This window comes from Necator americanus, chromosome I, assembly GCF_031761385.1.
Source record: "Necator americanus strain Aroian chromosome I, whole genome shotgun sequence".
Lineage (NCBI taxonomy): Eukaryota > Metazoa > Nematoda > Chromadorea > Rhabditida > Ancylostomatidae > Necator > Necator americanus.
Genome location: NC_087371.1, coordinates 10,835,664 through 10,979,842, shown reverse-complemented (window position 1 = coordinate 10,979,842; position 144,179 = coordinate 10,835,664). Strand labels below are relative to the sequence as shown.

The 144,179-nt window shown below is 40.4% G+C and overlaps 7 protein-coding genes across 13 annotated transcripts in view; 4 read left to right on the top strand and 3 right to left on the bottom strand.

Annotated features, from left to right (window-relative positions):
* RB195_005127 (uncharacterized protein) overlaps nucleotides 1-16,181 on the top strand; it is a gene marked incomplete at both ends in the record, with an annotated part of 52,615 nt that extends 36,434 nt beyond the window's left edge. Inside the window, 15 exons of one of the 3 annotated variants that reach the window (XM_064177436.1) lie at nucleotides 2,465-2,599; nucleotides 3,360-3,493; nucleotides 5,530-5,619; nucleotides 6,334-6,425; nucleotides 6,681-6,819; nucleotides 8,437-8,598; nucleotides 9,686-9,802; nucleotides 12,229-12,332; nucleotides 12,385-12,498; nucleotides 13,565-13,664; nucleotides 13,723-13,845; nucleotides 13,925-14,012; nucleotides 14,388-14,401; nucleotides 14,466-14,583; nucleotides 16,036-16,181. In XM_064177436.1, coding sequence (XP_064034560.1) covers nucleotides 2,465-2,599; nucleotides 3,360-3,493; nucleotides 5,530-5,619; nucleotides 6,334-6,425; nucleotides 6,681-6,819; nucleotides 8,437-8,598; nucleotides 9,686-9,802; nucleotides 12,229-12,332; nucleotides 12,385-12,498; nucleotides 13,565-13,664; nucleotides 13,723-13,845; nucleotides 13,925-14,012; nucleotides 14,388-14,401; nucleotides 14,466-14,583; nucleotides 16,036-16,181 — 1,676 coding nt within the window. Of the gene's footprint in view, nucleotides 1-2,464; nucleotides 2,600-3,359; nucleotides 3,494-5,529; nucleotides 5,620-6,333; nucleotides 6,426-6,680; nucleotides 6,820-8,436; nucleotides 8,599-9,685; nucleotides 9,803-10,450; nucleotides 10,478-12,228; nucleotides 12,333-12,384; nucleotides 12,499-13,564; nucleotides 13,665-13,722; nucleotides 13,846-13,924; nucleotides 14,013-14,387; nucleotides 14,584-16,035 lie in introns of those variants that run through there. The other 2 variants (XM_064177435.1, XM_064177437.1) reach the window with 2 other exon arrangements.
* A 1,805-nt stretch (nucleotides 16,182-17,986) lies between these two features.
* On the bottom strand, nucleotides 17,987-21,951 carry RB195_005126 (uncharacterized protein; the record flags this gene model as incomplete). The annotated part of the gene is made up of 3 exons (XM_064177434.1): nucleotides 17,987-18,084; nucleotides 20,364-20,407; nucleotides 21,788-21,951. The coding sequence occupies 3 exons, from the start codon at nucleotides 21,949-21,951 to the stop codon at nucleotides 17,987-17,989; spliced, it is 306 nt and encodes a 101-aa protein (XP_064034559.1).
* Nucleotides 21,952-23,109: 1,158 nt separating this feature from the next.
* On the top strand, nucleotides 23,110-29,502 carry RB195_005125 (uncharacterized protein; the record flags this gene model as incomplete). Its single annotated transcript, XM_064177433.1, has 5 exons — nucleotides 23,110-23,153; nucleotides 23,212-23,325; nucleotides 25,160-25,259; nucleotides 25,317-25,439; nucleotides 29,401-29,502. 5 exons carry the CDS (start codon nucleotides 23,110-23,112, stop codon nucleotides 29,500-29,502), a joined length of 483 nt encoding a protein of 160 aa, XP_064034558.1.
* A 58,761-nt stretch (nucleotides 29,503-88,263) lies between these two features.
* On the top strand, nucleotides 88,264-115,794 carry RB195_005124 (uncharacterized protein; the record flags this gene model as incomplete). Its single annotated transcript, XM_064177432.1, has 16 exons — nucleotides 88,264-88,357; nucleotides 104,757-104,862; nucleotides 110,324-110,369; nucleotides 110,656-110,718; nucleotides 110,998-111,150; nucleotides 111,243-111,429; nucleotides 111,484-111,581; nucleotides 111,657-111,795; nucleotides 112,028-112,182; nucleotides 112,248-112,466; nucleotides 112,547-112,684; nucleotides 112,764-112,915; nucleotides 112,976-113,085; nucleotides 115,159-115,268; nucleotides 115,331-115,498; nucleotides 115,630-115,794. The coding sequence occupies 16 exons, from the start codon at nucleotides 88,264-88,266 to the stop codon at nucleotides 115,792-115,794; spliced, it is 2,103 nt and encodes a 700-aa protein (XP_064034557.1).
* Nucleotides 115,795-120,476: 4,682 nt separating this feature from the next.
* RB195_005123 (uncharacterized protein) lies at nucleotides 120,477-123,566 on the top strand (the record flags this gene model as incomplete). Of its 2 annotated transcripts, XM_064177431.1 has the most annotated exons (11): nucleotides 120,477-120,513; nucleotides 121,090-121,184; nucleotides 121,702-121,842; nucleotides 121,913-122,022; nucleotides 122,097-122,193; nucleotides 122,258-122,364; nucleotides 122,602-122,665; nucleotides 122,733-122,830; nucleotides 123,221-123,271; nucleotides 123,322-123,351; nucleotides 123,488-123,566. In XM_064177431.1, 11 exons carry the CDS (start codon nucleotides 120,477-120,479, stop codon nucleotides 123,564-123,566), a joined length of 909 nt encoding a protein of 302 aa, XP_064034555.1. The 2 variants fall into 2 exon arrangements, with proteins under 2 accessions (XP_064034555.1, XP_064034556.1); XM_064177430.1 differs by lacking the exon at nucleotides 123,488-123,566 and having other exon boundaries at nucleotides 123,221-123,350.
* A 1,411-nt stretch (nucleotides 123,567-124,977) lies between these two features.
* RB195_005122 (uncharacterized protein) lies at nucleotides 124,978-127,444 on the bottom strand (the record flags this gene model as incomplete). Of its 2 annotated transcripts, none has more annotated exons than XM_064177428.1 (10): nucleotides 124,978-124,980; nucleotides 125,086-125,145; nucleotides 125,301-125,476; nucleotides 125,610-125,784; nucleotides 125,845-125,985; nucleotides 126,043-126,177; nucleotides 126,263-126,374; nucleotides 126,737-126,841; nucleotides 126,900-127,036; nucleotides 127,313-127,444. In XM_064177428.1, 10 exons carry the CDS (start codon nucleotides 127,442-127,444, stop codon nucleotides 124,978-124,980), a joined length of 1,176 nt encoding a protein of 391 aa, XP_064034553.1. The 2 variants fall into 2 exon arrangements, with proteins under 2 accessions (XP_064034553.1, XP_064034554.1); XM_064177429.1 differs by having other exon boundaries at nucleotides 127,313-127,393.
* Nucleotides 127,445-128,292: 848 nt separating this feature from the next.
* Nucleotides 128,293-143,960, bottom strand: RB195_005121 (uncharacterized protein; the record flags this gene model as incomplete). Of its 3 annotated transcripts, XM_064177425.1 has the most annotated exons (16): nucleotides 128,293-128,355; nucleotides 129,197-129,299; nucleotides 129,368-129,425; nucleotides 129,717-129,815; nucleotides 129,926-129,970; nucleotides 130,403-130,567; nucleotides 130,701-130,809; nucleotides 130,866-130,983; nucleotides 132,128-132,217; nucleotides 132,804-132,979; nucleotides 133,294-133,433; nucleotides 136,410-136,581; nucleotides 137,974-138,141; nucleotides 138,215-138,313; nucleotides 143,578-143,745; nucleotides 143,799-143,960. In XM_064177425.1, 16 exons carry the CDS (start codon nucleotides 143,958-143,960, stop codon nucleotides 128,293-128,295), a joined length of 1,935 nt encoding a protein of 644 aa, XP_064034550.1. The 3 variants fall into 3 exon arrangements, with proteins under 3 accessions (XP_064034550.1, XP_064034552.1, XP_064034551.1); XM_064177427.1 differs by lacking the exons at nucleotides 136,410-136,581; nucleotides 137,974-138,141; nucleotides 138,215-138,313; nucleotides 143,578-143,745; nucleotides 143,799-143,960 and adding an exon at nucleotides 129,145-129,183 and having other exon boundaries at nucleotides 129,233-129,299; nucleotides 133,294-133,431; XM_064177426.1 differs by lacking the exons at nucleotides 128,293-128,355; nucleotides 129,197-129,299; nucleotides 129,368-129,425; ... (7 more) ...; nucleotides 133,294-133,433; nucleotides 136,410-136,581 and adding exons at nucleotides 137,481-137,603; nucleotides 140,700-140,804; nucleotides 140,873-140,998 and having other exon boundaries at nucleotides 143,578-143,723; nucleotides 143,792-143,960.
* Nucleotides 143,961-144,179: the final 219 nt, after the last annotated feature.

Sequence of the window (144,179 nt, the reverse complement as noted above, 5' to 3'; positions counted from 1 at the left end):
GAAGGGTAAGAAAGGGTTGTATTTGAAAGGGTCGTGTCCCATCGCCACGCTTGACCCTTTCACGTGCATAAGAAAAAGGAGAAGTCATTTAGCAGTTCGAGTGCATCTGTAAATCTGGTGAGATGCAGGTATCTTCTTCTCAAATCTATGCTCTACAATCGAAATCATCTTAATGTGAAATCGCTTAGTCTGAATGTCCAATACTACAGGGAACCAGCTGAGTCTTTTTTCAAGTATGGCAGGAAAACACTAAGTCTGACACAATTCTCTTATAAATCGAGAAGTTCAATGCTCGAGTAGTGTAACTGGAATACATTGATACATATATCAATTCTGTAAAAAGAAAAGTCTTGTAAACGCTTTTTAGAGTTTCTCAATTTTAGCAATGTTTTTTTTTTGGTGCAAAGTTTCCAAATTTGAGAGTAATATTCTAATTGAGGTAAAACAAAAGTTTTACAACAGCACTTTGATAATTCTTTGCCCATTGCTGCTAATATTACGTGAGACTGTAAATAGTACCGCGTAAGCTTTCTTTACGATGTTACCATTCTATTCAGGATACGTCAGAGAAGAATTAAACAGTACTTCTTCTTTTTTTACTCAGTTTCAAGAAAGATCCACTAGTATCATTATCCGCTAGGTGACCACGAAGATGCATAACGAAACATCTACTGGGATTAATCGCGAGATGCCACTTTGATGCTTAGTGGGCAGTCCTAATTACGGTTGACCAAATAACGAAATATTTCGCAAATATAACAAAAGCGCATTTCTTCACAATTATGTGAGTTATGGATACAGTGAATTTTAATAATGTATGCATGCATTTGCAGTGTAATGTTAGTTGGACCTGTTACCTTAGGAAAAGTTAGTAAATCTGTTGCCCGGAAAATGGGCAAAAAAAAAACGAAAAAAAAAATAAAAAGAGGAAAAAGGTACTTTGTGAAAAATTTTTTTCCTGAAGAAACCCTCTGGCACTACACTTTTACACTAGAATCTTTCAGATTATGAATATCCTATTTACCAGTCATGTATAACAGTAAAAAGTAGTAAGCCTAATCAAAAACTTTTGACAATCAATATAAATCACGTCAATAGATTTTCATGTGCTTAATGCTTTAAGATGTTGCTTCCGCTTTAATTTTGGCAAAGAAACGAGTGTTCTCACCTCACAAAGATGAGTTGAAAATTTTAATCAAAGTGATTACATCAAATAGAAGTGATTAGTTTACATTTTTCAGTCCTTTCGAGAACACAATTCAGTTTGGTTACTTATTCTTTGCTTTTAATTTTTTTTTCTTTTGAAAGCAATGTATCACGATTTTGACGTGGTGCGGAACGCAAAACGAAAACGTAGAGCGCGAGAAGTAGATTGCTGAACCCAGTAGTTCCGGTCATCTTTCCCTAATCGTCGTTAAAAAAACGGCGTGGGAACCGTTCTGGTTTCTACGAGATACCCCAGAACGCGCCTCTCGGTGCAGGTTCTGGGCGCCTCAGCAGGCTATACATTGGTTTCACTTGAATAGGCCTGGTGAGAAGACATCACTGATTTTCGACCTCTGGCACTCGGATGCAACCCGTGCACAACGGTGGGGCGTTTTCACGACCAGAACGGAAAGACGTGTAGAACCACGCCCCGGTTCCGCAGTCTATCTGCTACCCGAACTTTACGCTTTCGCCTGTGGATTCAGCGCAACGTCAAAATCGTGGTACGCTGCTTTTAAGATGTTCCATCGACAGAAAAGAGTTTTAAAATCATGATTAGCGTGTTCGCTCTCTAGAACGTGATTCATTTAGGTGCGATTGGGTGATGCACTAAGATGTTTTTATTTTTGTGTAAAATTTCAAGAGGCTAATCTATAAAAAAATTACTACGAAGGTTAGAAATAGAGGTAGAATAGAAGGATGTTATGATAGAATCGCACGCGCTATTTTTTGCTCCAACAGAATGGGATTAGGGTGTGAAGCGTAGTCCCATTCTGTTGGAGCATTCATATTTCCGATGAGCATCAGAAGTAACCTCGAGAAAGAAAATCCGATTAGCCATTCAGAGATGTAGGAACGATGCTATAAATGTGCAAGAAAAGAAAAGACGTCAACTAAGCTGAATGAACAACTAACAATTTTGATAACATCTATTTGCTATTACTGAGCACATTTTTCTACTCCAGCTCCATCGATGGAGCTGCTGTAGTGCCGAAGCCGGAAAAAAATCTTCTTTCTTCAAAAATAGCGGCTTATATTGTTTTAAAATATGGGGCTGAACTTTGTTCATTTATAAATATTGAATTGAGTAGGTCATACAAAAAGTATATATATCCGATGAAGTATAAATATTATTTGTGTATGTATTGGACTACCACGTGCGTAATGCTAACATTACAATATAATTTGCTGCTCTCCTAATAGGAGAGATGCAACCAGATCACTTCCTTCGGGATTTGTTTGAGAACCATTCTTTCAGCAGTGAACCTAATTCAGCTATGGGGCATATATGTGGATCCAGTAACTTTGGACTCATACAACGTTGCTTATCCAGCGGGAGAAGGAAATGGGACGTTCTCGGTTTTTTCTGCATTTATTATCAGTACTGTATTGAGTGAGTGACCTTGTATTTGTATTGTTTGTCTAGGTTTTTTTTCTTCTTCATTTTTTTTGGTATCTGTAAAGTTACGAGGCAAGTTTTGCAAACGACAGTAACCTACTCCCATACAAAAAAAAGCCAAAATTTGTCTAGCGTAGCGTACTGTCAGTAAAAAAAAGTGGAATCAATGTAATGCACAGACGATGGCGAAGTAGAGGTGAAAGTGTGAATGAGCGAAAGACGCAAGCGAGGATACAGTCTTCAGCTCTCTGACACCAGGGAGGAAAGAGTAGCGCCGCGGAAAAGGGTCCCTCTGCGACTACACGGTCGATGCCGTGGCTGCCTTGGGCCAACATGACCTTTTATTTCTCTGGAGTCGAAAGATTGGTACTAGACTTGTCTGGGAGGACAGGGACACTAACTCGATACATTGGCTGGCCTCACAAATCACTGTATAGTTTAAAGTCGAAAGCTTCGACTCATCTCCAAGGGATCGCTAAACGTCGATGCACCTTATCATGCATTGTTTATCTTTTAACCTTTTTAATTCTCACCGTTAGTGTTTTCACGTGCATGTTCTGCTTCCTGAAGGGTGAGTTTCTTCCCCCTTTCTTCTCGTTCCTGCTTTGACACCCTAAGCAAGCGTCTAGTCTAGTCGTCGTAGTTTTCGACGACGTCTCTGTCTACGACAACGAATTCACTCGTAAATATTGTTGTTCGTTACTAACTTCGAACTGTAGCGACAGTCCGATTTAAACTGTTATTACTATTTCAGAAGTTTTTCAAGACAGAAGAATACCAGTGTTCGAATCAGATGATGATCGTGAGGTATTCTTCCTATATGTTTTCCTGAGAGCTCAACAATACGCCTTCGATTTTTTGGTTTATTCCCGAGAATGGAACAATGATGTGAGTTTAACATATAATCATTGTTTGTTTGCAGATATTATCCGTCATGGCTAGTTAAAATTGCCTAACTCCTGTACATTAGCCTTGTTTTCGATCCGAATTCGTGTGCTTGGGATTTTTGTGCTGTTCCCTTCCATCCTTCATTTCTATTCATTCCTTTTTACCTGAACATGTCTGAGTGTTTAGGGACGCTGGTGATGGATGTAATGCTTGGTTTAATTCGTCATTGTAGCGCCAGCTTTGCTCAGTTGTAGCACACATGGAATATACTAAATCGCAAGCTGTTGATCAATGTGATCATATTGATCTTGATCAATATGCAGCAGCTTGCGATCAATATGCAACAGCAAAATCTTGATCAAGTTACATCTAAAAAAGCTTCCGAAGAACTGCTCACGAGGGAATTAGGTCCCTTTTCTCTGATTGGGTATATTTTTGAGGTACCGGTTGAATAATAGATTCTTTCGCTGACCGACACTTTTCTCCTTCAAAAAATAACCGGTTTATTATTGACGAAGGATCACTCTCTCGTAGGTATTGTATCGAAATTCAAGGCGACGACCACTTCAAAGCTTAGGAAAGTTGTAGAGCATGCGAGACAGCTGCCGAAATGAGGACTGAGGAAAATGCACAAGAGGACATTTGGCTGCGTTAATGAAACATGGCATTCAAAAAAACAAAAACAAAAAACAAAACAAAAACGAAGCAGCGTTGGTAGTGCAGTAAGTAGTAGAGGAGACTCGCATGCAACTTTACCTTCAGTACCCTATGACTTCACTCTTTTGCATATGTTCTATTCACACGCTTGTATGTTATGACCTAACATAGGGACGATGTGCTGCCTTCGCTACATGTAACTTGCTGAATATGTGGTGTGCTGGGTCAAAATGACGCGAAACTCGTTGCAGTCATGTAAGCGGCTGCAGTCGAAGCATCGCAAAGGGGCTAGCGGTTTGGATCGAGCTGGGGTCTTTGCCAGGCCAACTAATCGCTGCAATTCGCAATTATCTCCAGACAACAGCTAGATCTACTCCTTCGATCTCAGCCGCTTACCCAACCGCATCGAACTTCATGTCGTTCTGACTCGACTTCACTATCAAAAATATCCGCAGATTGCGCTGTGACTCGCTATTCCTTTCTACCTCACTAAGTGGAGGTGAGTCGAGATAAAGATGTTTCCAAAAGAGAAGGATGAAAAAAATGGAGGCTTTTATTTCCTGGATTAGAAGATGAAGGCAAGAATTGGAGGGTAATAAAATGAAAGAGCAAATACAAGAGAGATTCGTCTTGTATTCCTGGAAGTTTAAAGATACAGGAAGATTAGTTATTTTTGAAGTTCAGTTGTTGTTCCAGAATTACTTCCAGTTCTTCAAAGCCTCGAACTTCAAAATCTTGGCATATGTGCTATTAACAAGGTTAAACGAACAGCACTAGTGACATATATGTCACGCTTACAAAGTTATTTAAATTCTGATGTATAGAGTAAGAAAAAAAGTGACACTCACCTTCCGTAACGTTTCGCTTCTTGAAAACGGAACAATTTTCTTCTGCACTTGATCCTTCATTTTATCCTCTTTCAATTTTTGTTCATCCTGTTACGCACTGTCTATTTTCCACACCACATGCAGACTTCCAACTCCTTTCGTCATTTGATTTTAGGAAATCCAATACCTTAGATGTGATGATGTCCATTCTTTTCTTTCTTCTCCTTTTCTTCTCCTTTATTATGATTTTGCTTTGCGAAGGGGAATGAATCACTTCTACCTCAATATTTCTTCCGAGTCCCTGTTTTAGACGAGAACAATAAGCATGTTTAAAATATAAGTAGCGCCATCAAGGTATTCGGTCACATGCCGTTCTACCAACGTTGTGTGGCTTATCTTTGAATGCAAACTTCACTAACACGACTATGTCATCATACTCGTTTTCTCTTTTCGAACCCAGCTCGTTCCAGTGTCTCCCAAACTCCCCAACTCTGGTTCCGTCTTGAGCATTCGGTTTAAAAAACTTTCCTTTTAAATCTTTATGTTTTTCAGATTTCGCGACCTTCATTGATTGTGTACTTTGAATATGCAGCGGAAGAAATTTTAAAAGCCAACTATCTTCAGAGCACTATTGTAAAAATGGTGCGTTTTCTTCTCAACTCCGGTACGACTGGTTGCGCTTTGCCAGAAAACGTAGCACTTGTGGCTAAGGCAGCGTATCATGAACGTCAACGATGTTATGGTCTCTGTGGAACAAAACGGCGTTAGGGTTGTGGATTACAAGTAAGAGAGTGGCCAAGCTCAATTCTTCCTAACCGTCCTGAAAAACGGCGTGGGAATCTCCTTAGTTCCTGCGAGTAACGGTAGAACGCGCTCCCCTCTGTACACGCTCTGGTTCCCCCAATAGCCTGTTAGTTGCTTTTAATTAAATATGCTCATTGATTTTTGACCGCACTCGTGGATCCTACGCGTGCACAGGAACGGCGCGTTCTAACGTACCTCGTAGGAACTAAGAGCTGATTAGAGCCGTTCCCGGCATAGTTTCCCAGAATGAACGGGGGAATGGAGGACGGCCGCGCTCATACTGGTAATCTACAATCGAAACTCTATATCGTCCCTCACGGACACCTATATCGTTAATTTCGTAATATGATTCGCTTGAAGAAGGCTGCACAAAGCTTCGAACCACCTGTCATTCTTTCTCGTGTGAGCTGTCCAACATCGTTTCATGCATAATCTCTTCTTGGATGAACGCAGTACAAAATCTAAAGCTCTCTCTTCCAATTTTCGCACGCTTTTCAGCCATTATTTTGAATAAACGACAACTTTCATTCATATATCAGTTAAATCTTGCAGAAGTTTTTGAAAAGAGTAACCACCATGGCATTTTGGATCAAGGATCGTTTCCAAAACTTGGCTATAACCATGTCGATGTCACGAATGTTTCCGTAAGTTTACTACTAGTATGCATTACTTTTGAACGGACTTCATTTAGTTAAATTGAGACCAGATTTTATAAAAATGATGGTAAGAACTTGCGATGTTATTAAGATTTTTAACTGTTCATCAATTCATGTTGACACTGATATAGGTCCACATTTTCAGACATTTTCATCCAATCTCTAAACCGATATTTCAAATTTTTTGGCTAGGTTTGGTTATCAGGAAGTAATGAGAGGTATAATAATAGCGTCCAATTGCAGATTTGGTTTGGTCAACGAAACACGTTCAGCTCCAAATCGAATTCCTTGTTGTCATTTTATGGACGACAGGGGTGATCTGTCAAGGCCATTTATGGCTGATGCTGGAATCATCATAACAAAAGGTAGAGGCAAGAGCGAGGTAAGAAGTTTTTATTCTAGGTTTTGCACGATTTTTTATTGTGAATGATCTCCTAAAAAGTGATGAATTATAATTATCTTGTGCATGGCTTTTCTTCTCTGGGCAGATAAGTCAGGAAGGAGCTCAGTTGAAATTTAAAGAATAGTTTCTGGCGTTAATCAATCCGCTTGGGATGCGCTCCCCACGTTCACTTCAATCGTTTGAGGTTTACGAACGTGTATCTGGCCTATACAATGATTTGCAGGCCTAGCCGATGGGACAAGTGCTTTTATCCTCCCAGACAAGTCTGGCACAAATTTATCGACCCCGGAGGGGTGAAAGGCATGGTGAGCACTAGGGCGGATTCGAACCTTCCATCAATCGTGCAGGCAGCTGAACCTCTAACCGACTGCGTTACACCGGCCCAGAAGTTCAGTAGCAGATGGGAATTCTATGAACATTTAAGGTTCTCAAAGCGCTCCAGTGCAGCTTTCATTTTGGCTTCATCTTTTTTTAAAAAAAAAACTTCTGGAAGACAGCACCTAAGAATATTCGAAGGTTTTGTTTTTCGATGTTCGGTTCTTCCCAGTAGCCAACAGAAAGCTGGACGTAGTAAGCATCACACTCACCTCATAAATCCTTTGAAAGGAAGAGTGGTTTGTATGGAAAAAGTTCCTAGATTGGTGCGGCTGCCCCATTTTTGAACTTATTTTCTCAGCATTCTTGTTCTGGTACTACCCTTATACTACGCTTCGATTCCTGCCTAACCATGAAGAGATCACAACCTAAGAATTTACCGCGAATATTACTTTCAATTATAAGGAAATTAGTGTAGAAGTCCCGGAGAAAACGCTAATAGATTGCTTCACGTTCTGCATATGACAGAGGAAAGAGACATAAAGAAGTGCAAGTAAATGAATAAGTAGTACGTGATTCCCTTATGGCACAGTCCTCTTATGCGTGGAAGAGGTGCAGATACTTTTTTTAAGGATTAATAGCCCTTTGATCTCGCAAAGTCTGCTGTTTTGAACTTCGTGAAGACATGCGTTGGGAATTTCCTATGTTAGTGAAATTCAGACCGAAATTGAAAATGAACTGCGACAGATTCCCCCTCCATCATGCGTTCTTTATTCGCTTCTTCGACTTCAACAGAGGGGAAAATGAGATACCTTTCTCTGGTTACGCTAGTAAACCTTCATAGAGGAGATGGAAAGTTAACTTTGAATGGTTCCGGGAGTATGATTCAGCCTTAAAAGACGGAGAAATCCCCAGAAAACAACCACAGAATACTTACATCGCATCCGTCACGAAGCTCTTTTTGACCACTAGGTCATCGACAGCTTTTAATTTGCAGACTTTTAGATTAGTAATGAAAAGATTTACCGAGAAGGTGTACTGTAATTGTGCTTCAGTAACGGGTCTGCAGAGCACGGGGCGTTATTTATGAAAGAACTGAGTGAATGAGCGTGCTTTACTTTTCTGTTCATCGAAGGGAAAGTGTCGAACTTTCTCTATATATCTATTCTACATATCTACATCTATTTCTATATACATATATTTGTATTTATATTCTATCTATCTATTCTATATATCTATATGTCATTTGTTAAGAGTTGTTCTTTTTAGCAGTTTGTTTAGGTTACCCAAATAGTAACAGCGTCTGGTTCGTACCGTACGGTGGAGGCTGTTACTTTGGTTACGCTTCGAATGCTGATATTTCGGGACGATTTGGAGAAGGCAGTTCAAGCCCCTTCGTTGTACTACGATATTGCATTTGGAAACATTGTCTGTGATAAAAAGGTAACCTTTCTGCGAAGTCTAGTTTGTTTTGGATTTGAATTTTGCGAAAGCTTTCTGAAGGATTAGCAAGGATTTGTGGTGTAGGTTTAAGGAATACAGGGTATCCTTAAAAGTATATGTGTGATAGAAAGATTTTTCGATTTGCTCTGATCTCTATGAAAAAAAAAGAAATCATCGTTTAATGATCTGTTTATTTTTTGCGTAGTCTCATGGCCTGCTACCTAATCGTTGCTCGAAAATGATCCAACATACCCGACAGGGAATATATGAATAGAAATAAATAAAAAGAAAAGATGAAAGTGAATAAGGTCCACAAAGAAAGGTAGTAATTCTGCGATGGAATGAATTTTTGCTTAGATTCGGTTCCTTTTCTTAAGATTTTTTGCGACTACCTCATCCTAAATAACAGCTGTTGTCCTAAATAAACAAAAAGAAGTGCTATCCTCACAAGGTTTCTCTCTTATCATTTTCCCATAGAATCAAAGCAAAATCTTAGTAAAATATGTGATAAGGCACAGAGGATGCTGAGAATTGGATTTTAAAGCAGGGAAGACAGAAACCATACGAGAAGAAGTAACACTCAATTCATTCGAGTTTACTCCATTACGTGGGACGTTTGCTCTTCTTGACTAAGTTCATGTTCTTTTCGTCTTTTTTTCTCTGCTTCATACGTGACTTTTTTCCTATCCTATCCGGATCATCGCGTCCCGAGGGTACCAACACTGGATGCGAACACATGAACCTCCACTCTTCATCTCCTATAGAGAAGAGTATCGTTGGGAAGATGATTTTTACACTGAAAAAGATTTTGAGAAAACTTTAGAAAGGATTGATGCACCAGATACTTTATCCTTTCTATCATGGTCACTGTAGCAAATTCAAGTAAGCAAAAAATCAGATGAGTCTATTCTTATTCGTCCTACCTAAAAAAAAAAGATGCGAGAGAAAAGAGAAAGATAACAAAAATTAACAACGAGAAGATACAATTTTTCACCGTTTTTCTTTATTGACAAAAACTGTGATCAAAATATATTAAGCATACATCAAATTTTTTCCTTAATACTTCTACCGATCGCCAATTCTTCAGATACTCGATTTGTACGGTACGAAGCTGCGTCAACAGTACAATCTCACATGTCAGGAAACACCTAAGAATGTGTTTTTCTTAAACGACCGAGTGATAATGGCTGCACACGTTCCAGAAGTACGCTCGGAATTGCACAAATTTATGCATGCGACGGTGAAAACTCCGCACCATGAGTACAACTATGCAGTTGGTTATTAGGATCAACTGACAAGTCGCCTTGCCCTCCGCTTTCCGTGATATTTTGCTCGATTTTTGAACTTATATTAAGCCCGTGAGAAGAAAAAAACACGTTTTGGAAATTCATGTGAATATTTCTTAAGTTGGCTAACTAAATTTGCCAACTGGACATTCACCAACCCCGTGTAAAACTGTTATTTTACCAGGTTAGGGAACGGTCATCCAAGTGCGTGAGGTACGTTCACGTCCTTAGTTCTTTTTTTCGTGGAATTTTCGAATTATAACTTCGACAGCACTTTTGAAATTAGCTGTAAATTTACATTATGAGAAATACGCCACATTTAACGTTAAAGAAATTCATCAAATATTTTCTGGACTCTGCTGTGGATTATAGTCCAGACGTCCTTTTCGCAGACTTTCAGGAGAGAAATGCCCACAAAAAAAGAAAATAAGTGTAATTTTTCACCAAATTTCATCTAACTCTTGTGTGATGAGTATTTATAATGAGAACTACAAATACTCTTTCGTTTTCCCTTCGCGAATAACATAAATAGGCGTTTGGAAATAATGCTGCAGTGATCCATTCAGGTTACGGATCGCGGAGGGCGTGGCTGAGTTGTTTTCGAAGTGGATTATCGTTCAAATTCTCGTTTTATTAATAGTTGATCGTTGATCGTTAACAGAATTACATTGTAGGAATTTACAGTCTGAACGGTTGGATTTTTTCCATCTAAGCTGCCATGCTATTCGCATAATTTTTTCCGCTCCAAAAAACGGATACTTCTTTCCTCCTAGGCACTTTACTGTATAAGTATTAAAACAAATGTTATATTCAAAAGAAACGCAATGGATTCGTTTATTTTTTAATGAGTCTGGAATAGTGGGATACTCCAAAGAATCTTGAGGAGTAGTTTAATTAATATTTTTGATAATTCCTTCATCCCTCCAAACATTCTTTTCGTTGCACTTCCAAAAACTCCGTAACATCCCTATGCGAACAGTATGGTCCTCTTAAAAAAAAGATTTTGTTATTCGTGTTTTTTTAAAATAAATCTTCAATTTTTGTTGTTCAATTTCTGTTTTCACTGCGAGAGAAGCACTGTTGAAACATTTATGAGAAGTCTGTCCTATTGAAAATTATTTTTGTGTCACTTAAAGGTTTATGAAACTATAAAAATTCCCAAAAAAATACATTGATGTATGAATGTATGAGGAAAGAAAGTCGGATTCAAGCGAGGTAGTGTGGATAAAAAAGATAGGTGAATGTTGTGCAATTTCGACGGTTGTATATCGAAATATGGCAAAGAGAGAGTATTGATATAGAAATGATTAGGAATAGATTTGCTACTGCTTCTGTGAGATTCTCTTGTGAATTTTTTCTGAGTTCAATCCATGGTGAGAGAAGAAAAAACTCCTAAAACTCATCCGCAGTGTTTATATCTGAATGTGTGTGTGTGATGTGATCCGCTGAATTGATGGGTTTTTAGATTTTTTGGCATTTGCGATAACCAAGAAAACAATTCACGCATAGACCGGTCCGATGCCGAGCTTGAGAGTTCTCGAGGTGCTCGCCTCTTTCGCCTCCATTGTTCACAACAAACTGAAAGTAGTGGCGTTTTTCGTGGAACTAAATTTGTATTTTTCTTCGGGCCGCGATTTCTTCGTTTTTTAAACTGATACTACACTACATTTCGAGAATATTCTAGTTTCCAATTTGATTTTACACCCCCGTATTCCTTTGATACGCCATAATATGAGAAGATTATTCGAAGTATGAATGTTCCTCTCCTTTTTCTTAAGAATAGCGCGGAATGATGTATCAACATGATATATCGTGGACGTCATCATCCTACTGGCACAGACAAGGTTTTACGTCAGATCGTGTGACCTGCTAGCTGCTACTTAAGCAGGGATTTGGATGCGCGATTTTTTTTTTGAATTTAATCAGCAACCTGATGAAGCAGAAGTGAAACGGAGTAGAGATGAGGAGTATGCAGGGGTGGGACGCAACACATGCACTTTCCACATCCATGAAACGTTTTTAAAAGGTTTCATTTATTTTTTGGCAACTCAGCTAGGAAGTTTTGTGCGGTACTGCTCGTCGCTCTACTTCCATACAGTAAAACCTTCCTCAGTGCATTCCGGCACCACCACACCAAATCCACGCACCGGAACTTGTCTTAGCCCGCTTTATCGCTTTCTGGCGCCGATGTACCTTCGTGACGCTGCTGGACACGTCTCACTGCTTTCTGAAATTTTTTACGCATACACACACGTAACGTAATAGGCTCATTGTTTGATAGTGTTATCACGTTGTTTGATAGTGATTGTTGTAGATTTCCTTATCAAAATGCTGTAGGTTTAAGATTCGGCATCACCCATTTCATACTAGTCCACTCGCCGAGTTGTTCCCTCTGTCGGGAATGGCGAGTTCGTGCCGAGCGGTCTACGTGGTCCGTCATGCAGAACGGTCAGCGGTTTCGTCGAAAACAATTTTTAAATGACAAACAATGGATTTCCAGAGAAGACAACATCAATCGAAACTGGAAAAAGTTAGCTGCCGTCCAAAATTTAGCAGATGATAATCCCATGCTGAGTCAACGGGGTCGTCTTCAAGCGAAGGAGTGTGCAGCAAGGTATGAGTTAGTGCCTATCACTTAGTGACTTTCAATGAAACTGTGGAGGTAGTGCGAGAGGAACAATGAACTAAGGCTACAACATAGGCTGCAACACAATTTTTCCACAATAATTACTCTCTGCCCAATCCTCTGCAAATAAGCAAGTAAACGATAGTTTCTTAGCGTGGGAAATAAACATTAATCACATGATCGATAGAATATGGTGGACAGCAAAACATGAGAAGAATGTGGAATAATTAGGGACACATTAGTGAACAGATGGGTCGTCTCAGTTGGCGATTTTTTTTCAAGTTGGTCTTTTTCCGGCAGCAGGAAGAGCACGGAACAATGGAAAAGTATGTAAGCGTTTTCTTCTGCAACCAATAATAGAACAGTAGAGTGAAGTACCTTTTCTCCTTTCTCTCTTCTGTATTTTCTGAATGGGCCGAGCGTAACGCAGTGGTAAGGGGTTCTCTTGCGACTGCATAGTCGATTGTTCGAAATCGCCATAAGCCAACCAAGCATTTCATTTCAGTTCTCTAGGGTCAATAAATTAGTATCATATTTGCGTGACAGAATATGAACACCGACCTGATATCGATGTCGCAAGTCATTCTATAAACTGCGCACGCATTCATTCGCATTCGAATCGCATTCATTCGTTTGCATTCATTCGCATTCGAATCTGACGTGGTTCTCCGAAGCCAAAGGCTATAGGGGAATTGCAAAAACAAGTGAGATCTCGCCAATCTCTTCCTGCATCACAGTAAACAGACGGCTTCTGAATGCGGTTCCTTACGACGTTCTCTAATGCAATGCGCCACGCTTGCACCCCGCCCCCGTCTGAGATTCGTCGAAAATCCATTCGGACGCCCCAATGGGCAATTCATTTCGTTTAGTAGATGACGTAGTAAGGAGCTGTATTCCGAAGCTTTCTGTTTACAGTGATGCAGGGAGAGATGAGTGATATCCCACCCGTTTTTGCAATCTACGTCCCCGTGTAGTCTTTGGTCGTCGAAAATCCATACCACGTCGCTTATGCCTAGTTTATTTTGTAAACATTAATTATTTGATTATTTTGCAGGTTTAAGAATATTGAAATCAGGAATGTCTTCGCCTCTCCGTACGACAGAACCATGGAAACGGCATCGATAATTGTTGCGGACAAAGGCTTACTTGTGAAGGTGCTTACCCCTCTGGAATAGTTTTTTTTTTCTGGCGATCCTATCGGTCTACTTATAGCCAGAACCAGGATTATGTGAGGTTCTTCACCACTGCCTGAATCCTCCGGGATTTTGGGAAACAATCAAACTAAAACAGAAGTATCCACTAGTAGACACCAAATACGTCCCAGTTTTCACTAAAGTAAGTCCCTGTAAAAACAACGTTACTGTAACTTATTTTACTGTCAGCGTTACTGTAAGTTGAGAATATGGCCATTTAGCAATCGTTACCGAAAGAGCACTTCGCAGACAATGCATGTCTTCCAAGAATCCGAACGACGGTCACTAAAATAACGGAAAAATACGAAGGTACATTGGACTGGTTGTTACTCATCCCTTTCTTAACGCTGTCAAGGATCTATGCAACTTCAAAACGCCTTAACTCTAACGCAACTTTAGAAGCAACAAATACATAAGCATCCCTTTGTTAGGTTGCTACAAAAGTAGTTAGAAAATTAACGTAGATTTAAAAAACGTACACATATGGTATTTTTCTGCTGAGTGCTTTTGGTTGACTGTTGAAATGCGCAATATATAAGGTTCTGAAGCGGAAAAGAGTTACTCATGGACGTAGCCTTACTCATTTACACTACTATGAATTAGTTTTACGGTAATAGGGGAAAAATCCTCGAAAACACATCAATTATGTCATATAAAAGTAGCTTACAAGTTCTTTTGTTTTAGGAGACCTACTACTGGTCAGTCATGCTCCTCCGATAGGTGCCATACACGAATTATGGGATTTGCGATATACTTGTGTAGGTCAAGCAACTGTATCAAAGTTCATTGAAGTGGAAAAAGGCAAATTTCGATTGGAATTCAGTGCAGACGCTAGTCATCTTTCTAGTCAGCGAAATCTTAGGCCTTTCTAGATTAAGCGGTAGGTCCACTCACAAAATACGCAAAATTAACGAACATTGGTATTGTTCGGTTTTTAAATTGAAATATCATATTTTAAAACTCGTTGTGCTCAAAATTTTGTTTTTGTGTCCTTCTGAAATTATTGTTGTTGACATTTGGTATGAATAAAACTGATGTGTCCAGAACTCTGTGTATGATGCCATGTCCACAACTACAGCTGGAGTTTCTTGCTACGAACCCCATCAATATTTCTCCTTAATATATCATCACAGCCGTTGACGTGACGTTCCCTTACGCGACCCGGTTTGGCGATTTGTCAAGAGCGTGGACGGCCCTGTTGGGCCGGAGCACAGGGGCTATCGGAATCGCTCGAACTCAGTGTGGCGTTTGGTCGCACTTATCGCTGACAAGCCTGAGCAGGAGTTTAAGATCCTAGCCATCTGTCGGTTGGTTAGCTAACCAGTGCTTGTCTTTGCTGAGTGGGGCGGAACACTTGTAAGGGCACATTGGCCCTCTCTGTGTGCAATACGAGGAATTGACAAACTAACTAAGTGGGACGGCTGCTTGCTAGCGCGCTCGGAAGCAGTGGGTTCCGAAAAATACATCGCCGATGAGACATTGTACAGCGTCCGAGCCGAAAGAAACTGATCCTCGTGAATAACCTCGAGGCGGAGGTCGCAGAAAGTTGGTGCGATAGTGACCGCATCCGGCGCTCCTTCGAACATCTCGAAAGTGCGTCACGCGATTTTTCAACGAATTAGGCCCAAGACCAAGAATTAGAGCTGGTAGATGGATTCCTGCAGAGTATCGGACGATGTAAACGCAAATTTGGCAGCTCTACGGAAAGTTGAAACAGAATTGTTCTCAATTTGTTCCCGTTGTTCGAGGAATCCGAGACTAAGTCAAGGCGGCGTTCGCGGTTAGGCTGCACATCATAAATCCATATGAGGTTTTTCAGTGAAACCAACGACTTTTCGTACCCTCTGTACGAAATGATGACGTTGATTGCTTGCTGATACAGTACTATGCAGTAGAAGGGACGACGATAGGATCCTATGGTGAGAAAGTACTTTGCCTCAATGATGACTCTTGTCCCCCCATCCCGTCGAAACCACTTGATAGAGAACTCAACTTATGCGTTCGATGATAGTCTTTATGATGACAGTGTAATGGCTGCTCGATGAGGTCTTATTTATTGCCCCGACAAGCACCTGAATGAGGTAGCATCTTTCAGATGCTGATATTCAGTGAGTGCAGCTACCGGATGCACTTCACCCTCAGGCAGTTGCGAAAACAAGGCCAGGTTGATGCTGAGATGAGTCTTACAAGCACCTTCTCCCAGCCGATAACCAGGCGGAGGAAGGTGCTCGTAAGACTCATCAGGCATCCGAAGTCTACTTGTAGCAGGGCTGCGAGGAACACACACGGAACATGGGTTAACGAACTATCCCGACGAGTACAAATGCTTTAGGGAGTGCTTTAGGGATATTGGGTCTTCGTCGGTCGACGGAGACTGCCGCGTCCATGATCTCTGCTATGTTGCCCTCTGTGGCGTTCCTCATAGTTCCTGACCTAGACCACCGGGAACCCGAATTAGACTCAGTAGACAACGCGTAAGCGGAGGACCCATCACAACCTGAAGAGTTACTTTTAGATGCAGGCACAACATTAGTGGCGAAAGCTACAGATGAAAGCTTGTAACAAGTGAAAGATCCGAAAGGTTCTAGTAAGGAAGAAAAATCTATGAAAGATCCACGAGGATATATAAGTGTGGTTGCAAGAAGAAAAGTCTACTCACTACCAAGGCGTCAAATCAAACGTTCTGAAAACGTTCTGAAAAAAAAATTAATGCAAAGTAGCTTGTGGGAAGAAAAACCATAAGAAATAAAAACGATGTACAAGAGTGAATAAGGGAAAGCTGAATAAACGCCGCGTATCACGAGATTGATATAGCGTGGAAATTTGATCGGAAGCATACAGTCCATTGAGCAGATTACAAATATGAGCATGGGCCCGCTAAATTACCCCTAATCTTCCTGAAAAAGAGAGTGGGAAAAGGCGTTCCCACAAGGGAAGGTAAAATCTGCCACACTTACTCGTTCCCGTTCCCTAACGTTGGTTTTTTACTTGAATATGCTGCTTAGTAGACCTCATTGGGTTCCCAACCGCTTCCAGGTGAATGCGGCGCAGAGGTGGCGCGTTATCTCATAGAAACAGAAGTCGTTTCCAACGCACTTTTTAAAGAACGATTAGGGGAAGTACACACTCGTAATCTACACCCCAAATTTTTCATTTTCCAGAAGATTTTCACACTACGTCACTTTCGTGATGCGCTGCCTTTAAAAAAGGATTTGGAAAAAAGGCCAAGTACGCACAAACATATAAAAAAATACCGGAAGTAGAAGAATGTCGAAACGATTGTTATGTCGAAAGAAGATTAGCAGTGGAAAAACATCACAGAATAGGAAGAAGCAGAGTCTATAGCCATATGTATTCGCGATGATCCATTATATAGAATGAACATGAGGGGAGGGGACTACGCAGGGGTTGTGTTATAAGTTTTGGAATCCCAGCGTTCAAGTTCAAATCAAGTACGATTTCGCGGCGTTTCTCATTAAGAACCCATAGCCGAATAAGTGCTAGCGGAAGAGGCTGTCGGTAGGGCCGAGCAGGGACATCTTAGGCCACCTGTGATCATTAAGCATTCCCAACCATCGCCACTTCACTGAGGTCGTTTCCCAATTGTATTGCAATTACGTGATCAAGGTGGCTTCTAGTAGAAAACGTAAAAACGAGTAACATAAAGGTAACAACGTAGCAACGCAGGAAGTGGAAGAAAACATGAAAAAAGTGCTGAAAATAAAAGAGAACGTAGAAAATCCGTAGGAACACTAGAGTATTAGAAAAAAACATAAAGTTGACGTTGCGAAATAAAAGCTGTGAGAAACGTTCTAGAAAAACGTAAAAACGAAAACGTAGCAGTTGGAAGACGCAAAAAATTTCTAGATTAGAATGTAAATCTTGTAAATGTAACCTTCAAGTAGGTGTTACTAGATGTTTCCAAATAGTGTCAGTAAAAAATTAAGAAGAAGCCGTAGGCAATTAATACATTTAAAATTCGTCATCTTGCTCCATAATAATATAAAAGCTGACTAATTATCGTTTAATGTCGTCTTTCAACCGTAAGAATATTTTCTTATGATAACTATTTCTTCGACTTGCAAGCCCTACATCTATACTAACAATACCAGACAGCATTAAATCACGTAGTTATTTATCTCTGTCGGCAAATTAACAGAATACAGATCAATTTTGTTCTAAGTAATTCATACCCTGTCTTCACACTTCAGAATCGAATATGTTGAGGTGCAGTACTTAACTCGTTAATCAAACAATAAGCTACACAGGTAAAAAATAACGTTTCAGGTGGAGTGCATTTCGAAGTCGGTGATTTTACAGGTGGTCCTTCCTGCTGCTGCAGCCAGCCATAATAATCCTCCACGGCGAGGTCCAAACGCTTCTGGAAACGCATACATTTGTAGGGAAAAATGTGTAAACAAACGGAGAAATCACCCGCACTTCATAAAAACTGTGAGAGGGAACGCTTATTTAGTGTTGTTCTAAATGTAGACAACAGAATGGAAAGTTCACATCAGTACAGGTATGCGCATTACTTTAGATTTCTCCAAATTCAGTCTAACGAGAGGGACTATTTCAGATCTTCGATGACTTCTTCGAGAAATATCCGTGCATACTAGAGCACAATTGGATTCGGCTGGACCGATATGGTAACAAAGCTAATGGTGTGACTTATGACCTGAATTAGCAATATGCTCTCCGTTCAATGAGTTCAGCAGCTGCTACAGGGTTGCCAAACACTGCGACAACACAAAACATCTTACGAGACCACAAGTTACAAGCACTATTCGTCAACGACCGATTTGATTTTATTTGTGTATTGGAGGAGTAGATTCTGAAAATAAATATTTTATGACTTTGCTTTTTATTTCACTACGTAAGAATATAATGAACTCCAGCTTGTAGCCGGAGAAAGGGCGCGAGTGCTTGGAAAATTTGCTGGAGAAAGTAGTAACAAAAGGAGACACCGTTCTTCAGATAACAGACAGAGCACTCAAAAATACTTTTTTCTACATGGAATTTTTTCTAGAGCATCGTCAGCACAGAAATGGAGTTAAGCTCGATAGCATACCAGGCCATCTAATACAGTTTGCCAGTGGAGAGAACTCTCTAAAACTAGAAAGTAAGGGTATGTATTTTATTCAGCTTTTATTCACGTTAATAAATAGCGGTGAGTCGGCGCAACTACAGTACAAAGGCTAGTTTGCGAAGCGCTCCTTTTTCATCTTTGTCGGGAAAAATTGGCGATGCAAAGGAGAGTTTCAAAGAAGAATGGCAATTCCGTAGCTACACAACCACCAGAGCAGTAGCAAATACGTTCTGCCAATAGAGAAGATTTGTAAGTGAAAAACATATAGATGATAAATATTTGCACAAAATTATGTAGAAGATATATATATTTATACAGAATATTTGAAGTATTTAAGATATTGTAGTGATTAGTAAAAGTTGCGAGTAAAAGTTGTTTTTACAGAAATGAAACTTCCCATCATTTTCTATTTCTGGCATTCTTGACACTTCGTGGGCAATCGTTTGATATACCTCCATATGTGAACGATCGATACTTCGTACTGGGGAGATGGCGTACCGTGTGAAGCACGTTTCTTACCTTATTACAGGACCAGGGATCCTGATGGACAATAAAACGGGCAGGGCGGAAGGAGCGCAATGTTCTGCTGCTTGCTGGTATTAACTGCGTCGTATCGCAGTTAGCGATAGCCCTTAAAGGCATCACCCCACGAATCTGGGGTGGTGCAGATTTCAGGTGGAGTATTCGAATACGAGATGGGAGACTATGGAGAGGGGTGATTCCGTCCATTTCTTGCTAATTAAAAAAAGTAAAAAACGGCCCGGAAGATGCGGCGCCGCACAAGACTGGCGCGCTGCAATCGAACCTCTTGTACAAAACGGTGCGCCAAAACGAATGAAGCCGTATCTTCCGGGCCGGCAATTAGCAAGAAATGGACGGAATCACCTCCCTCTCCGTAGTCTCCCATCCCGTATACGAATACTCCACCTGAAATCTGCACCACCTCAGATTCGTGGGGTGATGCCTTTAACTGCCATTTCCTCTTAGGATAAGGCGGGAGCTGTGTGTTCCTGACAGTACGCACCAGATTTCGCGAAATCTTGAGGTGAGTCAAAGGCACTCACATGTGTCCCGCGAAACCCATATTTGAATTCAGAATTCCGCGAAACTGCGAGACTCGCACGTGTAAGACTGCAGATTAAAAGCAGTGCCTTACGAAATGACGATGTTAGAGCCTCTGTAGGCAAGCATGGAGTTAGAAGTATAGATTACAAACATGAACGTGACCACGCTCAATTCTTACTATTCATATTCTTATGCCGTGGGGCTACACTTATTTTCGTAAGCTATGTTCGAATTCTCTGTTTCCCATCTGTTTTCGACACAAAGTCTGTTTCTTGACGTGCTTTTTTTTAAGCATAAAAAAAGGAAACCCAGGATCAAGGAAGTGCTGGGCAAAGACAAAAAAAGATAGAACGGCGATCAAGCGCAACTCTGCCCAGAACGAAACACACAACAGCAAACCAATAAGGCCAGAAGTAATCCAAAACAGTTGAAGGTAACAATAAATCTTCATGGAATGCAAGCCTCGCAATTACTCAGCAATACAAAACAATCGAACATAAACAGACCTTGCACTGGGGAACGATAAACAGGGAGTATTCTCCGGGAATGCCTCCGAGACGTTACTTGTTCAATGATAGGCGACCATAATCATGAATCGAACGACGGAGGCGCAGACAAAAGCCCTAGATGTTCTAATGGCCGCAGAGACGCAAAGAACTGCGCAGTTATATGGAAATATGTCAAGAAGAATGGTTTGAGTTGTTGAAATTAGTAAATAAATTAAAGAACAATGTTATTGAAAGTACATGCCATTTTGCGTGGTCTTCTAATAAAAGAACGGGAACGAGTTTTGTCTAGATATCACCTTCAGGAAGTATATAAATCTTGTCAAATGAACTCTTTTTCTTTCAAGAGATCAAAGATACAGAAGGTCCATTTGTTAAAAATAAATTGGACTGCAGAAAGCATGGGACACACAGGATGACGATAATCCTCATTCCGGTACTTCTGAAAGCTGGAATGTTCCGTTTCTGTTTCGAAAATGTACAGTTAAAAATGTTCATTTTGACCTCACATTACAAGATTCCAGTGGATGTACAAGATTCTGATTCTAAAAGCAGTTTAGTAGCTCGTGAATTATATCATAGCCGGTGCTGCAGCGTACGATCAGCAGTGGGCGGACAGAGTTAGCTGCTTGGGTAGTCACGACTGTGAACCTTTACACTAAGTTCCATCGCTAATTGCTCTACCATGGCAAGATCGGGCTATACTCGAAAATCCGCCGGGAAACTCTTTACGAGCACCCAATCAAGACTACCACAACGCATTCGCAAATAAATATCGTGTTGTTGCGCTAGTTATTGGACCGTACCATCCAATCTCTTACTTCGCGTATCTTCTCCGGATTTAGCCTTGCGCACCCTCACTTATTAAAACACTAGGTCCAGATTATCACTCTGTACTCAATCTGAACTCTACACTCATCCTCGGTGCTTCTCGAAACTCTCTACATCACTAATTAAACAGTTTTGCTGCAACTATTACTGGTCAGTACTACTAGTAGAAGTCCCTGGTCAACAACAAAATCAGCAACACTGTGTCGGAAATTCGACACAACTCGACATCTGTATAGTCCTCACCAAAACCACAACTTTTTAAGTTCCGACTGTGCTTCATCTGTACCTAGAAGTACTGATCACCTAACTGAGTCCAAACTAGACGTCAGACAAACCCGTCCATTCTACATGTGTTTTACACCGACGCCGTTTTTTTTTTGTCGTTTTGTCTTTCTCCTTTTTTATCTTTTTCTTTTCTTTCCTTTTGAACAAACAACAACTAATCTGCGAACGTAATAGTGCCTTGCTGCTCTTTCGCGTGATTGCCAACGGTTCAGTAAGAGCGAACAACGTTTTTAAAGTCAAATTAATCTTTAAATAAGGCACGACAAGTTTGCTGGGAGGACTGCCCGCTGCCCGCAGCTAAAGCTCACCCAGGGATCGCTGCTACTACAATAGTAACCAGGGTTCGCACGGTGAAGGCGGTCTTCAACGCAAAGAACTGTATGGTCTCGCCATAACTTCGACTTCGCTTTCTTGGGAACCTCCGAGATGAGCTCGGACTTGGAGCAGTAGTCCCAGTCGGCGGCGTTGCCATGCGTCCTTGGGCGGGCGGTGTCGAGCGAGTGCAGTCCTTTCTGGCAGCTCTGGACGTGGGCTCTTTCGAGCTCAGTGATGGGACCGTTAGGAGGCTTTGCCTCCAAAAGGAAATATTTTGGTATCACTCGGCTAGCTTGCGGATCCCATCATTTAGAGTTTGCACGATAGTTCGAAGCCAGTGCAGAGCCAGTCAAACTTTCCATTCCCTAGGGTTGCTAAATTGGTACCAGTCTCGCCTGGGACTTATTTGATAGGTTGGCCGGCTTCCGTAGGTCATTGTGTAGTTGGGCCAAAATAGCCTGAAATCTGGTGCAAGTACCGGCTGTGGACAAAGTTAAGGCCATCGCTGGCCCCATTCCGACTGCAGAAACGAGTGAAGCTAACGATGGTTCCCTCTCGATCGCAACCGCTGGCTTCAATGTGCCGTTCTGTAAGCGAGGACTTTGGAGCTTTGCGGTCGCATTGGCGCGACTGTATGGGCTAGGCACGACTTAGTGAAGTTGACATGGTTTTAAATTTATATCGAGCGCATTGGCGCAGTTTGATCAACGCAATATCTTTTCTTGTCTTCTATTCTTATTACGCCCAGGTAACCGACTGTTGGCTGAGATACGTATGACAATGAATGATTTTCAAGGGTATATATCCGTTATTAATAGCGACGAATGGATTGACTCTGTGCAAGCTCTCGCAAAAGATCGAGAAGGTTGGGCGGAGCTATGTTCAGGGAGGGCACAGCTCGGCGGAGATGCGGGTAATCGCGTCAGACGATGACATCAGCCCGCCGATCAAGTTAAGTAAGTCATATATCCGTACCTGCTCAAACAACACGAATGAATGAATTACTGTGCTTAGTCCATGTCCATGAACTACCATTGGAGGTTGAGGAAGGGAATAACCACTCAGATCTACTTGGAATCTAGAAAGCCGTAAACTACTTGGACGTTCCAACTAAGCTCTGGTAGAGATGACCCACAGATCGCAGCGTTTTCATAGCCCGCAAAACTCAGGTATTCCTGGTTACCTTTTGATAATTTCTTCTACCTCCGCCGAGTACGCGGATGTTGACATTGTCCTGTAAGCGTGTCATCCCTGTAACTCAGTTTCGAGTCTTACTAACCATTAGTGCATTATCTCCTGTTTCGATCCGTTTCGTATGACTGGAGGTAGGGCAGTATGGGTAGTTCGGCATGCAGAAAGGTAGGCTTCGGCTATTATTGAGCGAAGCCTGATTTCTTCAGATGCTCTTCTTTTTCAGAGAAGATAACATTAACGAGGACTGGAGAAAACTGCCCTCCGCTCGCGTCTTAACTTTCGCTAACAGCATGCTTAGTAAGCGAGGACGTGAGCAAGCTAAGGAGTGTGCTGCTAGGTGATTTGCACCTTTTTTTTCTTGAAGGCTTTTTGGAGCCAAAAATAGTGAGATTCTCATTATCGAGTTTTCTTTGGTAGTAGGAAGAGTTTCACATAGTGGGACAGCAAAGGACCTTTTACAAATTCCTTGCCTGTATCTAGCACTTATCCAGCTGGATAAAAGTGCTCGTAAGGTTATATGGAAAATGGGATTTCAAGCAAATAAATAAATAAGACTAGATTAATAAACCTAATTCTCATATTTGTTCTTTTCATTTTTTTACATGCGGCAACAGCACAAATACATATTCACGCTGGAAATTTCAATGTTCGATCAGGAAGCTGTCCTGAACCACTGTATTTATAATCCCATGGACATGTATTAAGGACATACTCTCTAGAATTACGTAGATTGGGGGCACAGAGTGATCCGTTCCCCGACGTAGCTTTTGTTTACACCAGGAGAATGATGAAATTAAGACTCCTAAGATGGATGAGAGGCAGCTTATCACGAAAATGGCGTAGTACGGAAACCACTGGGAACCGGAGAGTTCGGTTTGTAGGCTAGGGAACCTTACGTGGCTCCTCTCAACTTCCTCTAATCATCGCTGAAAACGAAGTGAAAGAAGGGGGTTCTTTCCTAATACGGTAAGTTGGGACTCACCACCCTCGCATATGCGCCGCATACGTGAGCGAGCGGTCGAAGATCAATGATGTCTCCTCACCAGCCTATTCAACTAAAACTAATGAATGGACTGCTAAGGGGACCAGAGCGTGTTCAGGGGACACAAGGGCTGTTCTCAGATACCTCGTAGGAAGAAACGCCGTTCCCATCCCTGTTTAGGGACGACTAGTGGGAATTGAGTGCCAGGTTCCGTAATCTGCAACCCGAACTCCACGGGTTTTCTAGGGTATCCGTACTACGTCTATTTCGTGATACACTGCGTTTAATGGTAAATTTCCCTCTCACCCTTTTAATTAACCTTTCACTCCTATATAAGGGACAAAATTCACTTCAATCATTTTCATCACTTGTGCAGGTGTAAACGGATGCTTCGTCGGATAAACTAGTCCAATCGTTTTGGTATACTAGTCCAATCGTTTTGTAGCGAAGTTCGGCTCTCTTCGCTCTTTTAAACGCAACTTTTATCACGAAACTGACCATGTCCCTGAGGGCGAATATAGAGTTTGGGATGTAGATTAGGTATATGAGCGTGGCCCCTCTCAATTCTTCCGCAATCATTCTCAAAAAAGACGTGAGAAACGGTCTCAATTCTATCGTGGTTCTTTTGAACGCCCACTCCCTGTAAAAGTGTTGCGTCCACGAGCGAGCGGTAAAAGGTTAATGAATTCTCCTCAGCAGTCTACTGAGGTAAAATTGGTGAGTAGTAAAAACGGTTTTCCGTGCCTTGTAGGAACAACAAAGAACAGTTCCACTGTCTGCACGATCGTTCGAAGGTTCGAATCCGCTCTAGTACTCACCAAGCCCTTTATTCCTCCGGGTTCGATAAATTGGTGCCAGACTTGTCTGGAAGGATTAAAAAACACTGACTCGACATATTGACTCGTAATTCACTGCATAGGGTAGTTTCACATTCGTAAACTTCAAACGATTCTGAATTGAAGTGGACGTGGCTGCGCATCCCAAGAGGTTTGATTGATGCCAGACACTTTATCCTTTATCCTTTTATGCTGCCTTTAATTGCAAGCCTACACGTCGGCCCCTATTGATAGCTAGATGGAATTTGACACCGAAAATAATCTCGAATGCTGGTTTCGAAACCAAAACCAATAAGTGAAGTGGGAACGTGTCCACACTGAACCTTTCTGTTGTTGAAGACAGAATGTTGCAGGTTTCGGGATGTCAACATAACGAACGTGTTTGCTTCTCCTTTCGATAGAACCATTGAAGCCGCTTCAATAATAGTTGCGGACAAGAAACTGTTGATTAAGGTGGGAGCTGAACGTGAACGTGAATTATTGTCTAGTTTGTTTGACTTGTCCTTTCAGCCGGAACCGGGGCTATGTGATTTGTTATTTTATAGCGATGGAACCCCTGGATTTTGGGTATCAGAAAAGCTCAAAGAAAAATATCCACTCGATGACACTAAATACGTCCCCGTTTTTACTAAGGTTAGTCATAATCTTCGTGTAAGGGTACAGATATGCAGAACAATTGGAGATGGAACGTAATGTTTAGATTGCAAAATCCAACAGCAAGATGTACTTCTTCCTAAAGGCACCGTACCAAAAAAAGTGGGCAGCATACCAAGAAATATTTTCCGAAATGTCCACAACAAAAAAGAACAATGTCCTTCGTTTGCAGTTTAGGCATAAAGTATGGATAAAGGATGAATTGTCTGCGTTACTCAATCCGGCTGGGATACCTCACAAGTCCCCCAGACAAGTCTGGTATCAACCCCGGAGGGATGAAAGGGTCATTTGGCGGTTTTGAACTATCGAATGATCGTGCAGTCACAGTAGAACCTCTTACTGACTGCGCTACACCCGTCACTCTATATAGTAGATAGGTTTAAAGGCATCACCCCACGAATCTGAGGTGGTGCAGATTTCAGGTGGAGTATTCGTATACGGGATGGGAGACTACGGAGAGGGGGGCGATTCCGTCCATTTTTTCCTAATTGCCTTAAAAAAAGGCCCGGAAGATACTGCTTCAGGCGTATTGGCGCACTATTTTCTACAGGGAGCTCGAGTGGAGCGCGCCAGTCTTGTGCGGCGCCGCATCTTCCGGGCCGTTTTTTACGACTATTAGGAAGAAATGAACGGAATCACCCCCCTCTCCGTAGTCTCCCATCCTGTATATGAATACTCCACCCGAAATCTGCACCAGCTCAAATTCGTGGGGTGATGCCTTTAAAGGTGGTAGGGTGACGAGCTAATTATCCATAAGAACCTCGCGCAAAACAACCTTTCCTTCATCTAATCCTTCTACGAAGCACCAAAGAACAAGCCACGTGTGCGACAGCAGAGCTGCTTTGTGCCAGTTGTCCAGTGATTGTCAGCTCTCTCACAGACGCGACGCGTATCCCAGTTCTGCGTACGTGTCACGTTGTAAGGGGGATTCCGTTTGACAGGGCCGATTTCCGCTCATTCTTTGGACAGTTGGGTGGAATTCAGCGTAATCGCTCCCATACTTGTAACCTACTCTCTTAATCCTGCCTCTTGGTGGAGAAATCCCGACATCGTCAGATTAATGTCCCCTGCCTTGAAACTATGCACCACCTTAGAGCAACAACAGTTCGATTTTGCAATGATTGTTGTGATGAGATGGATTCACCACCAAGCGAATTAATTTGAACTTTTTCATATAACAGCATAAAATTCCTAACATTGGGCTTAATGTGCTATAAAGTTACGAAGTCATATAAAGTGAAGCTCTCACTGTTTTATTTGGTTGGAATACAATTTCTTACCACAAAAAAAGAAAGTAATATCAGTACTTTCATTAGGTTTTCGTGAGAATTTAATTCTCGACGTTATTCATCATTCTGTTTACGGAAAGCTCTTATTAATGGCGAAAGAAGCGCATTTGTCTTACCTAATTTTTTCAAGCAAAACTTGCCCAAGATGGAATATGAAGACTATGCATGTGTAACAATTAGTACTACGATTAGTCGCCTGACAGAGAAATATAATGGTGTGCCTTTTCTTTCATTTTTATACTATTTCCATTACATTTAAATTTACATTTTCCACAAAGAATCGAAGTTCACCTAGCTGTAGTTTCAAGGGAGATTACACAAGCTGTGAATCGACTGCGTATCCTATATATGAAAAAACACTGTTGCGTATCCGTTACAAGTTGAGTGTAGTACGGTCAAAACGACATGAAGCACGCAAGCAATTGCGTACTGAGCTTCTTTCAAAGCACTTCGGTGGAGCGTAGCGGTTAGGAGCGTGGTGAAACCTTTGATGGGACCACCCATCGCTGCAGTTTTGCGACGATCCCAACTTGGTTCCAACTGCTGCCTCCACCGCGCCGTTTCGAGCGCGTACGCAAATGCACCGAAACTACAGTCGTGATTCAAGACCCGACTGTACAACAATTTCACCACCATCATATTAAGTTCTGATAAAATAACCACAAGCGTGTAATTCATGTTGTTATTTCCGATCGTCTTTTCTGGAATATTTTCAATTTCTCTGGCCGAGAAAAGTAAACTTTTTTCCATCGTTGTATGGTAGAGTCAAAACGACAAGAAGTACGGTGCAGTTGGGTAAGCAGTTGCGTTCGAAGCGTCGCGGTTACGATCGACAGAAGATCCTTGATACCACCGTTCGTTGATGCAGTTCGCGATGGTCCCACCTCAATTCGACTGGTATCTCTACCGCGCCGCATCGAGCGCAACCGCATACGCAACTGCACCGTGCTTCATGTCGTTTTGACCTACCTACATTACTTTTTAAAAAATTTAGTCGCTGTAACCCGCCAATTCCTGTCAGAACTCATTTAAACTCCTTAGTAGGGCCCAGCAAAGCATAAATTTTGTCGCACAAGGTCGTCGAGACGAAATTATTCAGCGCACAGATTTTGCGGCTTTGATCTCTCTTCAGATCGTTGTTCCGCAAGTACGGAAAGTGGTGAACAGATGACTTGGTTAGATGTTGGCGGGTGTAAGTTTGACTGGGTTAAATGTAGTTGGGGGGGGAGGACTCACTTTCACCCTTATTTTCCGACGCTTCAGCTCTACCTCTTTCCCTTAGTAACGTTATTTTACTTGTACATTTCTGCCGTTTTTCCTTAATTCATTGTTTTCCCACGTGTGATCAAGTCGAGGGCTCAAATAAATGAAAACACGGAGACAGCTTTTCCGTCCTAGTTACACCCTAAATGATCTGTGTGCTTCATAGGGAGCACAACCCATTGAGCGTTGAATGTACGACTGTACATCGACTGTAATCGTTTCAACTCGCAGCTACTAAGTTAACAAATGCGTAAATCGGAAGAAAAATCTTCAAAATTAGAGTTGGACGGCCTGTTTTGAAACTGTTGACCTATAAAAAGGTCAAAAAGTTGTACGTTTTGTCTAAAATGTCCACAACAAAAAGAATACCATCTTCCTCGTTTGCAGTTTAAGCATGAACTAAGGATAAAGGATAAAGTGTCTGGCGTTAGGGAATCTTCTTGGGATGCCCCACCGCGCCCACTTAAATTCAGAATCTTTTGAAGTTTACGATTGCGCGTCTAACTATAGAATTGAAAATATAAACTACTATATAAATATAGAAAACTATAGAAATGATTTGTGGGGCCGGCCGATGTATCAAGTCACCGTTTTTATTCTCCCAAACAAGTCGGGTACCAAATTCATCAACTTTGGAGGGAAGAAGTTCTTGGCTGGCATTAGCGCAGTTCCGAACCATTGGTCGCGATCATGCTGCAGCCACAGCTGGACCGACTCTTACCGACTGCACCACACCTCATCATTTCAAGCATAATATAAAAAAATTGCCGAATTTCACTGTCAAGAGTAGGGTCAAGCGTGTGTAGAGAATTTCTCAACAGGGGGTCGTAAGAGGGGTGTCGAATCAAGGGGGGGGGGATCGGAAAATTAAGAAAAAATTTAAGTAGGGGTCGGAAAATCAGAAGAAATTAAAGGAGCAGAGAGAATAGGAAGACGGGGTTGTCCTTTTCAAACAAACACATATTAAGGTGTACAAAATGAAGTGTAATTTAGGTATGCGACATTCAGCAGAAAAACAGGAGTGAAAACTGTTTCTTTTCAGACGTAATGCTGAAACTTGAAGGATGATCAGCAGTGCTTTTATCGCATATCAGAAGATATTCACAAATGAAACGTATTCTAAGGCTTTTTTTCAGGTCCCGATATCTGCGACTAAAAAATGCAAGAGTTGTCTCAAAGAAGAAAAAAACGTCAATGATGCATATTCAGTACTTGTGTTTTAATGTAAAAATTGTTTAATATAAAAATAAATGATATAGAATAAGTAATTTTTTTTAGTATTCGAATAAACGATTGAAGAAGACTCGCGGTTGCAGTTGAGGAAGACTATTGTAGCATAAAAAGTTAGGATAAAAAGAGGGTACACAAACCAAAAAATGATTTTTAAGGAATTTATTCTTCATAGTTCTGGTAATGAAACTACTGCCCTTTTTGAGCCAATCTTGAAGATGGGCGACTTAGCATTTTTTGCTGCTCTGACTGATGCTTGATGACGTCGGAGTCGCTTCGGTGGCACAAACCAAAACAATTGAAATCTTGAATAAATGTGATGCATAATAAATAAAGTGATAATGATGTGATGTGATAAAATAGGAAACCAATTATTTTAAATGCAATTAACTACTTGAAAGTTTTTGTTCTTTCAAAAAATCGACTTGTTGTCAAACCCATCAAATCTAAGCACTACAAAATTACAGTTCTACAAAACAAAATTACAAAATTATAGTCTACACTACAAAATTGTGTGTTACTAATTTATATGAAAGAAATGAAACTAACCAGAGGTGACTTCGTATTGAGTACCATAAAAGGCAATCTTCATAGCTTGCACAGTGATCCGGCACTCTTCGTCACAGCCAATTCAATATATTGAAGATCCGTAGTTGTACGGGAACGCAGCGTCGAAAATTCGCTTAGGAACGGATGACAAACGAGATCTTCAGAAGCTAACAGAAATGTAAGAGCACTAAGTAAAAGTAGAAGCATAGCTGCAATGAAAAGCGAGTACGTGGCTCAAGTTGGTAAGTGTAGTGCAGACTTATTTATGCGCGATTACAAAGACTTCGATAAGGACATCTGTTAGTTGGCCATTACACGCTCTGTTGAAACAGAGGTGATGCTGGTAATTCGAAAAGATTGGATGGCTCAACGAGATGTCGCGCTGTCTTTATTGTGATTGTCAGGGATCAATCCCTGAAAATGTGCTATTTTTGCATTTAGCGTGAAGGAATTTAAAGAGCACATTTCTCATCCTACAGTGACGGGCTTCTTACTTTCAGTCGAAAAAGCAATTCTGATGCTGCTATTGAGCGAAAAAAAGACATCTACAGGCGCAATTAGGGTTAAAATTAGGACAAAGTAGGCTCCACGAGTTTCTGAATATCTACGCTCAAAGTGAATTTTATGCAATAACGCTGGCTGGGCTGCGATCTGTAGAGAGAGATATCTTCTATATTTCTACAAAGTTTGCTGCCTCTAGCTTTGCTAGTCTTTTTGAAACCTAGTTGAGAAAAATCCCAATTTTTGCCTCAAATTTTCGAGTTTTTCTCAACTAGCTTTTGAGAGAACCAGAACACCTACAGAGGCCAAAATTTGCAGTCAAAGGTTTTCCTTGATGCCCTATCCAAATGGAGTTGATTGTTTCAACGGCGCTACCGTATCCTCGCAACGGGAAAAAGAGCAAAATCTCAGATTTTCGGCAACGCGTCAAAATCTGTGTGACTTCAAACAAATTTCCATAACTCTGTTCATAGTTTATAAAAGCGAATTCGATTTGAAGTATGTTGTAGAGGAAGATTTTCGCTATCACAATTTGTTTTTACTTTTTTACAGGTAGTTTTCGTCTCTAAAAAAAGCTAGTTGAGAAAAAGTTGAGAAAAATGCCAAATTTCTCAACTTTTTCTCAACTACGTTTCAAAAAAACCAGAGGGTCTTTGCAAAAGATTTTTCAAACATTTTGTAGCGCAAATCTTCCTCTACACAACGCAGCCACCTTCATCTTCCTATGTCTCTTCTTTAGTGAGTTATTCATGTTTATTTCAAGGTAACAAAATCCGACCTGTAAAGCAGTAATTTCCAATTAAGACCTGGTTTTAATCGCTAAAATAACCTCTATATAACACTTGTATGTGGCAAACAGTGCTCTAAATACAATTCCAAAAAATTGCCGGTGAAGTGTTCTCCTCAGTGATTTTTTTTCAGTTTTGCAAAAATCTAGATTCCGGCGGGGATCGAACTCTCATCCCTTCATTTCCATTGTCGATGAGTAAAATTGTTGGTTAATAGTTGGAAATAGTGTGAAAATTGTTTTAAAAGGTGTTCTCCTTCTATTCCAGCTGTTTTTTCTCTTTGCAAAAATAGTGGTTCCGGCGGGGATCGAACTTTTGTTTATTGTTTAAAACATTTATTTTTCTTGATCTTCATCCATCTGGCACACGTCACGCGGCATCTTGAACATATAATTAACATGAACATATAATTTCTAGTTATTATTTATTCCATTAATATCGCTGCATTACAATATGTATTTTGTTTTACTTGTAGCATTACTATTTTTTAAAATAATTTATTGCTTGTTTATTACATCGTATTATTTTAACTTACTTATTAGGCGTTTATTTGTTTTTCAAATTTTTTTATTATATCCAAAGTTTGATTGCTGTGTGGGCAGCTATACTGGTAGGAACGAGATGAGGGGGTCCTTTTTGGGAGGGTCTGCGAGGGGGGTCGTTTTTAGGGGGGATTTTTCCCAACTATACGCTTGACCCTGGTCAAGAATAGAAAATCAGAATAGAGAAGAGATTTGAGAGAGTATTCCGCCTGTTTTCTTCCAACCCATACTTTTTCGTTGCAGGTGACCTCCTCTTTGTCAGCCATGGAGCTCCCATTGCAGCAATACATAAAATATGGCATAACGATTATTTCTACGTGGGTCAAGCGACCGTATCGAAATTTGTCGAAGTGGAGAAGGGAAAGTTCCGTCTTGAGTTCACCAGTGACGCTAGCCATCTCTCGAATAAAAGCAATCTTCGGCCATGGTGAACGTCACGAGATCCTGACATGTGTAGTTTATGAAGCAGCTTATTCTGAATTTAAAACGTATTGTTTGTTAAAAAAATTACATAGTCTTTGAATAGTTATTCTAGTCTGTAAATACCAGATACAGCCACTTAATATGTGTAGCTTCTGAAATGAATTTAAATTTAAGAAATAAACTTGTTTTAAAGACATTGTACCGTACTGTGAATGAAATTTCTGGAGTCGGGCTGCCATGTTTCGTGTTTCCATGACGTCTGTTTAATTTGATCCGAAGTGCTCTCTTCATTGTACTTATGCCATTTCTTATTATCATATTTACTTAACACTTGTACCATAATCCATTACCAGCCTGAATGTCCGGCTAAAGCCGGACTTCAGACTATCTAGGGTGTTCGCTTCGCTCCCCTTCACTAATCAACGAAAATTAATGGTAGTGGTATTTTCTGTGAAATTAGATTTCTTATGTTTTATTCGAACAATGCTTTCTTCCTCTTTTTTAATAATGAATAAAGGCAAGAGATTTCGTTGTTCTCTCTTTCCCACAATTGGAATATATTCAAACTTTAGTTTCAAACACTCCTTCGATAGCAATATAATATGAACTCGAATTGAGAGCATTCCTCGGAGTATGGTTTTTCCTCCTGATTTCCCCCAACAGTTATCACAGAATGATGTTTTAACATAAAATGACGTGGGCAACATTATTGTACTGAGAAAGATAACGTTCCACTGCAGATCATGTAAACTGTAAACTACCATTACACCCAAACGGTACCATTGGGTACCGTTTGAGCAGTCGTTTGCATGGGTTTTTCCACCTTATGAAGGAGGCATGTTACCAAACTGAGTCAAACGCGCAAGCAGATAGACATGCGGAGTCATAGAGGTGAAAGTTAACGCGGGCAGTAGCCACCGCTGCGAAACTGTTGTAACACCATCCATCTTTGGCGGCATGCACACAAAATTATTCTGCACCAATCCGACGCCGTGGGACCCGTCTCAACACATTTTATAGCTTTCTGGCCTCGGCCCGTTATTGTATAGTATGATATTCATTACTTAAGTAATTATATTTTGATTGATTTGCTTGAGCTGTAACTAAGATTGGTATTGTTCTTCTTCATTAAAGGTATCACCCAACGAATCCGAGGTGGTACGGATTTAAGGTGGAGAATTTGTATACGGGATCGTAGATTATGGGGAGGAGGGTAATTTTGTTCATTTCTTCCTAATTGCCGTAGAAAACGGCCCCAAAGACACCTAAAAGAAGGCTTCGGGCGTTCCGGCGCGCCATTTTCTACAAGGAGTTCGATCGGAGCGCGCCAGCCTTGTGCACACGCCGCATCTTCCGGCCCGTTTTTTACGGCAACTAGGAAGAAATGGACGGAATCGCCCCCCTCTCCATAATCTACTATGCCGTACACGAATAATCCACCTGAAATCCGTACCACCTCAGATTCGTGGGTTGATGCCTTCAACCAACAGCTACCGTTTCAGTCTTATCGCCTTCGTCGGAGCCTGGAAAATGAAAGCCAGTGACTTTTATTTCCAAGCGCCTCATAACTCTACAGTAAACATTCAAATAGTAGGAAAACTTGAAGAGCAAAACAACGGCTGGAACTCACCCCATTTGTTGATTCTGGTAACAGCCACCACACCATCACGCACCACAACTATGAATCGCAAAGGTGTTTTATAGGTACCTGATGCCCGCCCCGGACATCGAACGTAGCACTAATTATATTTTAATTTTTTTTCTAGAATAACGCGATAAGTTACTTAAAAAGATTGATTCTGACAACGATAACGGACGAAGTGCTTAAGTGAGGTTCTTAGTGTCTTTTTTTACGAAAACATCCCCCGATTGCAGGCCGATAGTAGAGGTGATGCCCGTAACGAGTTGGCGGTACTAGCGGTCACCAGTTCCTGTACAATTTGAATTCGCTGCACCCATTTGATGACAATCTGAGAACGCGGTGCTTCACCAGCTCCGCTTGTCAGTGAGACTGGCTTTTGGTAAAGGCGAGATTGGCGAAATGTGAGGCCACAAAACAAAAATTTCACCAGGACCTTGTTAGTAGAACAAAAAATTATTACTTAGAATTTATATTAAATTTATGTAAAATACCTTTCAAAGGAAATTTCATGGAGAGCCGTCGTTAAAAGTTTACACAATTTACAATATTTATTATTTCGTTATTATTGTTATTGCGTTATTTCGTTACCGAATAACGCGCAATTCTATGGGTGAATCGTCAGGTGAGGGTACGGTGTTATTGAAAGGTTCTTCTGAGGACAAATTGTGAGAGGGTACGGTAGTAATGGTTGCGCTTTTTTACACGAATACACATGTAGGAAGGAGGGAAAAGAACAAGTTAAACTAATAGTGGTAAGATTTTTGACTTTTTTCCAACCAAGAAATAATTCTTTTCTCTGCGGGGCGGCGGTTAGCGGTCGGATGTGTCAACGAGTGCACGAATCTTCCTACGTTCGCTGTTCTCACACCTTTCCAAATTCGTGTCGCTTTTCAATTTGGATTCACTTTGTGTGTGTGTGTGATGTTATTCAAGTGAAAAGTGTTTTAGTTTTTATGCTTAGTTGAGCTTTCTTATGTAGAAACCTGTACCCAGCAGATCATCGCAAAAACCACGCAATGTTTACGTAAACGCTTACGCGAAATTGAATGCATACGCAGTGGGGTTTTTTGTCGTTGCGTTGCCTGAACGCATATCGAATTATATGCTCATTTCAACGTTGTTCATCTTCCGTCGGAGCCTGAGTGCATCTGGAGCTTTTGAAAATTTCTTAGAACCAAATCTTAGATTTTGCCATTGTTATTCCCTCTACTGGAAGAACTTCCAATAATTTTCAGCTTATCCCAGGGTGTTGTACGTGGTTTTCATTCTGGAATTCCTCCTCGAACAACAGATTGTGTCAAAGAACAGTATTCAATCCGCTTCAAGAAACTGCTTCTGGAGAAATTTCAATATTTTTACAGTTATTTAAGGGGATTCCATCAGCGAAACATTTGTATACGAATTATGTACCTCTTCCATAGCAAAACTTTGTTAAAATAGTACGGACAGCGAGATCACGAATACTCGTCCACATTGGAGCGTGGCTCAGCTGAGTGTACCGAAATCTTCGGGAATTTCACCTATTTTCTCAATTTCTTCTCCAATGTAAAAATACAACATACACAATAAAATAATATAGTATATAATATTACAATGAAATAAATATAATAAAATAATAACAGAAATATATATAATAAAATATTTTCGAGATTTCCAATGCCGTTTTGATCCTGAATGTGCACTTCAAAAAATTTTAGCCGAGCATGAATTGTTCAGCTTTTCCGAATAAACAACTTCGAATTCGATTAATTTTTATTTTTCAAATCACTGAATTTAAACTAAATTAAATTTTATTTAAATCGTTGGTGGTGTTTCTGATTTACGACATTCTCTTATGGGAAAATCCCGCCATTGCTCTGAGGTCTGCTTTGCTGATTCTCAACTCGTCGAAGAAATAAGATATCTGCAGGATCTTACAGCAACCCTCAGTTCTGATTTTTTTTTCGACTCGAGAAAAGAGAAAGATCTTGGAGAATAGGTTTTTCCCTGTGAATTTTCACACTAGCTGTGACTATTCTTAACTCTTTTTCATTCATTTAGTAAAACAACATGTGAAACAGCGACGAAAAGGCACGTGCAGCTGGTTTCGTGGTTCCGCTCTGTCTGTGTTGGATGACTGCGATCTCGCGCAAATACATCAAACAACCGGTGACAGTAATTACGCGCGGACACCAGCAGCAACAAATCACAGCCAATCGAAGACGACTGACCGAAAAATCGCCCGCATCGTAACGGTGATCATCGCCTCAGCGGCTCGCGACGCAACTCACGCAATCCGTAATCGCTGAAGTGGAATCGAGCGGACGCGCGACTCTTCGTCTGACGAGTAATTCAAGTTCCGCTACATGAAACGGTGTTGTTCCACTTAGGGTTTTAGGGGAACGTCATCCTTGAAAAGTTGTCGATCGTTTGTTACTCGTTCTTATCCTCTAAGTATTTGCTGATCGCCCAGCTGTCCCTCTGCTCCTTTGTTAATCCTCGCGCTCACATTTTCGCGATATCAACGAACGCACGGCGAGTCGCACGTACATCTCTTTTTTGCTTTGTGGATTCTAGGACAAGCTAATCTCAGGCGTGCTAAGAAGTTTTTTTTCCTGGAATAAATATAGCAAGCTTGTCCTCGTCAATTATATACACTTTAAGCAGCAAAAAGACTCACACATCCAATTATGGAAGTTTCAATGTGGATATTACTGTAAATCGTGTTCGAGCAGCAGCAGCGTAATAAGGCATCTACGAACGATCTCCGTCTTCTACACCACCACTCTTACCTTACTTCTTTTTTTGCGCATAGAATCCATTTACCCCGAAATCCCACCACCATGTAATAACTGGAGCGTGGCCGAACGTTTTTTGCTGATGTAATTTGTTCAATTTTCTAGTTCTCGTTTATTGTATATGATACAACGGTAACAATATGTTCCGCTTGACTACAGTACTCTACTAATCGGTAATTGTAGCCGCTAAAATTATGACTGCAGTTTCTTGATGGCTACTGTATTATGGTCAACGAAAAACTGCAATCAAAGAATATGCGATTTCTTTGCGATGGCTCGACGAATGAAGCAGAAATTGCAAACTGTTGGTGTTTTATGGACATTAGTCGTACAATTATTGTGTATTGCTAATTACTTAATTACTTAATTACTTACTTAACTTACTTCTACTGTCTATACAATTTTCTCCTTGAAATGATATTGGTATCAGAAGTACTTTAATGACTCTTCCGGAAGCCGTTGAACGAATAATTTTTGCACTAATACTTTTATCTTTCTCTTTCTAACTTTTTAAGGATTTTTGGAATATTCTCGTAGTTGTGGTGGGGCGGTGCTTGGATGAATTAGGGGATTCAAATTGCGAATTAATGTGACTGGAGAAAAAAGTTGTTTGATAGAAAAAAAAACATTTGTTACTTTACTTCTAAAAAGTCTAATAAAAAAATCTTATATAAAGTAAATACGAAAGAACAAGGGGCCAGTACAGTAGGAAATACAGTAAAATACAGTAGAAAATTATTGAGTATGAAGAAGAATTATTCTCGAAGAAAACACCTATCTGGATCTAAACCAGGAGAAGATTACAACTACTTCGTCTTAGCAAGTATGTAGTAACCTATAGTTGGTAGTTAGTTGCAGTTTGCTTAAAAATATACGCCAACAAAGGAAGCTGCGTAGAATTTTCCAGAAACAAATAGCTTAACAAATCATTTCCCATTCTCCATTCGTTCTCATCCCTATCGAAGTAGATTTAGATGGATGATCACTGTTCACAGGATCGCCTGAACTGTCTGCTTACATAAAAGAAAAATTCCAAACAGTCATGGATTTCTGGCAAAACGCAGTCGTTGTACTATCGAGGATAGAGCCAACTTTGTTTACAGCTAATTACATAAACAAGTGGACTGGAAAAGTAGAGATTTTCCATATGAAAGTTTTGAAATGTTTGGAAAAACTCCTCGGCGACAACTAGGGAACAGTCCTTGGTTCGTGATGGTAGCTGGGCTTTGGATTCTAAATCGTTCAAGTACGTTGGATCAGAATTTGCAGGTTATTTTAATCTGAGCTCTGGAAATTTTGTAAAGGAGTACAGAAAAACACTTTGAAAGGTGGAGTAGTTACTGTAAACAGACCGTAACTTATTACCGGTCCGGTACTTTCGGAGACATTCGAAATCCACTGCGTTGGCCAAGTGATCTACCGCTCAGGTCACCACGATAATTCATCATCGAGGATGATGTTGCCGTGCTATGACCACTGTTACTTTTCCTCGTTTCTTTTTGTTTATTGATGCGTTTCCGAGTTTACACCAATTCTTTCCACAAGACGTTCACAATTTTTATAAATTTATTTGTTTGATTATTTATTTAAATTTTCAATGCACTCGAAACATATTTATATTCGAAGCGTTCAGAGATTCGATGTGTAACCAGGAGAAAAGAAAGTCCAGTACTTTTTTATTCCAGCATGTTCTTTAGGACAGAACTGCAAGGCTTCATATGATATTTTTTCGCGAAAATCCAATCCTACACTCCCACATTTTAATGGTACAATTAAATGTTAAATTAATAACAACGTTTGAATTCTTTCACGAGGACATATTTTTATTACACCTACAAATTCAAATTTTTATTCCCAAATGCCCATTCCAGTGCTCTTTGATCCTTCTATGCAAAAATTCGTACTGTACTGATTTCTTTTCGTCTAACAAATAATTGAGATTACTTCATTTCCCGTGCATTTTTTCTATGTTTTCCCAAAGTATATCGAGCATTTTTACTGTTTGCGCAGAGACTTATTTTTTCAAAGAAATGAACTGCGTTTGCTAACTTTTTTCAATCCTTTTCCATGCAATAAAAAAACTTCAAGTGAAATACTTGTCTTTTCTAGGGTTTCAAAAGGTGTCCTCAGTAGCGGGATATTTGCTCATTCATTTGTTTTTGCTATATATATATATGTATATATATATATATATTAGTTTGTAAGAAGTATATATATGCATATATTGTATATCAGTTAGAAATAAATTCGTAGCGTTTTCATTTTGGATTTTATTTCAAATTTATTCGTGCGCTATTTGTCAAAATGTATATGATGCTCAAAAAAGGCCTTTTTGCTGTACAAGACTCTTATTATAATTTTTTTTGAATAATTCAGTTATTCTTTTTTGAGGACTTTTGAGGGTCGAAAATGGAATATCCGGGACGTCAGCATCTTCGGCGCGTTTTCTGGGGCCACCCACTCCTTTCGCAGTTTCACGTTGACGTAGAGACACCATTTCTCGTCTCCAGTGATGATCCCCTACAAAAATCAAAAATCGTTGTCTGTGACAACCTGTTGCTGAATTTCTGCCGAAATGTTGCCGCAAGCAATTTGAAGGGGATTTTCCTTGTTCTGCTTCTGTAAGTTCATGGGGCGCCCATGCCCTTAACTTTCTGGCGAACCCCATCGAATGAAGATGATTCAGGATAGTTGCATGAGGTCACTTTTTTTCGGCCAACTCACAACCTCTTTTTGGCGACCGTTTTCCTGCAGAACTGCTATGAGACGCTCCTTGTCGAATTCTGGAAGTTGCTGTTTTTGAACTTTGCTAACCGTGCAGTGGACTCACCTATGACACCCTCTCTGTACGTGCCGCAAATGTCGTTAGCTGCTTCAGTAGCTTTTGGGCTTCGACGAAGAGTAGCAAGCGTCGAAAATGCTGACCTTGGCTCCGTGGATGTTCCATTTTCAAGCCGCAAAAAGTGTGAAGAATAATTGAACTTTTTAAAAAAATATAATACTCTTTTACAGCAAAAAGAGCTCCTAGTATATACAATTTGACAAATAATTATAAAATAAAATTAAAAATAAAAACGCTACGATTACCAATACAATATGTATATGTATATATACGTATGGAAACGATGTACCCAGATTTCCTTAATTTCCCAGGAGTTCCCCAGAAATTATGATTTTTCATTGAAGTCGTGATGGTGATTTGATTGATTGAAACATGTTCCAGATTTCAGACTTCTTTTCTGATTTTAATGGATACGCACAGGATTCTATTGTCCAAAGAGGAACCCTAAACTTTGCCTTTTTCTTTTTTCCCTCTTTTTTCCTGTTCTAAAAAAATCCTTCTTTCGTGTGTTTTTTCTTAATGAAGTCAGAATCTTCTCTCAAAAAAAAAAAAACATCTAAGCTTGTTCTACTTCTTGTGTTTTCGTCAACATTTCATTCTACACATAGCTCTCAGGTACAGCGTCATCTCTTTTTGTTTATTTTTCACTTTTTCAGGTTATAGAATTGTCTTTTTTTTTCTCTTTTTCACATTCTGTTAGAGAAGAGCGGCCTCATAAGCCGATATGAAAAGATGCGACTTCTATTTTGTTCCATTTAAGAAAAACAGTAAAACAGTAACAGTGTTTGTAATATTGTTGCAACTAATCCCTTTCAACATAGGATGGGTCTAGGACAATCAGTGAAAAATGCGCTTTAATGCCTTGTGAGCACCCGTGCATCATTACATAAGTCTGATCTCAAGGAAACGATAGAATAATCTGGAACAAAAGCGGTGAGGCAAGGAGGAGCACCTTATGGGAGTGCGCTCCCGTAACGCCCATCACCTACATGGGACCCCGTAAATCGAAGCACACAGAATTTCTGCTAATTTCTGCTAAGAAAAGACACCTCTCCATACTACAGTAGTACGTCCTCTTCGTCTTTTTTTTCCTTTTCTTTGGGACCTCTTATCCATCATTCAGAACACACTACTTCCTTAGAATTTTTTTTAAATTTTTGATGAGAGATGATAGCTTTAAAGCATGAATTTTCCAATGTCATGAGGCTTTTGTTTAAAATGAGATCAAATAATTTGAATAATTTTGAATCCACTTCATGAATGAGGTTCCTTTAGCTAACTGGAAGATTCCTGATCCTCATTGTTGCTCCTCTTCTGTTTAGGTAGCTTAGAAAACCGCATCATAGGTTCATAGCCTAACTAGGAGTTGAGCAAAATTGATATAAACTACTATTTAAGTTTTTTTAAATGATCATTTTTATAACCTTTTTTCTTGTTTTTCATCATAATTATTTTCATGCAAGGATAATTCCATGTGCAACATCAATGTGATCTCGGAGAAGAGATTTTCGTTTACTCACTTCTACAGTGTCGCCGGAAGCAAAAAGGAGTCGGAACTTATTTACTCGTTTGCTTATTTATTCCAGGAGAGGGTCAGTCATTTTTTACATATCTGACACTAGTGAGACAGTAAAAAAAGAACAAATTTTGTCTGAATAAATAAATATGTTGCAGCGGTTGTGGCATCACGTAAGCAATGAGGAAAGATCCTGACTTTCAGTTCCTTACCTGTTGTACAATAGGTGCTGTCTGTTTTACTGTATTTTATGGAAGACAAACTATTTATTTATTTTTTTTTTCAGATTTCCACTCTATGTACCGAATTTTGTGATAGCGTCGACTTAAACTTTGACCTTAATTTGTCCTCTTACTGTATTTGAACCTGAAAAAACACTGCTAGAAACGTTCATAAATTTTTTCAGTAAGTAAAAATATTGAAAGTTAGTTGGTTTTTCTCATTAGCAAAGTAGTGACGATTTTAGTCGTATCCTCTCCACACTGGAGTTGTTAGGCGTCAGAGAAATCTGATAATGTGGTCTGAAGTAGAGGAAGTGTAAAAAGTAATTATTTGTTTAGCTTTTTTCAAAAAATATTCCTTGGTAAGCCTCTACCTGCTACCTAATCTCTACCTCTTATCCAATCCTCAGAGTTAGAACTCAAATAATGCTGTTAGATTACACCATAATCTCTAACAATTAAGAGCGCCAGTTCCATGTTCCACATCTTATTTGTTTTATTTATCTGTTTATTTATTTGTATACCCAAAAAAGTGCATCATACAAAAAGAGTCCATACGCTGCTGTTGCTGTTACTTTTGAAAGATCTCTTTTTGAAACGTTCCTCTCTGTATTTTCTGTGATTTTCAATAAATGGAGTGCTTAGAAAATACAAAGATGGAATCATTTTTATTTCATTAAACCGATTTGGATTTGTAATGAGAACGCTATCCTTTAAATATCGGATAGCAGATTCTGGCTCTTCTTCTGGCTTATTTCTTAAATTTCTTTCACTTTTCTTTTAGTTTTACATATCCAATAATTTAGGTCTGTTCTCAGTTTGTTGTGTGTTCACATGTTGTTTAATTTTATTGTTAGTTTTAACTATTGATAAGTTATTCATTTATTTGAGTTATTTAGTTATTTTTGGACTTTATTGTTTCACTAACTTGACGCCTCCACGGCTCTACAAAAGCAGATTTTTATTTTTCCTCAATTTTTATCTTGTAAATCCTACTTCAACCTTTGTTTAGTGTCTTTTCCCGAAATAAGCTTCATTTCCAGCTTTTGAGCAATTTATAGCTTATAACTTGAATTTAACTGGAAGGATCGGCGGTTCATCCTGTTCTATACAGATTTTTGTGAGGAAATTATCGCTTGAATACACCAAAGAATACTTTTTTCCCCACCAGCAAAAGCACTTTTCAATCCACGCAATTAGGGCTATCTTAGATTTCTCCAAGTGAAACAGGAAAATTACCTAATTATCCCCGTGAAAAAAGTGTTCGATTCATGCTCGGAGAGAAAAAAAAATCGCCCACGTTTTCCTCCAAGAGCGCTCAGCTAACAAAAACTACCGTAATAGCACCTCAAATTTCACCGTAAATGTTCGCGCAATGGAGGTACGCATTAACGTCAAGGATTTGGCCCGACGTCTTGAGAATCACAGGAAAAACATCACGCACAAACTGTTCGCCTTATCCTCACTACTTTGTTTCTTTGTTTATGTTGAAAGGGTTCTGAAGACGAGAACAGGTCTCCAATTTCTTATGAACTCCCGAAAAGAGCTTATCCTATGCATTAGCCAGTCTCCGAACTTCTTTTAAAGTCTTTTGGCCTAATTTCGATTCTCTTTCGTGGAAAGAAACGTAGGATTGGGGTTATCTTTGGGTTCTCTGGAAAATTTATGTCCATCTCTGGTACAGGGAGAGGTTCGGCTGATTAATGAGGTCGTTATTTGAATAGTAGCTCTCGATATGATTTTCTGGAACTGGAGCGGATCAGAGGCAACACGCTCCGCTGTATTTCTCGACAGGGCTTTTTTTGTCCTCGGAACATTGAAACATGGTTAGTTTAATACAGCAAATTGCCTTTTAGTCATCTTATTAGAAAAAAACTTCACGTACTATAAATTTTCTCGACTTTCGTGCAATTACAGGAACATAATACTAGTTTGTTTTTCTTACAATTCACTCTTCTAATTCAACGAAATTTGTCTTTTTACGAACGCTGCTATTTCTTACCTTGAACACTACCGTTTCAGAAGCGAAAAAAGGGATATTGCGTTTTAAATGGAAAAAAATGTGTACTAAGCTGAGGTCCTTCGAGATATTTTTATTTTTCCATTCATTTTCCCTATAAATCCCTTAATTTACCCCACAACTTTCTTAGAACTATTAGATTTGTCTTTAAAACTTCACTTTTCTATGAGACTGTTGATATATACTTATATTCGCAATTTACTGACTTTCCGTCGTTGTTTTTTGCGCATTTACTGAAGCTTTGAGTTTTTTCGTAACCAGTCATGTTCAATAAGAACCCATTTAGTTATCTGTGAATGATTTTCCCTCCTCACTCAAACTCTTTCTTCTTCTCGGTTTCCGTAGCGGATTCAGTTTGTGGAGCGGTAAAAAGTTGTCATTAAACAGCGAACAGGAACCACTCTCTTAATTTCCCTTATGGGCAGTTGAAAGGACTGGAAACCTTACTCGGCGCACATAAGGTCATCGCGTTAAAGAGCTGTTCTTTTCCCTATAGGTGAGCCGAAAAAACGAGCAATTTCAGAGAGAACGCCGTCGAGTTTCCATTAGGGAACTATGATTTTATGACCTCAACCTCGGCTCTCGGGTGATTTTCTAAATAGCTAGTATATATGGGAGAAGTGACCCGAACTGGCTCCACAACCTCTTCAGGCTCTAAAGGTAGCGTTCTAAAAAAGTGGGAACTCTCCACTAATAGGGGGGAGGGGGTATTTTATGAATATGAGTGTGATTATGCTCAATTATTTCTTGTAGCCCAGAAAATGGCACGTCAGTCAACCTTTTGTGATCTCTTCTCTCCAACGACGAAACTTATTACGCGACAGAACGCCAGCAACTATGTCTTTGCCTATCAGACAGATGTTCAACAAATATAACTCGAACAACCAGCCAGAGCTGACATGTCCGCACAATCGTGGACGCGTTACGGATGGTCCTGGTTGTGCTGCCCGTAATAAATAGCATCGTTGGGAAGAAGAGTCTCACGGTTCTCTTGCCAGGGTCTTTTTCCAGATAGTCAAAGGCAGTTGAGCCTTATCACAGTCATAACTGTGAATTACATCTCCACCCCTCCCTCTATAGGTGGAGCGATCCCAACATCGTCGATACTGTGATACGGTGCCTTTAAGATGTCTGCGTTTTTCTGTAACTACACCATATGTACGTAGGTATATATGTGCTCTGCCGGTTCTTTTCATAAATCACTACACGTATATATAGATGAGCTGAACGCGCTGATGTGCTCCGCCATAAATTCGGCGTCTAGATAGATGGCGCCATGCCAGAGGAAAAAAAACCGCGCCGCATTTGTTTTGGTCCTGCACTTTCGGTGCATCGGCCACACAGTGATAACACGTTTTTGCAGTGTAATTCTGATCGAATGTTACGAAAACGAGAATGAGTGAGGAAAAGGAGGGAAAGAAGCTCGGAAGGACGAGAACTCCTTGTCTATGCAGCGGTTTCTAATTCTTCTCCCATTTTCTCATTATTGAGACGTTGACGTTTATCCACTTTTCCAGATTTCGGAGAGAGGGGGGGGGGGGGGGAAATTCCCAACATTTTAAAGAATTTCTGTACGATTTCTGATCAGTTAATGAACTGTTCTGTTCCGGGTTAAGTTGATCACATAAACCTTTGTAACTTTGGTTCTACCACAACATTTTTGATTTGGGAAAAAGAATGTCACATGGGAATTTCCCACATTCTCTGGAAAAATAATGACTTCTCAGTTCATTACACGAATATCAAGGAAAACAGGGAAGAAATTGTTTGATAGCTTGAAAGAAATTGTAGTGAGCAGTTTCTTCCCTTGTTCTAATTTACGACAGATTTGTGGATGTGTTCAAATTAATTAACTAATTAATCAGTAACAATTCGTGGGGCGAAACATAGACTCCGCCCATTTTTCATTTTCAGTTGCCTAAAATGGCGAACAGCGAGGAGACAAAGGAAAAAAAGCTCATAGAAATTTCTTTTAAGTTTTTAAATGAACGTTCAATGCTCAGAAGTGAATCTCCTTCTTTTCTCTTTTACCAACGTGACCTTGTGATTCTTTTTTTGAAAAAAAAATCTGTAATTTATTTTTAGACGAGAAAACACTCCCAGAAACTAGAAACCGCTCAATTACCTGTGAATTTCTGGACTAATCTACCATGTTTGTCCCATCTAACTTTCTCGTTGGTTCCTTGTGCTGAAAAAAATTTGCTGACGTCATTGCAGCAACGCTGCAAAGGAAAAATCTTGTTAGCTTCTCACATTTCCACTCAAATTGGCATCTTCCAAGTAATGTCATAATCTCGTCGTCGTCGTCGTCGTGTGATTTCTGATCTAATTTTGGCCGCATCACTGCAACAACTCTTCAAGTATCGGGTGCATGCTACTATGTAGTTCTTTCCCGTTTTACCAGAATCAGTTTGTGAAGGATTATTTTATTCTATTTTTTGTTTTTCTAGCACAAAATTCTCACATTCTTTAAGCAATAATAAATACAGGCATTATTCTGCTCCTCTCTTGAAATTCTACATTTCATTCAATCGAATTTTCAATTTTCTCGAATAATACGATGGTTCGAATCACACACCGAATTAGGTCTACAAGCTCTTTCATTGCAAACAAAAAAAAAGGTTAATTAAGTATCGAATCTGCTCGTACAGCACATCTCCCACTGAGTTTGAACGCTTCTTTTTTTGCATGTTATTTCGTTCGGTAAGTGGGTGTCAGTTACGGAGACCCTGCGACGAGACCTCATTAGCCCCGCCCACCTTATTGCGGCATTGTAAGCAAGTTTTGCCCTGTTCTCTCGCCACTTCTTCAGTCGTCGGAAAGTAGCTGGTGTCGTTCGATCGTAATCATCTCATTATTATACAATTTACAATCTCATATTCTCTTTCGCGCATAACAGAACCGTTCCAGACGAAAAGATGAAGGAGCAGAAAAACGTGATATAAATTGCGGTTTCGCTCCGCCCACCCGTTTCCTTTACGTTTGATTGGCTTTTCTATAAAAAGCCGCCCTAGGTGACGTTAAACGAAGCTTCCATTCAAATAGCATTCGGTTCTGTTCGCTTTGACATTTCTCCCGACATTGTCGTTGTTTCACGACTACAGCGTCACCATACAACTCCGCCGCATTGTTGCACGTCGCCCATCCCACAATTCTGCGGCACGGTTTGCATTATGATGGGCACAGTAGAATAACGGCTGTGATGTGAACTACTTCCAATGAAGTGAATTCTGTCTGATTTGCTTCTTTTTCCATATTCTAAGCGATAAATAAAAAGCTGACCTGTTCATATATCGCTCCAATCGAATTTTTACCGAGATCCAGGTATGAATTTCGGGTCAATGAACGTTATTTTAAGCGGACATGTCGGGATTTCGCCAGAGCATCCTTCTCCTTCGCTTATTGTGGCCTGACATTGGCCTTTCGCCTATGCCTCGTTGAGTGGGGCCGCCTTCCGTGGTACAAGTGGTCAGAATCCACTTCTGAAGCAGTCCTCATCCCTCACTCATCGGCGTCCGCGCCCCGTTTTTTCTCGTGCAGGCGGCCAGCACCATCCAATGATTGTGTGTGCCCCTCGTCCACAGCACAACACGTTAAACGAGCCCTCGCCCAATGATGTCCCCTAATTAAGCTCTTCTTCGCTTTTCTTCACCGTCAAGAAGTGGGGTAGGTGAAATTAAAGTGCACTTTAGAGCCAGTCCTAAGCACTGGTTAAGAAGATTTCTTCTCCGAGCTGCACCAAAGTTTGTTAGATTTGATTCGGTTTCTTTATTACATTTTTTTTGTATTAAATTGTAAATTTTCGGGTTTAGCGGACTAAGATGGGCGTGGTTTAACTGGCTCAACGAGTGACCCCCAATCCATAAGAAAGTAGTGATTGCAGTTACTTCAGAGTTCCTGTCTTGTTTTAGTTCTTTTGGTCTTCACTCGACAATTAATTGCACAGTAACCTGGATTTCATGTCCATATTTTCGTGTTCGTTATGTTTGAATCCACCAAACTTAACTTTAAAGTCCTTCAATTCTCCCTGAAGCATACCACTAAATAGATTACGGTAGTCGGTCTCAAGACGGTCAGCGACCTTTCACGTCCTTTTAGTAAATCTTTCATTTTTTCTGTTATTAGCTTATCAACGTTACCCGATAGTTTATGTCTTTCTCAATATTGTTCTTAACCTTAAAAGTGCACCTTAAAAATTATTTGGATGGACGAGCCAGGAGCGGGTGTAGCGCAGTCGGTAAGAGTTTCCGTTGTGGCTGCAGCGTAATCGAACGAAGGTTCGAAACTGCGCCAGTGCCAACCAAGACTTCCATGCCTACGGAGTTAGAAGATTGACACCAGATTTGTCTGGGAGGATGAAAAACACTGACTGGACACATCGGCCAGCCTCTGGAAGTATAGGCTTCAGTTTCACATTCGTGAACTTCAAACGATTCTGAATTGAAGTGAAGGTGGTGGCGCATCCCAAGCGGATCAATTCACGGCAGACACTTCTGTCGTTTATCCTTTATGGATGACCATCGGAATCTATGATTGCTGGAAATGCCGCTGGATAAGGGCACAGCATGCAGATACAATTTTCTTTCATATTACCTCTCCAGTTCACCTCAAACCTGGAATGGAATTCTAACATTTTTGGTGCAGGAAAACATCTTCGGCAATCGATACGTCCGGGTCGATAGACATCACGTGATCGTTGGTTCAGCATCCATGTTTCACACATAGCTTCCTACGATATCAAATATTCGTTGGAATTTTTCAGCGAATGTTTGAATGTTTGATAGCACAAAATTACAAAGAACTCCCAAAGCACAAAAATTACAGAATTTTCGAAAGAGTGAAAAGAATGAATAAGTGTTTGCAATCAAAAATATTATACTTTGTGCGCATATCACTTTTAGCTGAGCCACAAAAAAGCAACAAATATCGCTGCAGGAGGAAGTTGCTCAATCGAATCGACAAAGAATGTGATCACAGGCGATATGCGGTGATCGCGGATCGCAGGTGATCGCCGGGACTTAATCAGTCGATCAAAAGGATAAACCTGGAGAAGACACCGCTAATGATAGCGTGAGAAACGAGAAGAAAAAACGAGAAGTTATTCATTGCGATATCTCGGATCCAATAAACAAACATCTTTAACAAAATTTTTAAGAATTTTCAATTTGGAGCATAGAATTACAGCCAGTAGACGGAAAAAAACGAGATTTGAAATGTTTGGTGGCGGATTTCCAGTAATTTAAATTATTTTTTAGTTTTTCGAAGTGATTTTATTGTGTTTTTTCTGTTTGATTTTAAGAACAAAATTATGTGCGATCATCACAAAAAAGTTCCAATTGATCTAATTAATTGTTCAAAATTTCCCCTAATTCTTGTAAATAATTGATGTCGAGAAGTTCGACGACAATGTAGCTAAATAGTTTCTTGCTTTTCGCTCGAATTATTTTTGTCTCTTAATTGGAAAGTAGAGGTTCTGAGATTCAGAAAAGTTTTGCCGGAAGAAGTTAGTGAATTTTTCGGCAAAAAATTATTCTCTGCTTTTTCCTGGCCTCTATCCAACGCTGATCATATTTAACGTCCGTTTATCCTGATTCGTTCCTGTCACGGAGCAGCAGCGCGTCCCTCCTTCAGCACTCTTTTATTTCGAATCGCTGTTATCTCATCTGAATAGCATTGTGTTGGCGTCTATGTTTCTATTCTTAACCTTTCTAGACGAAAGAATTCCATCACAATTTCAACATCGTGAAAACATTAAACAATCGCGAGGTTTTTTCCGATGTTATGAGAATTTCCCATTATCGTCAATCTGTGTTGTATTTCCCTCTAGTTTTTCACTTCAGTTAGGGTAGCACGAAAAAACATTTGAGGCACGACTTTTTACCCAATTCTTCTGAAAATCTATGAGTCTTCAAACTTAAGTTTTCAAAGTTCTTGAAGTTTTTTTTTTCTGTTTGATATAAGGTATATAAATCGATTAAGGTGCATCAGGTAGTGTTCGAATTCGACAGCTGTGTGCCTTCCTTGTCTGCTGCAATTTCCCCAGAAGGGCGAGCGCAGTTTGCTGGATATATGGGAGTGGTTTGGGTATGCTGCCATCCAGTGCAATCTGATCGGTTTCTTGCCCCTAAACTTAGTGCGCGGTCAGGGCATCATCGTGCCCCCCCCCAACGTTGTTGCCAAAAGGTTGGATATATATATATATATATATATATATATATATATATATATATATATATATATATATATATATATATATATATATGACTTAATCGGCGGGCTGATGTCATCTCCTGACGCGATAACCCGCGTCTTCGCCGAGGTGTGCCGTCCTTGAGCACAGCACTGCCCAACCTTCTCGATCTTCTGCGAGAGCTCACACAGAATAAATCCATTCGTCGCTATTCCATATTCTGCGAAACTTTAACTTGAACTGCCTATACACGCCGAATGTCGTCAAGTCCTCTTTCACCACATCAGTGCAGAACTTCCGTTTTCGGCCGGTGGCTTCTTCCAGCTCGAATCCGACAAACTCCTCAGAACTCGTTGAACAAGGCGATCTGGCTGTCTCCTTAGAGGCAGCATACCACGAGGTGGCACGGATTTCAGGTGGAGTATACGTATACGAGGTCGTAGATTATAGAGGCGGAGTAGTTCCGCTCACCTTCCCTGCAGCACTGCAAACAGAATGCTGTTTTGTACGACGCCTTCTATTGCAACGCTCCATCCTTTGCGCCGCCTCCGCCCTGCGATTTGTCGAAAATCAATTCGGACTGCCCCGATGGGCAGTAAGGGACACTACGCGCGCAAAGGTGGTGCGCAGCAATAGAAGGCAAAACAGCATTCAGGGGACGGCTGCTTGCAGTGATTCAGGGAGAGATGAGCGGAACCACCCCCGTCTTCATGATCTACGACCCCCTATACGGACCCCTGAAATCCGTACCACCCCAGATTCTTGGTATGCTGGCTTTAATATATGACCAAAGAAGCGAAGATGATTTACTTTAGCCACTTTCGATGGCGGTGCAAGATGTTGATGTCTTCTACGTGTCATCCACCGGTATACCACATCAATTTCTGCGTAAAAATTTTCATTGTGGCATACCCTAAGCCGAAAGTAGCCAAGCAGCCGTCTAAGCAGCTTTCGTTCCGTGCATTCAAGCTTCTCCATCGCCGTAGATGTTGCTGCCCAAGTCTCCGATTCGTACATCATGAAGGGACGAATAGGTAGACTCGCAGCTTGGTGATGGGGGCCGACCTGTCACCTTCATCCGGAGATATATACCCAATCGTTTTAATCGTGTCGTATCTCTCGTATTTCCAACTATTCCCAATCCTATTTATCCGAGGAACGATAAGATTCTGCGATGAAGCTTCACTGCACCTCGTTTGCGTCAGAAAAAATCAGATCATATTAGGCAACAATAATGGAAAAGAGAGTGTGGACGAATTCTCATTTCCGTCGTCTTTATCATCGCATGTACATGTTGATTGCGGACTATGATTTGGCAAGTCGAAGAACTCATTGAATGCGGTTGCAGAGACCTATGCTTCGCTACCAATCGATAGGCATCTTTTGCATGTTGATTCGGGCGAAATATGGTGTTTTTCTGTATTCTTTTGTACTCGGTCTCCTATAGCACTTTCTATTCATTTTCCGATGGCCGTGCGCCTCTGATATGAAGCAATTAATTGACGACTAGTAATCAATGGGTATTTTTAATTACCCTGGTGGGCAAAACGTAGGGACGAGATAGGTAAAATAACATAACACATTACTAAACTCGCTGGAAATGAATGAAGGCACGGGATTATGTTTCCAGAGGTCTCCCAGTGGTGCACAGAAAGCTGGACGTCACATGATGTGAGGTAAACGCGACTGTAATGCGACTGTAGGCTATGGCGCCCTACCACAAGAACACCTTACGAACCTTGTGGCCAGCATGGGAGCACATTGCGGGGTATTACTATTACAGTAGAGTCAAAACGACACGAAACACGCCGCAGTTGTGCAACAAGCAGTAAACGGTAGTGCACGAAGCGACACGGCGGAGAGCAGCGGTTAGGATCGAGGGAGGACCTCTGCCACCAACGTTCATTGCTGCAGTTCGCGATGGTCCTACTCCGATTCCAGCCGTTGTCTCCACCGCACCGCTTAGAGCGCAACTCACGCAACTGCACCGGGCTTCATGTCGTTTTGACCCGACGACACTTTGCAGTCCGCGGTGATCACAAAAACCAGGAACCATGTCCTGGGTTTTGTGATGCAAAGGGAACCACCATAAATCCCTGATGACTTCAGTGTAATTATTTTCTCTGAATAAAAGTGTCATTTCAGTATATCTTACTGGTTATTTCTTTCAGTGTAGCTTCTAAACTATACTGTAGCAGTTCTTTCTATGTATGTATGGTTCAAGTTTCATTCGGATATGCTACTTGGCAGTGACCCGTCATGCGAAAGTTGCTTTCATCTCAAAACTTTGAACACTAATCTGTTTCATTTATTCGAATATTCGAGTTGAATTGTGTTCTGGTTCAAGTTGTCGCTCAAAGCTTACTACTTACTACTGCACTGTAAAAACAGCTTGCATACGTGATTAGGTGTAGGCCGCCGTTCTTGTGAGCGAGTTGTTTGTGCGTAATTGCATGCATATGGTAGTGGCTCGTAATTAATTACAATTCCTTCGAAATCCTTCAAAATCCGTTCTCATACAGGCATTGTCTCAGGAAACGCGTTGAGCGTTAAATCGCTTTTTTAGGACAAAAGTGATATGATGTTAATTTCCAAGGAAAATTGTAAACGAAGAAAAAAATCGGTCCAAAAAATACTATAGCTGTTTACTGATCTTCTATTCCATTCCAATAATATGTTCCCGCAATATGTTAGAGAAATTTTTAGAGAATTTAGAAAAAGAACTTTGTTTTTTCTCCCACTCCATCTATCATTAAATTTCTATTTTAATGCAAAATATGGTTGTGACACTTGTATGCGCACCATCTTTTTTTTTTTACTCCTTCACAACATTTTTTTTCGATTTTTTTCCATTATTGTTAGATGACTTTTTTGGAGAAAGATGTAGAGAAGTAGAATTACAATTTCTTCCTATTTTTCTTTATACAAATAATTTTTTTTCAGTAAATTTTAGAAACCTTCAGATAGTCTGGATTGCTACACTTTTTCTACAGCTTATTTACATTCTTATCAACTGTAAATTGGCTACGTTGGATGGAGAAAATAGCTACGTGCGGGGGAATTTCACGTGATTACGGGGAATATTTCAGTGATGAGAAAGCTGTACATCGGCCACCATCGTTGATGCAATCATCGTTGATTCACACGCGCCCACCGAATAGAAAATCTCACCGAGTCATTCAGTGTCGAATCGCAACCCTGTGAGCACCTTCTCTCGCTCATTTTCCTGGATATCAACACGTTTTTTTGTCGTTTTCGGAAATTTCTCCCCGTCGTTTTCCCTGACTCCCTGAAATAAGACCTCATAGAGGTTGTTGCTGGATGTCAACTTCAAGCTCAACAATAAATCTCAACTCATTATTGGTGGATAAATTCGCGCTCGGGGCCCATATCGATGCACCTGTCACCTCCCCGTCAAAACTATGCATATGTTGGCTGTGGAAAAAACGATAGCAGTGGTTGAGAGAACTCTCACATCGAGAGGGCACCAGCTGCCGCCTGGTCTTATTTCAGTATGACTTTCACGATTTGTTAATCGTTTTTTCTTTCATAGAAAATTTTTCTTAGGAAATTATATCCTATTTAATATTTTATATAAGGAAAATTCTACGAGTTGTGCGGAATGATTGAGCTTTTCTCTGTCTGCATTAAATTGACCATTTGAATTTGTGAACGTTCACTCCTGAAGAAGATGATTTGTACTAGATGTAGCCTCAAATATTTATTACGCTACTTCGCTGTAATATTTTTTAATTTTTATATGCATCATATTTATTTTATATTTTTTAAATCTTAATTTATTTATACAGTTTCAAAATTTTTAATTTGGAGCAATCAGAATAGAGAAAGTTCTTCTACTTAACCAGCACAAACTTCGACGAAAGAAAACTCTGCCGAAAAAATCTCTTGATGTTTCTATGGAAACTCTCGAACACGGATGTTTCTCCTGTGTTTCTTCAACAATTCTATTTCAACACCTGGTATCATTTGTTTTAGACGATAGAAATTCTTCTTATTTTGTTAGAATCGGTTAATATTCGCTTAGCCCGAGTCTATAAGATGAGCATTTTTCTTTTTCTTGTTGTTGGAGATTTTTCTTGTTGTTCTTTGAGAAGTCAAAGAAAATTCTGGAGACTGACATTTTTTTAGTCCTTTTTTTTCGAGCATTCGCTAGCGTGTCAAATAATTTAAATCCTTAAAAAAAAACACTGTTTTCAAATTTCTTCCATGTTGTTCTTATCACTTTTCTTCTATATTAGTTGGTAGAGTTTTACATAAAAGGGTAAAATTGCATCCAGTAAAATTATTTAGCCTTTGTGATCCATTTTCATGTTTCCGTCGTAAAATTAAATGAACTGAGAATGAGCAGTTTCACGAAGTTCGAAAAATCCAGAAGAAATACGGACTGGGATTGCGAAAATTACCCTTAAATCCGTTATCCTTTACGCGTACACCTTAATTAGGTTTCTTTGACCCAAATCCAATTCCCGTTTCTTTTCAGAGAAGATAAAAAAAATAAATAAATACGTATATAAATAATACTTCATAAATATAAAAAGTTCTGTTCTAAAACTTCCTTGTGTCTTAATGATTTTTTTTTCGTTCGTGGAAAAGACTATGGAGCTGAGAACGCTAGACATTTGAAGCATTGTGGCGTTTGTCATCAGTTTTCTTCGAACGTCAAAACATCTGTTGAAAATTTGCAACATTTTGCCCTTATCGCCTTCCCGATTTTAAAAACAGTCATCTATCACTTTTTTCCTCTGCGTCTCTGCATTTGCCATCTCCACGCCCCGCAACGTATCTATTTCTGTGTCATATTGTATTATATCCAGACCTCCCGAAAAAAAAAGTTCCCCAATTACCTCTCTCTGCTGTTTATCCTGAATCAATAGCCACCTTCCCTGCTTGTTTTTCTTTTCTCCTCTCGACCTCAAGCGTTGTTTGTCTGCGACATCATTTGTGCATGTGAGTGCTTTTTTTTTGTTTTAGCATCTGTACACATCCTGGATTTGTACCGGAGAGATATGTTTGAGTTGCTGCTGCTGTTTGCGCGGTATATCGGCGGCAAAAAAGGTGGAACTCGGACGTTGAAGAGGACGGAAAGCGGCTCTATGAAACGGCGGCACTCCGGCACCTTCATGGCGTTATTAGATCGAATTTGGATGGATTCAGCCTTCGCTGTGAACGACGACGACGACTTTATGTGAAGACGGTGGGCGGAGCCAGCGGGGAAACGGTTCCCGTTATCCAACAGTACCCCGTGATTTCATTCCGCAGATTTTTCTGCAATCCTACTCAAATTGTAGACTTTAAGTCTAGTTCTATAGCGGTTTTTTCCACTATCCTCACTCTTGCAACGCATCATTTGCGCAATTTTCTGCGCTCCACTGAGAAATGCCCTGAAATTAAATTTTAGAAAATACGGACACGGTGCAGCAATTCTGTGAAAATTCGTTGTCTATGCGAGTAGCTTAGTGTGGAGAGAAAATGAGGTCTACAGGAGGACGAGGACTATTGTGGAATTTCTTTTGAAAAAAAATAACGATCTCCTGGAATTTTCAAAATATTCGAGCGCCCACCTTTCCGGAACTAAATGCACGTGATCAAGCGGGAGTCAGAAAATGTTTTTTGCATCGCCTTCCTCCTTTTGATCGATCAATGAATCAATATTTCTTCTCGCTCTTTCCTCATCATTCAACCAATAATCAAATAAAATCAATAACCATTTATTACACTACACTGTGAAAATTATTGTATTTTACAGTATCAGTGAGTAATTTCATGACTTCATCTATATCAATCATTCATTCCTAATGTGTGGCCAGAGACGAAACCACCCACGCAATTCCTTGCGTATTTTCCGTTGCGCTGTGCTGTCACATTCGATGACGCAGGACCCGATGAATGTACGTGATCAACGCTGAATGCTACAGTAATTCCCGGTGAAGATATCTCATATCTGTGTTGCACGCGCGTTTATCCTTTTATCAGCTGTCGTACACTCATTCATAGCGGATTCGTCGTCGAGCGATGACAATGTCGATCGGAGCACGTTAGTGATTCATCGTTAATCGTTATCCATCCGAATCGTGGCCACATAGCCATGGAATAATCGTGCGGTCTCCGCCTCTTTTTTTTGTTGCCCCCTCAAACTTTTCATTCTCTTTTTATGTTGTTTAAAGATGTGTCGATTGAGCAAACAGCTCAAGAGTTGTTAAATGCACTCGCACCGTTGCTTTCGTGGTTGAGTTCCATGAGAATCCTCTTTGTTTACCTAATAACCCTTGAGAACGTGTGTTCTTAGAATGTTCCCGAAACTATTCCACCCCTACGAAGTGTATAGTGTCTTGACTGAGCTTAATACACCGTTATGACAAATTCTGCTATATTTTAGATAATTCTTATTGTAATATGTTGCTATATTTTGTGTTTTGTGTTTGGGGATGAACTCGATGTTTGAGCAGATTTTCTGATATTTTTTACGGTTTCAAATCGGCTCTAAGTCTCACTATTCGGGCTGTGTTGGCAGTCGAATGAATGCGACTATTCGAGTCAAGCTTTAGTTGGGCCGATCGAATGTTTGAATTTGTTCGAATGCCAGGGTGCGTGTGAAGTTGACATAGTTCCTAACACGATTAAGAGATTTATTTTAGTTGTGCGCACGTTTTGAACAGTTTCAGACGAGCATGGATTTTCGGATTTTCGTTACGGGAAAGTTGAACATTAGAAGATTACGTGGGGTTGGAAATACCAACATTCAATTTTTGTTTGAACTTTTGCGGAGCAGACAAGATCGAAACACATTGAATGAACATGTAATTCTTGACAGTTCGGCCAGTCGCAAAACAAAGAAAAAAACATCGTTAACTTGACAAAGTATCGCTTATTCCAAAAATTTTCCTATAAATACTTTGAATTCTTTGTAAATGCCCATGAATGTTTATTTAAAAGAATTTCATCCGGAGTTATTTACTTCCACTGCTCTCTCTTAGTAAATAAGTAAATAGTAAATAGGCCAGCTTAATATTTCCCGCATTTATGTTGCGGTACATATTAATATCCAGAATCAGACACCCAGCGATTTCAGCAAATTATTGGGATCTCTTTCTAGAAGTATGGTTTTCTTCTTCTCCTTCTTATGATTTTTCTTGTGATCGCCTCTTCTCCGCTGTTGTTTACAGAAAAGAGTCGACGTTCACTTTTGTAAACAACAGCTTCTTGCTGTTGTTGAGTTCCAAAGTCGTATTTGAGTGGAAGATACATTTATTAGGAGTGCACGATCTCGCAGATTTTCGGTAAACAAATTCGTTACGTTACAAACGTAACGATCACTGTGACCACTTTGTCGCCCAAGCAGAAATCTATTTATTCCCAATGGTTTTCTGGGGTTCTTGAGAAATAAAGTCAGGCACTAACATGGAACGGGATCAGCCAACTACTGTTCTGAATTATGTAGAGGATTTCCCTCCGCAGCTTGATCTACTCAGTCACTCAATCAATAAATGTTGTTGTACTTACTACCAGCTAAAATACATGGTTGCACATCTTTTGGAGGAGCAACAGGATAGAATTTCATCTGCTGTGCCTGAGATTTTGCACTGTTGAAAAACAAAACGACGATCTGCAACACATCGGGGGATGGTGAGGACTAGGATTCTAGGACTGAAGCAAAACTTCTCACAAATTTCCATGGACTCCTTCCGTCCTGCTGTGATCTCATGGTTTTTTTTTTCTTTAAAATTAGTCGAGAAAAAGCTGGAAAATTTGTTGGAATTCCCAATTAAATTAAGAAAAGAAGAAAATTAAAAAAAAGAAAGCTAGGAGTCTTTGAAGAACATTGATTTAATTATTTTACGGCACCAACAATTCTCTAGCAAATGCGATCTCAGATTTGCCCTACTTGGTTTTTTTTTAGCATAAAGTTACAACTTTTCTAAAATTCACATCAATCCTGCACTCATTCCCATTCAGGACCGGTGTTTATCGCTAAAATCACCTCCAAATTATGCGGAAATGGTTTCAATGTCCATTTGTCATCATTATTATTAGATCTATTATTACTTTCCACTTATTTTACCTATTATTTATTGGACTATTTTATTTTTTTCAATTTGTTCGTCAGTTCCCTATTTATTTCTTGAATTTCCATCCAAATCGCTGTGGATGAGCAGCTCGAGGGTTTTCTGAAGGAAAAGGGCACACATTTCACAATTTTACCCAAACCGGACAGAAAATACGCAATCTGTAGAGATGCTTATTTTCTGTCTGGTTTGAATTTAAATTTAAAATTCAATTTTGAAAAAATTCAAAGTCATTACGTTTAATTTTTGATCATTTATGTGAGCGACTATATAAGAGAGGGGATTGAGAGAAGGAGTAACTATAGTCGGATCAAAGCGCGCTATAAACGACGCTCGACTATAAACGCAGCTGGACCGCTCTCAGATGCGCTCGTGTGCGTTTCAGCGGCAATCGCTGGTAGAACTCTGAACTCTGTGAGCATTAACTCCTCGCAGACTTGTTCTCATCTCTTTTTTTTTGATAAATTTTTTATCATTCTTAGGATAAGAGTTCTCTTCTATAGAAGAAAATTGGAAAATGTGTTTAACCACAAATACAACAATCCAGGCAGTAAATATTCTAGTAGATAGTAAACGAATGTAATAAAATATATCTTCGCGTGAATACCGTTGAAATGATTTATTATCCACGTCAATGGTCGTTAATTTGAGCGGCATTGAAACCTAAAAAGGTTTCCCATAGCGAATAAAGGGGTTAATGGTGTGTCTAGGCGCTACTGTACCGAAAATAGGACTGGATTTGGGAAAAAAAACACGAACCAAAAAAAAAAAGAAAGAAGAAATAGAGTAGACAATAGGGAATGATAGAATCCTACAACAAATAGCAAAATGGAATCTTTCTCTGTTGTTTTTGGGGTTTTCTCTGCCTGTTTGGGACCCTCTTGAACTGCACAAACTATTTCTATCGGAGCGGATTTCTCTACTTCTCTGTGCACAGCTACGTACTACGTGATCCCTTACGTAGTAATGACATTACTCGAGTAAATTAAATTTTCCACGCTTATGTTAACTTGTTTCATCGAACAGAAAAATGAATCGCGACTATCTGTTTTTTTCTTTGCTCCGAAATTTGAGAGTTCGTTTAGAAATGAAAATCGCTGCTAAAGTACCCTATTTCTTTCGATAGAGGATTTTTCGTCCTACATACTAGAATGTTTTTTTTCAAATTATTGCTTTTCGTGCTAATTTTTGTTGCTCCTTTTTGTATTAAAATGGAATTTCAATAAACAAAAGATTTTTAACACCATTCGCCTCGCTGATGGCGTCCACAGTTGACATATCAAGCGAATCAGAATGCAACCATCTTTTTTTTTGGACAACAAAAACATTGCCACTGCTAGAACGAACCTCAATCATCCGCTCCCTTCTCAGGATTCGAATCCTAGAATAGATATGCCAAAATAAGGCAATTTAAAAGAGCGATTCCTCTTCGAAACCTTCTTCTTTTTCCTCATTGAGATTTCAATGCACTTAATCCTTCCGGGAATCTATGTCAAGAGAATCTGGCACCTGATCTTTTCTTGTCCTTACTATCAAGATGCAAAGTCGGGAAATTGCGAATATATTCCGTAACTCTCATCTCTCTTCTTTGCTTTTGTGGAAAAATATGAATTTTTGGGATTTCGTCAATAATTGTTCTTGATAATGGAAATACTTGAATTCTTGATAATTGAAATACTTGAATAAAGAAGTTGCCAAGCGATTTAGCAGGCACTGAAAGAATTTCCTGAAGATGTTTATCTGATAGCTCTTCCATAAATGTACGCAGGGGCTCACAACTTTCTTTGTGAGACCCACTTAGTGAGTCGAAAGCTTCTTGAGGTTTTGTTGTTTACGCGATAAGGCAGTTACGAATAAAAAAATGAGTTCAGTGAAGAAAATTTGCGTTGTAAGCGCTTATGTTCGTTCTCGGACCCAACAACGGCCCAACCACAGGGCTGCAAATAAAGTGGGCGGTCCAAGTAGCAAACATGAGCACAGATTTCCATCTGCTTATTTATTTACTACTTCATTTACTTTTGCTTACTATTTTTATTTCTTGTCTACCGAAACTCCTTTCGGTAGCCATAAGGGCCACGAAATGAGGGTAGAACTTCTTAGCAACAACATTCATGCGTATTGTACACTCCATAAAGGGCAGTAACCCTAAATGGTAGCATGTTTCGCCTTTGATTTCGTCCTAATGGAGAGAGAACCCATTAAACCTTAAATTACTTTACAATTCTCTACGATTAATGGGAAACTAGTGTGAGAAACTAGTATTGAACATCAACGTACTTGCTATAGACTGCGATGAGCGTTTTGAACTTCGATGAAAAGTTCGGTTATGGTTAATGGGACGTAATTACCCGTAAAGGATCCAGTTCTTTAGTGGAATTAGAATGAGCGCTTCGATAAAGTTTATCACTTCCAGAGCTGGATTCAATGATTGGATTGCATTACAGAGGAGCGTATGGAGCTAATTCTTTCCGTTCATATGTCGTGTAGAAAAAAAACCATCACGAACCAATCCGGCTAAGCCTTATGTGTATATGTGGGTGCGCGTAGGTCCCACTAATACCCCTTTCTTCTTACAAGCTTCTGTTGCAGCGTCGGCCGCCTCTCAAACTGTCTCAGACTCCTCCTGAAATAAACATACAAATAGTTACCAAAGCAAATAGCATTAATTACCCCGTCTCTCTAGATTTCCGAAAAATTTCGGAAGGAAAGGAATTGGCTCGTCGTCGTGAAATTTCCTAGTAAAATCGCAGCACATTTCTGTTGTCGTCGACTTGAGGACAGGTTCGATTGTGTTCGAAGCAATTCATGTTAAATGTGTTGTCCTTTCGTAAGAAGCTGTAACGTGTTTGAAGCTAACACTGCATCCTGAGGACAAAGACGATGTATACATTTCATCGGTGGTAGCGCAAACACTGACACTCTTCTCTCAGTTTTTCAACGACCGCCGAAGCTGCACCCTTAAAAACTTGCAAGTAGAGAAAAGTAATGGGATAAGTGCAGCGAATGGGTTTTTCTCTCTCATGAAGAGGAAGCAGTTCAACGAGGGCAGACACATAGCACCGGCACGGAGCTGGAAGCGAGTAAAGAGCGTAAAGAAGAACTTCCAAGGGTTTTATTGCGGTCTGGGTTATACAGAGGTCGTCTCGGGTGACAATTTATCGTTTTTTTACGTCGGAGGTAATGCAACAGTGTTTACATTGACTAAATGTGGTACCAGAACTTAGATCCATGAATTTCTGAACAATATTGACAATGCTTAAAAACGAAGGTTAGTGTTCCGTCTTCTCTGGCCCTTTTATCTCTGGAAACATCCCAACAGTTTGGTTACGGTTATTTTTTAACAAATAAATTCCTGTGAAAATAATAAGTAAGTGGCAGGTCATGGTTACTGGATAAACTTATACAGCTAACCTAAAATGATTAATATGTTGGTGAAGCCCGGTTTTAACTGACTTCAAAGGAACTCAGAGGTTTCTGAACTTGAACCGTCTGGCTGAAAAAGAAAGTAACCTTGGACCTCATGGCAGAATCGAGAAATGAGTGGAAGGGATAAATTTCTGCCATATTTTAAGTTTCAAAGTCTAGTTCATTAAGATGAAACCTGACCTCTAGATGCATCGAGAGCAACTGACAGAAGTCAGAGTAGTTTAAAATTTCCAATTTGTTTATCATTTTATTCATTTATTTATATTCTTACTCATACGCCATTAGCTTAAGGACAACCTCAGTAACTTCTGCGTACATGTTCTGGATGCCTTAAATAGAATGGTTAGATTTTTCACGACCTTATTAGCTTTACACCACACCTTAGTAGCTTTAGCCCACACCTTAGTAACCTTAGTAAGGGGGGTTACAACAAACTTCTTTTAGGAGAACCCTCTCGCTTTTTTCCTTCCACCCTCCTTCCTGAAAGTATCTCGGCATATTATATCTCTTCAAGTTTTCGCATTCAAACATATGCTTTCGAACAAAACAAAACAGAACTTTTAGAGCAATATTTTTTTGTTCTTTGACTCAAATCATATTTTGATTCTTGGTTGAGATAAACGCAATTTTTGAGTCAGCAGAGTTTTGCAAACAAATTTCTCTCGAAACAGGATCTCGTGGTTTTGTTTTACTCAGAAAAGGTAACACCTCTCCGGTGGAAGATTCGCTGAACGGTGATGGCCAGCTGCCCGTGAATGTTTTAGTGATCACCTTAGAAAACGGAAAACCCTCCTAAGGGACCATAGTACCATTTTTATTAGTCGTTGGAGATTTTTCAAAGCGATTTCATTTGCGTCGAATTTCTAACTCAGTTCATCACGAATTGAATTTGCAACTATCAGTTAAATTGAATTGCCTTGAAGTCTTATCTCTTGAATTTAATTTAGTTCTCTTTTTTTTGGACTTAAATCAATTATAGCAGTGCATGCACTTTATTTAGTGTGCTTTTTCAAAGGTTTGCCCAAGATTAAATCCTGTGCAGTGCAACTTCTGCAGCTACGCCAACGTGGACTGCGTAAGGGTGTGTTATCACGGAATAAGTTCCCCCGCTCTCTCTTCTTCTCCTCGTAGGTCCTCCCTCGGCCGAAGAATGTCCGCAGTGGATTGCACTCGGATTGACATCGCGACGCGTGCACTGTGTCTTTTTTGTCATATTTTGATTCGTTAACTTTTCTTCCTACTCTTCCAAATATTTACTTTGAAAAATGTGCGATCAGCACTTCTATGTGCATATTTTTTCGTAGTAACAAATCCACAATTTGCAGATTTTGCAAGACTTTTTTCACGAGAACCCCCACCTCCTAAGTATTTTTTTCTTCAGTGTTTTTGTCATTTTAATATTTAAAACTTGTACTGGTGAGTACCCATCCTCTGACGGTGATCGTTCCATAAAAAATCGGTACTCTTGAGCGAAAAATTTGCGGACAGATGAAACGATTCAGCATTTTGTTCAGAAAATTCCCCTGACGTAGGATATTGCTATGTGCTGCGTATTTGGTAATTCTTCAGAAAAAAAAAGATCTCGTTTCATCCAATTTAGAAATAATTAAAATACTAGTGTTGGTAGAATACTTGTAAAATAAATAAATGAAATAAATATAATATAAATAAACTATTGTTAGTGTATTTAGAGTCTAACATTTTTCATTTGAATTTAGACGTCACTTCGAATATCCACTTGGAATCAAATTTTTCATTTTTTTCCTTCTAAAGTCCTAGGATATCATCATTTACACTTAAGGTCTTATCATTATTATTGATGTTTCGTATGGATACAGTGGGGCGGAGAAATTTGCAGCTTATGCGCATTTTTTCCTTTTTCTTCCTTAAAAATAAGAACCATTGTTCTCCTGGAAAATCCCCGTGTACATTTTTTTTCACTAAAATGTTGCCGGCACAAATTTGTCTGCACTAGTTCCATCCGATGTTCACCGCCGTCTTTTTTTTCGTGTCAAAACCACCGCCAGTCGTTTTTTTTCCGCTACCGAATTACCTCGCTCTGATGACCCAGTTGTCCGGGATTTCCTGCCGGGAAAAGTACGACGAGCTGCTCATTTACGCCCTGTTACGGCTTTACCTGTTCGAATGCATTAACCTCATTCATCTCGCATATCCCATAAAAATAAGATGACCCAGTTTCGGCACGTGGTGAGCGCCGTGGTGGTGGTGAGCTGCTGCTGCTGCTGCCCGTCCGAACGCCTCCGACGTTGATCAGCGTACTTTTCGTCCGAGTTCGCCTCGCTCTAATGAGGTCTGTTTTTGCGTTGTACGAGGGCAAAAGTGACAGTGACCGAAACATTCGACGATGTAACGTCACGCATCATGGCATTTCCAATGTAATATGGGACGTGTGGACGAGTTTTTCCGGTGCACTGCAACGCTTTTGCCGACAAAATTAGGCGACACCACCTCGTCAGATGATTGCAGCTCACTTTTTTGAGCATTTCAGCGCTCTTCTCCACATTCTGCTCTTGAGGAGACATTTTCCAGTCGTTAGTAACCAACACCTGTTTAGAAAAATTATATCGACGGAAAAAAATCACTCGTTAGCTCAACAGCCAACTGATTAGCTCATTCTTACGATTTTTCTCTTGAAAACTAAAGTATACAACGACGTTAAGTCCCAAAAGTTATGAGAGACACGACATTACAATTTTCGACATTGGGACAAATCCGAAAAAATCCGAAAAGTGATCCATATCACGAACATTTTCGTGAGATCCCCAAACTAGAAATCATTCATCGGCGGGAGAATTTCTAGAATAGGTAAATTTAGGTGATTGAGTAAATATAAAACAGGATGTATTAGTTTTATGACATCGACAATTTAATTCCGTAGGGAAGCCCGATGATGTTTGCTTTTCGGTTTTTTTCTCCCTTCAGGACAACTGACACAAGCTGGTTTTGTATGTTAGAAACCGTGCGCGACGCGGCTCCTGCTGTTCCAAATTCTATTTCTGTTCGTGTTGTGGAGAAATCCTACGAAAATTATCACGTTTCTGCCTTTGCGCACTCTCCGCACGAAGTTATTAAATCTTCTGGAAATGTTTATTCCGCTGAATGAACTCACTCAGCTTCGGATTGACTCGGCTGAGTAGTTGATCCACGCCAGCTGATCCAGTTTTTAGATGAATCTCTGTGAACTAGTTATTTTTCTGAACATCAGAATGAGATAGAACTTTGTTTTTCCTTCACCTTCACTACGTAGTGATTATTTTCTTTACCTCATTTTCTATAGAGTTGAATTTTTTCTTTTCATTTTTTCTTTTCATTTTTTCTTTTCATCTCCAAGACTTTCTCAGCATTTTGGTCGGCTAAAAAGTTTGTCCTTCAAAAAGTGTCCACATTTTTAACCTCCGTTTTTTTCGAAATCTCAGCTATAAATTCACAGTTCCGTATACAAATTTTCATATTTTCTTAAGCAACGTATATAAATTTTAGATTTTTGGATAACAAGTTTTGCAGCATTTTTTCCCTTTCCTGTACAGCCAGCTACTCGTTCGAAGCTCTACTGTCCACCTACGGCCTTTCTAAAAATTTTTCTCTGTTCCAATTGTCTCAGAAAATTTCATCTGTAAGATATTTTTGCATCAATTTTTTCCCTCGAAAATACCACTCTTAGTAAGATTTTGTTTCGTTGGATGGATCAGTCCGCAATTTCAGATATTCTTTCGCGTTACAGTTGGGCTGAGGTAAGTGTACAAGATAATTGCTAGCTCATCGGAGATGAAGAGGATCCGCCACTAACGGATAACGCATCCGAGGTCGCGACAACCTTAGGACATGTTCGTGAAGACGCTGAAGATCCTTAATTGCTATAAACATCCGATAGGCTAGTATTTGTGGATCAGGCTAATCCAGATAAGATTTCCAACGACTACTCAAGTAACTGCTCGAGTCTCTCACAGCCTTCAACCAATTCTTCTCGTGATCAACAATTTCGCCAAAGTATTGATTTATTGATCATTATCGCCAGCGGTCCGTTAGTTCGTTCGTTTTTATAAACGCACATGTGGTTTCGAATTTCTCGTTCCTTAGTGTGTTGGTGTTGGTTCTCAGTGCGCTTTCATCAAAGACCGGCTGGGTGCCCTTTTGAAAAACGTGGTGGCTGGCGTGCACGTCTACGGGGGCAGATGTTCCGCATTGCGTTTTCTTAGATCATCAAATATGCACTGTGGAATTGCTGCAAGATGTTTATTTATTGATCGTAGAGCTTTTCCCAAAAAGATCTAGAACGAGTTAAAATAATTTTTTTTTTCAAAAAAAAAAAGAATTCTATTCGAGATAAATGATCGACCAGTGTATTCTAGAAATTAAGAAAATGGTCTCTTAAAACATTAAATTTGAAAATCGGTGCCCTAAATTTTCATATTTTCTCATGTACTTCATACTATTACTTCGGTGTTTTATGATTTTTCCTCTCTCCTCCTCTTCTTTTCCTTTCTTTCTTTTTTCCTCGTCGAGTTTACCTTCAGAGGTTACCATTCTTTCGAGATTTTAAACGATAATTTTTAAAATTCATTTTCAAAGGAATGAAAGTGTGGAAGAGCGGGAGAAAATTCCTGGAAACCAATTATTTTTGTTTGCAGAAGATTGTTTGAAAGCTGAGCTTTTACATATATCAGACTGACTTTTCCGCCGGTATCCGATTTCCTCCGTGGATTCATCCGCACACCTATGCACATACAACATACATGCAACTGTTGTTGAGTTAGAAATGTTCGCCGATTCAGATCCTCTCAGTCTGTCATCACAGGAGACCCTCGAATTTCGTAACAAAATGAGCGATAACTGATCTTCAACAGAATTTTTCAGGGAATTTTTTTTCATTTTTTTCAATTTGTTCTAATTTCTCTGATATTGCTTTTTGAATTTTGTGAATAATCATGATTCTGAATGATTCTCTGACCACTAATTCTCAGCAACAAACTTTTAATGATCTCAAAGTAAAATATTGTTTGACGAGAACTGGTCCACAATCTTTAAACGACTCTTTTAAGCTACTAATATTTTTCTTCTTGTTATTTCCAAAGTTTTATTTTTACATCATTTTTTTTACATGTTTGAACAAATTACTTTTTCAAGCTACATTAAAAACAACTTGAACTTTGGCTGGGGACCAGTTTTCGTGTGCAATAGAATAGATGACTGCTGTAATTCAAACACTATCTCTAATTCCGCCTGTTCTCCTCCACATAGTGCTGCGAAAAATCCATGAATCTATCTATCACGGAGTACGGCCATATTTTCAGTGTAGTTTTTTCTCACTGCCTTTATTGCAGCCATCGTGCTGTCATGAAAAGAGACGCAGACATGAACGTGAAAATTGAGACACGTGGCGCTCTAAAACTACAGAAAAATGTCTGCAATTGCAGAATTGCAAAATCACGCGTTAAACGGTTGTCATCATTTCCAGACAATGAAAAAATGAAAAATAATATGGGCATTTATCATAAACTGTTAGTGCGACTAGCGGTCGTTCTTTATGATTTTCAATTCTAACTCTGCGTCTCACTTCAGCCCACAGTCTCTATTTCTTTAATGAATAGAATTTCTTGATCTGCTCTAGGAAACTCAATGAGTTTCCGTCACTATTCAACAGTAATGACCACTTCGTCCTCTTTTTTTTTTCTTTTTTTCAGTTTCTCCTGTTTTTTTTTCATTAAAAAAAGAAAAAAGTCCTTCTTTTTGTTCTCAAGCATTGAAAAAATATCTATAGGATCATCGCTTATGCTCTGCACTACATTTCTCTCCTAAAAATGAGGTCCACGCGAAAACGAGCGCAAAGCAGTTAACAATCTGGATTCGGACGGATGTGGACGTTATAACGTCAATAAATGTGTTCTATTGAGACGTGGGAAACATTCAGTGACCGGTACCCATTTCTTTGTGGATGATGCTTCGCCGAAAGTGCAGAACTCTCCCGCGAAACCATTCCCTCTGGATTTTTATAATCATACCTGCAGAAAATTCAAACTGCATCTTGCTTTTAGCTAGTGGTTTTACGTTGACATGCGACAAGTGTAGCTCAGTCGGTAAGAGGTTCCGCTGCACGTGTGCGGTCGGTGGTTCGAAACCGCCCCAGTGTCAACCAAGCCTTTCATCCTTTCGGGGTCGATAGATTGATACCAGACCTGTCTAGGAGGACAAAACATTGTCTTGATACATCCACAGGCAGCCGTAGGTCTCTGTATAGGTTAGACAGACGTTCGTAAACGATTCTGAAGTGAAGTGGAATACGTTGGTGCGTCCCAAGGGGATTAGTTAAGCATGCATCGTGACCGTCATACAGCTTCTTCGTAGAGGAAAGACGAATACGATAATAATGAAATAAATAAAAATGGCAAAATAAATAAATAAATGCCATTCTAAGAAAATCTTCAATGTTACATTATTGAGGAACGTCTTCAGGCTTGTTTGATAAAGTGTATACTTATATCTTACAGTACATTTTCTCTACATAGGCGAATGCACCATAGAAATAAATTGTGTGATATCCGCGAATTTTAGGGGTGATGGTGTAGTGGTCTTACGTTATTATAAAATTAACAATAAAAAAAATAAAATAAAATAGTCATTTCTTCCTCTTCCTTTTCTTCTTCTTCGGATACGTCGGAGCCACAACACCATGGATACTTTATCTTTTGTGTGGAGGTGTTGTCGGATGATTCAAGGAGAAGTGACGGTTCATAAATGACGGAATTTTGCACAGAAATTCTCCATACTTCCCACACTCTCGACATAGATGTGGCGGAAAAGCGTCGTAGTGCATTTGTGCGTATGTGTGAACGAGCGAGTGTGTATGTGTGTGCGTGTGTCGGTGCGTGAATGCGGTTGGTTGAAAGATGAAAAAGACGGTTCCCGACAAGTTGCAGAACGAGTTCTTATGCGCCGTGGAGATGCCGCTGATTTACAATCGCTCGGTGACCCAGCTGTTACGAAGTGTTTATGAGGTGTTATGGATTGTAGGTGTGGTGTCGATAACTACGATGCTGACCTGTTTTCTTCTTCGTCGCTCGCTTCCACACCGAATCCGTAGCAGTGCTCGTCGCACACGTGTAATCTACAAGTTTTCCCCGATTATGTTCTGATCCGATAAGATAGTCAGAAACACACCGAAACGCAACGCATGATCACGATCAGGCTCCGTTTCTGGAAGTTAATCGATTCTGACAGATCAGCTGGATATTTTTAGTTGTCTCCTACCTGTTCGATTAATCAAATTTTTCACTTTTTCGGAGAATTTTTCGCTAAGTTTCAAGTTCAAATCACGAAGTCGACATTTCCGTTGTCTTCTTCCTCGCGCGATCTCATACGAAATGTTTTGAAAATTATTGACTTGCTCCTTTTTTTTCACGATTTATTAATGTAAGGTTATGCTCTGTTTTTTCCGCAGTGTCTGCAGGTTTTGTGAAGTCAATTAGGTATGACGATTAATGTACGTCCACGAATTTTCTGGCACTGTTCGCGAACTGACGGCCGCACTTCTCCTTCTTAGAATTTTACGTTCACCTGAAAAATTGGTACTTCCAGAATCTTACACCTACAGCTTAACGCTTTAACGCATAGGATCTATGCAACATGTGCACGTGTCACTTCTTCTACCTTTTTTTCTTTTTTTCCTTTACTTCTTTTCTCTTATTCTTTTTTTCTATCACATTTTTCCCTGAGTGCATCAAAGCTACTGCTCTAACTCTGCCATCAATTGTTTCGGTAGCTCCGCAATATTCCGTGAATGGCCGATCAGCACGGCAGTTCGCGACATGCGCACGGCTTAACAGCTGCTTCCGACCTGCATTACTACCGTGCGCTTGCATGCCGCTCAGAAATGAGCTAAATGACCTTTTCCTGAATTTATCCTTGATTTTTCGCAAAATGTTGTCATGCATACGCTATTTATTGCTTTGTAGGGATTTCTGGATTTCTCAGATTTCCTTGGACGCAAAATTCTCCAAATCGGCTGAAAGCATTAGATTCAATTTCTAAATGTTTGATGATGGTTGGTAGATCACAATCAACCGAACCTAGTCCTTTTTTTTATTTTCATAAAAATTTGTGCTATAATTACCGAACTTACTGCCATCCAACGATAGCAAATCTGGTAAAAATTACTGGAAAAATTAAACGTGACGAAAACGTGGATGGAGGATTATGTGATGAGATATGTTCAAAGAAATCTCTTTTAATCATTTATTTACCAATCATTAATTTAATTACATTTGTTTATTGGTTACATAAATCGACGGTTCACGTGTGTATGAAAAGAGCTTGCAATTAACAAACAATACAAATATGAACTGAAAAAAATAAGTAGTTCCACTTTTTCAGAAATGAAATTTTTTGTGCAGATGGCAACATTGTGGAAAATCAGAAATATCTCTCGCAATAATTTTGCATGATATAAAAGTGGCGTAATAGCATAAGAGTATAGCATAAAGTACGAGTTTTACACGAAATGAAAGGATTTTTTTGGCTTTTTCTTATATTTTTCTTCTGAAATGTTTTGTTTGATTAAATAAAATTCTATAATTTTGCATAGTTTTGGAATACTATTAGAATAATGGAATAGAAATGGTTTTTATTCACAAGTAAAAGTTATTCTTTTAGTATTTGTCGGAAATTCACGTGCATATGAGAAAAAACCCATCCTATTAATAATTTTCGGAACAAGTTTTTCCTAGTTTTATTTTTAGATCTTCAGTCGGACGCCATCGCTCTGTTGAATTCGTTCTCTATTCTTCGCCGTGATTCGTCCTTTGTCAGAATTTTCAACAAATTTTCTTTGATTCTTCAAACATTTTCTTTTTCCACTTGTTCTTGGTGTTTCATCAGTACTTTCCGATAGTCGACCGCCGCCCGTACCCGCTCCAGTTTCTGAACGTTGCCTCTTTTTCACATATTTCTTTGTGATCGTGTAGTTTGAAGCCGTGAAGCCGCTCGCTTAAACGTATGTAGTGCTCAGTAATTCATCCGTGTTCTCACAATTATCGTAATTGTTCGTCCGGCGCAGAGATTCGCTTCGGCTAATTCACACCGCGTCGTCGTTGTCGTCGCCGCCGCCGCCGAGTTTTCATCGTCGAGATGGAATTATATCGCATGTCCTGTTCGCACCTCACTCTCCATTTCTTTCTGGTTTTCAGGGACATTGTTCCCTTATGTTTAACGTGTAGGCTCATCCAGAATGCCTATGCGGCCGTTTACTGAGTGAGGAAACTCGCTGACTCACCGAGAAGCTGTCGAAATACTTCTTTCATCATCTGGCAAGCGCAGTTTCTTGGAAAGACATCATCGGAATTCTATAAATGTGAAAAATGTGAAAAGACGCAGCTCTCTGCAAAGTTTCCCCAGAAATTGAAACCCGTCCGATTTCCACTTTATTTCCTCCTTTTCCATATACATAATTCTCATTTTTTAAGAGAGGTTTTCTTTTCTTTCTTTTTTCTTTTTTTTTCTTTCTTTTTCTTTTCTTTCTAGTGCCAATATGACCTACTGCAAAACTATTCGAATATTTGAAAATCGCTGGAGCTTGATCACTCGAATTTTCAATAATATATAATCGAAAATTTTCCAGTTAGAATTTTTTAATACATATTTCCGTACAATTTGTTCTTAAGGTCAAAATTTCTGCAAAGCATTTTTTGTGAAGTGTAGTCTAGCTAAGCGTTTGAGCTGCGGTAGAACTGATGCACCTATCACAGGTTCGTCGAAGCATTTACGTATGCTTCAAAACAAGGTGACCTATCCAGTATCAGAAATGTGTAGGTTATCTCCAAAATGTAATTTTATCTTTTATCTTGTTCAAAGGGTCCAAGACAGAGACAGCTATAGTGCTGCGGTAGAACTGTCGAGAACTTACTTCTTCCAGAGTCGTTCGGGTTCCGAGTAGCGCCAAAATTCTTGCATCTGTTAAAATTTGAAGAGAATTTTTCAAAGAAAAATATTGTTTTTTTTAATGAAGAATTCTCCAGAGAAGATCATGTTTTCTCGATTGAAAATGTCTTTTCGGCCATTTTTCTCATAATTGTTTTTTGGTTACATGCGCCAAAGTACGTCCACAACAACACGTGCTCTGAACTTCGTGCACTTTTCTTCGTTCGGAGAATGACCAACAACAGTTTCATAACGTTAAATCATTCAAATCATGTGACCATTTAAAAAAATAAATTTTACAACCAAAGAATTTTTCGGACCTTTTTTTCAAAGAGCATTCGGAGAGATTTTGAGCCTCTCCTAAAAACATCCATATTCTTAGATGCACATTTATAAATGAGAATGTATGGTTGAATGATTTTGTAACCCGTTTGTATGTAGCAGGTTCATTGTACACCTTACATCACGCAAAAATGCACAATTTCACAGGATTGCAAGCAATGAATAATATAGCACTGAACGGGCATATCCTCTGTTCAAAAAAAAACCATTCAGGAAACCAGGAAAACAGGAAACCCCTTTTTGAGGGAAATTCCCTTTCTCTTGGGAAATTCCCCTTCTCTTGGGAAATTTATGTGCGTAGACGTTCTGTTGCCGGTCTTTGGTTCTCAGTTGAGTCATTCGTTGACTCATCGCGTATGTTTCTATCGGACCAAGGGTAAATTGGATTTTTTGAAGCGGACGGCTGCTGCAAGATCCGTGATTTGATTGATGTCCGGCAGTTGGATTTGTAGTCGAAGCACTGGAAAATGGTTCCGAAGTGTTGGCTTCAGCGAAAACCGTGGAAGATTGCCTGGTTTTTAATGATCACGTGACGATTATGATCACAAGACAATTGCTGGCGTAGTGCCGACATTCTGACGATCGATAGACGATAGTTCCGTAGTAGCAACGTGGTAACAAATTAGTCAATATTAACTGGTTGACGTCGAGATAAACTGCTGACATTATGTTGACATTATGGTGAACCACGACGATGCTATGTTTTGCTGCGGTTGGATCCCGCTAGAACACAGAAAGCGTACTGTTTATACTGTACTGAGTAGGTGTAAGGAAAAGTGCAAATATCGTGGCGAACACTGGAAGATTGTTGGAAAAAAAAGATGTACTAGCTTTTCTTCGATAAATCACATGTCGTTAACTTATTTCCGGTCATGTGACGATTTCTGGACATTTTTCTGGTATTCTCCGATATGTATTCAAGAATACCACTACTACGAGTCTTTTTTTAATAATTTGTTTTTTTTTACAAACTTATGAAATATATTTATATATCTATGCTATATATTTGTTTATTATATTTACGGAATATGAAATCATCCTAAAAGTTTATAGACCTTCCTCAACAACTTCTGTGGGTCTTGTTGACGCCATTGTGCTGCGCTTCTACCGAATATTCATAAAAGAGAGAGATTTCACGGTGGTTTTAATAAAATAAATTAAAATTTTTCAGTAACTTTTTATCCATGGTTTTCATAAAGGTTATCAGTATAGCATGAGGATCCAGTCAGAATAGTGCTTCATGGATATCTGGCCTAAAACGAGTTCTGGTCTATAGTGTTGCTGTAGTGCTGACTTCGCGGCGAAATCGGAATTGGTACCACTACGGTATCGCCGTGGGTGCACATAGGTGGTAGTATCAATAAAGTACAATTATATTTGACGTTACTAACCGGAATAGTCCTTTTTTTTTGTCCTGGGAAAGAAACTCGCCTCGTACACGTGCATGCGTGTAGTTTTTTTTCCTGGTAATGTGTGTAATTGCGTACAACATTCAGCAGCAGGGGAAAAAATCCTAAGTATCTTGTAACAATAGTGGTTTCGATTCTCGAATCGATTTCTTCTCGTTCGTTTTCTCCTTCATCGAAGACGTTTTCTCGTAGCGCGACGTCCTCAGATTCTCCACTCCCGGAGTATTACATGGTGTGTGTGTGTATAGTGTCATTATGGGGTTCACGAACATCTTCGTGTTCTCCGAGAAAACCGGAAGCGCTCCGGAATGCTGTTAGTCTTTCTGTGCATCGTAGATTTCTCCATCGTTGGCTAGCGAAGACTAGCGACTAACTTGCAGCAGTTTACTAAAATTTGCAACAATTAGGACTGATCTATACGGTAATGAATCACTCGTTCTGTAATTGCAGAATAGTAAGGAAATTCCCACTAAACCACATTTTGGAATGAACTGAAAGTTGTCTCTAGGTTAAGAACGGGAAATGCAGTCAATCGGTGCGAAAAAAACGGAAGGTGTGCAATTTTGCGTCTGAATTATCCTCAAATCAAATAAGAACTGGTTTCTCCTCGCACTTACATACCGTGATTGCCGTTTGTGGTAGGTTTCTCATCAATTTTCACATGAAATAAAGTGTTTACAGTTCACAGTTTTCTTTGGACTAATACGAATCGATTAATTCCTACATACTTCTACGTTTTCTGGATTTCTGCTCTTCTGCTAACGTTCTGCAAAAGTAAAAATCTATTGCGTCAATAGATGCTGGGTATCGCTAAATAGAAGCCCTCCGTTGAAATTCTCTCAGTACTCTTCGAACGTTCTTAAAAAGTGTGATGGGATCACCATATTCCTTCTACCTTGCTTTTTTTCCAGAATCCCGAGAAAATTTCAATTCCAGTCATTTTCATTTTTTTTTCGTCGTGCTATTTTTCGCATTTCTGGTCTCGATTTACGAGTCTTCTCCTTTGCAACAGACCCGAAACTATCCTGCTATTGATCCCAATCGTAGATTTATCCTACTTTTTCTAATGGTAGTGTTAATTACCTGTAATTAGCTTATAATTTAAATTACACTTAATTTCACCGCTACTATTGAGGCTTGGTGATTGCCCTCGACCTTCATATTGCCTCGTATTTATGCAGGAAATTTGAATTCTGATCCATATAAAATTCGAATAAGCCCTTCGATGCGCCAAGAACCCTACTTGGGTCAGGCTCAGTTCCACAGAAGCACCAAAAACTTTCTAAATTTGCAAATTTCATTCTATAGTAAATTTCTTCTCGATTCTTTTGGAAAACTTACGACCATATTTTTTTTTCTTTATGCTATAAAATTTCTTCTGTGCAACTTGAAATTTCTCCCCATCGTCTTCTGACCGCCAAAATGTTCGTGTCATGCTGAAGTCTTGCGGGAATGCAAGATGAGTTTGATGCTTGCGGCTGCATTCTGAATTAGACCACACTGGCTGGCCAGTTATCCATGTCGTTTCGGTCCATCTTCATCTGGTCCTCTTATGTTATTTAGTTACTCAGTTACTTGTTATGTGTTTTGCTTTTCCTCATTTCACCTCAAAGATCAAAAGATTCAAAGGTTAAGAAGAGTTAAAAGATTTTCCTTTCTGAACCTTCCAAGCGCTTTGTAACTTACCAATGTTTCATTGTAGTGAAGCGTTATTTTATTTTATTTCTTTTATTTTATTTCCTTCTTCCCTTCACTGTGGTGCTTTTTTCAAAACGTTTGCTTGTATATTCATTCTCATTCGCAATTCGCAATGAAAGAGTTGAAAAGAATTTTTTTCCACTTAGATTCGCCAGAAACTTATAAGCGCACGAAATGATCGGCAGTTTTTGATAGGTTTTTTCGATTTTTAATTTGCTCTAGTTCTTTACGGCAAGAATCTTCGGAGGGTATTTTCCTCTATAGAAAACTTTTAAAAAAACAAAAAATATTTTCCTCGTCAGTTTCTCTGAAGTTCTTTACCTCTTTTTAAGAAGATTTGACTGTACTTTTCAACATATACATCCTTAAGTTCAACAAAATTTCTGCGAGTTCTTCTCCAAGCCATGAAAATCCACTCTTCCCTTCTGCTACTTGGCACTCAGATCTCATTAGGGGTGTTTGACAGGAAATTTCGATCGCCGTTTATCTTACGCACCTGTCCCACCACAACCCCGCACATCAATCTCTGCCAACGGAATCAAGGACGAAGCTCCCCATTGCTCGTCTAGTTGGACGAGTTTCCCGGCGACTTGGGAGTGGCATGGATGGTCGTATGTAGCAAATCCAATCTATCATTGAGAACATCGGCAAAGTCCGCTACTCGACCTTGAATCGACATCTTTTCTGTGTCCGTCTCACAACAATTTTTAGGTACTTGTAAGTATTCTTAGAGACACTTAACCTGTAAAGACGTTGTAATCATGTTAAGAGGGTTTTCAGACCACTTCAGAAACCCGAGACGAGACGATGAACGGGAAAAAATTTGGGTCGCCTTGTGCTTTTTCAAGAATAAGGTCTTCCAAAAGGTTCAACTATTCTTCGATCGAGGCTCGATTCAGAACTGCACATGGAAAAAGTAGTAGAATTTTCGTTGAAGTCGAGTTCCTAGGTTGATGAGGTCATTCGCCGACGGGCGAAGCCTTCCTAGTCTAAAAGAAGCTGCATTTTTAAGATCTATTCATATGGGTCCATTAAAATGCTGCTTGACACTTCTCCGACAACCAACACATAATTGTAACAGTTTGCCGTCTGTTGTAACTTTCACGCTTTGAAGGATGGACCTCTGGATAATTTTCATTGACTCGCTCTTGAATACTACTTATTTATCACTTAATAACATATGCTTATTTTGTTTAATTCATATTTTGACGGATCTTCCCTTTTTTCAATGTCCCAAACATACTCCAGCTGCACGATCCCGCTCTTTGGACAACTGGTACAAAAATTTTGTAGTTTTCCCATATGCTGCGATTTCTAACCGCTGCACTTCTCTTCATTTCTTGTTTTACGATTTTTCCGGAAGACTGGAGATTTTTCACGAACGAATAGGCAATTGTTACAAATTCGAAATTTGAGAATTTTACAAACCAGTTCTGTCGCCTTTATTCTGCAGCGGTTCACTAAAACATCCGTACTTGGATGCTGAAATCCAGAGAACATACGCGGACGTCTGTCATAAATTTTGTTTCGCACTTTCAATGATTTTTTTGTTGGCGTATCACCATTTTGATATTCATGGATGACATCTCCATCTCCGATTTCGATAGCTAGAATCTATAGGTTCGTGGACAACTGTCACATTTTCGCCGGCAAACGAGCTGAATACTAGAGCCGCAACAGTGTGATTTAAATCTCATCTACTTTCTTCCAGCAAATCTCTGCCCGATTCCAAGCTGCCCGAATCTTCACGGCTGACTTTAGCTTTTTCTAGCTGATCGCATCATTTAGAAAAAACTTCCCATTTCGTTCCGCCTTACCGGACAACTGTCACGGAAATGCGTGCAGCTAGTTCTCATATGTCGTTTATCGTTTTATCGTAACAAATTGTGACAGTTTGTAAGCGGAAATCTTGCGTCGTTCTCAAATGTTGTTTGCGCAACACAATCAACGTTTTTCGACGTATCGAAGGACAACTTCTACGACGAACTCAACGTTAGTGACAGTTTCGTCAGTTTTTGCTTCTTTAGCAGCCCATCTTTTTTTCCTGGGAAGAATAGCGAATTTCGGATGTGCTCTTCCGGACATCCAGTATAGTTTAAAGCAAACGTTACCGCTCGAAGAGTATTCGCAGAGAATCGATGTTGTTCAAGTGTCTGGACTGTCGACTGTTCGAATCTGATCGAATCGAGTGTTCGTCCGCTTGGAGATTCGAATAGTCGTCGAGACTACTCGGTGTTTTTCGAACATTCGGTGTTCATAGTCTCGAAGCCATTTCTGGAGTGGCCAAAAAAAAAAATCTGTCTTTCACTCAATACATGGAATATCTCATCAGCCTTGCCACATCCTTTTGGCACGCCATCGACAGTAACAAATAGGTAAATAAATAAGTAAATAAATAAATAAGGACTCGCTCTTCAGAAATCTTATTTTTGAAAACACCAATCATTCAAAAGTTCCACATACCGACATCACAGTGCGTTTAGGAATTTTCCTTTTTCAAAAAACTTAGCACTCGTTCAGAAAACATTTTCCTCGTTTCCTTTCTCTTATTCCATTACATCAGGAACTATTATTTTGCGTAAAATATGAATAATTATTTAATTTTTGTTCATTTACCATAATTTTTTCTCAAAACCTCGATCAGAACCCATTAAACAGAAAACCTGGTTTGAGGGTAGATCAGAAACGTCAGATCAAAGAACAGATGGTACCGTTTTCATCGAAATTTGATTTCACCCCAGATAACCTCGTTTATGGGTACTAGTTCACGTCAATTTGCTTGGGTTATCGACCTATTCAGCGATTTGAAACTAAATTTCAAAATTTTTATTCATTTATATTTTTGTTTTTTTTCATAGAAAATTTCGAAAATTACCACAGTGACCGCTTCTCCATTCTTCCAAAATATTGTTCCCTTTCACCTGATGCTATATACATTTCTTAAAATCTTATTTATTTTAATTATATTCTTTGGACTGCTCTGTGATTATTAGTAAAGAAAAAGACAGTTAGAAAAAGACAAGATAGAGAAAAATAGAAAAATAAAAGTAGTCAACTGTCACAATTTTACTTGTGGGACTTGTTCATTCACTCATTCATTCATTTCATTCATTCATCCATTCTTTCTTTCTTTCTTTCTCTCTTTCTTTCTTTCTTTCTTTCTTTCTTTCTTTCCTTTTCTCTCCTTCCTTCTTTCTTTTTCTCTCCTTCATTCTCACTTTCTTCGAGAATTACCCCAAAAATGCCTAGTCCATTGATCGTGTGACTTTGAATGAAAAGGCTGTAATATAATATATAGCAAATTTTTCTCCCCACAAAATTTTTACAGTGGAATTTTTTTACTGTAACTGAGAAGTTTTCAATCAATACAAGGAATTAATGACGCTGAGAAACTCACAAGGAGAGGGACTAATCTCGAAAACAGAGCGATTTCTGCCAGTTGTCCAGTACGTTGTCGCTTAAGGCGCCAAGCATTGTGACCTTTCTTTGCGTCTCCGACGACGACGACGACGTTTACGACTCATCATCAACTTCGAAACTGGTTGTAAAGATACGTGAAAATGATCGGAGTCATGAAATGTTGCGACCTTACTCTGTTCTTCTCTCATTCTCTTCGTTTACTGTACTCTTTCACACTGATGGTTCTCGTTCTATCCTGGAACGTATCAAACTACATCATCGTTTTTTCTCACAGACTTCCTCCAATTTGGTCCAACGGGCAAAATTTAGCGCAGAAAAAAGCTAGGAAAATACGGAATTTGTGGGTGATTTCCAAAATTGGCACGGGACCAAGACTCTGTTCAATGGTCAGATTCTGTTGGTCACGAGCTCTTCTTGAGCACACATGGTTCCTTCCATGTTACTCACGTGAGGTAGAATACTTAGTGCTGGGAAGAAGTGGTAGCAACGTTGTTGCTGTGCAGCAACCGCGACCTCTCCTCTGCGACCGATTTTTATCGCCGACTACGTTGGTTTCACTCTACACAGTTCACTGTGAATTGTTCCCGTTTTTCATTCCAATTAAAAATTCTTTTGGAAGAAAGCTAAAATCAGAATAAATTTTCACACGATGAATTATTGATCATTTTGGTTTTTTTCTATATCAGGCCTTTATTTATACTTTTCTGTGGATCGATACTGAATTTTCAGAAAATCAAGCCATATTTTGTGATTTTTTTAAAACTGTTTCCCACTGACAATAATAGTAATCTGGGGACTTAACGTCAGTCTAAATTAAGTCATTATTTTCATTATTGATTGTGATTGTTGATTATTTTGATTATTTTCATTGCGTTGATTATTTTGATCGCAAACTCATCCTAAAAAATCGAACTGACCCTCAAAATTAAACCGATCTTTTTGAAGATTTGAGGCTGCAAAACTTTACAACCATTTCGCAAAATATTCCTAATGTTGTAGCGAGAATTGATCCCCGTTACCTTTACTTCTATCGAGTGGTTTGTAACTTTGTGAACTTTAGAGCCGATAGAAACTTTTGAAATATAGGAGATCTCTAAATCTAGTTTTTTTTTCCTTGACAACGCTACATTTTGCTTTGACTGAATCGACGATTTGTTGCAGTTATTTCCACCAAATTCCGCGTATTTCCTCTCTGTACATTCAATTTAAAAAAAAAAAAACCACCATAAAGAAGATTTTTCATGTTCGACTTTCAATAACTTTCAATATAAAAGTTCTCTCGAACAGAGCAGTAATTGGTGTCAACGATGCCGCGTGGTGCCGCAGTGCTCCAGTTGTTCTTTCGCACACGTCAATCACTTCACACTCTTTTCGCTTTTTTTCATCGAGAAAACCTAAGGAAATGAGAATGAGAAAAGAACTGACTGTGACAAATTGTCATGTGTCGCCGTCTTGTGTCAGTTGTCCGTATAAGAAAACGTTTCGGCTTTAGCCTTGTAGTAACTCGTACATGTGCAGCAGCTACTCTGAAATGTCTCTTATGCTGCGGTTGAACCGTAGAGTACGACCTGTTTGATGATTTACGGTTGTTTCTTGTACGGCTGCTCCTTACCAGGCGCCGTCAGTAATTATTCGCTTTTACGACACAATGCAACGAAAACAATTGGGATTTAGCCAGTTACAAGTGGTTTGCGATGAGAACAAGGATCGTAAGCGCATGTGATCAAGTTCTCAAGTGCAGCTAACGCGATTCAATTGCAATCGCGGCGATAATCATGGCAATCGCATTGATTCGTTGCTGCCGTCGTCGTTGCTACTGTTTGCCGCTGCTGCTGCTGCTAGTGCCGGTATTTCTCGTGATGGATGAATGTGCTGTGTTGTCGGCTCATTTTTCATCATTTCTCTCCATTTCATCATTTTTCTGGTTTCTTTTCGTGTTGCGTTGCGCTTCCGCTCTTCTCATTCAGTGTAAAATGGAATCATTGCGTTTCCTTCAAGTTCCCCGCTCCTCATCCTTTCATCGACGACCTATCAGTGAACACGCGACCCCATCATTTCGATATTTCCGGTTGATCTATGACAGGCGAAACGGTGTCTCTTTTTCGGCAACACCTTATCATATAAGGTCGTTCAATTAACTGTCGATACGGTATAACTGTATCAGGCAGGTTCTTAAAGGTATGGCGCCTTTAAATTCAACCGGAACCATCTTGTCCGTCAAACTTTTTATTTTTGGAAATGGTAATTTGTCTTTATTTATTGCAAATGATTTATTTATTGGAAAAATCATTTGCTTTCATTATCCATGGCTGAAAGAAGATCATGTGAATGTAAATGAACGGAAGTTTTTTGGAAATTTCTGCTAACTACGAACAATTCTTTCTTTTTTTCCTCCATTTATCCTTTTGTGTTTTCTTTTTCCTCCATCATTCCTCTACGAACTATTAAAACAATTAAAACATTACAACTATTAAAATCAGCAAAAACAAAACATGGGTTATATTCACGACATTTTGGACTAAGTACACTTTGTGCACATAGCTTAAGCTCGGCTTTATTACGCAATTTGTTTTTCCTTTTATTTTTTTTTCAGAAAAAAAACCAGATTTAAAACCTATTTGTAAAACCCGTTCTCCATTACTTGATTTTACTCCGGGTGAAATTATTTCTCAAAGGTATGCTGATTGCTGAATTGCTTAAGCGGTAGATTACAAAATAGATTAATAAGGACTCTAAAGGTTAACAAACCATGGGAGCCACTTATTTTTTCATCTGGAAGAAGTTTTTTTTTTCCGTTTTTTCCATTTAGTTTTCTTCTTCTTCTTTTTTCTTGAGTTTCTCTCTTCCTCCATCAATCAACTTTCATACGCTTGTTTCACTAATTAGTTCTCTCGTATGTTCAACGAATACAAACCAAACTCCTCTCATTTGTTTACTGTTTACTTGTTTGTTTGTCATCCGCATTTGTCTTGTAACTGGTTTTATCCGAATCGGAATCAACAGTGTTGTGCTGCTTGTTTTACGAGTTGTCATTATTTTCTGGAGAAGTACTTTTCTGTTTGAGTGAACTGTGGAGTAAACACATATGTTCCGCGTCATGTTCGGCTAGTAGCGAATCCCAGTGCTTGGGTGTTCTCAACGGGACCTTCCGGCGCCTGCCACCCACCTCCCACTCGGCTCTCGATCCCTGGTCTACTCTAGCTGGAACTAACCGCGGGTGGTCCTCGTGGCCGCCTTAAGTAATTGAGACATAACGGGGAATTCTTTGAAAATATTTTCGAATCGAAAATATTACTCTGTCGCATATTTTATCGTTGCAAAAAAAACCGCTTTGAAATAATCTTCGAGTTGATAATAAGCAATTTTGCCTTATATTTGATATTATGAGAACTCCCAATTATTTTTAATTAGTTTTAATTGCAAAAAGTTCAACGGAAGACGCTCTTTGCAATTATGCTTGAGTTGAATAATAATAGTAATAATAATGTATAAATGAATTGAAAATTGAATAATATGTAATTTTATCGTAAGTTTTATCCAAAAAATAGTCGTGTCACGGTTTTATCTATTCTGCAACTGCATATTGGTTGTCAAATATTTCATATAATAATTTCACTTAAAAAGATTAATGGAATTCTGACCTACTGGAGTTTTTTGTTCAAATTAAACAGGTGGAGTTTCGTTACAACACTTTGGCTCTGAAAGTAGAGCTCTGCTTTCGTTTTAAAAGAAATTCCATAATTTTCAAGACTTAAAGTTTAAATTCTAATTTTTCATGCATATATCGTTTTTGCATGAATTAGTTTCAGGGTTTTTTTCACCATCATTAATTTCAACTCCCAATTATTTTTAATTACTTTTGATTGCAAAAAAGTTCAACGGAAAACGCTTTGCTTTACGAAATTACACTCGCTTTGTAGTTTTTAACTCACGGCGTAATTGAGAAAGTGTAGCTGAAATGGAGCCGCTCACTGAAATTGTACACAGTGTAATTTGTATGAGTCGCGCTGTGAGAGATTTCTCGCCTGTTTTCCGCCTTGTTCGCTCAGGAGTGAGTTTCCATTTCATTAAAAACCTTTTCTCAGCTTCCAGAAAAGCAGCCAAACGCAGATTTCCAAACTTTTCTTTAAAAAAAAATTGTCGAAAACGCTACAGCACCGCGATATAATGTTTGTTCCAATAATTTTTCTGAGAAGAGATTTTAGTGGGAAGACTGAGAACTTTTAATATATATGGCTTTCACTAATTATTATTAGAAATATGTTATTTAAAATTGTTTATTTTCACGGTTTTTATTTATTTAAAGTAGTTGTTGTCAGAAATTCCACCTTCCTTCTCTTTTTTCGTGCATTGCCATTATCCAGAAATTCAAAATAAACAAGAGTTTGGATCGTTTCCAAGAAACGTAAGTTTTCCGCTGGGTTCAAATCATGAACAGGTTTCTTCCAAATGTTTAATTTGCTCATTATCATCATCTTCTTCTTCGACAGTTTCAATATTTCTGGTTTTACATGTGTTTCTTCCGATAATTTAAATCTATTTTCGGACTATCCACAACACCTTATGAGAACTGAAAATTAAAGATGCGAGCGCATTATTTTCAATTTATTGTTTTGTTCGCAAACACGTTTCCGTTCTTCTGCTGGGTGGACACACGGTTTTGGGAGAAAAGAAAGTTTTTGGAAATCAATAAGATCTTTTTCAAATTATTTCATCTACAACTTGCAGAGATCTGTGAAATTCTTGAAATCATGGATATCAGAGGTTATTCTTCAAAAATATCCTGCATCGTCTCACACCGTCAAATTCTTAAGAAACATGAATCCGCTGATCCCCAGGGTGTGATCCTCAAATCTTTTCGATTCCTTTGGAAATAATAATTTTTTTGCTTTTTGTTTTGACTCGTACAAAATCTGATTTTCTTTCTCATCAGGGCACCACTCGTGGATGTTGATAAATAAATAAACAAATACACAATACTTCGCACTTTTTTCTATGCTATAGGTCCGTAACAGAAGAATCAGTCAAAGTAAAAGAAAGCATTCGGTTGACACGATTTGCTTTCATCTTTCTTTTTTGTTTTCCGGGAAATTTCTTGACTTGCGAGTTTGATTGTCGACGATGAGTCTCGAACGGATCATTCACTAAGAATGATGTGTTTTCTCACATTTTCTCACACCGTAATGTGAAAAAGTTGCCTCATTGCATCCGGCATTAGTCACATCCCGGCTATTTGCCAATACAAACTGATAAGGCTCACTTATCGCTTCTGAAAAGCACTGCAGTACTTGATTTGGTTTTTCCGTCGAAGCATTTATTTATTTATTTATTCACATACACCAATGGTACACCAGAAAAGAAAGATAAAAAAAATGGAACACACTTTGTCTGAGTCAGAGAATCTTACGAACAAAAAAATTACAAACTTTACTAAAACCGGAACCCAATTTATTGTCGGAGGAGACTGACGCTGTCTTTTTTTTTACGGCGGACATTTACATTATATTATATTACAAGAAACATTACACGTGACCATGAAAATACTACTATTCTACGTCCATAAAGTTCTTCGCACGAATCTTCGTTTTTTGGTTTCTGTGCGCTTCGCAAAAAAAAGACATAGCCCTTAGCCGAATATGTAGGTTTTCTTCTTTTGTGGGTTTTTTTTCTGTTTCCCACAGGAAATTTAACCAGTTAAGACTTCGAGTCTCGAGAAAAAAATGAATTAGTCAATGTGTCTACGAGTTTTTCTTTTCTAGACGGGACCTCTACTGGCTTGACGTTTCATCATTCTCGCTGTATTCAGAGGCATAGTACGGTTACTATAATCTTCACAATACACCATCAAATCCAAATTCATAGAATTTATCCGAGATTTTTATTACTATCAAATTTCTAGACTAATATCGTGGATTTGTCAGAATCTCTCGCAGTCTCCGTGGGGTTGCTCTAAAATTTGCAATTCAAGATTCAAAGCTATTAGTTACTTGAAAACCAAAAAACCAACAAAACGAGACTAGAACTTTTAGAAAACGACGAATTTTCCTCCCTAAGAAATCGAAAACATCATCATAGAACGTCGCCTGGACATCTGACACGTTTGAAGAAAAACAAATGGCAATTTCCATTGCAGAAACTGTGCAGGTGCAAGTATGTACAGATGAAATGCGGCGACTGATGGCAGATGTTCAGCATAGCGAATCATTGGAATTGGATTGAGATTTTTGCAAGCGCTACAAAATAATCCTAAAAGGATTCCGTTAAGCCAATCGAAGAGCAGAAATCGCTTCCGAAGTTCTAGGACCTGTATGTCTCTTTTCTGGCATTAATGAGATTGTTTCCTCTAGGACTTTTTGGCATGGGACGGCTCATCTTCATATTTTTGAAAATCTCTCTTTTTTTTTGTCATTGCCTGTTGATCCAATTTTATCTTCCATTTAGCAATAATTAGATTTAGACTGCAAGATTTAAAAACCTGATCCAAGCCTCCGTAATTCAAATCGTTTCCTGTGCCATTTTTGAGTTTTTTTGGAGATTTTTTCACGCAAAACTTTGTCCTGGTTCCTAAAGGATTCGAAGCACCATGAGAATTTTGAAAATATTTTATTTAGAGGTGCACATTTCCAAAGATTTGGGGTAATCTGAAATATGGTGAACAATGAAGGACTTAAGACAGTTCTTTTTAGGACTTTCTAGGCTAACGCTAGTTTTCGCAGTTTTCCAGTAAATACACAAGTGTTTATTCTCGACATTCGCCTCCATTACCTCAAAAAAGGTCAGAAAAACGAAATAACACTGAGCAGAGATGTTCCCTCTCGGATATTGTTCTTAACGCTGTTCCAGTCTCACCTTAATTCCTACTGCCCCGTTGCTTTCCTTTACGAAAAAGAAAATTCGTCGGCTCGGTTCCTTCTGAAATATTGCCCGCATCTGGGAAAACCTCCACAGATCAACGAACGGTTACCGATTGAAATTTTCGTTCCGGAAATTAATAACCAGGAAAAAAAGTGGCTGCTGCAACGACGACGACAAATGCGATCCGGATGTGGCCAGTTCCACAAACCATCGAACGAACGGTCATGCGTGCGCGCGTTCTTCTCGCCGCTGATAAAAGTTGTAAATTGGCGCTATCTGAGCAAGTGCAAGCAATAATTCCGGAAGGGGACAATTAGACGCCGAGAGAATTTTTATGGAAATTTTTTTTCTGGATCAAGTGAGGAGTAGACGACCAGCCCCCCAAAAACCTTTTTCATTGAAAAAAAAAGTTAATTCAGATTACTATGCAGCAACAACTATAAGAGTTTTCCTTTGTTTCTTCCCGTAACGTTTTTCGTAGAGCATATGATTTTCATGGTAATTGATCGGTTTTCGTCGGTGGTGAATCCTCTTCGCCATTATTCTCGTTTTGCAAATGCTTCTCGTGTAAAAGAGAAGCGTTAGAGCTATTCGGGCGGAAATAATTTCTTTTGTTTTATTTTTATTATTTTATCTCACTGTTTTTCTTTGGTGTAAACAACAACGGCGTAAACACCGCTGGAAAAAATCAACTATCATAATTCTGACTCATTTTTTCGCGCAATTAAGCGTTTTTCACTTTTTTCCTTCCATGTTTTCATTTCTTTTTTTGTGGGAATGTGACCATTTTTATTACAATATTTATTTCCTTTTTGTTTCGATTATTTCTTTCTTTTCATATATTAAACACATATTTATATATCAAACTACATATTCATGCATTAATTAATAATCAATACTAATTGTATTTATATGTTAAACTTTTGTAAATCTACAATTTTCAAAAGAAAATTTTCTAACTGAAAAGATTTTCGCCGAATTCGCGGCTCCAGAGAAAAAAAAAACTCCTAAAATAGGTGAAGATTACGGTAACAATACGAGACTTCCTTGCGCAATCATTTTGTCACCTTTATGGGTCACCGCGATAACCCCTTATGGTGTCGCTGTGAAAAGGAAAAAAAACGGACTGCAACATCGATATATTAGCCTTTGTTGGCTAGTTTTCTTCTCTTTCGTTGTCTTCCACCCTCTCATTTACACATTCTCTCTCTTCTCTAGCTTACTAATAACTCACGAAACTGGTAGTGGAGCCCTATTAAGATAATAATCATCCATAGGCGACGATAACGCTATTGTTTTCGCGATTTCCTCACTGATACAGCTAGTACGGGAACGACTACGGATCGCTTTTAGAACACGATCTTCACAGTAGTTGGACAACACCGGGGGATGGTTCCCGAATGGAAAAAGCGATTATGGTGATGTTTAAGGCTCAGGAAGATGTTGGTTCAGTACTGACCGCTCGCCGACCATCCGGTGTCGTCTAATCTCTTGACGCACCCATGTTAGGTAAACACCGTAAGCGTCGTGTTGTTTTGCACTAGATCACCAACACCACCACCACAACCGTCGCCACACACACACACAAGCCGCTTAGGTTCCCTATTGACCTACGAGCGAATATCAGCTGACGTCATCCGATGTCAGGCGACTTCAACCACAGCGCACGGAGACCTCAGACTGTCGTTTTTCGGTCGGAACAGCGGAAAAGAGCAGCTGCAAAAGCGGAAGAAAAACCGGGAGGCAATTCGGTTGCTGGGTACGGTAGTTCTTGCCATGAAATTCACATCATTTCACAGACATGATGGAAATTTTGCAATGAACTATATGTTACGGTAGAACCAGGTGAACCACATGAAACGCGAAAGAAAATGTGTTCAACGGACCTCTGGAAGGAAAATGCAATAGATGCACGTTTATAGCAGTAACACTGTTAGCGAATCTGCCTTAAAAAATAAAAATTAAAGTAATAGAACATATTAGAGCGGTCTTTTGAATAGTGGATAGAAAATTCTGGATCCTACCACGATATCTACTGTATTTAGCTAAAAGCCTAGATTTTTATACGAGATATGTACTATGTGGGAAAAAGAACACTTCTCGTTAGCGTTGACGTTCTATAATTCATTTATTGATATTTTTCGTCAGTTTCTATTATTCAACCCCTTATTTAAACGTGTGTCGCAGAATTAAACGGCAAAATTATCATTTGGAATTTTTTTCAAAATGTTTTTAATAGCGAAATTGCTGTGCAGGCGTTAAGATGTCAGAATTTTCAGTCATCCAGTCATCTAATATTTTCTTTGTAAAAAATTTGGAGCAGTTTTACAAGGTTTGTAGACTTTTTTGGTACAAAAAGGCTGCTAGAAATCCGGAAATTCTTCCGAGTTTTTTTTCTCCGAGAGCAGCTAAATAACTATCCTGGTTAATTTTGCTAACGGTGATCGTGTTGTTGACTTGATACAGTATAATTATGATCTGTTCATACTAACCGTGTCGCCGCTATTTTTCCAAGTAATTGCTTCTAGCCTCAATTTTAATAATGCTGGACATTTAATTTACCCAAATAAATTTTAAAGTTGCAACAGTCGCAAAATTTGCAGAAGAAGTGAACCAGAAAGGTGTAGATTCAGCTTAGTGTATAAAAGACGCAGTCATAGAAATATCTGGAAAATATTCTCCTCTAATCCGCTGAACTGCAGAGAAGGACTAAAGCAGAGGGTTCACGCATGTCCAGGTGATATTCTACCATTCTCCGCCAATTTATCCAGAATTTTCCAAAAAAAAAAACACATTTCTACTGCCATCTAATGGAATTCTTCATCTGCCATCTAATGGAATTCAGCTTCATATTGCTCAAGTGTTTTCTGTAGAAGTTTCTCTTTTTGCTGCTAACTAGAAACCAATTGGGAGTGCTGGAGCTTTTTTTTTAGAAGAAATCTTTTTTTTTAAAGGATAAGTTTTTCTAGAAGAAACCTTAAATAGCATAAACTCTGAGTTGCTAGAATTGTTCTTTGGCTGCTTTGAACTTGGATTTCTCATTTCCATGTGTCTGATAACTTCTCCTATCCATCTTCACTTTCTGACATGTTTCGTTTGGGATCGAACTCATCTAATTTTGCCGCAATATGCAAACTGGTCCACCTCCTGGCAAAATCTGCACGGTTTTTCACGATGTCAGTTTGGTAACCATGCATCACCGCTATCATTATTCATAAGCTCTCGCCTGCATCTTATGGTCTTCCTCTGGTTTTTTGCACTCCTCTCTAACCGCCTCCACGAACGGCGCGCTCTCTGGACGGCGTTGACCGCTAGCCAGGACCGCCTTCTTCACTGAGGTCACGCCCACTTCCATCGCGATGTGCACTGTGCGGTCCAACGCAGCCCACAACGATGCCAATGGTTCCAATCATCGATTGGAGACGAATCGGCATTGATTTTAGCCGTTGATCTTCACAAATCCCCGATCGATCGAGAGCCAGGCAGCTAAGGTGCTGGGTTTCAAGGTTTCCGCGTCGTTCATTCGTGGTGTTTACTTTGTACGACCTCGTAAAGTTTCATCAGATAAGTATTACCAATTTGTCGATCGATTGTCATTTGTTATTTATAAAATACAACCCGTGTACCACGAAAAAAACTCGCAAATTCTTCTTCACCACTTCCAATCTTTCGCGATTTTTCACTTTCTCACTGTTCATCGCTCGCGTTCTTTGTGCCTTCATCGTGTTTTTCGAATTATTTCCGACTTAATTTCAGATAATAATCGCTATTATCCTAACCTAATGTCGTACTAATAAAGTTCCGATTTATTTCGACACTATCATCTATATTTGACGAGAGACAACGATGCGCCTGCTTACAATCTCTCTGTTCTGTCTTTTAGTGCGGTTTAATTTAACCGCTATTCTTAATCTTCGACCAAGACAGGTTGTTAATTCAAGTAAGTTGTTTGTTTTCCTTTGTTTACAACCACTTTTTATACGGTGACAGAAATCGCAGTTCGCAAGTTATCGTCATATTCGGTGTTTATCGGGGTCACTACTGCCTCCACAATTAGGTGGTTTTACGTTCTTTTATCTTTTTTCTCTTTTTTTTTTTGTTCGTGAAACGAAAAGTCATCCATCAGTTCTTTCTGTCCTCACATTCATTATCATATTTGTCCATATGTGGCGAGAATTTCCGTTCATGACCAGTAATTTTCTCGGATAATCAGGTAATTGCTAGCTTAAGCTGTCATTTAGTAATAACCGAGTGCTGTTCTGGATTTAGAGGCTTCTATGAGGGTTAGGATTGTTATTTATGGCTTCTTATGTGATGGAAGAGAAAAGTTTACATTAGAAATTGTTTATATTCGCTCTGAATCCACTAGTAGAGCTAGCAGATTGTATATAGCACTGAGAGGAAAAAGAAGTTCTGCGATCAAATGTGCTAGAATCTCTGCAGTTTTTTTTCCCCTCTTCCATAAATATTTAGCTAGTAAGTGTTCACTTAAAAGAAATTCCCTTAACGTACTTCTTTTACCCGCGGTTTTTTTTTCTCTCTCGCCTTTTATGGCTAACTTCTCTGCGCCTTTTCGCTAATTCTTTCTTCATTTTTGCTGATTATTCATAGTTATTTGGAGCATCGTTGTTTAAAAAACGCTGCTATTGAATTCTTTTTTCGGTGGTACTATTTGCGATTGTATATGTGTGTATGTTTACCTCCGTTCTTTCATTTCAAGTGTTTTTGAAGTATCGCTAACAAACACTTCTGTACCTGAGTGGTTTCTGTTTCGGTCACGCGTGTTCAAATTCACTTTCTTCGAATCTTTTTTGTTTCGATTATAGCGCAAACCATGTCATTTTAACATTTTCGGCAGAACATTTCTGTCTAACACTTTTTCTGCAATTTTTTCGAGTTTTTGGCCCAACTTTTGTTTTGAGAAACTTAAACAATAATAAATAAATTAAATAATAAATAGAGTTAAATAAGGAGGTATTGGTTGCTTAAAAAAGAGATATTGGTTGCTCTTTTGGTTTGCAAAGAAGTCGTTGAATGCTATCTAGAGCTTATAATTGTTGTTCTAGCGCCATTACTTTGTACTCCATAAGAATTTTCGAATACTTTTAGTGGAAAAAATGTTCTCTTCACATTTGTTCTCATTGGAAGTGGTCTGAAATCGTTTTTCAATAATTTTTGTCTTCGATTAGTTCCGGAATTTTTCAAGTTTTTAATTATAAGTTTTGTTTCTGGCTATTTTTCTACCTCTTACTGTATAGTCTACCATGGTTCAGTTTCTCGTTCCGCAATACACCAGCACTCGCTCATTTTACGAGTATTACTTGAAGCATCGTTTGCAAAGTCGTGAACAGCTTTTTCCGTCCGTGCACATTTCGAAGCATACAGTGGATTTATGAGTTGTTTTAAAAGTACGCAATCAACAGCTGCTAATGCTAGTTTCTTGGCAAAATTCCCCGCATATGCTATGTGCTTGTTGTTTAGCAGTAGGTTGTATCTAGTAATGTAGTTGCGAAGAACAAAAACGATAGGATTTTGATGTCAGCGTTTAGCGGATGTGAAGGTGCTGCACTGAGCACCACTGAACCGTTACTTTACGTAGGCGCGTAAGAAAATTTTTAATAGAATCTGCACTTTTCCGCTTGTTATGTTATAGCTAGGATTTCGGGAGTTTATACTAGAATTCAACTATAACTTTTTTTTTCGTCGATTTGTTGTGTACGTTGAAGTAGCAAGGGACTTATGGTTTCAGTTCAAGTTTATCTAGTCGATGTTTTTCTGCAAGCAATAAAAGCGGTAGTTGTAGACGACGACGGCTGCTTGTCGGACATTGTTCGAGATAATTTTCAGCTCGTAAAGGTCCTGTAAGCGTCGGCGCCTACTCGTCTAATCTTGCTGTAATCGGGCGCAACTCGTATCTAGAAGTGTGATCGTCGTGTCTATCGCTGAACGACATCTCAACCCGAGAACATACAACTCCTTAGCGATATCTTCGCTATCGCTTCGTGGCTCATCAACTGAAGTTGTTCAAGGTTCACGTTCGGTTGCACGCTGCCGCTGTCCCAGGGTCAATGAGGAAGTGAAGGTTGCGGTGGTGGTTGCACCGATGAGGGTCTAGCAGCGGCAAATCGCGGTATTTGCTCTCGTACGAGGAATACGAAACGGAATTGACGGTCGAAGAGAGCGGATTTAGCCGCGCCGCAACTTCTCATAACGCTATTGTTTGGAATTCTATAGCGAACGCTGCTATGAATAAGACTATTTTCAAGTGAAACTTGCGATGGAGTCTCATGAAATTTCGGTGGATCGGTGAAGAAGATGTCACTTTCTGGAAATTTCCAGCGAATTCACAGTGTTTTTTTTTTGCTCGTTGGCTCGTTACAAAGTCCACAAAGTCGGTTCTGGTACGGCCCTATTGCGGCTATCGTAAACGTAGCACAGAGAACAGGAAAATCTGCCTCGTTACATCTTTTTAACGTCAGTAACAGGCTATCTACCAGTCTTCTTATTCGTATTACATCAAACGTTTTATTCCAAAATTCGCCTCCATAATGTGAATAGGGTGTAAAAATCGGCAAAGCACATTTTTCTAGAGGCTGATAGTGTTTACTGGAGGTGCATTAAATCAGTATGTACCATAATATGTTACCTAATCCGCTTAGTTTAGAAAATTAGAGACTAAACGACCTAACGGAGGTTGGTATTCTTCCAGATGTTATTCGTTTCCCCAGTATCTTCACTCTTTTCCGAAGTTTTTCCCCCCAAAATGGTTGCCATTTATGCCGCGACATGACGTGATTGATCAAACATGATTATTGTTGATTTAATTACTCTTTTTTGCCTTGAAACCTTGAAGAATCTGATGCACACTTCCTTCCCTCTTTTTTTCACTACGGTAGTTTGGGCTTAGCAGAGAAAAATACCCTTCTGAGGAGTTTTTTTTTTCGAAGCGATGCCCTTTTTCGGAAGCGATGTCCTTTATTTGAAGGACATCAAGTTGATCATTTGATGGCGTGAAATTTTAGTCCAATTTTCTTCAAGGAGATCTGCTGGAACTGTGCCAGCACATTAAGTGGTCTTCACATCGAACACACTCGAGTTTTTCTGTGTTCGGATATCTTGAATTCGTTAGTGGACTATTTGTGAAGAATTCTCGGAGAGTACAGCTAGATAAACATTGTTGCCGTCGTCGTCGCAAAACTCAGTATTCCCACGAGAATCAAAGGAATGCTTCTTGAAATATGATAGCCAGTGAGTGGTCCAGAATTATCCGTGCCTAAATTATCTCCGTCCGCTATTCACCTCCTCCCAACTCGCAGTTATTCTCATCCGCCCCGGATCACCGAAGAAAGGTCAATCTTTTGTCTTCGACGACGTTGGCTCTCACGAGGGCCATTGTAATGAACTCACAGGGAGTGAGGAGGATCTCGGTGAGAGGCTTGGGAGCGAGCAAATGTCACTCTGGACCCGTGGATTAGTCTGGTTGCGAATAGCTGTGGTACGCGCAAACGCAGAGATCAGGCCAGTAAAAACGCAATTAGCGTTCCATCCTCAAATTGCAGTCGCCTTCCAGGAGCCTCTCGAGCACATCGAAACGAAATGAATGAGAGATTTTGTTACGAACGTTTGAAATGGAATCAAAATGCTAATGGCAGCGTTGGACGCTAGCGTTATCCCATCTAATTGAGTATAGAGGACAAAGACCCTTGAGGCTCAAATTTGCCGCTAGCTATTTCTTGAGGAGAACGGAACACACAGGAATAAGGTGTGTTTTGACGGAGAAGTCGACCGGCACTTCGATATGATGTTCGCCGGCCGATGAGAACGTTTGTAATGTTCGTAACGTGGTGCGAGTAGGGGAACTGGTTTCAAAGCGCTGACAAGTTGCTGAGCTGTATTTGGCGCCGTTATGGTTGTATGGGCGTAAATTTGTGTATGCTAAGGGATTTGGGACAATTACTACAATTTTTCTGCTACTCTCCAAACGATCACGTATTGTTAGTTTTCGATGTCATATTCGATTAGGTTCTAAATGGTCAGATTAGAGGAAATAGTCACATTTTTTCATTTCTTATGCGAAAAATTTACAACAAACGACCGTATTTTACACCTATAATTCTGCTTCTGGGGCTTGATCCCATAGTTCTTAGTTATTTCCTAAACTCTCTTAATCTGAGTTTGGTAGACGATTAACGGTTTATGTGTCATGTGTCACTTCAAGGTGTGCTTTGCGTTGATCAATCCCTTTCGGATCTCCCCAGAACTTTCGACTTCCATTCTAAATCTAAAGATTTATGAACAGTGTGTGCAACTAATACAGTGACTTGTACCAAGCCGCTGTCCCTTTCCCTCCAGGGCGAATCGGGCTACTTATCGATTTATCTGATAGGGATGAAAGGCTTCGTGTTTTGGGGAGTTTTGACCTACTGATAGTGTGGAGGCTGTGGGTTATCACTCTCCTGTGCCAACTTGGATCTCAATGAGAGGAAGAAGGAAGCTACCTACATATGTCAACACAGGTTTTTGCGCCTGACTCGCTTAAGGTTTTTAAACTTTTTTAAGGTGTTTAATGAAGCTTCTTGAGCGGTGATTTCGCTTTTATGAGAAAATTTATCTGACACCATTTAAACCGTTGGAAACTGTTTGAGAAATTCCCGAAATATAACGAATATTTTCACGTAAAGCTTGCAGCGAAGTCCTACGAAATTTCGCATTAAATAAAATGTCGCATCCTAAAAATTTAAACGCACATTTCGTTCGGTGAACAGCATCGAATCGAACACGCTTGATCGACCAGTTTGTTATTTAAGTTCTCCTATTCTCTGCTCGACCTCTGGGGAATTGTTGTCTCCATGAAGTAGCTAATCCAGAAGCTTTTCCTCATAGTATTGCCGGTTTGAAGAGGTATAGGGTCACGCAAAGCGACAATTAGTACGCGACCCGGCCTAGAGAACTTCAGAGAGCCCCGCTGCAGACCACTACCACCTTTTTTCGTCTACAGCTCTGGCCATATGGATCGGGACAGAATGGGATCGGTGCTGCACTTGAACCATATGTTATCGTGTCTGTAGTACAAAAATCCGAGCAATTAAAGCATTGTTTGTTAGAAACAGATTGTGAACGGTTGTGACAGATTGTGAAGAGCCAAGAGAACGTCTCCGGATCGGAGCGCAGATTCGGATGTCGTGACCTCGGAGTGCAACGCAATTTGTTAGCCCGCGCAATGTGGACAAAGAAACACTTGTAAAGTGATTGCGCACACATGTTTTTCTAGTGTATTTCTATTGTTGCGCTCATGCCGCCACCGTACTTAAGAAATCCGATAGTGATCTTGAATGTGCAAATCCGTATGACCTCAATGAGATTTCGGATCTACGATGATGGCGATGACCCTCGCCCGTTCGATGTCCGTACCGACGAACATGGTTTGGCGCCTCTCTAACAACAGCACTAATTATTATTAGATAAGGGACTATTAGAGCAGCAGGGGTTGTACCCTTGAGAGATTTTGAGTTGTGAAGTGTGTTGTTCGCAGATAAGATTGGTATGGGAAGATCTCTCCAGAAGCGTTGTTGCGGGCATAATTTAGGGGATTTTGGGAGTACCGTGAAGATTTGTGGATTTAGTGGTGTGACCGGAGGTGCTGAGATCAGGATTGATTTGTGAATTGTGAGGATAATCCAGAGTTATTTGATCATCTCACCTGTCCACAAATTTCAGGAGATAGACCCTAAGGTTGTTAAATACAAAAGACAATTCAGTAAAAATAAAAATTATTAAATACAAATTTGATAACTTTAATTCTCGAGTTAGTCTTTAAGTAAGAGATTCAGAATAACTACTTTAAATTGTCAAATAGAGCAGAAATCTTTTAATCTCCCTAGGATTTTCTAGAAAACTAAATAACCCTGCTTCGAAACGAGGTCTTAAAGCGTTTAAGCTGGCTATCTTTGTATTCTAGAACTCTCAATTTTTTTCCAATTTTTGGCTTTTTGTTTATTTTACTTCAGTTTAAAGTCCACAAAAAGAGCTTTCCTTCGTATATCTTCGCAAATGCCTTCAGCAAATCCATCTAAATGACCCACTTAAAAATGTTCATAGCTTCAGTGAGCGCTGAAGAATGTCCATCCATCTCCAGCGAATGTTCATCTTTCTTTGAAAATAGCCGCTTTTCAAGCGCGCACGTAAGCAATGTGATTTTTCAATCATTTTCTGTAATTCTCGAAGAAGTTCGGTGGGTTTTGCGTTTTCCTAAGAGATGTGGAAGTGATCATTTTTCTTCGGCTTTTTTTTTCTGGAAATCAAAGAGAGAAGCTTGAGTGAATCTACATGAGCTGACCTTTCTGTACACATACCAACAACTTGCAGTTCTTTTCGCATCCTTGTTTTTATCATGTTCTCGATGAGACACTTAAGAAATGAGCGAGCGATGTGAGCGTAGAATGAGAGCTGAGGAAAAAGTGTATGACTGCTTTTTTTTCTCTCTCGGAAAAATCATAGACTGAGAAATGGAGGGTCAGAATCGGGATTTCCTGTTCTTCCGGAGTTTTTAATTCTTTGTGTTAAATTTTCAGTATTGTTCAGGAATGACGTAGGCTGGTTGTCCTCTTCCTCACATCACTTTCTCTTATAATAAGTACTGTAAAATGATGTTTTGTGAGTTTATCGATGTGTATTTTGAGGATTTCTAAGATCTTTCTCATTCTATCCGCTAGTTTTCTAAAGCAAAGTTGCGCTTTCCTAGACCATCCCCAGTTGACCTCTTGGTAGCCGAACTCCCTCTTGCATACCTCATTGTTTTCCCCGTTGTCAAGTGGATATCCTATATCGACAAATGATCGCTTCTGTCGTGAAGGTCTGAAGGGAGATGAACCAGGGAGAGTGGAGACTCATATTTGCACTCACAGCTGAGAGGGTTTGAATGCGATCGGGCGAGAAATGCGATCCGACCACACCGAACAGGCTAGCGCGTTCTGCTTGCTGTATGTGTATGTGGAAACTGTGTGACGAAGATCATGTGCTATTCCGTGAGAAAGCTTGTTACATCAGTATGTTCCCGTGGTTTTATGTTCTGGATGAAAAAAGAGTCTTCTTCGAACGATTTTCCACAATTGTGACAAGATCATAGGCTACGAATCTGCTCCAGCGGTACGAGAAAATGGGAGGAAAATGTCAGTGAAATTTGTCCGAAAGACCAGTGGATTAGAGGAATCTTTAGAAAATGGCCTCCTTTTCGTTCTGATCTCATTATTCTGGGTTTTTCACTAAGATCACCTGAACCGATGAAGATAGCCGTGGCGGCTTCCCTCTTATGCCTCAAAGCGCTTTGATGTTACCGCCTCATCGGTTCCCTGCCGTTATTACAAGGGTCAAACACACGCGCCCAGGTGAGCTGAAGGGTTCTTTTCATATGAACATCTGTGAATGATTGGAGATTATTCGATTTCCTGGGATCATGATCATGAGTGGGTTTGATCTCCCTGAAATGAATTGGCAGGATCGATTTCCATTAATTCTCCAGTGTTGAAGTCCTCGTAAAGCCATTCCAGGGATTTTTCTAGAAACAATGAGATACTAGATCGTTGATTTTGATTGCTCGATCTGCTTGTGTAAATTAACGGTATTTTTTTCCTTTCGGGTTTCCTGGCTTTTTTTTTGTAGGGGAACACTATTTGCGTAAGCCATCATCCGCACTCTAGCGCTTTTTTTTAAATGAAGCTATCGCTTAGACGACGGTGCAGAACACAAATAAACTCTCGTAATGGTCTGTGCAAGGTGTTGATGGCGTTAAATTGTACCGAAAATGCAGTAACTATAGCGATTTCCTCAGGAACGTATGTACTATGTATGCTAATGAGCTACTGGTAACATAAATCCATATATCAACCACTTAGGCTGACATAAAATCCTCTTAATGGGACTAATGATCCTCTCATCACCGTATCCTCTATTTCCGGTGCTGTCGGTAAGCCCCTTGAAGTCGTTGGCAAACAAAGATCCGTATTATGCAAGAATCCAAAGGTCTAACCCGATCCAGGCTAATACCCTGTATCTTATTATAGGGCGTTAGAATGACGGTAGTGCTGGAATCATGGTTTTTTATGCGGCAACGCCAATATTGGACGAGTCCACCGCGTCCAGTTATTATATGAATGGCCGGGTGGCAGCAATGATTCGGGTGGAGCCGGTTCCGCGTACGCCGCAAACCATCACACGGGAAACTCGTCCAATCTCGTATTCGCATGTCAATCTCGATTTTTTTCTATTGACATAAAGATCAACATAGGCTGGATGATGGTGGGGTAGGACGTGATCGCCGCTCCTGAACTGGTCTCTTCTGCTAATTGATCTTCGAAGAGGATTTGTTTCTGAAAGGCTTATACGTGTAGTGGTTTGAAGACAAATTGAAATACGACTGGATCTTCCTCATTTAGGTTGTGGTCGCGGTTTCATTACGAATTTCACATCTGCTGAGGAAATTTTCCAGACAGAGGATATGCTTCACAATAGGGGCAGAGAAACGAAAAGGAGCGGAAGTTTGGAGTGGAGAGAAATCCTCGCATGTATAAGTGATAGAAAGAAGAACAATTAGACAATCTCCATGTTTCGTAGATTAGGTTAGCTAAGAAGGCTATTTATAATCATCACATAAGGACTAAAATCTGTGATCACCACGGTTCTGAATGAGCGAGCAAAACTTCTATCCTAAAGATATGGCTGTTTGGGAGTTTTCCATGTTTGTTACGGCCTTCACTCATCTCCATAGCTTGGCATCGTTTCCTAGCCCGAAGCGTTCGGAAAGTACCTCAGGACAAACGGAAGTGGCAGTAACTGAGAGCTGCTCCTCAGTCTAGTTCCCTGTTCAAGGGCAGTTCTGGGGAAAATATAAAATTGGATGAGAATATCTTGGTGAATTACGGACCTGTCTAATTATTACGAGTTGTGTCGAAGAATAGAGAAGGACAGGGAAAATCCCCGAGTTCTTAAATATTAGGGAAGTTCAAACATTTTCCGTCACTTAAGAATGGCATGCTCATGACCGTTCACCACTTGGTTTTTCTTCTCGCTACCGCTCAAGTGGCAAACTATGCATTTCTTCGCGCATTGTCCATTCCATCGCACTAGACAGACGAACATTCTGACTTTGAGTGGCCCTTATAGCGGGCTTACCATGTTCAGCCGTTATTCAGAGCCGTTTTGATGACCTCGCCGAAAAGAGACGCAAAGGTTGCGCATTGCTAGGAAAAAATCGACGCCAACAATGACGAGACCGATGACTGAGTGATTTAAACGTGGCAGATTTCAGCTCGGATGACCTCAAGTGGCGCCAATTTCAAGGCGTTTGTCACCTGCTGCGTTTCACTCTGCCTATATTATATGAGTTCAGTTGAAAACGTTGCCGAAGCGGCGCCGAAACGAATATTCGGATTACAGCGCGAACACGGCTCAGTGCTCGGATGGCGGCGCGATTTCTGTTGCAGTCGCAACAGTTGCCGAGGATCATCGGAATTTATTCGCCTTCAACACTTGACTAATTAATCGGCACTTGCTATAGTGACGGGGCCACTTGGCCGACGTTTGTACACTTCAGGGAAATTGTGTAATTTTGCGATGTACTCGTGCATTACGAACAAGAAGGATAGATAAACGAAACAAGTTGAGGAGATGAGTGAGGAACTGATAGATACGTAGAGATTTTCTTCTAGCAATATCCCAGAGGTCTAGTGACGATAGATACCTTTACGATGCTCCAAAATTCCACTCCGTTTTTTTCATTCAATTCCAATTTCATTTCAATTCCATCTTTCCGTAAAATTTTTAGATTAGTTGAATTAACTTATTTTCGGAATCAGATAGTGACAAGCTTTTCGAACTATAAACCTAACTGTAATTTGTCAACGCGTACGAACTCGTTCTAGAAGTTTCGAAAAATTACAGGTTTAAAAAATGACGTGATTTAGGCTTCTAAAAGATTTTCGAGATTTTACGGGGAGGAATTCGTGAGGATAGAAGCGGGGTTGTTATTGCCAAAAAATGATAGAGGCGGGAAACTTGTGGCAGAAAGCAGAAAGTTGAATTCCATTCCTTTCTGGTCAAAATTGTGGGTTTTCATGCTACGAGTCCTTTTTCTCTTTTTCTTTTTTTCACGTTTGCCAGAAATGTTGTGAATGGCAGTTCAGATTCGGCGCACTTAGTTTTCTGTAAGTTATACTGTTGTTTTTACCTACGAGTTGTAATGTAAGAGTAGTTGTAATTTATTTAAAAATCTTGAAAGTAGACAGGTAGATATGATGCACTAATATTATTATATTTTTTGTTGCTATGTGTAGTATTTCCTGTCGCTACTATAAGAATTGTCCAAGAATCAAATAACAGTTTTTTTTTGTTACTTGAATTTTTGTCTAAACTTCTTAAAAGTTTCTAGAATATGCTATTTTATAATAGTACCTCTCTGTTGACTTTTTGACTTTCGTTTCTGTGCAGAAGGTGAGCGTTCTATGTGTTTTCGCAGTGCCTACGCAGAAATGCGCTGAACTCATAATTCCCATCATTTCTTTTCTCGGTTTTTTGGCGATTGACCGAGTACCAGAAACTTCTTCTAAGCTGCTTAGTAATATAATCCATTGATAAACTGACAGTTTTTAAACGGTGGCTGAGTAATCGCTGTGTGGTCGAAAGTGACTCATTTCGTTTTCCTCATAAACCTTATGAAATCCTCTAAAAGTTACATAGTTAGGGGAGGAGGGGCACTGGGGTAATGGTGAAAGATTTTCAACGCTAAGATTTTCAAAAATTAGAGCTAGAAATTAGAGCTAGAAATTAGAGCTAGCTAATAAATTAGAACTATCTATAATTAATGTTGGAAGAGATTTGCAATTCACATGGTTCTAAAAATATCGTTTCTGAAATTTTCACTGGAATTTCTCATTCTTCAACTGCACACTGGTAAGCGAATTGGGCAATAATTCCCACGGAATGGATGAATTTCGCATAAAAAGACCGCAATTGTCTATAAGTTGATAAATTGCAGCACTATACATAGATTATGTTCGAAATTGAATCCGATCATTCACGCGGACATCTAAGAATGTCGAATGAACATTAATTATCGTCCTTAATGGTATCGTAAGCGGAATGCGTGCCGAGATTCGTTGCAAATGTGAATTGGCGGTGAACTTCATTAGCATAGCTGCATCTGCGCACATTAGCGCCTTGGAAATATGGAGCCAACGAATTAATCATCTGTGTTCGTTCGCACAGCATTGCCTTGAATCCTTCCACGAATATCGGCGACGAAGGATTACGGCTCGGTGAACCGCATCGCAGGGACTTCTTAGACGCCCAGGCTAGGGATCCCATGGTCTCATATCTCCTTGCCCTCTCATCTACAAATACCTATGGATGTCCGAAATGTTTACCATCACTGTTCTGACTATCATAACATTAAATCTCCGTTTGTGTACATGCGGAACACCAGATTTTACGCAACAACTGTGTCGGCCATCGTCGTCGTCGTCGGCAATGTGTAGATCGTATCGCCACCATCGCATTTTACGTAGCGTGACCCCGAGAAATACGATGTGGCGTGGTTTTTCTTCATTCCGACTCGTACCTAGGTACCATTAATGGTAGTGTAGTACGATTAAAGGCATCACCCCACGAATCTGAGGTGGTGCAGATTTCAGGTGGAGTATTCGTATACAGGATGGGAGACTACGGAAAGGAGGGTGATTCTATCCATTTCTTCCTATTTGCCGTAAAAAACGGCCCGGAAAATACGGCTTCATTCGTTTTGGCGCACCATTTTGTACAAGAGGTTCGATTGGAGCGCGCCAGTCTTGTGCGGCGCCGCATCTTCCGGGCCGTTTTTTACGGCAATTAGCAAGAAATGGACGGAATCACCTCCTTCTCCGTAGTCTCCCATCCCATATACGAATACTCCACCTGAAATCTGCACCACCTCAGATTCGTGGTACGCTGCCTTTAAAGGAACAGGTGGAAATTATAGAATATGGGATTTTACGGAAAGTGGGTGATTGTACGAGAGAATGAGGTTGGAAATGGATTAGTGAGAATAAAAAACCAACGGAAAGATGTACTCTGTGGGGGTTTTGAAGAAAATGGAAGGAGCAAAACCACGGAATATCGATATAGATAATATTCTAGATAGGTTTCTGAAATTCAACGAAATAAAAATTGTGTAGCGAACTGTTTTAGTTAAACACCGAGGAACTTCTAAATCTACAAATTTTTCTTCAATTCTTCATTTTCATTTCTTTCAAATACTTTTTTTCTTGTTATATGATCTGCTAAATCTCACTGGAAAAGTCGTCCTTGAATACTTATAGATTATTTTTCTTCTCCTACAATAAGGCAGTAAGAGGGATTAGGGAGAAAAGTAAAACGGGAAACATGAGTGAAAAAAGCCGTGGGAATTCCGAGAAATATGGGTACTTTCCCTGAGAAACGTCTTTTTCACGAGGTCTGCGGGATGCTCATGTTTATGATGCTTGATGAAAGATTGGAATTTTTTTGATTTGGGTCTGTCTTTATTTAATTTTTCCCACGCCTTCTTCTCTTCTGAGAAGAAAATGTTGGGAAATGAGCCACTATTGTTTTGCTAACAGACCTATCCCTACTTCTGAGGTCTAATAACCTAAAAATACTGTAGTCGAACACAGCTTAAGGGAGCGGAAAGCCCGCTCGTATTTCCTGTTGTTTGTTTGAATTGGAAGCCGGCGACGATTGACGTCATGTATTATGTCATGACAATGACCGTCAGACTGGTGCATTACCCGTTGACTAGCTGTCAAATATCGGCCGAATGACGAATGGTTGATCCGGAAAGCTGGTCGTCAACACTATAATTTCTCTTCCGACGCGCGACTACGTGGAAAAATGCGTGATGCTGAGTCGTGGTGCGTTATTTGGACATGCCTTGGACTCAGGGTCGTGAATCCGAGAAACGGGTGACTCTTTACGTTGTTATGTGGTGTATTCCAGTGCTGGTAAGTGTTCTACACTCGCTCATAGTACATTGAGCGTGAGTAGATGCTTTTTCACAGGCGCAGAATCACGTTACGTGTGAATGGTGCTCTAATGTCCACGGGCCCCACGCCAAACAGCATTGTGTCCCGAATGCTAGTAGTTGTAAGCACTAACATTTTCCTCGTCCTCATTCTCCCCCGGGGGAGGCTCTCGAATGGCTATAATTTTGTGTTGAGCTTTGCTGGAGATGTCAGTACATGATGGTTGCTAATCGATCTCTTCAGAGACATTGTCCCTGGGGAGGGGTATACGACGTAGAGGAATGACCACCATCTCCACCCGGGTATGCTTGGAAATGTTTCAATGAATAGTCATCTCCATCTACGAAGAAGGAAAAGCTACGAAAAATAGAAGTATGAGTCCTGAGAATTTCATAGATCTCGGAATTCTCAATGAATTAAGACTTCTTCGGGTTGTTACGGAGTCGCACTCGGCTCACTTAGAAAGTGCAACACTTCTCGAAACTCACTTTTCGAATAAGCTCATTCTGGAAGATGAGCTAAGTACGATCTCTTTGTTTGGTGATGATAGTGAAGGTTTTCTGAGAAAAGCAGTTGCTTTGTTGCGTTATAAGCGTGTGTGTAGTGTCCTTTCATTCAAGAACGCAATTAGCTTAGAATATTGAGCGCATCAGTGGTGATTCGTCGTCGAAAAAAAATGTAAAGTGAAGGTATTTTTCTGAAAACAATTAATAAGAAATGAGGAAAAATGAAGATTGTTGTGGAAAATAGCAGACTGAGATATTAGTTTGCTTATAGAGTAAGAAAAAATTCTCGGGTATTTTTGGATTAGAAAGTTAGGTTGATGCACATAATTCCTTCTTAGTGAAGACGTGTCCATTTCTGAAGTGAAATGATCTTCACTGATAGCTTCGTCGTCTAGCTTTTTACGCAACCTTCTGCAACCTCTCACTCATCACTACGTTTCTCTGCGTCCGACACCTCTCCGAACCTTCAATTGGCAAAACAAAGGCGAAGAACCGCCGTTGAATGGGATTTTTTTTCTTCGCTAGACGGCTTGTTGAATACGGAAAAAGTGTGCTGGTCGAGAAAAACATCGGCAACGACCCGAATCGGCGTACGAATTTGTGAATCCTATAGCTGAAAACGAATGTCTAGGGTGTGGCAATGCAATGCGACTGGCACTTCGCTTATACTGGCCCATGCAATTTGCATACGGTAGCGGAGAAATGAACGGCGACGTTGGGAGCGGAGGGACTTTCGCTGGACGACCTTAGCGAGTTCAGTTGATGCGAAAACACGATGTGAAAAGAAAGCCCGCTGCCGTATGAACGTATTTTGCATAGATTGTGCAGTTGTTTGATGTTATCGGGCGACTAATGGCTCGGTGTCATGCGGAAGAAAGTGTTCTTAGGATTACGTAGTTTCTCGGGGATTTCTGGGAGAAAGGTTTAAGCAAAAGGTTGCCATCAGAACCCTTAAATAGTTCTACTATTCGCAGGAAACAGTGTCCCATATAACATCGCCGTTTGCACATATTGCACCCGACAAGATGTACGCAATAAAGCTGTTCCGTTCATCCGGTTCCATTCCGTTCCATCGTGCGATCCGTCGTGTCCTATCATAAATGCTCGATATTACTCGTTTGCAAGTCAGTGGCGCTTCGCCGCCACCGTCAAGAACCGACGGACGTCCTTCGGAGCACTTAGGATAGGATAGTGCGCAGGCACGCACGAGCGGCGACGCCAAGAGAAATAGTCGAAAGTAATCGGTCAAAAAAGTTAGTAGATGAGAATTTGGGGATGGTGAACGGTTGCAAGTATATGAGTGAGTTCACATCTATCCGAACCATTGATTTATTCGATCCATAAGAAGTGGTGAAGAAAGAACGATTCCTAGACTGGAGTCTGCCGGATATCATTGTAGCTATGATATGGTTTCAGCATTGAAAAAGAACGTTCTGACTTCCTGGTCATAAAGGACGAGTTTGCATCGTTTTTTACTGACTTGATCTATTCTGGGTGACAAGAAATTTACGATGGTTATATCTATGTCAAAAAAACAAGCTCTACTAGTTTCACTCGCACTGACTTATGATCAATCAGGTTTGTGAATTCTGGTAGATCGAATTAGGCTGCGATTTTTCATGACCTATAAAAGAAGACTTTAACTAAAAGGGGAACTATCTAATTTAATTATCTATTAATAATCTAGTAATTTTTCTATATAATAGGTTATTTACTTCCGAAAGGATCAAGTTTCATTCAGCTAAAGTTTCTCAAAGTTTCACTTAGGGCTATTGGGCAGAAGTTTCAAACCATATTCTTTTATCTATGGTATCCTTGAGCTTTTCTTTTTTTTTTTGCATTTCTTTAGTCTGTGATTGATGTTATCATCGCTTGCTGAAGTGTTCGTCTGTTCACACGAAAACGCTCTCACGTGTGGTGTTCATTAGTCATTCCTCAGCGGGTGGTCCGAGTCAATCTGTTTCAAAAATATATGAGGTGGATCCATTCAGAAACGGGGGAGAAACTACGCTTACACCAGGAAACATTTGGGAGCCCGATTGACATTTACGTTATGCTCGTTCCTGGCAGGAAATGGACAAGTTCTTCTGGAAATGTCCACCAATTTGCTCCATTCATATGCGCCATCCATCCATCGTTTCTTGTAAGCAACTCTTTCTAAATGAGCCAGTTCGCCTGTCACTGAAAGTGGTCAGTTTAGCTCGTTCGTATGGGCGAACTGGTAACATTTCCATTTGTTGCAAGAACACCGCCGCCAGAACCAGATCTCCATCCGTAGATCAGGTCTTTGTAAATGGTGGAAGTGGTGAAGGCGAATGATAGATGACCGGATTCTTTCTGGGTTTTGGCAGTGACGGGACAAATTGGACGGAAAGAGGTGTGGTTGGTGTAAGTTTTGTGCACGCGCTTGTCAATCAGTCAGCGTCGAATGGCAGTTGTCAGATTTACGGTTTGCGAGCGTTGAGGTCACAGACAAGGAGAAGTTGGCGCAGGGCCAGGTGAAGCTGAGGCTCCCGTGAAAAGCTGGGGTGGGGGAGTGACTGTGGAGTGAAGAGTTTGAAGGTCTCTTTATCTTTTGTGTAGGGATGGACTTAACGCTTGCTGTTATGACTATCAATGGTCATCGAACTCGATAAAACACCATAACCTGCGATTAAAATGGTGAAGAGCCTCTTCTGAAATTATTACAGTGACAAGTTGATCAAATCTTCACGTAATCTTTATGAGGATGATTTTACGAATTGCGAAAATTCACCTATAGCAAAAATAATATGTTAGATTTCCAGGTTTGATTTGCTGATTTCAGTAGGCCTCGGCTATCGATTTGGCGGTCATGGATCTCATTCCGCAGAAGAAAGTGACCATTTCAAATTATTGGAAGCTGATGGTGATTCATTGCTCGTGGGCGCTCGGTGAGTTAATGTTTTCTTGCGTTCGACTCGGTTTACCGTAGTGATTAGCGGAAAGGTCATGTAATCATAAAATGATCCACGAAACGAAAGGTGTCCTTAGTGTTTTTGAAATAATGTCCTCAAATATCGTCTAAAGTGAGAGATGTCAAGTGATTGCTCAAATGTCTTTTTAGCGCTAAAAAGTTATTACGATAAAATAAGTGAGTCAATGAAGCGGAGGAGACTTCAAAAGCTTGTTCCGTCTCAGTGTTGTATTTATGACATCGTAAACTGAGGCGGTGAGTGGCCGGCCGAGGTCAAGATGATTTACCCAGTTCAGCGACAACATTCGGCAAACGATATTTGTGGGCATATTTGGCAAGTATTCAATAGGTGTCAAGTTCGACGCCATTGAGTGCTTTTCTGAGGAGAACCTCGGTGGGTTCTCCATCAGATTTGCGCTAAGTCGGGCTCGCCGGGAGTATTTATAACCAATTACTTTTAATAGCAGTGTTGATCCTAAGATAACCCTTATGGTTTGATTTATTGTAGAGAAGCAGTGACGAAACAAGGAAGGATTCACTGAGTTTAGTCAGAACGTTTAACCGTATCCAGTAAAGACTTAAACAGGGAGATTTCTTGGATAAGAAGCAAGAAAAAAGGATTTCTAACCCTCTACTAGCAGTTTCAGCAAATAATCACTTTTTTTTTGTCTTCGAGAAACTCTTGCATACTCACTTGAAATTATCTTTCTTTTAGTCGTGAATTGTTAAGCTGGTTTCAAATTTCTTAGTTTCTTTAGGTTACTGTAGTCAGTAATTAAAAACGTTGCTCAGATTATTTCTTTAGTTTTTTTCAGGAATGTTCTTTTAACAGACATGAATGGCGAAAAAGTTGGTGTTCAAGGAGTTTATTTTTTCAAACAGATTTTAGTCCTTTGAACGTTTTCCACTAACAAATGTTTTTAACATTTTTTTATACTACCCAATGGACGCCCTCAAGGCACAGCTGTAAATAGCGGTCGAGCAAGATGTGAAGAGTGACCTCATCGCCTCATTAGTTGTCTCGATTTGATGCTCATCAAGCTAGTTTATGTCGCTATTGTTGACGATTCGATGAGGCGACGTTCCAGCAATATTCGTGGCATTCAGTTGCGCAAAACGATGACCACTGACGCCGCTTGCGCGGGCATAAACAGTTCCAATTACGTGCCAGAGAATTGTTTTCCGCGTTACTGAATAGCGAGGAGAATGAGGTAATTGGAGGGAGCGAACCAGTCGTTTGTACGAAGAGCTGGAATTCTATGGTTTGGCTGTGCAGAAATAAGTCTAAAAGTGCTGTCAACGAAAAAAAAATCCTAACAGCTTTCGGAAGTAAAGCCGTTTCTGGAAAGGAAACTAGAGTCACAACGAAATTAGATTCGATCATGTGCTTTCGCTAACGTCTAATCCACTTCTCTAAAAGCTCTCCGCCCAAAAACTTGTTCCGCCGTAAAGTTAAGCCATATCGATTGATTTGAGAACTGCTGAAATGGCATCGTTCAATGACACGCGTCGTTTGCCACGAAGTCTGAGGACGAGCGTGTATTCGGCCCACATCGAACGAGAATCTGCGCGAAAATGAGGGACACCTAACCTCACATTATCATTGGTAATGCGTGTAGTAGTAAAAACGTGGCCTTACGCACTCGTTTATTTAAATATGTGGTGATTCCGGTGAAATCTGGTGCAGTTACGGTATGCTAATTTGATGTCGGCAAAGACAATGGTAATTTATTGCTGAAAGGCGTTGTTTATACAGTAAACGCCCGACAGGGTGCCACCGCACGGGCACATCTGCTGCCCGTTCTCATTATGTAAACGAGACGTCAGTATTTGACTAATCTCCTTATAAGGATGTGAAGCAGTCTCCGACTCGAGGATAAGGTTACCAGTGAGTGAGGTTTCAGATGCAGCAGGTGGTACCGGGAGAAAGCTGGATGGATCCAAGGAAATAAGGGATCCACGGGCTTCTTGATGACAGAGAGTTTTGGTCCTTTTTTTACTGCAAAAAGTTCTGACCTTTAAAAATTTTCAAAGTAAATGGGAATTGTTTGGGTTGTGTTAATTTTTGCGTTATTTCAAGTATTTTTTTTCAGTTTCTTCCCTTAGGTGCTGGTTGTTCTCATTGACAAGAGGACTCATCGACTACTGCAAAATTTCCATAAGGATCCTCGAGGGCAGCATTGCTGATCTGCGCGTAGTTACCCCGGATTAAGGAATCAGTGAAGCGTGTTGATTAGCATAAAGGGGGTGAGCGTATTGTGTGTAACGTATGCGCGACGAGCCCCAGGAGGTATGTCAGTATTGTTTGGTGAGGGAAAGTTAGTGAAAGAGAATGAGGTTGTATCCGGGCGAACATCTGGATTGAGGTCGAGAGTATTCTATTGGTTTTACTGGGGACCTTGTATGCTTAGGAGGTAGAATCACCTCTGCTAGCTGTACTCGAAACTTCGCTCAAGTATCTGTTGTCCACCCAAGTCCACTAAAACGACCATTCACTATCGAACATTGGTGTTGCTATGTCGATAATCGAATTTGGCGCGATGGCGCAAGGTTAGCGGATGGCGTCGGCGACGGTGACGGCGGAGAGTGGAGCCGTCGGTTCTGGGATAATTACAATGTGAGTGACGGCAAAGTTGATGGTTAGTGGAGGTCAACGAGTGACTGTGAACACCACCAGTGCCGACCCTGGACCCCCCGGCGAGACCGGAAGGTTGCGCAAGACAACGGTGGTTTTTTATTCGTTGTTGCATGATTATTGAGTTTCAAAGTGAATTGAGAAGCAAAGGGTTAATGTGAAGGACTGAGGATGCGATAAGAGGACTGGAAACTTAAGATTCTGATAGTCACTTTTTGGGATTTCAGGATCTCTGGTCCAATAAGGATCTCGAGAATTTACCAGTTTGAAACCACAGCATAGTGTAAATTCTCTGGTGATTAGATGGTGTAACCTTTGAAGCAGCAGCCCTTTTAACTATTCGACGAAAGCAAGGCTCACCGATGAGCCGCGCTTTTTTGGTTGCGTAGGGAGTTCATTTCATTTCCCGACGGTTATTTCTCATGATTTCATAATGTGGTAAGAAGTTTTTTGTACTTACTGGGCTTACTATCTCCGAATAATTTTTAAAATAGTGCGGTCGGGACCACCAACAGGTCCCATGCGCCAAATACGTAAAAAGGCGCGCTGAGGTGGGTTAATTAAAGTAGCACTCTTTAGTTTTGATCGAACTTATAATCTTTTTTTGACTAGTTTGTACGACGTTTCTGTGACGTGGTTCACGAATTCTAATGAATCTTCTAAAAAAAAGCAGTGAGCCAAGAAAAAGCTATGTAATTTTGAAAAAATGTGATTTTTTATCCCGACAGGTTCTTGGAAATTCCCAATTCCAGTTCACAAAAGACTAGAATGCACTTAATTGTTGTCGTAAAATTGTCGCTTTTTCGCTAGTATTGCCGACTAATTCTGCAAAATTCGACTCGCCATTCATGCCTGCTTTGCTCGAGGATTTCGTGAGCTAAAAAAACTTTTCGTAGAAATTCCTTCTACTAGCCAAACTGGCAACTTATCCGCAGCCACTTAAGCAAACAATTATGCGCTTAAAATGTAAAAACGCGCGTATATACCGTTGTATGACGACGATTGTGCAAGGATCGTCAGAAAATTGCGCGCCTAAACGATGTCAACCGGCACGCGTCGTTAGTTTACTAGGACTTCTGCGTGATTTCTTCTTTAGCGAGGGTCTTAGACTTGTCGGCTGTGCCTATGGGCTGGTTGAAAGTTGTATTAGGACGTTCTACACTGGACAGGTTTTTTTCTCTGCTGATCCATTGACATCAGGTCATATGCGCCTGATTTATTTCTTGGAAGCACCGTCAACTGTTCACATTCGTTTTGAAGAAGAGAAATGAGCGGCGATGTGAAGATACACGATGTCGTCCGTAAGAAACATTACAGCGAATCGCTTCTTTATCGCATGTTTCTCCCTTGTTCGCCTCGATACGCAACAAAAAAGAAAGAAAGCGCACGGTCCGTTCCTTATGTGATCACCTGCACTTGAGGAAGGGGACACCCACGATGAAAGCATTGAGGAGGAAGTGGGGTTGGTTCAAAAAAATGGTTCTGGTAGTGAAGATAGGTACATATCAGTAGCTATAGAAATCTCGAATCCATAAAGCCTGAGGTTTCAGTTCCTTGAGTTGGGTTTGTCGTAGTTTGTTTTGGTTTTGTTTAACTGCTGGGGTTCTGGAACAGAATTAGGAGCGGCTAACAGCTAAAAACACCGTGCTTCTCCCGTGAGCGCTTGATTCACAAAAGACTCATGTAATTCAATCTGGCCGTGAAGCTTTCTCCAAATAACGGAGATTCCAAGCTCACGATAGTTGACAAAATGAGTCAAATGTTACCAGTAAGTTCAGTGTTGTCTACGGGACAAATGAGGGACCATAACATTTAAAAACTGTACTTAGATACTTGATTACTGACCCCTGGCTCATTTAAGTGAAGCTAGAGGATACTTTTTAAGATTTGCTTTCGAAACCAGCATTAGAGCCAACTTTTGGAATTTGGAGGCGTGCATGACAGGTTTTTCTCCGGAATCTTCGAACGAGAATTCAAGTTTTTTTGTAACAAAAGACTTCTATTTGTGGGTGTAGACGTGCTATTAAAAAAACGATGGAAAGGCTGTGTAGTTCATAGGGATTTTCTTAATTCTGCAGAATCCGTAAGATACGTTACCGCACATACTTGCACGATACTATTCCAATGCAGGCGCTAGCCCTAAAAACTAGAAAAAAAACCCCAAAGTTATGTTGCAGCCGATCAATTAACGTTTTTTTTTCATCGACATTTCAAGTCAAGGTACATACACTACTGTAGGTTCACTTTACTATTTAACTATATGCATTACCATTACTACAGAGGAATAAACCTGATTCTCATGGCAGAGTAGCCTGGGGTTGATCCCAGAAAAAAAATCAGACCTGTTTTTGAAAAATTAAGAGACTACCAGTACATTGGAGTCATTCTCTACTATTTTCAAAGACATTTCAAGTTGCTGTGGACGTCAATGTTTTAATATTTAACGTTGAAGACATCACTTATTATCCCATTGAGGACAGCGCGCTTTTTTTGCATACCTTGCGCGCAGGACTTATATTATTTAGTATATTATATTGGGATGACAAACCCGTCAAACGAAAAAAAATCTTCAAAAAATTATTAAATCATTGAACGAAAAGTGTGCGGCTCACCGATGAGAAGCGCTGTCGTCAAAGGGTTAAAGGATTGATCGATGGTGCTCGAGAACCAACTGGACCTAGTTTCGTGGATCATTAAGCATGATTCCTGGCTATTACTGTACGAAAATTCGGGACCTGATATTTTACCAAAAATCAATCATCTTGGATCACTTTACAAGCCTCTTATTCTGTTCATTTTTCAGAAACGCTGTCTATAACCTGTCACTAACAACGCTTAGTGTTCATCACGTGAGTTTCATTTTGCACCATTGATTTATTGATTTGCTGATTTGCTTATGTTCTGGTAATACGATAGGATCTGTTCGTTGTGTATACGAACATTATTTGCATACAGCAGCATAGTTTATGCGCAAGCACTCAAGCCGTTAATCCTACTGTATACAAATTACCAGCGCCAGACGTTGACGTAGTGATGATTTTGGTTTTTGCACGGTAAACAAGATCATTCGGATTGGAGGACTACTGTAATTGTGGAAATTGTGGAACTACAGTGTATGATCTTGTTGTATTGCAGAAAATCGACTGGAAACCACCAGCTGATGTGATTGAAGAGTGTTTGATGAAGGGAAAATTGAAGGTAGGTTGGATTTCGTCAATTTTTCTCGATATTCATTTGTTGAAGGAGTCCACGATTCATCGGTTAACGTTACGGTTTTTGTGGATTGGCGGAGGGTGAAATACCTCCTATAGATAGGTTCACATAGAAGAAGAGAAAAAAAGAGTTGTTCCCCTGTACTGCAATAAATCTACTCTCCACAAGAATTGGAGCGGTTGTCATTCCCCTTTGGAAAATCGGCCCTTGAATATTTAATATTTTCTACTTAGTATTTTCTCGGATATTTAGTTGAAAATTTAGAGTGACTGCCAGAATTATATTCGTGTACTGGCAAGGCAGACCGCTGGGAAAGCGTTGATCTGCGGAACTCATGCGTTTTCGCCAAAGTGTCGGGAGTATGTCTATTCTGGCGCTGACGGCACTTTGAAAAATACCCGACAATTTGATGGACAGGTGCGGGACAATAAGTTTTTCCCTTTCCCCTAATTTTCCCTGTTTTCTGTAATCCTGCACTGTGCCAGTAATTTTTTTTTTTCGCGTTCTAGGGCATATCACCCTATGATCCACGTGATAACTCGACGGTTGTATATCTTCCGGAGACACATGAGATCTACACAGGAACGGTGTCCGACTTTGTCGGAAACGATCCATTGATCTACCGTAAACGAATCGGTGAGAATGACAGAGATAATGGAATAAGAACGCAAAGAGATGATGCTCGAGTGCTTGACAGTAAGTTTCGTGATGATCCTGAAGAATCTCCGGAATTATTGCGAGGATTTTCAGCACCTAACTTCGTTGGCTCGTTTGTGTACAAGGAACACGTTTACTATTGGTACAGAGAACGAGCTGCAGAAGCGATGGATAACAACGAGGAGCGTCAGGTAGGCGTTGTTAGTTTAGTTGTACAAAGAAATCGTTGAGTGTAAGAGGTCTCATAAGAATTTCGAGTGTTTCAGATCTACGCCCGAGTGGCTAGAGTTTGTAGAAACGATAAGGGAGGTGCAAGACCAGCGAATGAGCGGTGGACGTCCTTCATGAAAGCGCGATTGAACTGCTCGTTGTCATCAGCGACACCGTTTTATTTTAACGAACTAAGTGAGTCGACTCGATTTATAGGACATTGTTGGCGTACTTTACATCGTATTAATTTAATTTTTTTGTAGTTTTTTTTTTAAATATTTGTTTCGTAGTCGTCCCGCAGGAGGAATCCACAAGTTGCTCGTACAGAGATGTTGTAATGCTTTACATTGTTCACAGCTAATACCAAATAAAATGAAGTCTTCGTGAATGTTTCCTAACCAGAACAACCAGAGCAGTACATTTCCAGAAGCTGTGTCTGATCCGATAGCCACCTCAGTCAATGACCACAGAGTCTACGCGGTTTTCTCCACACCTGACTCTGATGTCCGAATGAGCGCCGTTTGTGCGTTTTCTATGAAGCGTATCAGGGAAGAATTCGACTACGGGACCTTTAAACAACAGGTGAGAAATGCACCACACAACGCGTACGAGTTATCCTTGACTGACTTCAGTTCTTTCATTTCCAGCGCACTGTAAACTCCCTCTGGGTACCGTACAATCGTAACGAAATCCCGAGACCACGACCAGGAGCTTGCGTACCGGATTCGACGAAGCTGCCTGAAGCTACTGTATCCTTCATTGCGAGGACACCTTTAATGCACAGAGCTATAGAATCGGTAAACGGACCGATGCTTATAGAGGGTGCAGACAGAGCGGATCTCACACAGATTGCCGTTTTACCGCATGTGAGTTGACTCATTTGTTGGCGCTAATAGCGCAGCATAAGACAGAAAATTCTTTGGAGATCCTAATATTATTGCTTTAGGTGGATTCTGTGAATGGCCAACACTACGACATAATCTACCTCGGTACATCGGATGGTCGAGTTTTAAAACTAATAGAAACTGTAGGCAACACTACAGTAATCGAATCGGTGACGGTATTCTCGAGGACGATACCTGTGGTGAGATATCGATCGGCATTATTTTTTCTTAAGTTTCCAGCCATTTGTTGCCAATTGTTAGCAATGTTATTCTTTACAGGTGAATCTGTTGACCACACCACGGCAACTGGTTGTCGTTTCTTCTGATGAAGTGGCGACAGTCGATGTCCACCATTGCAACGAACCCGACTCCTGCAACCGATGCGTTGCGCTGCAAGACCCACACTGCGCCTGGGACCTAACCATTGCAAGGTACTGTACCGTGGGGACCGACTGGGTTTGGTGAATCACAGCAATTGTATTGATTTTTAGATGTGTGAATAGAAATTCTTGGAGTGGCGGTCATTTCATACAAAACATTGTCTTTGGACAATCCGAACAATGTCCAGAAGGGATAGTGATCTCTGAAGAACTGAGCGATGGTAAGTTCTGCATAGAATGAGTAGCTCAATTTTGTCAACGTAGGGAAATTTACGAAGATTAAGATAAGAATTATTTATTTAAGAGTTATTTAGGTGTTTGAAGTTTTCAGCGAAGAGTCGTGAAATTTGTCGTAAAATTTATTATAGATTTTCTGGCTTTGGTAAACTGACCTCGAATTTCTTTTCTGCATGCAATGTTCCTTGGCTCCATTAGATAAGATTTAAATTTACTTACATTTCAAATGAATGATTAGGTTGATACATGGTCATTCAGTTTTTTAAGGTAATAATTTAGAAAAAAATTAAATATTCAACAGTGATCATTACTAGATAGTATGTAGGAGATCCTCACTACTGTTTAATGTGACCTGTTTGTTTGTTTGTTTTTTCTTTCTTTTTGAGAAAACTGAGAAGTTGGAGCCAACAAAATATAGATATGCTTAGTTAAGCAATACTTTACTCCATTCTAGGAGTGAAGACGGTAGAAATAATGAATTTTGTTGCTGGTTGTGTCCAATATCCAGTAAAGACTGAAAAGAGTAAAGACTTCACAAATATAAATGACTCGAAAATCTTTCGAGAAAGAAATTCAAAATAATAGAAACTCGAAAAAATGTTCATCAAAACCTTTGTGTGATTCGTGTTATGCATAATAAATATCAGTAACTGGTATAATTTACTTCCCGTACCATTCCCTTCTTTTTCTCCCATTCCTTAGCAATAGGAATTATTTGGCTACTTTGAAATAATTCTTTATTGAGTTGAACAATCTGAAAAATTCAACAATTAAGATAACCTAATAACTGCCTTTATCCAAGGAGTGATGGATGTTGTGGGAAAATTAGGCGCTTAGGACTGGATTTTCTCAACAAGCGATCCAATATGCTTCTACAGCGATACCGACATTGAAAATCCTGCTTAATTCCGAGCTTTCTGGCTGTTTTATCCTTGCGAAGCTGTGCTAATTAAGATTCAAGAATTTTCTACCGTTCCTTGGTTAATTACCTGCAATAAGTAACCCACTTTGGTCTTAAACAGAAATAATCGTTACGTAACTCGTAATGATGGTTTGACCTGAATTTGTAATTGGTGAATGTTATCCACTTATTTTCATGGTCATACCTATGCAGACATAGAGTACTTGACATTCTACGCTTACGTTACCTGGCGGGAACAATTATCGCTGCTCCATTCATCAGTCAACATTTCACATCGGGACCAACATCAGCGACAGTGATTACCTGGGCACTTCATGTCCGTCCACGTACCATACAGATTGCGCCATCACACATTAGACGAACGACCTTAACCAGTCAGGCAGGCGGGCATCCGGAGGTCATACATATTCAACGCGTGTGTTTGCCTAACGGGTTAATTGGTGCGGGTTCCTGGTCATTATAGTTCGTATAAGGTTTCCAGCAAAAACTGACGTTCTGCTCTCCAGCTAAGGAGGGATAGTATTGAAGTTGATCACTTTGAAAACTGCGGTTGAACCGATCTATTCCATTCGATTTGTTTTTCGACCGACAAAAATGAGCAGCCTCCCAAGAATAAGCTGATGGTTTTTTTATTGTACTTCTTGTGAAAATGCAAACGTTAAGGTGTTAAGTAGTAAGTTCCCGTGTGGGTTTTTTCAATCATGGATTAGTAACCTTCAACAATTTGATACAGCATTAAATTCTGCCAAATTATGAAAATGATCTGTTCAGGGCGCAGTAATACTTCGAAACGGTTGTTTTACTTATAATTTTTGACTTTGTACAATTTTGATTTAATGATCTACTTTTTCCAATGATAAAATAATGTTTGAAACTTATGAGGTAGGGGGACGATCCATGGGACGAGGCGAATCAACAGAAAAGTTTTCCTAAGAAATTTATACATTCATAAACAGTATTTCTCAGAACATTTTTTTTTGTATTTTTCCTCTGAAAACCTTCTCTTTATTTGACACCAGTTCTTTTGGCACTAGTTCTTTGTTCGCACTGAAATTTAAAAATTTGAAAATTTTCGAAGTCATTATAACTAGAAAGACGAGACCACCTTGAATATACCATAAATACTACGTTTCAGAGCCGAATTCCGAACGAGTAGTAGAAAATAGGCGTGGAATGCATTCACCAGAAAGCTTGTTCTTAGCATGTGGACTATCGGCGCTAATTGCTCTGGTGATAGGATCATTTGTAGGTTTTCGGAAGTTTATGCCAGCTGCAATGGTCATTAAACTCATTTTCAACTTTTACAGGTTACGTATCGTGTCACACGAGCTCGCGTACTTGCCGAAGCTCATCACTCGGCGAGTTCAACGAGCGGCTCCGACTATGACAGTTTTGGGCGAGCACGACTGACTCGACACGATTCGTTGACGACGGCAGCGAAAATTGAGCATGTCTATGGAGGACCGCCGAAAACGGTAGGTTTTGTTTGATTTTAGTGAAGAGTTAATCGCAAGACATATCAAGATGCTCACAATGGCGCTAAGGGAGTCTCTTTCTACTGGGAATACTTTGTCGCCTCTGTATCTTACCTATTTTTCCTATTTAGAGTGTGGACGCTTCATCACTTGTGCTAACGATGCCACCGGCGATGTCGATAAGTCAACACGGTTCCGGCGTAAACACACCATCTCGCGATAAAAATGCTATTATGACATCTATCAATCAGAATACGCTACCACGTGACTACAAGGTGAAAAAGGTGTACTTGTAGTCAGTGCCTGTAGCTGTCTTATAGCTTTTCTCCAACTGGTTACTACTTGATACCGATGCTCACGCAACAATCTGCAGCACTACACTTGTAATTAGCTTCAAAAGCCAGCGAATCTCAACCAGACATCGCTACGGATTGCTGCGTCGAGTAGCGCATTCTATTGGTGCCAACGTCGTCGTTTATGACGTGCGTGCGTGATACGTGTATTTGTGATATATTTCACTTGGTCTATTGTGAAATCGCGTGCAGTAAATCGCTGCTGTCAGCGATTCACCGTATGCGATCAGTAGCCGTGCGATTCCTTCCCCTTCGACACCGGTGTTTGTCGTTATTTTCTACTGTTTTCTCTTTTTCTTACATTTTCGTATTCTAGATGCTGTAAGAAACCGAGAAGAGGAACCTCTTCTTATTCTCTGAATTTGAACATATTTATCATGGTGATCTCATTTTTAGCAACTCTTTCTCAGTCAGTTGCTATTGCTCTAGCTTACTGTATTTGTATGTGAGTTGTCCTGATTTTCTCACAGCCGACCAGATTGCAGGTGTGTGCTATCATATTTCATAGATTTATATGTTGTACAAAGTTCTCAACTATTCTCGAATGAATATTCTGAAAAAAAAAGAGCGCCGTTGTTAATTCATATGAGATTTGAGCCGTTGTGTCCAATGTAGAACAAGTATCTTCTGTAAAGAACGAGGAAATTTCAAGGTGTGGATTCTTTAAGAGAAAATTCTAGTATTTTTCAAGATTCTCTAAAGTTGTTCATGGGGAATTCATGCGAAAATTGTTCATCTCCACAAAGACTTTCTAGAACTTATGTAGTGAAAATATTATTGCTGGAAAAATGGAAATACAAGACTCAGATACATAAAATGACATGCGTTAATGTGAAATAGAAAAGAAAGAAATGGATGTAAGAATACAGTGCAACAAAAAAGATTTCTCTCCATGAGCTGCTCCCTCAAATAGCAGAAGAGAGGTTTTTCACGCTTACATGCATAGAAATACCACGACAATGAAAGTAAACAAAGCAAAAAAAGAAAATACGGCACAAAAAATTTCACAGTTAAATCAACAATGGAAGAAGAGAGAGAGAAAAAACAGATGGCTTAGTCGACTTTGAATTAGTCGGTGGGTGGGTGTTGCGGCCTAACGCGGCTATCCGCATCTTTGCCGGGATGAGTCGCCCTGAAATATATCCGAGCCCATCCTGTTCGATCTTCAGCCAGACTTCCCAAAGAATCTACCCATCCATCGCTATTCAGTAAAGGGCGGAATATCACGTCTCGGCTGAACTGCCTGTCAACGCTAAGTGTCCTCAGATTTTCCTTTAAGACCTCCGCCCTGAACTTTCTTTTACGACCGGGAGGCTTCTACCAACATGGATCTAGTAGCATTCTTTTGGATAACTTGGACAAGACGATCAGGCGATCTACTCACAACGTGAAGGACGGCTTTCTGTAACAACTTCAGAGGGCCGGGCAAGAAGCTGATGTTTTTCAGCAAATCCACTCTGATGCCCACCAAGCCTTTCACCTCTCCGGGGTCAATAAATTGGCACCGGACTTGTCCTGGAGGATAAAAACAGCGACTTGACACATCGGCTAGCCACCGTAATTCATTGTATAGGGCAATTACACGTTCGTAAACCTCAAACGATTCTGAATTGAAGTGAACGTGGGGGCGCATCCCAAGTGAATTGATTAACGCCGGACACTTTATCCTTTTTCCTTTACATCGTCCGCATGCTCGAGATCCACCAGGAGACGTGGAAACTGTGCTAAAACGACATCGGCGGGACCTCGCCATTATACTGAAAGGCCCCACCACTGCCCCTTGTCTTACTCCAATATCAAGTAACTGTGTAGCACATTCGGCTAGTGTTCGAGGAGCAGGATCTATCCTTCTATTCATGTCGGTAAATAGGGGTACGAATTCTCATGGCACGCCATCAGCGCGAAGTACGTTGAGAAGACGGTCTCGATAAGGAGAGTCGAAAGCGGCTTCGAAGTCCAGAAAGCCAACTGCAGAGGCTTCGAATACCGCGGTGACACTACGATCACTCTCCTCACGATAAAAATCTGGTCGCTGGTCGACCAGGCCGAAGCCCGACATCTTTACCTCGGGTGGTTTCTTTGCTATGTTTTATTTCCCGATCCAGGATGATTCGCTCCAAAACCATGTACATTACACGCTGCAGTGATATTCCTCAGTGATTCCTGGGTTTCGTGACGGATTACTTTTGGGTTGTTGCTGCTGCTCGTATGAAGAGTATTTGAACCACTGACCCAGCGACTGTAACCACAACGTCTGCTACACGTAGCCGCAGAATCCTGTCACGTTATTTCCGGATGTAACAACTTTGTCCGAATGGCAGCGAAAATTTTCATGAGAAGAACTGAATTCTTAGTCACTCGAACAACGACAATCACTGCACCATCTTTCCATGAAGATATTGTCCTATCAGATCTAGATGCACCAATTTTCTTCCTAAATATCCTTTCTTTTTGACCAATCTCTTCACATAGATTACGAAAATTGTTGGGAGAGGAACAGAGCACTCCACCGGCCACCTTGCGACAGCAACCAAAAGCATCGTATCATCAACCCCATATGATGTTTTTGTGCTGAAATATCCTAAGTTCCTCTGCTTTAAAATGCACGCGAGCATAGGATATCGTGGGTAGGATCTCCATCATTTGCACCTTCGACCTCCAGTCCACGAGTATTGTATGAACTCTCTTCTAGTGGAATACGAAGAGGCTTTCATGAATTCCATCATATTATGTTTTGTCTGACACACTACGCACAAGACCCAGGTGTCCCATACGACCTACACGTGCGATGGAATCCACAAAAACCACACCGGCTTCTACCAGTTGGAAGCTCATCCGGAAATTAATGATCCAGGACTGGACCTGGAATGACCATCGGAATCAAAAGAGCTCAAGACGGATGACATCCTACAGCACACTACGACACTGACGGTTAACCCCAATAGAAATCAACGTTCAATTTGCCCAATGACAATTGTATCTTTTTAATTGATTTTCTTGAGCTGTAGCCAAGATTGGTATAGATTGTCTTTATTAAACAACGGCTAACGTTTCGGCGTTATCGCCTTCGTCAGAGCCTGGAAAATTCAAAGCCATTAGTGATTTATCCTCTCAAGCGCCTCATCACCCTACAGAAAGCATCCAAACGGTAGGCAAACTCAAACAGCAACACGTTGACTAGTATGTACTTACCTCATCAGCTAGACTTGGTAACGCAATCTTGGCTACAGCTCAAGAAAATAAATTAAAAACTACGTTTCGACATGCCGAGATTCAAAGACAGTCGAACATGGGCAAGGCAATTGTATCGTTTAATGGATTCCAAGTACTTTATCCGTACATCCGTATGACCATTTACCGCTCAGGTGATAATCACTCCCAGAAACAAGATTTTCTTTTGTTGATCAGGTGATGAAGTACGCAGTTTGATGCAGCCCAATATGTAACACCCAGGAATTCACTCAGAACCCTGCAACGATAAAAAAGAATAAATATGAATCGATTTGCACTAGTTATACCATGAATTCATATTAGGTCTATGTGAACACGAAATCCGCCTGTCCCAATTCCAAAAACAATCGATTTCAGTTACTGCCAACCGAATTCGTTCAATCAATAAAGGATAAAGGATAACGTGCTTCGCATTAATCAATCCGCTTGAAACCGATGTGTCCAGTCATTGTTTTTATCGTCCAGGCCAAGTCTGGTAGCGATTTATCGACGCCGGAGTGATGAAAGACTTGATGAGCACTAGGGCGGATTCCAACCCCAGATCGATCGTGCAAACAGCGGAACCTCTTACCGAGTGCGCTACACCCGCCCGTCTAGTCAGTATTCGCTCATAAACAGTGGTCTTCGTTTCACAACGTACTAATTTGCGTGAGGTTTTTTCTGCATGATCTTCATGCGCAGAATAGTTACAGTAGATTACTCTTTACTATGGTCCTTGTTAAACACACAAAAACCTTCAATTATAAATAGATTCAGAATGGAATAGCAGCGAAAAAAGCGAATATGTTCAGGTCGCGGCTCATTAGTTGCCGCGCGTGATACCCTTCAGTTGTCTTGTGTCTATTTCTAAAGATTCATTTCGAGTAAATCATTGACTGCTCGTCCCTTTTCAAAGAGAATCAGAAGTGACCCGTTGACGGTAGTGAATTGAGCGATGATTTGATTTCATAGCACTCTGAACTACTTCCTAGTCCCTGTAAAAATCATTTAAAACAGAGGAACTTGAGGAAAAAACACTAAAAATCACAATAATAATCATAATCTTTTTCAAGCGATATTAGGCGAACAGTAGCAGCGTTCGACGTTTTCCTGCGAACATTTCCGCAACTCATTTGTTTCATTTTTACATAATACGCCTCTCTGTGAACGTTATCTACATAGAACCGGTTTGATGGCTACGGCACCTACATAATGTCGAATCACACCTGATGGCCATATCAAATAACAGCATCGATTACTTACTTTTCACCATTTCAATTATCTCTTAGTAAATGCAGAAATTCCTAATCATGCATTTTTCTTTACTCATATTATTCCTTCCTCTCAGAATAGGTTAAAATAACATTTTCTCCCTTTTCTATTTCTTCATCTTTGTTACAGAGTCTAAAGGCCAGATGGGGCGATTCGATGGACGAGCAGTAATCGTTACTGGTAAAGAGTAGAATTTTTTTTCGAAAATTGCACTTGATCAAACATTTCTTCAACCTTTCCTTTCACTATATTTCCATGATACGAAATGGCAAGCTGCATAGGAAATAGATCTAACACCTGATCTACAAGAAAAAATAGAAGAAGCTTAAACAAAATTAGAAGTGCGGTCTTTTAATGAGAAGTGAACATAAAATCGTTATGAAATCGAGCGGCTAAAATGAGTTTCTTCGCATCTTTTCGTTTTTCATTTTCAAAGGCAAATCTCCTATTGCGGTTCTTACTCGTACCGCCATTAAAATTAAATGGGCAAAAGTACTCACGTGCATATATTCGAGTGAAAAAGTTATGAAGCTCAGTGCAGTTACGTAATTGGCTTTCGAAGCAGCGCGCGGAAGCTAGCGGTTGGTATCGAGGTGGAACCATCGCGAACCTCAACAGCGAATGGTGGTTAGCAAGCGTCCCACTCGACCACCAACGCTACGCTCCATCGTACCCGCTTACGTAACTGTACCGAGTTTCATGTCGTTTCTATCCGACTTACGTCCAACTTCGTGAACGTAACCATAACTTCTTCAGGTTCATCCAATGGCATTGGAAGAGCTACAGCACAACTATTTGCTCGAAAAGGTGCCATGGTCACGATTTGTGGTCGCGATGAAAACACACTAAACGTGAGAGCATTTTTCTTCGTGATGAGTAGTCCATTTTCAGTTCCATTGACGCGCCTATAGGCGCGAACATTTCTTGACCTCTTGAAAGAGAGATTCTCTGCGGTTCTACAAGCTTCTTCCGGGGCATAGGATATGTCATGTCCTTGTCTTAAACTACTATACAGATTAGTTACATTTTGCGCAATGCGTATTTACGCAGCTCAAAATGCAACGTATCCCGAAAACAGCAAGATTCTTTCTCTTTAAACATGGAACGAGAAATATCAGCACATCCTCATGTACTAATATAGTTTTCTTCTTTTCCAATTTCAAGACGTTGAGACGTGGTTGGTTGCTAACGTTTGACGTCACAAGGTACCTTATGCTTCTTTTACCGCTTTCTTCTTATAGTCTTCTTACAATTCCTGAATGATGAATCATCACCTACAGCAATTATACAAAGTGACAAATTCTATCGATTATTAGCTTGCTTGTTTCTACAGAAAAATAGCCAAGAAACAACTCTATCCCAGTTAAGGAATCCAAGAACATTGTCCTCGCCGAAAATGGAAATGCGGAGGAAAAAGTATTGGTTGTACGTGGAGATATTCGCGAAGAAGAGGTTATGCAAAGAACTATCGGCGAAACAGTTAAGAAATTCGGACGACTGGATGTACTAGTGAGTAGGATGCAAAGGAATTTTTAGAAGTCCCTAAACCAAGTATAAATGGGCGATATCTTCTCGATAGGTGAACAACGCTGGTGGTGCTGCGAAAGTAGCTAAAATAGACATAGAAAAAAGCGAACTAGAAGGAGATATGGCTTCATTCGATTACGCTCTGGATCTCAACCTGAAAAGGTGACTTAGCATTCTCAAAATCAATATCTTAATTCCAATTTTTACCACCTTCGAACGCAACTGGATCGTTCTAGTGTTTTTCGTTTGTGTCAACTCGCCTATCCCCACCTTATGCAGACAAAAGGAGAAATTGTGAACGTGAGCAGTATAGCTGGACTGAATAATGGGAATGTGAGCTAAAGCTAAATGGCCGGTATCTATTTCCACGAATTATTCGTGACTTTTTATGTTTCAGGCGACGATTTCTTCATTTTACAGCATCGCAAAAGCTGCACAGGATCAACTGACAAGAAATCTTGCAATCCATTATATTACAAAAGGAGTACGCGTCAACAGTGTTAAGTACGTGTAACCAAACAGAGTGACTACGAAGCTGATGAGCAGACTATATGAGCACGATTATCGGCGGAATGCAAAAAAAAAAAATCTTAGCAGAAGACAAACAGCTTAAAGAGAAATGGTATACATCGCGTGTAACTCAAACAAATGAAAGAAAAAGAAAAACAGCCTACAGACCGTAGCACACTCTTCCACGGAGAAAGTTCAGTTCACTATCCTGCTTTTTAAACTTGTTTCTAGCCCCGGAGCTGTTTCAACAAACATTATGCAAAAGCACGGACTTACAGATGAGATGGTCAAGAAGGCAAGTGAATTACCGTAGGTACTAGCAATACGTCTGATCCTTGGAAAACTCGTGTCTTTGTTTTCAGATGGAAGACCAAGTAATAACCGATAAATCTCGCATTCCTTATCAGAAAATTGGAAAACCAGAAGAAGTAGCTGAAGCTATCCTCTTTCTCGCAGATAGGTGAAATGCAATTACTATATTAAATTAATTAATTAAGCTGCAGAAATTGTCAGACAAAGAATATAATTAATTTAATTAATTATATTCTTTGTCTGACAATTTCTGCTTGTCATTGTCAGACAAAGAATATAATTAATTTAATTAATTATATTCTTTGTCTGACAATTTCTGCAGGTTTTTTCCCAATTCGCTCTAATATAACTACATTTATCTATACTTGTCAATTTGTTCTAACTTAATTTCAAAAGAAAACTACAGTACAGGGCACATAATACGGGCTACCTTTACTTCCTTTGTATAGCTATTTGACGGATGAAAATCCAATTTAAAAAAAGACACATCGAAAACTTAAGACTCCACAATGGCTCCGAAAAAGGAAGGTAGTTTCAGGAAGCGTTCAAACTATATTGTTGGCCACCAGCTCGTCATCGATGGCGGAGCGTCATTGCAAATGCCTTTGATCGCTGAGTCCCCAAAGATTTTCGCTCAAGTAATGGCGGATATGGTCGCGGGGAGATAAAGTAACTGATTTCATTACATTTTATCTCATCCACCGAATGAGAGATTTGTACGAGAAAGAAGAAAATCATTCATGGAGTGATACTCAATACTGGCGCGCTACTCTAACAATGAGCAAATGCTTAGTGTTGTTTTCAGGAAACTGGGGTCAATTTTCGGCTGCAGGACAAGAGACCGTCAACATCTATACTTCCTCTTCTGTCTAATACATTGTTAATAAACGCTTTCTAGTCTATGAAAACGCTAGCTCGAACTCCTTGACTCAGAACCTACTAAGAATGGGTGGTTGTCTCAAACTCCAAATTTCCGAGTTCTACTACCCTAACTTTTATGCAGCACACCTTAAAACGTTAACACTCCTGACAACTTTACCATATCAAACCTATCAACAGGAACGTAAGAAGTGAAGAGAAACATGCTTTCAAAGTGGTAAAGTTTAGAGAAGTCCTGAAAAAAATGTTTGAGAGCTGAAATCAAACACAGACACTCAAGGTTGAATGAGGATCTGTTGGAACTCCGGCGCTCTAGATTTTGTGACAATTAAAGGAAAAAATAACGTCCTTCTAGAAATTATAACTACCTTATGATATGATTATAGGATCATATGCAACAAATGATTTCTTGCAAATTTATATTATGGGTACAGGTCTGCAAAATCCATCCAACTCGCACTCATTTTTCTTCTAAAGATAATACAGTAAAAATAACATAAGAAAGTAATTCTTTTGTTAAAAAAGAACTGATGGCGCAATCTGCCTGAACAAAAAATTAAGGAACTGAAAATACACAGCCTCAACCTTCAAAAGAGTCTTTAAATGTCTTAACAAATTAGCGATCGTTTAGGCTCTTTCATGTATTAGTCTCTTCTACCCCTCCAGCACTTTTTTTTTCTGTGACATTAAAATTCATGACAATAAACCCCATTAGCATTGGGACTAACGTTTGCTCAGCTGGCTGCAACTATCGCAACGACTTTCGAACTTTCTCTAAGTAATACACAAAATAAATTGATCACGGTCTTCCGGCCCAGAACAAACATGTGCGTGCATCTTACTGCTCGTGTAGATACTATGGAGTATCTAAGAATTGTAATTCAGTGGAGTCAAAACGACCTGGCTGGTGGTGCACTCGCTGTTGTGAGACACTCGCTAGTACCAACTGGCTGAACAGCAGAACGAAGGTCTTAGCGCACCACTTCGAAGGTAAAACCTTACGCAACTGCGCCAGGAGTAAGGGCGTCTTGATCCCAGTGCAGACCTTGGAACAAATACCTATACGGCTCCCTTAAAGACGCCACCAAAGCACTGCCTGAGCGTATCTGAATACCAAAAAGGAAACATCGAACAAATATTTAGGCAAATGAACCATTCAACGTTAAACACGTTGCATGTAACGAAACATTAAACGTTGACCTCAAAAATAAAATTTGAGTTTCTTTTCAGAAATTTATAGATGCATTATGAAAGGAAACAACGTTTAATATACAGCAGTAGCATCAAGAACATGCATATCTGTGCATAAAACCTATGTTAAAACCTGTCGAACACGAAAAGAAAAATGACAAAAAAATGCGAGAAGTCTTTTGTATTCCTCTTACTAACACTTCCCAGAGTTGGCCATTTGATCGCTCACTGAAATGTTCATTATTAAAAAAAAAACACACACACAAACATTAATTACCTATTCCATTAATTTATTTGGAAGACTCAGGTTTCTTCAAGTTCGTGGATTCATACCTCCAGACAGGAATAGTCGTCCAGAGATGTTGCCAGATGAGGTCCGCCAAAGAAAGAGAGCTAAAATATGAATCAAATAGGTAAGACTCTCGTTTACATCGCTGAGAGGACGCAGCGAAAACTGGGTGGTAGATCCAGAATAAAAGTAGAGAATTGGGACAATTAAAAGAAGAATGGAAACACCCAAAACGTCAAATTTCATTGATAATCGAAACCTTTTGTTTCTGGTAACTCCACTCCTCATTGTTCTCCGATCGTATCAACGAATTAGATAGCTCGCAAATTTTGGGTTCCTGTGAACTGTCGTCAGGATCGCAAAAATGGGTGCTCTCGCAGCGATAAATAACCGGTGCGCGGAGTCGTGCATATGGTGGTGAATCCATAGGAATCGCTGCAATAACTCTACACTTACACAGTTCAGAACTGATTGAAAAACAATCTAGAGATCACGTTAAACAGACGTAGCCACGAAATACATGTAGGCTAACACAGTTATCAACAACAATGACTGAGCGAGAGCGTACCTATACTAGGCGAGTTTTTATTCAAATGGCTCAGCATCGTGTCGTTGTTATTGGTCGGCGACAGTTCAAATGATGCCAACATGCTTTTTCTCTTTGAAGAATTCTGAGCTGAAGTGGTTGGACAATGTGATGACACGTCGCTCATTAACGGTACGTTTTCTGTTTTGGCTTGGTACTGAAGCAAACAAAGATAACAGTTAATAATAAGCAAGGAATGTGAAAGGCCATCTCAAACCTTAAGCATAGCAAGCACAGCGTTCGTAGGACTATCTGTATTAGATGTTTCGAAACCATAATCGATATAGTTGCTTCTCATCGGTTTTGCTGCATTTGTTTGGTGACAAACGTACACAACTGCACACAAATGGAGTGCTAACTGAACAATACGATGCAACTACAATTATATAATAATAGTTTCTAGGCCACCTTTTACCTGCAAAAAGACGAATACCACTAGAATTATCGCATAGATCACCGCTAACACTAAAGAACTTTTGGGAACGTTGAACTTATTCCAATGCCAAGCGCTGGCCACGATACCGTAGCATATCAGAGCAAAAAGGAGAAACTGAAACAGACATTATTAGAGATCACTTGTGACTAGCACAACTACATATAAAAAAGTGATGTCGAAAAACCACGCGGAAACGAACCTCAACAAGCAAACTAGGCGTCACGATGATGACTTTCAACCAGCGCGGTGGACTGAACACTAACCGGTGTTCTTGATGTCGCATGTAAAGAGCACATAGCATCAGTACCGTGCTGCAACAGAAATAGCTCTGCGGTTGACATCCACTGAGATCTTCCCAAAAACTGCTATGCAGCGTAAAAACAACTTAAATCCAAACGTTAGAAAAGAATTAGTTAAACAAGGCACAGCTTTCTATTGTCGGGTCAAAACGAGATGAAGTATGGTGCAGTTGCGTAAGCGGCTGCGGTCGAAGCGGTCCAGTAGAGACAACGATTGGAATAAAGCTGTAGCGAAGGTTGTAGTGCTGGTAAGGGTTCAACCACTATTCTATACGCTATAATTTCACCGCACTGCTTCGAGCGCAGCCGTTAACGCAACTGTACGACGCTTCATGTCGTTTTGACCCTACTGTACTTATTAACTGCAAGCGAACCTCATCAAAACAAAAAACAACAGTCCAGTGCAAATAGCTTCGGAGAGTTCAAACCAATGCGGTAGGCGAAGAAAGATCCAGTGTAGCCACATACAAGAAGGCCTCCTGCAAATACGAATGCACAACGAAAGGTGAATAGGTTGAGAGATAAGGAGTGACTTACAAGCAAATCTTTACTTTTGGTATGTTTCCAGCCTCGGCTCCTGCAGAATCATAACAAAGAACATCCAAAGCCAAATTTGCGTGCATTGATCGTACTACATACAGTAGGACAACAACTTGTTTTATTAATGCAACCCACTGAACGAAAGGACTCTTAGTTCCTTTTCAGAAGAAGGTGTCTCTAGGGAGTCCAAATAAGGAGAGAAGAATAAATAAATATGGAGCAATAAGTGACCGACAGTCACTTATTTGTAATTCAAAAGCGAAATAAACAGGATCAACGATAATCCCCATCTATCTTGTACTATATTAATAACAGAGATGTGCCCCTTTTCGAAATCATAAGCATGATCTAAAACCGGAAAATGCGAGGACACTTCACAACTCGCCCATGCAATAGCATGAAAATCTCACCTTGACATGCCATAGCCCATGACAAAGCGCCGAAAATGTTCGCTGACTTCGAGGTGACGAGTTGTTACTACGGTATTCCATACCTGCTCGCGACGAATGCAAAGTGCTCCGCGTGTATGGTAAAGGGAACATTCGGGTCTGCAGGAGGTCAGCTAAATGGCTAACCTCCTATCCTCCCCTATTACATTCGTTAATATCACCCAAATATCTAAATTAATTGCTTACTCATTTAGGGAAAAGAAGTAGAAACAAAAGGTGTATGAAAAGAAATCAAACCAAACACGAAATAACCGTGAGAAGCAGATACATTTTCGCGCAAATTCAACGTTCAGAAACTTTTTGTTAGAAGTAAGTGGCATTTTATTAGAATTAAATAGTAATTTCACAAACAGACCACATTAACATAAAATCCAAACTATTTTAGCAACCAACTATAATTAAGAAATATTAATACATGTAAACAAAAAAAAACATGGCAAGGTCAGGTAACAACGACATGCAAAAAGCAACGTAAATGTATTTACAGAGAAAACGTTGGTCGTAAAGTTCGAGCAGGAACATCAACATGCACTGCAAAAAAATAACTCACCCCGTGATGGTACAATTTCTAAGCATAGCTCTTCCTAGCCTCAAATGTCAGCATTAAACAGTTCCAATGAGCAGCTGTCATACTAAGGCGTATAGCACAAATAGGGTTTGTCGATGTCAAGCTTATGTAGTCACAAATAAATCCCGCAACTATTACAAGAAACGAAAACCGCACAATTTCAGTCATAGGCTTTGTATATGCGCAACCAGAAAAAAAAAAAGAAAAATGGCGAAGGTCCATTTCAACAAAGGCATATTCCAAGAACACATACATAGCAGATAGCAAGGGCTAATCGAAAATCGAGAACTAAATCACCGGCAATTGTAGAACTATGGATAAAAAATGCAGAACGGTGACGAAAGGCAGGAATCTACTCGTATAATGTGCACAGCTACTTGTTAGCGTTTGAGTGCTCTAGAAACCATCCTCGCCCATCGTCATCAAGGAAGAATTCCTGAGAAAAAAGAAAAAACCATTACGGTACATAGTGTAAGCGACATCCAAAATAAGCGACAACACCTATAACAACAGAGCCCGTAATTTCTGCTAATTTCAGAAATCAAATTTTAGAAATTTCAATACATAGTGCTCGGAACTTTGATAGATTCACTTGTCTACTTCGATAACTCCTCATAAGTATATTGACAGAAAAAGGAAGGGTAAAGAACATAAATAGGCCATGTTAGCATTGCTGCGCTTTACCAACACTATGTATGTATTTTCTGCACATGCGCTGAACGCACTTGTTTTTGTTCGGTGCGACACATCGACCTCTGTGTGCGCTCAAAGGAACGGATTCGAGTTGGCTGTGGTGAATTGACCAGCGGAATGCAAGTCTGTATAGGAACATATATATTTGCACCTCCACACGCTATCGAAATAAGATAGACTTGAACTCAGTCCGTGTAACTGCATTTAAGTCGCTCACGATCAAAAACAAGATCTTTGAAGGCGAATACATAGACGGTGATGACACTTCTATTGAAAAATTGAGTGAAACTATGGAAAAACTGTTCGCATGAACACTCAAACATAATTTTGTAAGGAATAGAATATACACATCCTTTAATAGCGAAATACTTTTTACTATCTCGTTGTGAATTCATTGAACAATTTCATTCTGCGTAGATGTACCGTATATAAAAGAACACTAATATCACTGCGCCTTTCCTTGAATTTGTAATTTATCGAGGGAATATTAAGCGCTCCTTCACATTCAATTGAGTAAAGTTGAAATTGTTACCCTACTACATCCTTGTGGCTGCTTTCGATGGATCTGTGGCTGTAGAACTGACCAAGGTGCTTTCTTGGCTTTCTGCTTCTTCTTTCACAGTATCTAACGGCCGACGTGACATGTTGATTGCACAGAATGATCGGCTTAGATTATTGTTTTCGCTACTACGAAAGGTAATCATCCCATCAGAATAACGAAGAGTTTAAAAAAAATTAAAAACCGAGGCTGTTACCTTTCAGAACCAAAGCTGAGGTTGATTTCCTCAGAAAGCAGCGATGGGCAGCCATCTTCTAAATAGAAATCTGAAGAATAAAAAGAAGAAACCGAAATGAGAGAAATTTCTTTGTGATAAGGTTAATTTTGCTTTTGTTAATTAGTTATGATAAGGTTAATTTTGTTTTTGTCCTGAACAAGCATCGAAATATTTTTGAAATTGTGATCAGCACGATATATATATCAAATAACTGAAAAAGCAAAAGACGACAACAGCACGTACAGATCTTGAGGCTCATTTTATAACCTTCTTTGGAAGATGTAAACTTTATAGAACTAAGAAAAACTAGCGAAGTTAGTTCACTGACCATCAGACTTCTTGACATATCCGCGTAATGTAGGATTATCAGTGCTTTTATAGCTATGCCAGCTGCGGTTGTTCGCGCTCAGACGTGACAAAAAACCATCTGCAAGAACAACTTCTTTTACAAGTCAATAATGTGATTTGCTGTTAGCCAACGGACTAAAATACTTTAGAAAGAAAAAAGTTGGAAAGTCCATTCCGAGTTGAACTTACGTCTCGTACTTGAACGCTCTGTGGATCGATGCAGCAGAGGCCGCTCTGAAAATGAAACAAAAACTTGATCACTTCTCTTCGTCCTGAACTATTGTATACTCGGGTCAAAATGTCATGGTGCAGTTGCGTAAGCTGCTGTGCTCGACAAAACGGTTGGAATTGAGGTGGAACCATCGCGAACTGCAACGATAGGTGGCGTTAACGAGTGCTCCACTAGGATCCTATTTGCCTCGCTCCAACGCGCTGCTTCGAACGCAACCGTTCACGCAATTGCACTGTGCGTCATGCCGCTTTGACCCTACTATATATGTATTACCATCATTTTCCACATAACATAAAAGGGACAAGAAACAAGATTTGAGAAGCTCATCTTTCTTCGGATTCAACCACGCAGTGACGACTGTGCAAAATCTCAGTCATAGAAGGCTTTTGCTGTCTCCTTTTATCTGTAAGTATGTGTACTTGGCAGAAATGTACCTCTAAAAGACCAGCTTAGCGACGCTGGTGCTACACCACATTTCTGCGAACGCCATTGCTGTGCACGACGATAGGCACACATGAAGCCTAGTGCGCAACCGTAGAAAAAATACGAGTATAAAGTCCACATGAGCAAGCATGGCAGATAAGTGAAGCGAATCGCATCTAAAAAAAAACTAGAATACCACACATAAGATAAATAAATTCTGAACAGTAAGTGGGGCATCCCAAAGAGTTTCATCAACGTCGAGCAGTACAATCGTGAAGATCAGAAAGGTATGAAAACAAAAGGACTCACCAATGACAGCAAGAGCTAAACTGTCCTCAGGAGCAACTTCGCTAATCAAAAAAGCCTGCATTTTTCCGTTTTTGATGGACCACAAAAATAGAGCGCCGCCCATTGACAGCTGCATATTACAATCAACAATAAATTAAAAACGCAGGATAAAATTAGCATACTAACCACACTTAGCAGAAAAGGAAGTAGGAGTAACGCTGGATTGACAAAGAATAAAGGCGACCCCCCGTCGCGCTGCCAGAGACCGTCAACGACCCTCATAGCCAGGAAACCCATTATAGTGCTGTAATACCAACTCAGCTCATGCAGCTTGAAAAAAAAAAAACGCTAAACACGCAGAACGCTTCTGATTAGCAAACATTACGCAGATTTGGAAGCGATTTAAAAGCAGCATACCACTTTAAAGGCAGAATCTGAGGTGGTACGGATCCCAGGTGGAGTGTTCGTATACAGAGTCGCAGATTATGGAGACCGGGGCGCTTCCGCTCATCTCTCGCTGAATCACTGCAAGCAGCCCGTTTTGTTGTTGTTTTGTACGATGCCTTCTATTGCAGCGCGCCATCCTTGCACGCGTAACGTCCCTTACTGCTTATCAGGGCAGTCCGAATTGATTTTCGACGAATCGCAGGGCGGAGGCGGCACAAGGGGTGGAGCGTTGCAATATATGGCGTCGCACAATACAGCATTCTGGAGGCAGCTGTTTACAATGATGCAGGGAGAGATGAGCGGAACTACCCCCGTCTCCATAATCTACGACCCTGTATATGGATACTCCACCTGAAATCCGCACCACCTCAGATTCGTGGTATGCTCCCTTTAAGAGCGAAAAAGTGCTACTCTCAAAACTAAGTGATGACAACAAATCCCAGTGGGTTTCAATTTAACTCATTCATTAAATATTAGATCTAGACATATACAAATATGCTTAACCAGACCGCCGCGATGCTCCTTCGATTCAAAGAAGGAGTGAGCATATCGAGCATAGAGTGTGGATTGCAGTACATGTATGAATGACACCCTCTCGAGGAAGTATACCAATGATTGTACCTCCACTCTTTTCTATTTGAAAATTATGTAGTTGAACCATATGAAAGTTTCTTGCGTATCAATCCACTTGGGATGCGCCAAAGGGCTTTACTACGATTCGTAATCGCTGACGTTTTGAAACGCCTGTTGGCCTATGCATGAGTTGCGGGGCCAGGCGATGATCAAGTCAGTGCTTTTATCCTCCGAGACAAGTCTGGTACCAATAATTTCGATCCCGGAGCAATGATAGGCTTGGTTGACAGTGGCGCGGTTTCGAACCATCAATCTTGCGCCCAGAGTGAACCTCATGCCGACTGCGCTACACCCGTCCTTTGAACCGTAGGAAACCATAGTAGTTTGAAAACAAATTCTTACCAATAAACAAGTACCAGTAGACCCACCTGAAGAGATACAGGTATCCAAGCGTCGAAACGACGTTCTTCGATAAGTATAGATAAGGTTTTGGGACACTGGACGATGTAGAGACGTATCTGCAACATCAAAAACAACAAGTATCACGTTGAAAAAAATGAGGTGAGGGAAAAGATTTGGAAAAATAGCAGGAAAATGCAAACATCATAGATTTAACCCACATTGAGAAAACGAGGTATGATCTGCAATATACAGCAGTTTTTGTGATCTAGAAGACAGTGTTCCATAATCACAAGTTTAAGACGTTTCTTGCCGTAAAATTTTAATTCCCTTTAATTTCGTACAGATAGAGGTCAAAACATTAATGCTTTTTCTTTGTCAACCGTTGTAAAAAACCTTCCCAATAAATGAAATCTGTATAATTTCCGAAATTTGAAAATGAGATGAGAGGAAGCTAGTTTTGCACAGTTGATTCTCATATATCCCAGTTCAAAAGCTTTAATGTTGGTCCAAAGGTTGGAATCGATATCAGAGCATTACAATATAAGCAACTAGGCCACTCTAATGTGAAGGTAGAAGTCCAAATGAAGAAAATACCTCAACTTTTCTGACAAAATCGTAAAAACCCCAAGCTGAGATTGTAGAATCTGACGAAGCTAAGTTTCAAACGAACTTTTCAAAAGGTTTCTAGATGAGCCATCTTACATGGAGTCCGACTCCTGTTCCTGCAATCGCTCAGAATGACGCAGATTGTGCACCTCGAATGGTGAGAAACCGTCAAGTCCTGGTATTGGCAGCCCGGTGAAACCAGCAGCTCCAGCTTCCCACATTAATACCATTGACACCACCAACAACATGAAGTGCGCAAAAACCAATAGGCGCTAAAATCAAAGATGGTCATGGTTAGATACAGGAACAAACCTTATCCTATACAAGAACATCAGAAATACACACTATCACATGTCCTAGAATATCGGAACAAAGGTGTAGAGTTCCTTTTTAGTGAGATGTCAACTTGCAACTCTACAGTTACGTTGCTTTGAGATGAGGATCCCTGTTCCAAGACTAGGTGACAAACGGAAAAGATGAGAAACTCAGAGGAAACGTAGAAACGAGAAGATATGGTTATATCTCGGAGGACAACAGTATCTAGAAAAAGAATGTGCACAGATGTTTTCCTTAAGATCTCACTAACCTTTGCGTGGACCTGTCCAAAAAACCAAAGATAGTGGTCGGAACGAGCCCGTAGCCTACCAACAGCGTCTGCTCTTCGAACGCGACGAACCAATGAATTTGTAGGACTCACAGTCTCCAACGCTGGAGAACCCATCATTCCTAAAGAAAAAAGCTCTTCCTTGATAGAGCCAAGTACTTGCATAAGTACACAAAACAAATACTTTCATATAAGAAAAGAACATTAATATCAAAGAAAAAGTAAGGAACAGAGACCAACAACACCGCTCAGCGCACAGTTCTCGGGTGCGCATCATCGTCTCATGCACACGCATGTTTCGAAATCGGAAATGGAACAGTCCCAGTCCCACCGCGAAATGTGACCGCTTGGTGGATTTTGCACTGTCCATACAGATATAAGACTCTTAGTATATTTCAGGACTAGACTGCTATTATACTTCAAGATAGACTGTGGAGCTAGTGCACAGATGAATACTGACTGATGAATATCGACTCTCGGTCGATGTCCATCGACTACTACTGCAGTGATCTATCACGTGAAATATGCATGAATTTGCTCCAGTTTTTGTTACTGTCCTGCTCGTTGCTTCGTTGCCTGACTGCAGGTTTAAACGTAGTGTTTCACGGAATTGATGGTGTTAGGATCGCTCCAGGACTAGATAAACTATGACTGTAATTCATGGGTTTATTTATCGTTAACTCACTCCTTCCTATTCCTATGTATACCAACGTCATCAATTTTGTGATGCGTTGCTTATATATGTTATAATGCAAAAAGAAAAGTCATTACAGTAGGTATGCACTTTTGTTGAACATAAATTCGCAACGAAAGGTGACCATTAGTGTGCATAGTCATTTTGGTAATAAGTTCCTTATTCAGAATTTCGCTAAGCACACATGAAAGGAGTGAGTCAGTTGAGATACCACGTGTGAGGTCCAGATGTGCAACATACGTAGACGATTCAAATCATTGATAACTCAGGTATGATATTTTGTAGAAGAGTCGATAGCACAAACTTCGTGATACCATTGGAATCATAGCTGTCCAAATAAATAGTAATAACAGTTCCGAGTGGGAAAGAGCGAAAAGCTGAAAATCATTCTAGCGAACACGAGATGAAATTCATAAAAGCTAAGAATCAGCTACAAGAAATCACGAAGGAATTAGGGAAAAAATCACCGAAATCAAACAGTAGTCATGCCGACAGGAACGCCAGGAGCAACGTTATTTCCAACGATTATTGGAGATCATAACTTGCCCCAGCGAGGAAGTTCTCAATCAAGAATTTAGATCGATACATACTACAACATGACGCTCACTTGGGTGAAGATGTACATCCTTGCAAGTTCATGTTCGTACTTCTGGTACACATACCGCGCTAGTATCCACAATATTTGAAAATGTGTCATCATGACTTTCTTGCGAACATTGTTGCTACGATAATGGCCAAAATAAGAGGAAGAAGAAGAAAAATGTGTTGAACAAAAACCTTATCCAATGTTGGAGTGAATGACTACCGACGAATCGGAGTCGACGGTACAGTAAGAAACCCTAGAATTGCACATTCCTGACACAGACACTACAGGAAATCTATTCTGATGAGAAGTTAGCCAACCACCTACATGTATGATCGAAACATCGTTGCTAGACAAACTCTCAGCACCTGGCTTTTGAGCCTGAAACATGCTACCTAAAATTGCACCACGTCTACACAGGATCTGCAAAAACGAAGAGTTTGAAGAGAAGATGACGTTCCACAAAAGGATGCCTCATGCTGGAATCGAACCAGCGACCTTCTGTTTACTAGACAGACGCTCTGCCCCTGAGCCAATGAGGCTAATGCCAGTCATTTTCCAACAAGTTCAACGAGTTCACCGGCATGACCTCCGTCTTTATGAATTACTTGATAAACCTACGAGATAGCTGATGTAAAACCATGCCTCATGCTGGAATCGAACCAGCGACCTTCTGTTTACTAGACAGACGCTCTGCCCCTGAGCCAATGAGGCTAATGCCAGTCATTTTCCAACAAGTTCAACGAGTTCACCGGCATGACCTCCGTCTTTATGAATTACTTGATAAACCTACGAGATAGCTGATGTAAAACAATGCCTCATGCTGGAATCGAACCAGCGACCTTCTGTTTACTAGACAGACGCTCTGCCCCTGAGCCAATGAGGCTAATGCCAGTCATTTTCCAACAAGTTCAACGAGTTCACCGACATGACCTCCGTCTTTATGAATTACTTGATAAACCTACGTGATAGCTGATGTAAAACCATGCCTCATGCTGGAATCGAACCAGCGACCTTCTGTTTACTAGACAGACGCTCTGCCCCTGAGCCAATGAGGCTGCTTTGGGATTCTAACATATGCCACTAGAATTTCACCTCGTCTACACAGGGTCTGCAAGAACAAATAGTTTGAAGAGAAGATGACGGTCCACAAAAGGATGCCTCATGCTGGAATCGAACCAGCGACCTTCTGTTTACTAGACAGACGCTCTGCCCCTGAGCCAATGAGGCTGCTTTGGGATTCTAACATATGCCACTAGAATTTCACCTCGTCTACACAAGGTCTGCAAGAACAAATAGTTTGAAGAGAAGATGACGGTCCACAAAAGGATGCCTCATGCTGGAATCGAACCAGCGACCTTCTGTTTACTAGACAGACGCTCTGCCCCTGAGCCAATGAGGCTAATGCCAGTCATTTTCCAACAAGTTCAACGAGTTCACCGACATGACCTCCGTCTTTATGAATTACTTGATAAACCTACGTGATGGCTGATGTAAAACCATGCCTCATGCTGGAATCGAACCAGCGACCTTCTGTTTACTAGACAGACGCTCTGCCCCTGAGCCAATGAGGCTGCTTTGGGATTCTAACATATGCCACTAGAATTTCACCTCGTCTACACAGGGTCTGCAAGAACAAATAGTTTGAAGAGAAGATGACGGTCCACAAAAGGATGCCTCATGCTGGAATCGAACCAGCGACCTTCTGTTTACTAGACAGACGCTCTGCCCCTGAGCCAATGAGGCTAATGCCAGTCATTTTCCAACAAGTTCAGCGAGTTAACCGGAATGACATCCGTCTTTATGAATTACTTGATAAACCTACGAGATAGCTGATGTAAAACAATGCCTCATGCTGGAATCGAACCAGCGGCCTTCTGTTTACGAGACAGACGCTCTGCCCCTGAGCCAATGAGGCTAATGCCAGCCATTTTCCAACAAGTTCAGCGAGTTCACCGGCATGACCTCCGTCTTTATCAATTACTTGATAAACCTACGTGATAGCTGATGTAAAACCATGCCTCATGCTGGAATCAAACCAGCGACCTTCTGTTTACTAGACAGACGCTCTGCCCCTGAGCCAATGAGGCTGCTTTGGGATTCTAACATATGCCACTAGAATTTCACCTCGTCTACACAGGGTCTGCAAGAACAAATAGTTTGAAGAGAAGATGACGGTCCACAAAAGGATGCCTCATGCTGGAATCGAACCAGCGACCTTCTGTTTACAAGACAGACGCTCTGCCCCTGAGCCAATGAGGCTGCTTTGGGATTCTAACATATGCCACTAGAATTTCACCTCGTCTACACAGGGTCTGCAAGAACAAATAGTTTGAAGAGAAGATGACGGTCCACAAAAGGATGCCTCATGCTGGAATCGAACCAGCGACCTTCTGTTTACAAGACAGACGCTCTGCCCCTGAGCCAATGAGGCTGCTTTGGGATTCTAACATATGCCACTAGAATTTCACCTCGTCTACACAAGGTCTGCAAGAACAAATAGTTTGAAGAGAAGATGACGGTCCACAAAAGGATGCCTCATGCTGGAATCGAACCAGCGACCTTCTGTTTACAAGACAGACGCTCTGCCCAGAGTCGCCCCTGAGCCAATGAGGCTGCTTTGGGATTCTAACATATGCCACTAGAATTTCACCTCGTCTACACAAGGTCTGCAAGAACAAATAGTTTGAAGAGAAGATGACGGTCCACAAAAGGATGCCTCATGCTGGAATCGAACCAGCGACCTTCTGTTTACTAGACAGACGCTCTGCCCCTGAGCCAATGAGGCTGCTTTGGGATTCTAACATATGCCACTAGAATTTCACCTCGTCTACACAAGGTCTGCAAGAACAAATAGTTTGAAGAGAAGATGACGGTCCACAAAAGGATGCCTCATGCTGGAATCGAACCAGCGACCTTCTGTTTACTAGACAGACGCTCTGCCCCTGAGCCAATGAGGCTACTTTGCCAATTCTCAACAAATGCCACTAGAATCTCACCTCGTCTACACAGGGTCTGCAAGAACAAATAGTTTGAAAAGAAGATGACGGTCCACAAAAGGATGCCTCATGCTGGAATCGAACCAGCGACCTTCTGTTTACAAGACAGACGCTCTGCCCCTGAGCCAATGAGGCTGCTTTGGGATTCTAACATATGCCACTAGAATTTCACCTCGTCTACACAGGGTCTGCAAGAACAAATAGTTTGAAGAGAAGATGACGGTCCACAAAAGGATGCCTCATGCTGGAATCGAACCAGCGACCTTCTGTTTACTAGACAGACGCTCTGCCCCTGAGCCAATGAGGCTAATGCCAGTCATTTTCCAACAAGTTCAAAGAGTTCACCGGCATGACCTCCGTCTTTATGAATTACTTGATAAACCTACGTGATAGCTGATGTAAAACAATGCCTCATGCTGGAATCGAACCAGCGGCCTTCTGTTTACGAGACAGACGCTCTGCCCCTGAGCCAATGAGGCTAATGCCAGCCATTTTCCAACAAGTTCAGCGAGTTCACCGGCATGACCTCCGTCTTTATCAATTACTTGATAAACCTACGAGATAGCTGATGTAAAACAATGCCTCATGCTGGAATCGAACCAGCGGCCTTCTGTTTACGAGACAGACGCTCTGCCCCTGAGCCAATGAGGCTAATGCCAGCCATTTTCCAACAAGTTCAGCGAGTTCACCGGCATGACCTCCGTCTTTATCAATTACTTGATAAACCTACGTGATAGCTGATGTAAAAACAATGCCTCATGCTGGAATCAAACCAGCGACCTTCTGTTTACTAGACAGACGCTCTGCCCCTGAGCCAATGAGGCTGCTTTGGGATTCTAACATATGCCACTAGAATTTCACCTCTGGTCTAAAAAAGTTGAAAACTGAAAACAGCGACTGTTACTAACCCCCCCTGAGAAAGGCGCTTTGATTTAACATATGCCACTAGAATTCACCTCGTCTACACAGGGTCTGCAAGAACAAATAGTTTGAAGAGAAGATGACGGTCCACAAAAGGATGCCTCATGCTGGAATCGAACCAGCGACCTTCTGTTTACAAGACAGACGCTCTGCCCCTGAGCCAATGAGGCTGCTTGGCATTTTCAACAAGTGCAACGAGTTCACCTGTCATACCTCCAGGTCTTCAAGAATAAATACTTGATAAAACGAGAAGATGACGGTACACAAAAGGATGCCTCATGCTGGAATCGAACCAGCGACCTTCTGTTTACTAGACAGACGCTCTGCCCCTGAGCCAATGAGGCTAATGCCAGTCATTTTCCAACAAGTTCAACGAGTTCACCGACATGACCTCCGTCTTTATGAATTACTTGATAAACCTACGAGATAGCTGATGTAAAACAATGCCTCATGCTGGAATCGAACCAGCGGCCTTCTGTTTACGAGACAGACGCTCTGCCCCTGAGCCAATGAGGCTAATGCCAGCCATTTTCCAACAAGTTCAGCGAGTTCACCGGCATGACCTCCGTCTTTATCAATTACTTGATAAACCTACGTGATAGCTGATGTAAAACCATGCCTCATGCTGGAATCAAACCAGCGACCTTCTGTTTACTAGACAGACGCTCTGCCCCTGAGCCAATGAGGCTGCTTTGGGATTCTAACATATGCCACTAGAATTTCACCTCGTCTACACAGGGTCTGCAAGAACAAATAGTTTGAAGAGAAGATGACGGTCCACAAAAGGATGCCTCATGCTGGAATCGAACCAGCGACCTTCTGTTTACTAGACAGACGCTCTGCCCCTGAGCCAATGAGGCTGCTTTGGGATTCTAACATATGCCACTAGAATTTCACCTCGTCTACACAAGGTCTGCAAGAACAAATAGTTTGAAGAGAAGATGACGGTCCACAAAAGGATGCCTCATGCTGGAATCGAACCAGCGACCTTCTGTTTACTAGACAGACGCTCTGCCCCTGAGCCAATGAGGCTAATGCCAGTCATTTTCCAACAAGTTCAACGAGTTCACCGACATGACCTCCGTCTTTATGAATTACTTGATAAACCTACGTGATAGCTGATGTAAAACCATGCCTCATGCTGGAATCGAACCAGCGACCTTCTGTTTACTAGACAGACGCTCTGCCCCTGAGCCAATGAGGCTGCTTTTGGGATTCTAACATATGCCACTAGAATTTCACCTCGTCTACACAGGGTCTGCAAGAACAAATAGTTTGAAGAGAAGATGACGGTCCACAAAAGGATGCCTCATGCTGGAATCGAACCAGCGACCTTCTGTTTACTAGACAGACGCTCTGCCCCTGAGCCAATGAGGCTAATGCCAGTCATTTTCCAACAAGTTCAGCGAGTTCACCGGCATGACCTCCGTCTTTATGAATTACTTGATAAACCTACGAGATAGCTGATGTAAAACAATGCCTCATGCTGGAATCGAACCAGCGACCTTCTGTTTACTAGACAGACGCTCTGCCCCTGAGCCAATGAGGCTAATGCCAGTCATTTTCCAACAAGTTCAGCGAGTTCACCGGCATGACCTCCGTCTTTATGAATTACTTGATAAACCTACGTGATAGCTGATGTAAAACTATGCCTCATGCTGGAATCGAACCAGCGACCTTCTGTTTACTAGACAGACGCTCTGCCCCTGAGCCAATGAGGCTGCTTTGGGATTCTAACATATGCCACTAGAATTTCACCTCGTCTACACAAGGTCTGCAAGAACAAATAGTTTGAAGAGAAGATGACGGTCCACAAAAGGATGCCTCATGCTGGAATCGAACCAGCGACCTTCTGTTTACTAGACAGACGCTCTGCCCCTGAGCCAATGAGGCTGCTTTGGGATTCTAACATATGCCACTAGAATTTCACCTCGTCTACACAGGGTCTGCAAGAACAAATAGTTTGAAGAGAAGATGACGGTCCACAAAAGGATGCCTCATGCTGGAATCGAACCAGCGACCTTCTGTTTACTAGACAGACGCTCTGCCCCTGAGCCAATGAGGCTAATTGCAGTCATTTTCCAACAAATTCAACGAGAATTTCACCTGTCATGACACTCCGTCTTTAAGAATTACTTGATAAAACGAGAAGCTGACGGTCCAAAAACGATGCCTCATGCTGGAATCGAACCAGCGACCTTCTGTTTACGAGACAGACGCTCTGCCCCTGAGCCAATGAGGCTAATGCCAGCCATTTTCCAACAAGTTCAGCGAGTTCACCAGGCATGACCTCCGTCTTTATCAATTACTTGATAAACCTACGAGATAGCTGATGTAAAACAATGCCTCATGCTGGAATCGAACCAGCGGCCTTCTGTTTACGAGACAGACGCTCTGCCCCTGAGCCAATGAGGCTAATGCCAGCCATTTTCCAACAAGTTCAGCGAGTTCACCGGCATGACCTCCGTCTTTATGAATTACTTGATAAACCTACGAGATAGCTGATGTAAAACAATGCCTCATGCTGGAATCGAACCAGCGACCTTCTGTTTACTAGACAGACGCTCTGCCCCTGAGCCAATGAGGCTAATGCCAATATTCACACCCTTCTTAATTAGAAAAGATAGCGGAAAAATGCCTCATGCTGGAATCGAACCAGCGACCTTCTGTTTACAGACAGACGCTCTGCCCCTGAGCCAATGAGGCTGCTTTGGGATTCTAACATATGCCACTAGAATTTCACCTCGTCTAAAGGTCTGCAAGAACAAATAGTTTGAAGAGAAGATGACGGTCCACAAAAGGATGCCTCATGCTGGAATCGAACCAGCGACCTTCTGTTTACTAGACAGACGCTCTGCCCCTGAGCCAATGAGGCTGCTTTGGGATTCTAACATATGCCACTAGAATTTCACCTCGTCTACACAGGGTCTGCAAGAACAAATAGTTTGAAGAGAAGATGACGGTCCACAAAAGGATGCCTCATGCTGGAATCGAACCAGCGACCTTCTGTTTACTAGACAGACGCTCTGCCCCTGAGCCAATGAGGCTGCTTTGGATTTTCAACAAGTGCCAACTAGAATTTCACCGACATACACACGGTCTGCAAGAACAAATAGATTAAAGAAGATAACTGTCCAAAAAGATGCCTCATGCTGGAATCGAACCAGCGACCTTCTGTTTACAAGACAGACGCTCTGCCCCTGAGCCAATGAGGCTGCTTTGGGATTCTAACATATGCCACTAGAATTTCACCTCGTCTACACAAGGTCTGCAAGAACAAATAGTTTGAAGAGAAGATGACGGTCCACAAAAGGATGCCTCATGCTGGAATCGAACCAGCGACCTTCTGTTTACTAGACAGACGCTCTGCCCCTGAGCCAATGAGGCTAATGCCAGTCATTTTCCAACAAGTTCAGCGACGAGTTCACCGGCACATGACCTCCGTCTTTATGAATTACTTGATAAACCTACGAGATAGCTGATGTAAAACAATGCCTCATGCTGGAATCGAACCAGCGGCCTTCTGTTTACGAGACAGACGCTCTGCCCCTGAGCCAATGAGGCTAATGCCAGCCATTTTCCAACAAGTTCAGCGAGTTCACCGGCATGACCTCCGTCTTTATCAATTACTTGATAAACCTACGTGATAGCTGATGTAAAACCATGCCTCATGCTGGAATCAAACCAGCGACCTTCTGTTTACTAGACAGACGCTCTGCCCCTGAGCCAATGAGGCTGCTTTGGGATTCTAACATATGCCACTAGAATTTCACCTCGTCTACACAAGGTCTGCAAGAACAAATAGTTTGAAGAGAAGATGACGGTCCACAAAAGGATGCCTCATGCTGGAATCGAACCAGCGACCTTCTGTTTACTAGACACCACATTCTGTTTAAGACAGACGCTCTGCCCCTGAGCCAATGAGGCTGCTTTGGGATTCTAACATATGCCACTAGAATTTCACCTCGTCTACACAAGGTCTGCAAGAACAAATAGTTTGAAGAGAAGATGACGGTCCACAAAAGGATGCCTCATGCTGGAATCGAACCAGCGACCTTCTGTTTACTAGACAGACGCTCTGCCCCTGAGCCAATGAGGCTAATGCCAGTCATTTTCCAACAAGTTCAACGAGTTCACCGACATGACCTCCGTCTTTATGAATTACTTGATAAACCTACGTGATGGCTGATGTAAAACCATGCCTCATGCTGGAATCGAACCAGCGACCTTCTGTTTACACATATATTAAAATGCCTCGTAATAACAGCACCTCTGTTTACTAGACAGACGCTCTGCCCCTGAGCCAATGAGGCTGCTTTGGGATTCTAACATATGCCACTAGAATTTCACCTCGTCTACACAGGGTCTGCAAGAACAAATAGTTTGAAGAGAAGATGACGGTCCACAAAAGGATGCCTCATGCTGGAATCGAACCAGCGACCTTCTGTTTACTAGACAGACGCTCTGCCCCTGAGCCAATGAGGCTAATGCCAGTCATTTTCCAACAAGTTCAGCGAGTTCACCGGCATGACCTCCGTCTTTATGAATTACTTGATAAACCTACGAGATGGCTTATGTAAAACCATGCCTCATGCTGGAATCGAACCAGCGACCTTCTGTTTACTAGACAGACGCTCTGCCCCTGAGCCAATGAGGCTAATGCCAGTCATTTTCCAACAAGTTCAGCGAGTTCACCGGCATGACCTCCGTCTTTATCAATTACTTGATAAACCTACGTGATAGCTGATGTAAAACCATGCCTCATGCTGGAATCAAACCAGCGACCTTCTGTTTACTAGACAGACGCTCTGCCCCTGAGCCAATGAGGCTGCTTTGGGATTCTAACATATGCCACTAGAATTTCACCTCGTCTACACAGGGTCTGCAAGAACAAATAGTTTGAAGAAAAAGAGGGTCCAAAAAAGAATGCCCTTTGGTGAAAACGAACCAGGGACCTTCTGTTTAAGACAGACGCTCTGCCCGAGCCAATGAGGCTAATGCCAGTCATTTCCAACAAGTTCAACGAGTCACCGAATGACCCCGTCTTTATGAATACTTGATAAACCTACGAGATAGCTGATGTAAAACGATGCCTCATGCTGGAATCGAACCAGCGGCCTTCTGTTTACGAGACAGACGCTCTGCCCCTGAGCCAATGAGGCTAATGCCAGCCATTTTCCAACAAGTTCAGCGAGTTCACCGGCATGACCTCCGTCTTTATGAATTACTTGATAAACCTACGAGATAGCTGATGTAAAACAATGCCTCATGCTGGAATCGAACCAGCGACCTTCTGTTTACGAGACAGACGCTCTGCCCCTGAGCCAATGAGGCTAATTGCGAGTCTAACATTTTCCACTACAAGTTCAGCGAGTTCACCAGCAGGACCTCCGTCTTTAACAAATAGTTTGATGAAAGCTGACGTGATAGCTGATGTAAAAGGATGCCTCATGCTGGAATCGAACCAGCGACCTTCTGTTTACTAGACAGACGCTCTGCCCCTGAGCCAATGAGGCTGCTTTGGGATTCTAACATATGCCACTAGAATTTCACCTCGTCTACACAAGGTCTGCAAGAACAAATAGTTTGAAGAGAAGATGACGGTCCACAAAAGGATGCCTCATGCTGGAATCGAACCAGCGACCTTCTGTTTACTAGACAGACGCTCTGC